This window comes from Colias eurytheme, chromosome 21 (assembly GCF_061535395.1).
Source record: "Colias eurytheme isolate Ceu_HAF_F1 chromosome 21, ilColEury1 Martin Lab GWU primary, whole genome shotgun sequence".
NCBI classification, from domain to species: Eukaryota; Metazoa; Arthropoda; class Insecta; order Lepidoptera; family Pieridae; genus Colias; species Colias eurytheme.
In genome coordinates, this window is record NC_143000.1 from 1,574,117 (window position 1) to 1,718,295 (window position 144,179).

The 144,179-nt window shown below is 34.8% G+C and overlaps 5 protein-coding genes across 6 annotated transcripts in view; 3 read left to right on the top strand and 2 right to left on the bottom strand.

Annotated features, from left to right (window-relative positions):
• Positions 1 to 286: 286 nt before the first annotated feature.
• Positions 287 to 70,444, bottom strand: PIG-S (phosphatidylinositol glycan anchor biosynthesis class S). 2 transcript variants are annotated; one of them, XM_090114182.1, is made up of 11 exons: positions 70,278 to 70,444; positions 13,090 to 13,180; positions 8,221 to 8,360; positions 7,658 to 7,870; positions 6,965 to 7,162; positions 6,528 to 6,628; positions 5,570 to 5,747; positions 4,582 to 4,745; positions 3,331 to 3,718; positions 2,680 to 2,884; positions 287 to 434 (listed from the first exon to the last, which is right to left on the bottom strand). In XM_090114182.1, the coding sequence occupies exons 1-11, from the start codon at positions 70,309 to 70,311 to the stop codon at positions 323 to 325; spliced, it is 1,824 nt and encodes a 607-aa protein (XP_089970308.1). In that variant the 5' UTR covers positions 70,312 to 70,444; the 3' UTR covers positions 287 to 322. The 2 variants fall into 2 exon arrangements, with proteins under 2 accessions (XP_089970308.1, XP_089970309.1); XM_090114183.1 differs by lacking the exon at positions 70,278 to 70,444 and adding an exon at positions 37,145 to 37,308.
• On the top strand, positions 37,369 to 81,164 carry Indy (tricarboxylate transporter protein I'm not dead yet). The gene is made up of 15 exons (XM_090114181.1): positions 37,369 to 37,500; positions 70,868 to 70,969; positions 71,055 to 71,214; positions 71,458 to 71,723; positions 72,310 to 72,424; positions 72,739 to 72,833; positions 73,524 to 73,649; positions 74,676 to 74,801; positions 75,331 to 75,445; positions 76,381 to 76,472; positions 77,445 to 77,545; positions 78,098 to 78,190; positions 78,971 to 79,164; positions 80,094 to 80,231; positions 80,618 to 81,164. Exons 2-15 carry the CDS (start codon positions 70,929 to 70,931, stop codon positions 80,900 to 80,902), a joined length of 1,947 nt encoding a protein of 648 aa, XP_089970307.1. The 5' UTR covers positions 37,369 to 37,500; positions 70,868 to 70,928; the 3' UTR covers positions 80,903 to 81,164.
• A 5,871-nt stretch (positions 81,165 to 87,035) lies between these two features.
• On the bottom strand, positions 87,036 to 91,054 carry LOC149898917 (uncharacterized). Its single transcript, XM_090114606.1, has 5 exons — positions 90,971 to 91,054; positions 90,561 to 90,643; positions 90,213 to 90,319; positions 89,609 to 89,707; positions 87,036 to 87,189 (listed from the first exon to the last, which is right to left on the bottom strand). The coding sequence occupies exons 1-5, from the start codon at positions 91,052 to 91,054 to the stop codon at positions 87,104 to 87,106; spliced, it is 459 nt and encodes a 152-aa protein (XP_089970732.1). The 3' UTR covers positions 87,036 to 87,103.
• Positions 91,055 to 99,726: 8,672 nt separating this feature from the next.
• Positions 99,727 to 139,095, top strand: LOC149898918 (alpha-tocopherol transfer protein-like). Its single transcript, XM_090114478.1, has 5 exons — positions 99,727 to 100,123; positions 114,445 to 114,569; positions 127,386 to 127,482; positions 134,386 to 134,527; positions 138,552 to 139,095. The coding sequence occupies exons 1-5, from the start codon at positions 99,831 to 99,833 to the stop codon at positions 138,798 to 138,800; spliced, it is 906 nt and encodes a 301-aa protein (XP_089970604.1). The 5' UTR covers positions 99,727 to 99,830; the 3' UTR covers positions 138,801 to 139,095.
• Positions 139,096 to 142,233: 3,138 nt separating this feature from the next.
• Positions 142,234 to 144,179, top strand: part of LOC149898919 (uncharacterized) — a 2,423-nt gene continuing 477 nt past the window's right edge. The window contains exons 1-2 of the mRNA XM_090114592.1: positions 142,234 to 142,372; positions 142,849 to 144,179. The exon at positions 142,849 to 144,179 is cut by the window's right edge and continues 477 nt beyond it. Coding sequence (XP_089970718.1) covers positions 142,855 to 144,179 — 1,325 coding nt within the window. The 5' untranslated portion in view covers positions 142,234 to 142,372; positions 142,849 to 142,854. The remainder of the gene's footprint in view (positions 142,373 to 142,848) is intronic.

Here is a 144,179-nt window from a genome sequence, read left to right on the forward strand (position 1 = left end):
ACCACCAAACAGTGTGACAATGAGCTTTTACTAAAACAGGCATAATTCTTTAACTTTAGGTATTTCTTGTATCGGTTTTTCGGTTAGATTCATTCCGATTCCCATTATGGCTGAATTAATATGTATAACAATCGCTTAGAATATTAGTTCATATTATATTCAATAGTATTGAGGTGTCATATTTATACGTTGTTCTAAACGCTTTGTTATGGTAAGATTGTGAGGAAATACTCAGCTTTTAATTGTTTGAATATGTGAATAGGGTATTAAAATAAAAGACAAGATATAATATTAACTACATTTATTTAATACTCATAATATATCATTCAGACTTTTCCTTTATGGACTTTCCTCGGAACCACAGCACTAAGTTCTTCAAAGACAAGATAACTGGGAACATGATGGGCAGAAACAGCGGTATGTAGATGGCGTACCTGGAGACAAATAAATTGTAATTTTAGTATTGTTTTTCATAACTTTACAGAAAAGAGGTTATTTATTTTTTCAGGTTATGTGATATCAACTGTTTTTAAATAAATGCACGTCTTGGGTTTCGATGAATAAAAATAAATATGACAAAATAATGTGTGAGGTATGATTAGGTTTATAATATAATGAATTTTAGAACTTTGTTCATTATTATTTATTACCATTGAGATAATATTAATATGGAGTCGATACCGCCTACACCACTTATGTTCCACTCAACATACGTCATGTGGCGTAACTGCACTCAGTCGCTTGCTCGCTCATTGGCGCGAACGTCACGCTCATTTTTTATTTGTTTTAAAGTGAAACGCATCAAATATGCCTACGTGTGTGTTACGATATTGCACAAATAATACAAATAATACGGAAAAGTGCAAAGGAATAACTTTTCAATCAGTAAGTAATTAGATAATAATTTTTAAAACTTAGTTAGAACAAAATTTTTGGCGGGCGACATTTTGCGTCATTTGTCATAGATTAAAAATTTAAGATATGACATTGGGCATGAAATAAGTGTTGTTAGTAATATTTGCTGGCGTATATTTTTATAGTATAAAATAATAATTTTACATATTTAGAAAAGCATAGACTGGTTGTTAATTGAAAAAAGGTGAAATCATGAAATATGAAAATCAATTACTTAATCACCAATTTTTTTTTTGTTAATTGATTTTAATCAATTTTAATTGATATTGTATATAAGCTACTGACTTGAACGTATAATTGAATTATTATTTATTTATCTGCACTAATATTATAAAGAGGAAAAATTTTGTTTGTTTGTTTGATTGTAATAAATAGGCTCATAAACTATTAGACCGATTTTGATGAAATTTGGCACAGACAATCTTTAGACCCTGAGAAAAAACATAGGCTACTTTTTATTGCGAAATATGTACCACGGGCGGAGCCGGGGCGGACCGCTAGTTCAGAGATTAATATTTTTTCTATTCAAGGTTTCCATGTCTGGGTCGTGAAGAAAGGGAAAAATGGGTAAAATTTGTCCAAAACAACCGCAGTGAAGAAACCTGGTTACCATCCGATAGAACTAGCATCTGTTCATTGCATTTTCGCGATGAGGATAAATATATCACAAAAGCGGGAAGGCGTATTCTAAAGAAGTCTGCTGTTCCTTGTATTGATGTTAGTAATAATAATAAAATTTTACGGATTTGTATAACAAATAAAATATTATTTTAGCCATCATTTTAGACATTATTTTAGACATTATTATTATTTTAGACATTATTATTATTATATTTATTTTAGCCGAAGGTGTGCTACAATAGTACTGGAACAATACAAGCAATTTCTGAGCCGGGAACATGTTCTGAGGATGATGAACTAAATATAAATAAACACAATTTTTACACGGCTTTTATTTTTTTTTTCTAAAAAAGGCTGAATTTGTAAGGAATGAAACTTCCCATAGCCCATATTGAACCTCCTCATCCTATATTATATGCCAGATATTGTTAGCCCCGCGTAGTAAAGTCAGTTTATATCTAAAATAAATATTAAGTAAGTACAAAGAAAATTTCAAGTCAACGTGCATGTAAGGAGTGGCACCCAATAAAATAGACAGAAAGAAACAAAGTGTCGCCTCTATAGCGGTGAGTCAGTGACATCGCATAATCTATGACTGTCTAGCCGTCATTCGCGCGCCCCGCGCCGCCATCTTGGCGCACAGATTTTGTTCGTGGTGTCTGCTCCATTATTAATATTATCTCAATGTTTATTACATAAAATTCGTCGAAAGCGTAAGAAAAAAATAATCACAACTCGAAGAATTCCTCATATTTATCGTAAAATAAAGTATTGAAACTGACACAATATACTCAGCACATGGCTGAGTGTCCAAAGGCGTGATAGGGAAAGGCAAAAGACGCGGGTTCAAATCCCGACTAGTGAATGAATTTTTCTATTCTTTAAGAAAATACTAATATTATAAATGTAAAAGTAACTGTGTCTGTCTGTCTGTTACTCAATCACGCCTAAACTACTGAATCAATTTGTATGAAATTTGGTATAAAGATATTTTGATACCTGAGAAAGGACATATGCTATTTTTTACCCCGGGACATAGGATAGGTTTTATCCCGGAAATCGCACAGGAACGGGTACTATGCGGGTTTTTGTTTGACTGCGCGGGCGAAGCCGCGGGTGGAAAGCTAGTATAATTATACTCACTTCTGATCGTCTGGGAAATACAACAACGCTAATAAACTGGGCTCCATGAACGCCGTCTCTGCCGCTAGGAACGCGTTTCGCGCGCTTTCGTACGCGCCTGACAGGTCACCGGCCGCCATTTGCTTTTTCGTTTCTTGAATATTATGTACTGCTGTGTTTATTGATGCACCCACTTCTTCGTTGATCACTATATTCGATATCTCACCTGGAAGAGAAAATAAAAGTATTTTGTTTTAATAAACAGATTGGTTTAGTTTGCACCTTGTATTTGACAAATTGTTTACATAAATGCAATGCAATTTTGTCAAAATCATTTAAATATTGTTATCATATTATTAACTTCAAGAGTGTTATTTTAGGCTTTTAGATATTTTTTATATAGATGAATGTATCTGAGAGAGAGGGGAGGAATAAAAAAAAACACACTATACCTTTATGTTAAGTTAAAATAAATACGAGATTTTAATTTGTAGTATTAATAATAATTAATATCTTCCCGAAAACACACCTAAAGTTGACCTAAGTATTATTTTTTCCGCGTTTTTCTTGTTCTCTTACCCAAAATTACATCTTCACATGAACCATATACACTGTAACACACAAAACTCGACTCCCACGCGGGGACACCGGGCGGGGTTGGACACAACTCACCCAGCAGCTTGGCGAGCGAGCGCAGGCTCCTCTGGGCGGAGGTGACGTGCTCGAGCGCGCGCACGCGCAGCAGGCTGCACACCTCCCACGCGGGGACACCGGGCGGGGTTGGACACAACTCACCCAGCAGCTTGGCGAGCGAGCGCAGGCTCCTCTGGGCGGAGGTGACGTGCTCGAGCGCGCGCACGCGCAGCAGGCTGCACACCTCCCACGCGGGGACACCGGGCGGGGTTGGACACAACTCACCCAGCAGCTTGGCGAGCGAGCGCAGGCTCCTCTGGGCGGAGGTGACGTGCTCGAGCGCGCGCACGCGCAGCAGGCTGCACACCTCCCACGCGCGGGGGGACACCGAGCGCAGTGGCTCTAGGTGCGCACCGGCAATTGCCTCCTGGAAAACAGTAAATAAATCGATAATAATAAAAGACGTGTGGCACTCGGGGACTGCCGCGGTAAAGCGTGCTATGCCTTCAAGCCACACCTCCGTGTCCGTCGGAGTGGGGAGCGTGAGGTTTTTTCGTTACGAAATTTCTGGATTCGGTCCCCGCGCACTCAAGGCCCGCGATAGAAGCTATGCAATAGCTTAAAAAAAAATTCGAAGATACCAAAATCATCTCCTTACTCCATGACGTAACGGTATTGCCATGATGCGACCTTGAAATTTCACTCTCAACGCGCTTAAAGAAGTTTCACTTCAAAAATTAGGTATGACGTTGTTTGTCCGCGGTGGACTCCTAAACTACTGAACCGAATTTAAATTTGACATGCTCTCCGTGTGCAATTTGATTTAACTTGAAATATAGGATAGGTTACATCTCAGTATTTAGTCGCAATATTATTTAATTGCAAATTAGGCTGTGTCTGCACGGAGATATTTCACCGCATGGCCTTTATTCTCGCGTATTTAATTCCGTAATCAAAATTATTCCTAGTACGCACTGCAAATAAAATTTCGCGCGCTATTTGTAAGTTGAATCAGTTTTTAACCGCGACACACGTGTAAAATAGATTGATCTTCTATATAGCTGTTGGACGACTGAGCGAAACTGTGCCGCGCGGTTTCACTCACGTGGCTCCACTCCTGTTGGTCTTAGGGTGATGATATAAAGCCTTCCTTGATAAATGGGCTATCCAACACCGAAATAATTTTTCAAATCGGACTAGTAGTTCTTGAGATTAGCGCGTTCGAACAAACAAACTCTTCAGCTTTATAATATGTATTAGTAAGTATAGATGATAATTAATTTCACTTACCTTATCAGTGATGCCGATAAGATTCCTCAACTGTGCCAGAAACGTCCCCATAACGAGCGGGACATTCGGGACGAACGGTTTGTCCCCGCACTCCTGCGCACCCAACACTACACCGCCCCATTTCGGGGACATAAACGCTTGTACGGGTGCGTTTACTTTCTTGTCTGAAATGTTTGATATATGTATAAGTTATGTAAAATGTGATGTATATAGGAGATTCATTATGCTCTTATTTATCAGAAAAAAATAAATAAAAATGTTTTACCAATCTATAAGAAAAAGCCAACTGTACATACTATTGGTAAAAATTTTAACTTACTATAATATATTTTAATTCTTGTCTAACTTTAATAATGCAATTTTATTCAAAATCAATAGTTTTAGTAGGAAAAAATATTAAAATTTCCTTATCATCATTGATATACCTACATCAAGAAACTAGACTCACAATCACGCTCAAGTCAAAACTCTGCCTACGCGAGTACTAGGCAGAGTTCTATAAGAAGCGATACAATCGACTTTGAACATTACAGCCATGAAATAAGGTGTTAATTTCAATGAATATTTTATATTATGCCAATCGGACATTTTTTACCATTTAAAAGGCGTGAGTCCAATTATTTATACTACGTTAATGCTTACTAAATGTACCCCATAATTATTAATGCAAATGACTGTTTCTTAACATTGAGAAAAATTGGTTGTTTGTAAAGTCGGTTTACTGACGATAGTTGAACGTGACAACGGCCGATTGTGCTTCTTTGTCGCTCGTTCCGCGCTCTCGCTTGCACTTCAAGCCTTACATGGAACGCCTCATAGCGAGGTAACGCCGCATGAGTCATGTTTTTACGTGCGTGCAGCCGGCTCTATCGAATTATAAGACGTTGTCACGTCAAAAATTAAATCATATCAAATCAATCATTATTTTCTAGTTATATAAATAAAGTGATCAAGTGGTTTTCTATAATAACACAGAAGAAAAACTCACTATCAGCATCATATATAACAACGGGAGCGATCTCACAGGGCACTATATACAGGGCCAGGTTAATGGCGGGCAGATCGGACACATGTGTCGCCGCCCTTTCTTCTAATCTCGTCATGAGAAGGTGGAGTCGATCGTGACGGATAGCGTGGTGGTAGCCGAGGGGCGTGTTGTCCATTATCTGGGAAAGAGATAAATAAATAAAAAAATGTATGTGTGTACTAGAGTACACACGTAAGAAGTGAAACTTCTTTATGACCTTAAAATGTCACGAGTATGGCGTAACGCAAAAATGTCACGCGTACGGCATAACGCAAAAATGTCACGCGTGCGGCGTAACGCAAAAATGTTACACTAAATTTTTGTCCAACCCCGATAAAGAAGTTTCACTTCAATAAATAAATCTTTGTGTTCAAATGTGGTTCACAAGTTATTATTTTGTGGAAAAGTACAGCACATTCGCCAGTTATACTGGCATGCAAACATAATTTCACAGCTCCGCAAAATCAGAAAAAAAATTATTACATAAACATTACATAGATATTATAGTTAAGTTCAAATACTTATTTATTACACACAAACGAACGATTACACACACGAACAACAAAGAATAACATACATGTCGAGAGAAGAGAAATTCATTCAAAAGACACAACAACAGGAGAATTAAACTTTTAAACTCAAGCGTAGAGGGATTGAGAATTATTGACAGCGGATTTAGCTAGCAACTTTGAGGGCTTATTAAAAAAATATCATAAAAACATTAGGGCTTAGAAGAAGTTAACTATTATTTTTCTGTTAAAAATCAATCATTTATGATCAATAATCAAGGGAAAAACATGCGACAGCGTTGTGTGGAGATTCTGAACGCATTTTCTCGGAAATTACTGTAATTACACACCTAATTTTAGGAGACATAGGTATGATACTTTGTTTCATACTAAATAATAATAAAAATTACCTTCTTTGGTTGAAAGTCGAAATCCAGCAAATAGAGCCATTGCGACTTGAGAGTGAAATTATGCAGCTCACTCAATTCGTCGACGAATGAACCAATATAGTCTATAATTAAAAAAAAAATATTATTAAAGAATGAAGAAGAAAGAAAGAGATCTAGATACTTCATGATAACATGACATGTATATGTCATGTTATACTTCTTTCTTATCTGAAGTTTTGTAAAAAAATTAAACTCTAGAAATTATTGTATTGTCATAGATTGTGGATAAGTGTACAAAGTTTGAATTAAATCTGTCCCTTTAAAATGGGTCAAAAATGAGTCTTTAGGAGTCGGTAACATACAAACGTATCGGTTATATACAAATATACAGGTGAAGCTAATAAAAGCGTTTTATAAAAGAGCCATTTCGCAGAGTTAACTGTATAAAATTCGCTTACCCTCCACAGCCGCCGCGGCATCGAAGTCCACGGCCATCTTGCCCGGCTCCGGGTGCACAACCGACAGCACCACGTGGTACCCCTTGCCCCCCGGGAATCGAACCTGGCGAGCACGATCCCCGGCCTCCGAACGAGCTCCGTATAACGCACTTGGTTCAAACACCCACTGGGTTAGCGCTTTAATGAGCGTGCTTGCCGCTGTCATAATCATAATCATTTATTCACAAGAAAAAACAAAATTAAATACATAGTACCATTATCTTAATTAATGAAACATTCAAAATACAAGGACATTATAATATTCATTAAACCTGATGATTAATAAAGATAATATGAACTGCAGGCCTACACTAAGGCAGCTTGCCTGCAACCCTTCCTGATATCAAATAAGGTAAGTACCCATTATAATATAATACTAGTTTCCGCCCGCGTAGTCAAAGAAAAACCCGCATGGTCCCGTTCCCGTGGGATTTCCGTGATTAACAATTATCTGATATTATCAATTACACAAACTATTTATACATAAAGTGTAAAGTTTTATTGCTATGGAAGAATAGAAAAGTACGATTTTGATAGACTGTAAAAATCCTCCCCTCCTCACTAACCGTACTTGTAACAATTACGTAGCGATTACTTAAAATATTAAATTACAAATTTTAAAAACTATCTAAAAATGCCCCAAATTTTCCATACCTCTAGCATCCCTAAAGAAGGCCACCCTCTCTGACCCCACCCAGACCTCTTCGAAAAGCGGCGTCCGCTGCACCACATAGAAGGTGTTATGTTTCTTCAGGTCTACTATGGTGCTGATCTCTTCGACAGCTTCTGTTTCTTCTGCAACTGTGTCGAGCGTGCTGCGCAGTTTTTCCGGCAGTACGTGCTTGGTGATTTTCAGTTTAATCACGTCTGGAAAATATATGTACTGATTAAGAATTAGAGATGAAACGGTACCGGATACTAATAAGAATGTGTTCGTAAACTTAAATACTAGAAAAATAGTTTTATCTGTATTTTACGTAATATACCTATGTACATTGAAGACGTCTATACTCCGTAAATTTAGTGTTGTAGTGGAGTATTTGTTTGTATTTGTTTGTATTTGTATACGGAGTATTTGTTTGCTTGCTAATCCTGATGAAGTAGTTTATGGAAAAGATTTCTGTCTATCATATTTACAATGAATACCAACATTTTTAGTACTCTATTAACCAGCGTCAATTCTACGCGTTTATTTAGTTCTTCTTTCGAATTCTTACCCGACTTCTCAAAGTCCTTCTCAATTCGAGCAGCTACATCATTTGCTGTCCGCTCATCATTCGCTAGAACCACCAGCTCTGTGGTGATGAAGTGTGAATCCGTGTCGAAGCTGCTGATCTTATCGTAGGGCAGTGCAACTCTGAAAATTGAGAATTAAATTACCGGAAGAAGTATTTTTTTAGGTTTTTTTGAAAAAGCGGTGCGAGACTGTTAGAATATGAAATTTTTCCCTTCATGACTATTTCTTTATGCTGAAATCTAAAATCCGTTTTCTTTTTAGACAAATTTAGACGGGCCTTTTAAAAAAATTGTCGAATGGTCTCTCAGTAATTTTCAATTTTTTAAATCGAGATAGACGTTAAAATGATAATGTGAAATTAAAGCAAAATCTTAATTATTATATTTTTTATACTATCTAGCTGTTAAATATTTAAGTAAAAAGTCATTTTACATTCAAAATGGCCGAACTGTCACCGCCCACAGGAAACGTAATTGCGCGCCAAAACCGAATTGACATTTGCATCGCCCTTGAACGTTTCCGCGTAATGTCAAACGCATCACAGGGCTCGATAACCCAGTGACATAATATTGCCATTACACAATATCTGATTGTAAACAATAATACGCAAACATAGATAACTGTATACATCGATGCAAGCACGTAGACATGGTGCGAACTTGGGTATTTTCCCTTTTTTACAAGACCATGTCCGTCATTTTAATATCAAGCCGTAAATATTATCTGTAGCTGAAACGTAATCAACTCCAAATTTGCATTTTAGCTAATTTGTTAATTTGATAACATTTTAATTACTGTAATGTTTAATTTTCTGTCACTTTTTATCTTTGGATGAAGATTGAAATGTCTAGTTGAAGAGAAGATTATTGTATTACGTATAAGGATTCATGTGATGAGGACTTCTTCCTTATTATCTATACTAATATTATCTGAAGAGTTTGTTTGTTTGTTTCGACGCGCTAATCTCGGTCCGATTTGAAAAATTCTTCCGGTGTTAGATAGCTCATTTATTAAGGAAGATTATAGGCTATATTATATCATCACGCTACGACCAACAGGAGTGGAGCCACGGGGGTGAAACCGCGCGGAGCAGCTAGTATAATATATAGCAAAGGAACAAACACAGTGTTTTATTTGTGTTAACTGTTGGGATGTAAGGGAGCATAATAACACCTCAGTGCTCCAATAGTCAACCTCACCTTCCCGCGGTGCATCCTGTTGTACAACGGACGAGGCTCTGACGACCGACTGATGGCGGTATAACCATCCAAATCAGCATAACAAAATCTAACAGGACAGCAATGGGCAGCAGCATTGCTGTTTCGAAATGTTATGCACTGCGGTCGCCAACCCGCATGCCCAGCGTGGCGACTATGGGTATTTACCAATTATGGCAAGCTATTCCCAACCACGGCCCCCAGTTCCCGGTAGTTCTACTATTCCCGGCCACGGCGGCGGTCGTGGTAACGGTAGAACAGGGGGTGCGAAGAATCCCCGGGTTATGGTAGGCCGCCAAATCCAACTGACCCTTGCAACGTATAACGGACGCACGCTACGGCTCGATGAACACCTTGTGCAGCTCGAAGAGGAGTTAAGTAATATAAAATGGCATATTCTTGGGTTATGCGAAGTCCGAAGAGAGGGAGAGGACACCATAACTCTTGAATCGGGACATATCATGTACTTTAGAGAAGGAGACCGCCCTTCTGAAGGTGGTGTTGGGTTTCTGGTCAACAAAGTCCTCTGTTCCAACATTGTAGAAGTCGCAAGTGTGTCGCCCAGGGTTGCGTACCTCATACTTAAGATCTCTAAGAGGTATAGCCTTAAGGTGATCCAGGTTTACGCACCAACTTCGGCACACTCTGACGAAGATGTAGAAAAAATATACGAAGATATATCTAAAGCCTTACATTACACCAAAAAGGCACACTACAATGTTGTGATGGGGGACTTCAACGCTAAAGTGGGAACGCAAAGTTGCAGCGAATCGGCGATAGGACCGCACGGTTTTGGAGTCAGAAACCAGAGGGGTCATATGCTGGTCAACTTCCTCGAAAAAGAGGGACTGTATTTGATGAACTCTTTCTTCAAGAAACAGCCCCAAAGGAAGTGGACCTGGCAAAGCCCTGATGGTAGGACCCGTAATGAGATTGACTTTATCATTACGGACAAAAAACGCATATTCAGAGATGTCTCAGTGATCACAAGGTTTAATACGGGCAGTGATCACCGTTATCTTAGAGGCACTCTGAATATCAATTGCAAGTTAGAACGAAACCGATTGATAAGGTCAATACTCCGGCCCAGTTCACTTCAAACCCTTCTTGAATCTGAAACTTTTCAGTTGAAATTACAAAATAGATTCGCCTCCTTAGAACCCACAAATGACGTTGATCAAAAACTCCAACAAGTCATTGATATTCTCAGGGATGAAGGTAAAGGGTTGTTCAAAATAAAATCTACCGGTAAAAGGTCTAAACTTTCGCGGGAGACCCTGGCTTTGATGGACGACCGACGCGATAACCCACAATCAGCTTTGCCAGCCCAAAGGCTATTAAACAAAAGGATATCCACGATGGTTCGGCGCGACCTTAGATCCTATAATACTCTTGCAGTTGAAAAAGCAATTGAGCAAAATCGCGGATCGAAAGTGTTCGCGCAAAACCTAGATAGATCTTCACTGACAAAGCTGACAACATCTACGGGGAGCGTCTTGACATCGAGGCCGGAGATTCTCGCGGAGGTTGAAGACTTTTACAGCCGCTTGTACACTTCACACAAACCTAAGCCAGCACCATCCAATAAAGACCCCAGAGCTACCTTAACTCGCCATTACACCGATGAGCTTCCCGAAATCAGCCTAGACGAATTGGAGTTGGCCCTGAGGCAACTTAAAAACGGAAAAGCCCCTGGAGATGACGGAGTAACTACGGAGCTTATCAGAGCAGGTGGAGCTCCTGTCCTAAAACAACTAAGAGACCTGTTTAATTCTGTCCTCTTCACTGGGAGAACTCCGAAGGCGTGGAGCGAAAGTGTCGTGGTGCTGTTCTTTAAAAAGGGGGACAAAACCCTCTTAAAGAACTACAGGCCCATATCACTTTTGAGCCACGCCTATAAATTGTTCTCAAGGGTCATCACCAACCGTCTCGCACGAAGACTCGATGAGTTTCAACCTCCGGAACAGGCCGGGTTTCGCAGTGGATTCAGTACCATAGACCACATCTACACAGTGAGGCAGATTGTACAGAAAACAGAAGAGTACAATCAGCCCCTGTGCATTGCTTTTGTGGATTATGAGAAAGCTTTCGACTGCATCGAGACGTGGTCTGTCTGGAGTCCTTGCAGCGCTGCCAGGTAGACTGCAGATATATCGAGGTGCTGAGATCTCTGTACAATGCCGCAACCATGTCCGTCCAAATCCAGAACCAGTGTACCAAACGCATCCATCTACGGCGAGGCGTGAGACAAGGCGATGTAATCTCGCCGAAATTGTTCACAAACGCGTTAGAGGATATGTTTGGGACACTGGATTGGAAAGGACGAGGCATCAATATCAATGGCCAGTACATCTCACACTTGCGATTTGCCGATGACATAGTCATTATGGCTAAATCGCTGCAGGAACTCAAGCAGATGCTGAACGAACTAGCCGAATCCTCCCTACGCATCGGTCTCCGCATGAACTCAGATAAAACGAAGATCATGGTCAACAATCATGTTTTACCGGAGCCGATCATAATAAATGGAGTCTCCCTAGAAATTGTTCAAGAGTATGTATACCTAGGGCAAATGCTCCAACTAGGTAAGAACAATTTCGACGGTGAGATCAACAGGCGGATTCGGCTGGGTTGGGCGGCTTTTGGAAAACTCCGTCGAGTCTTCGCGTCGTCACTACCACAATGCCTCAAGACAAAAGTATTTAATCAGTGCGTCCTACCAGTCATGACCTACGGAGCCGAGACGTGGACACTGACAGTACGACTGGTCCACCAACTTAAAGTCGCTCAGCGTGCTATGGAGAGAGCTATGCTCGGTATTTCTCTGAGGGACCAAGTCCGGAACGAAGTAATTCGCCAGAGAACGAAAGTTACCGACATAGCTCAACGGATTAGCATGCTGAAGTGGCAGTGGGCCGGTCATATGTGCCGCAGAACGGACAACCGCTGGGGCACACATGTACTAGAGTGGAGACCGCGGCTCGGCAAACGTAGCGTAGGACGCCCTGCTACAAGGTGGAGTGACGACATCCGCAGGGTTGCTGGGCATAACTGGCGTCAACGAGCGAATGACCGGGCTCAATGGCGTGCCATGACTGAGGCCTATGTCCAGCAGTGGACAAACATAGGCTGTTAATGATGAACTGTTGGTAAATAAAGAACTTAAGTAAAGAATGAGTTATTAAATGGACAGAGTAGGTACGTACGCCCATGGCAGTTTGAATAAATATGCAAAAAATGCATCTTTTCCTTCGTACAGTGATTATTTCGTGTGCTTAGAACATATAGGTCTTGAGTTCGAATCCTGGTGGGAACCAATCCATGTTTACTGGCAAATAAATGAATTTAATTTAATTTCAACGAAAAAAACGATTAATGTCTCGATCTGGCAGGAGACAGAAGTCCGATCATCTACTTACCTACCCGTAAAGAAAAATTTATTAAATGTGGAATCACTACATAGTATAAAACAAAGTCGCTTTCTCTGTCCCTTAAAGGGACATAGGTCCTTTTGTAGGCTTAAATAAAATAGATAATAAATAGAGTGATTCAAGAGGAAGGTTAAGTATATATTTTATTGGGTTTTAGACAAAGCGGGCGATAAGCTAGTAATGTATAAAGTAATAAATTACCTGAAAACTTCGGTCGTCTTCCACCATAAAGGCACTCCAATTATGATCAGCACACCAACGAATGATGCACTGGCCCACATTCGACTCCATTCTGTAAATTATAAAAATATGATAGTATACTACCTACTTAAAAATGTATTTCAGTGCTGATAAAATAGCTGAGATGTTCTAAGTCTTCTTAATCTATTTTCTGTAGCTTGGTAAAGTGTAGGTGGAGGAATTAAAATAATACCCATAAAAATCTATATATTTTTGCTTCTCTTGCCGCGGAATATTGTGTTAGAAAGAATTTTAGAAACTTTTTTATCAATTATCCTACTAAATTGTTGTTTCGTTTGATTTGTAATGTACCTCTTAAATCAAAACTTCATCAATTTTTTTTCGACATTTACCCTGTCTTTAAGCATAACACGAAACAGACCTTCATCATCCTTATTTTTGTTTATTCTGCTATAAAAATGCCATCGTCTATCGTACTACATCAATAAGATCAATCTAACCGTTGTTCCTCAGAAGTGATAATTACTAACCTCATATCCAGGTCATACATTCCGATGCTAGATAAAGTTGAATGAAGCTGTTCTCAGGCGCCTGGCATGAATATCTGTCTGTGTAGATATGTACTAATTTATTGATATTACCTGACTGCGAAAGGAGGGTTATGTTTTTCGAGTGTATGTATGAGTATGTATATTTCTTTAGCACGCCCTACAGCCCAAACCGCTGGATGGAAGTCATATAACGCAGTACGCACGCTGTCCAAGTGCGGGTTAAAAATGTGTTAGCTCCTAGCACAGATAATATTATAACCCCTTGACCACCGAGCGGCCCAAAGAAACCGCGACACAAAAGATTCCCTCAGCCCCCGGAATCACAGACACAATATATCTGTGATTCCGGGGGCTGAGGGAATAATAGGTACTATAGCAGTCCCTAGTAAATATTGTACATGAGTCACATGCACTATCTTTGCGTCTTTATTGTACGTATTTACATGAAAATGACATGTTTCCTTGCGTAAATACTGCAATCTGTGACGCTGCAACGCAAGATCCATTTAATGCAAATAACGATCGCCACACCCACGAACAACAATGCTATTTTATTGCTCGTTAATAAAAGTTAGTTTGTCCCGGTTGTACCCGGGATAAGAATAAAACTACGTTATTCCTACACAATTACATTTTATGGAATGAAATATGATCGATATTTATACATTTTTGTGTCTATTGGAATTTGGAAGGTTTTCGGAAGACGGGCGGTTGTAAACTATTTTTATACTTATTTTCAGATTTAGGGGTGTAAAATAGACAATAGTCTCTTAACGTACTAGAGGTCCGCCCCGGCTTCGCCCGCGCAGTCAAAGAAAAACCCGCATAGTTCCCGTTCCCGTGGGATTTCCGGGAATGCATCATTTTCCCGGGATAAAAAGTAGCCTATGTCCTTTCTCGGGTATCAAAATATCTCCATACCAAATTTCATGCAAATTGGTTCAGTAGTTTAGGCGTGATTGAGTAACAGACAGACAGACAGAGTTACTTTCGCATTTATAATATTAGTATGGATGTCAAAATCTGGATACAAATAAAATGTCCTCTTTCTAAAACAACCATGTTTTATTTTATGAAACATAGAATTTAATTTTCATTATTCCCTTAAATATTGTATGAAATGCTATCTATAGTAGGTACATACATTAGGTATAATATGTTTGTTGTTTGTAATAAAAGGATTATTTCAAAATAAATAACCCGTGTTTAATAGATTATATTTTCCATATTATATTCACGAACTCAAGATCATTAACCCACATCCAAGTCTCCTATTCGCATACCATAAAACAAATTACTTACTACTAATGCTATACAGAGTGATCTAATTTCTTCTACGACAGTTATTTGAATCTATGTATATTGATTTTCGTCAATGGCAGCAGTAATCAAATACACGAGCTTATAAATTTGACACCATATAACAAGGAATGTTGATTCAAGGGTCGTGGTGTCAAACGGCAGGCTTCTCAATTGAGACCAATGCAATAGATACATAATTTTTACTACGCAGATGTTACTGATATCTTAGAATTACTATATCTAGTATTATATTGTCTGTGGTATTACTGCGTCGTAAAATGCTATTCACTACGTAGTATAAAACAGAGGCGGCTCGCCCTAAGGAGCGCTGGTGCAGTGAACTCCCATAAATAATTATAATAAAATCATACTCCTTAATTTAATTATTAACATTAATTATTACTATTTAAAATCAATCGTAATCTTTAAAACTACTGTTAATACCAATGAATATATCCATCATTCCATCATCCCATACACCTGTATAATACCTACTGTATTATGTAACGCGCGAAGCGGAGCGCTCACGATTGCGCTCCAATGAAAAAAGATTTAGTACATTTCCTAATACGAAATCCAATAGGAGTGAAAGAGAGGGTTTTGCCAGAGCCCTGCGCGTGAAACAAAAGATTTTCTATGGAAAAGTAGCAAAATTCGGAGCGCCGCACCCGCAAACGTTGCCGGTTCGTTTTTACCGCCCGGCAGGACAGCGATTGCGCGCGATGTTGCCAGTTACCACTTCTATAATATAAACAAACACTCGAGTCAACTTCAATGCACGCTCGCGATTCATGCAATTTTCTAATTAAAATTATAAAATACGTGTTGAAATAGCCTGTAGTTATCAGTATTACTTGTGAGTGTTAAAATGAACAATAATTAGAATGTGGCGTTCATTAAAAAGTGTGATAAAACGTTACAAATTCGGTATTCGGTAACAAATTCGAATGTAAAGCTAAGGGACCGCTACGGCCTGAACGCAAAAATGTACGACAAAAACGAAAACATATACGTGTGTTTAAATCTGAACAATATGTGAAAACACCGTGGTTGTGATCAACAAACTATTTTGTTTTCCGTGTCTTTTATTTAAAGCGGGCGCGGCCGGCGGAGGTGAGAGTGCTTGGACTGAAACGGGCGTTGACGACTTAGCTCATCTTTCAATCAAGATGAAAAAACATTCACAATCTCGGTACCATTTGTTGAATGAACTGCAATTGGCGTCTATCGGTCTTGTCGCTTTAAGTTATAGATATTTTTGCACACCTAAAAGAAAGACGTATCACGTATGCATTTTCTTTATAAGTAATTTTTTGATAAATTGTACTGCTTTACACCATGTATTTTCAGTGTTTTATTTCAAGTGAACACCCATAAAATTTTGTCACGAGCCGCCTCTGGTATAAAACAAAGTCGCTTACTCTGTCCCTATGCCCCTCTGTATGCTTAAATCTTTGCAACTACGCAACCTATTTTGATGCGGTTTTTTTTTATTAGATAGAGTGATTCAAGAGGAAGATTTTAGTATATGATTTATTAGGTTTTAGACAAAGCGGACGAAGCCGCGACATGATTTGAAAAGAGCAACTACGGAGTGTCTTTCTTGTTCTTCTCCGTAGAAACTGCTTTCCGAATCGGTGGTTTATAAAATGGTAAAACTAATGATTCAAAAGTACTACATAGATAAAATCTAATTGAATAAATAAATGTTTTAGTTTGAAATGCTATTTAATTATAAAATGGTATAAATGTAAATTAGTTTTTTATTTACAACGTTTTGTGGTTATGGTAATATGTTGCACTTTGGCAGTATGACTTCGTAGAAATTGTAATAGAAATGAAAATATTAAATTGACTTGTTTTAAGGTTGCATCACATTACATCATTGTCAACATACATACTACATATACATAAAATTCTAGTGTAATGTGTAGGTAATCGTGTATGTAATTAAACACCTCCGTAAAACCGGAGTTATTTTTAAGTTTTTTTTTGTTTATTTAGTAGGTTATAAGTAGCTGGCAGAACAACGTTTGATGTATCTATCGGTCAATTAAGGAAAGCTGGCATGTTCACAGTACTCACACTTATGCAATTTCACTTACAGTATGTTCAAAAATAAATGCGACTCTAGTTTCATTTTAGACTTGAATTGTAAAATGGGTGCGTTGTAGACAAATATATGCAAATATAATAATTATGAAAGCTCTCATAATTTACCTGTAAAATTATAATTTAAAAGTAAATCAATTGATGAAGTTAATTATTTATTCTAATAATAATCAATTGGATAAAAGTATTAATAATTATTCAATTATCAAATAATAATTAAAATTCAGCCATAAAAACAATACAAATAACACGTGCGCTCACTCCCAACACACGGATGGTTGTTTTGATAATGATTTAAATAACGGACGTCTTCTGCAGTTGCGGAGCAGTCTTGTCCTGACTTTGGTCGAGTAAAGATATCTAAGAAATATTATATTTGTAGTAAGTACGTAATACCTACCAATACGCGTTAACAAATATGTGTTACATATTTATTGTATAATTTTCACACTATTGGTTTTAAACTCAAACTCAAACATTTATACAATTAGACTTCTTCTAGAAGCACTTTTGAATCGTCATAACAGTTGACAAGTTTTAACATTTACCACCAATTCAGAAAGCAGTATCTATAGAGAAGAAGAAGAATCTATTTAATCATAATCGTAATCTTCTACTTCACTGAAACTTTCATCGCTCGAAGAACTCGCCGTCGGAATTTCTTAATGTTATTATAAATGAGTCAGTGTAATTATATACTTTTGGTTCTAATTGAATATATTTTTCCTCATGTTCTCGCGTCTTTCTCCAAACGTCACTAAACATATCCAGACTAATAGCATTTGCTTCCTTTCTAAATAATTCTTCCACAGTTTTCAAGTTAAAGTTCACATTTTGTGATGCTACTTTCCCTTTAATTATGCCCCATAGTAACTCTATTGGGTTGAGTTCTGGATGGTATGGTGGAAGGCGCAATACACTATGTCCATGATCTTTGAGGATTGCATCAAGTAGGTTAAAATTGTGTATAGTTTGGCTTATTTTTTTTAATAATGTGATAACTCTGATTATTAATTAGTAATTTGATTTTTGAAAAAAAAAATGCCGATTTTAGTCAAAATTTATATTTTTCTAACAAGATCCTTATCATCCAAATTTCCACCTTGGTGAGAAAAATTGACATTTCTAATGAAAATGAACAAAAAATTAAATGATTTTATTAAATACTGTAAAATAGTCTATAATTCTTCCATTTACTGTATCAAAAAATTCTTCATAGATTTTTAGATATTCGTACTACACCAATTACATCACCCTGTATTTATAAACAATTGCAAAATATGACACATACATAGGCCGGGAGATACTGACACAAAATTTCGGGTCATTTGTAACAGAATGGCGGTTCTACAGAGGTCTTATTACGCAATGACTAAAAGAAAAATGATGGTCAGAACGCTGGTACCGGCGGACTAGTCGCGTGGGCGTTAGTCGAACTCGTCGGATAAATAGCGAAAGTCAAACGATTTGTAACACAAAAATTTTAGAATTTACCGATAGCCCATAAAAAAGATGTAGGCGGTAGTGTCATGCCATACTTTTCCGGTGTAACTTACAGCCCCCCATACTGACGCGATGCGTTGATTTAAAAAAAAAACAATTCAACCATTTGTACCAGGCTAACTTTTGCACAGGTAATCATCATCGTGCAGACATTTACGAAAATCGCCATGCCATACTTTTCGGACGATTCCAAATGGCCACCATACCGCCGAAAATCTGCAAAAAAAAATTTTTTTTTCGCCAAACAATTTGTACCAGTATTTGGATTTTTGGAGAGTATTTGATAAAATGTGACCATTATTATATTTGTCATACTTCTAGTACTTAGGGGGAAAAAGTGCTGCCATACTTGAAAAATTAATTTATTCGTCACGTTTCAAAAATACGACTGTACAATACGTAAAATAATTTTTTACAGTATGGGATCATTATATTCTGTTTGTTTGTATACAATTCTACCTAGAAAAAAATATCGCAGATTGCAAACATGGGGCGGATGATTGTAAGACTTAAGCCAAGACGTAAAAAAAAATGAAAAGAATTGGCGATTTATGAAAGTATATGATGCAACGTGACCATTATTAAATTTGCCATACTTTTAATAGAGGGAAAAATTAGTGCCATACTGCTACAAATCGTTCAAACTACGAATAAAATCTTACAATAAGAAAAAATCTTATACACATTCGCCACCTCCCACAGGTATGGAATTATCACACTTCTATTTATAATCATTCAGGAGTTGTTGAAAAAAAAATGTAGGGTGGTACAAATCGTTTGGCGAGAAAAAAAAATCAAAAATTTGCAGATTTTCCGCGGTATGGCGACCATTTGGAATCGTCCGAAAAGTATGGCATGGCGATTTTAGTAAATGGCTGCACGACGATGGTTACCTGTGCAAAAGTTAGCCCGGTACAAATGGTTGAATTGTTTTTTTTTAATCAACGCATTCACGTCGGTATGGCGGACTGTAAGTCACATCGTAAAAGTATGGCATGACACTACCGCCTACATCTTTTTTAAGGGCTATCGTGTATCTGTGTGCGTTTATTTGTGTTAGAAATCGTTGGACTTTCGCTATTTATCCGACGAGTGTGACTAACGCCCACGCGACTAGTCCGCCGGTACCAGCGTTCTGACCATCATTTTTCTTTTTGTCATTGCGTACTAAGACCCCTCTAGACCGCCATCCTGTTACAAATGACCCGAAATTTTGTGTCAGTATCTCCCGGCCTAACATGTGCAATGTGTAAATGTGTTGACGTTCCAGCTCTTCTTAATATACCTATACTTGTAAGAATTTAATAGCATTAAGGTGAAATGGGACCCAAAACAGACGTTTCGAGCGCACGGAGAATCAATTTTTTTCTTCATAGACTACCAATTTGAATTTTTTTATTTATCGATTTATTTAATTATAGAGTTTGCTTAGTGACGTTTGGAAACCGAAACACAATTGACAAAATTTGCCTCGATAGAAAAACGTTGTGAAGTTGCCTAAAAATTAAACAGAGAATCATTTGCTTTTGGACAATAGTAAAGTAATATCAATGAAACTTTACCCACATGGGCACCATTGAATTTTTGAGGGACGTATGGGATTAGATTTATGCATATTTTCTATATTTGACAGCCTCTTAATCGCAAGTACAATTATTATCAATTGAACATTTTTTGTTTTTGTTGTTTATTGTCCTACAAATGTGTTTAATGTTTTTGTTAGCAATTTGCCGCTTCGACGACTCTGATAAGCATTGCTCATTAGTAGACATCGGATTATATGCATTTGCATATTTGCATATGCAAATGCATAAAACTCTCTAATTACGGCGTTAGTGCATATTTTAGCCTTTTTCCCCAATCGTGCATATTTCGTTAAGTAGCGGGAGTTTTGATTGGTCGACTAACCTTTAGTAGCCAATCAGAACGCTCAGCGAGTAAACAAACCCTATTTTGGCATGGTAAAATGGCAAAAAATTACAAAATGGGCTCCATTTTAAGTAAATTTTGAGCCATTCAAAATAGGGCTAGATTACCCTTTTGGGGCTAAAAACTTAAAACACGGGTTGAATTCCAAAATAGGGCTAGATTTAGCCCGGAAAGGTCTAAGGTGGCAACACTGGGCTCGCGGGTGACAAACGTCACAAATTTGCGCTCGAAAATTTGGTAAAAATGCTTAATTGTATATTGGCACAAAAACTATACTTAATTTCAAGAAAATTTCAATGTTTTGTACAATCTTTGATTTAAATATATAAAAATAATAAAGGTTTTTTGATTTTTTATTGTGCATATTTTAGGCATATCAGTCGTTTTTAGTGCATATTTCGGCCTTTTTTAGTGCATATTTGCATGCATATTTTGGCATTTTGTTAGTGCATATAATCCGATGTCTACTCATTAGCAATAGGTCCATTGACCAAAGTATCAATTATTATAGTTGCGTTATCATGGTTTGTCTGTGTTTCCGCTTTCCGCTTAACACATAATATATTCCATAGCTTTTTGGTCGAATTGGATTACATTACTGGACCGATTTTGAGGATGTTTTCATAATTAGATTAATTAAATAATTTCTGAATGACATCCAAGTGCGAGCGGTTGGTAACGAATCATGATATTTTGACCATAAATTTTTTAAACATAAAATCGATTGCGCAATTGAAAGTTCTATCAATATAATAAAAAATGGTGGGACCAAAGGCCACCCTTATCGAACCATAAAAAATCACGTTCAACATTATCTTATGTTTATTGTAATTTATATGGTTTCTCTATGAAGGACAGATATGGTAAATACTAAATTGGCAAGTAGCAAAAACATGATTATTCTGTTATCACAAAAAATAAAAAAAACTATAATAAATCTTTAATTGCTGAGGCTGTATCCGTTTAGTGTTTACTAATCTTAATCTTAAGAAATATAGTTTACTAGAGGTCCGCCCCGGCTTCGCCCGTGGTACATATTTCGCAATAAAAGGTAGCCTATGTCCTTTCTCGGGTATCAAAATATCTCCATACAAAATTTCATGCAAATAGGTTCAATAGTTTAGGCGTGATTGAGTAACAGACAGACAGAGTTACTTTCGCATTTATAATATTAGTATGGATTTGATGAGCTTATTAATTCGGTATGAACCCGTGTTAAATTATGGGGTCTTTATTTTATTGTCTATTTTTTTTTCATATCATCAGGAGACTTGAGTCCTTTTTGAATTTTATACATAGTAATTTCATTAAAATTTAATGCATGTCTTTTAATTAACTTTTTGTATGGGATAATAAAATCACGCGAAAGACACGAAAATAAATTTACAGTAGGGTTATCGCATATGTGCATATTAATAAAAAAAGAGCACAAATAAATATACACACATAGGGTCATATGGTCAGTGTCAGACAAATTAAACAATGCACATGTATTGAAATATTTTACATATTATACATAATATATAGTACTAGCTTACCGCCCGCGGCTTCGCCCGCTTTGTCTAAAACCTAATAAATTATATACGAAAACCTTCCCCTTGAATCACTTTATCTATTAAAAAAAAACCGCATCAAAATCCGATGCGTAGTTTTAAAGATTTAAGCATACATAGGGACATAGGGACAGAGAAAGTGACTTTGTTTTATACTATGTAGTGATGTTAGAGTTACTTGTAACACTTAAGCTACATAACAGTTTACATTCAGGTTCAGGTAGCTAGGCTACTAGTTATTATTCTGTGGTTCAGGCACACCCCGGACACTCCATACAAAATTATCGTTTTGACAGTCACACTGTAGAGTGTGCAAATGTGTGTGTTAACGCTTTAGGGTTCGCACATTAATTGTGACTCGCGTTTTTCTGATGAAATACATCCGTAAACAGCACAATATCCACACAATATCTAACCATTTTCTACGAAAAACCATAATTACAAATCCAAAATAATAAAATGTCAATTTGAAATGTTGTTAATCTTCAAAAATGCGGGCCATCTATAGCCTGATCGTGCGGGGTGAGGTAAGTGTTTAATTTTGGCGGGAGGCGGAGAGTGTCCGTTCTGTAGGGTTTAGCTACTACATATTATGTATTCTGTGGTTCAGGTATAATAAAGTATAATACAATCAAGAAGCTTATATCTAATACACTGGAGAATTCAGTATGAACATTAACTTGTAACAAGAAAATATGACCTTGAATTACGCCTGTATGTTTTTTTATCCCTTTCACACCTCACTAACTACCTAGGTGTGATAAAAAAACATAAAGGCGTCATTCAACGTCATATTTTCTTGTAACAAGTTAATGTTCATACTGAAATCTCCAGTGTATTAGATATAGGTAAGCTTCTTGAATACAATACAGTCCACAGACTACAAAGACAGACTGATTATTATACAGATTATATAGAACTATATCTCAAATCTCAATTACATTGCAATGGAGCGGAAATCATATAAATACATTTTTTTTTTTTTTTTTTTTTTTTTTTTATGTCAGAGCAAGCAAAGGGGCAGGTGGGCCACCTGATGGTAAGTGGTCACCACCGCCCATAAACACTTACAACACTAGAAGTGTTGCAGGTGCTTTGCCGGCCTTTTAGGGACAAATAAGCTCTTTTCTTGAAGGCCCCAATGTCGTAGTTGTTCGGAAACACCGCAGGTGGTAAATCGTTCCACAGTTTCACCGTACGCGGAAGGAAGTTGCGGGTGAAGCGGACAGTGGTGGAGCGCCAACCATCCAGATGGTGCGGATGGAACAGATTTTTACGGCGTGTCGTCCGGTGGTGGAACTGTGCGGCTGGTAGTAGGTGGAATAATTCCTCAGAGCACTCCCCATAGTAGATTCTGTACAGTATACAGAGAGACGCAACGTCTCTTCGCACTGACAGAGGATCGAGCCTATCGGAAAGCCTACGGTCATCGACAATTCGAGCTGCTCGACGTTGGATGCGGTCAAGAGGAAGGAGTTGGTACTGTGGGGCTCCGGCCCAGAGATGAGAACAGTACTCCATATGCGGTCGCACCTGAGCCTTGTACAGCTGAAGTCGGTGGGCCGGCTTGAAGTACTGTCTCGATCTACTGAGCACACCAAGCTTTTTCGAGGCTAATTTAGCCTTCGCTTCCAAATGACTGCGGAATTGAACGTCACTCGAGATTTCAACTCCGAGGATTCCGATTTTCGGCGATATACTAAGGGGAGTACTCTTAAACCGAGGTTCTACGACAAATGGGGTCTTTTTAGCGGTGAACGCGCAAACCTGTGTCTTTTGGGGATTGAACTCGACAAGATTAAGTTCACCCCAATCCGAGACTTCTTGAAGAGAAGACTCGACTTCAGACACAAGTTTGTTTCGGCTCTCATTGAGGCTTTCCTTTGAAGTGTTTGCACGGCCGGGATAAAGAGCATCCCCCGTACTGTCGTCTGCATAGCAATGAATGTTACTGATTTGTAACAAATCATTGATATGCAGAAGAAACAGTGTAGGAGATAGCACGCAGCCTTGTGGGACACCAGCATTCACATGAAGAGGCTTAGAGCAAGAACCGTCGATAACGACCTTAATGCTCCTCTCTTCCAGGAAGCTGGCAACCCAATCGCATAACTTCGCAGGAAGTCCAAAAGATGGTAATTTCGCTAGAAGTGCCCTGTGCCAGACCCGATCGAAGGCTTTCGCTACATCCAAACTTACAGCCAATGCCTCCCCTTTACTCTCAACCGCCTCCGCCCATCTGTGAGTGAGGTACACCAAAAGATCACCAGTCGAGCGACCACTACGGAAACCGTATTGCCGGTCGCTTAACAGCTGGTTCTCCTCCAGGTACTTCATGAGCTGGCAGTTAATAATGGATTCCATTATTTTGGAGAGTAAAGAAGTGATGGCGATCGGTCTGTAGTTAGACGGATTTGAGCGATCGCCTTTTTTAGGGATTGGGTGGACAAGAGCAGTCTTCCACGAATTCGGAACAATGCCTTTGGCGTAAGAGAGCCGAAAAAGACGCGTTACAACCGGTGCCAACTCAGGAGCACATGTCCTAAGCACAATAGGGGAGACTCCATCCGGCCCTGTCGACTTATGGATGTCAAGGGAAAAGAGAGCATTTCGAACGGCACGTTGTGTAAAACGTATATCCGCCATTGAATGGTTGCACCGCGGGATGGTCGGCGGTGTCTTTCCCCTGTCATCAAGAGTCGAGTTCCTAGCAAAGAGAGCGCCCAAGAGTTCGGCTTTCTCTTTAGCGGAATGGGCCAGAGAGTCTTCGTCCTTGTGCAAAGGTGGAAAGGATGAACGACAGAAGTTACCTTGGATGGCCTTGGCGAGGGACCAAAACGCCCGTGTTCCCGAAGGAAGTCGCGTTAGTCTATCGCCAAGTGCACCAATGTAACTAGATTTAGCCCTAGCGATTTCTCTCTTGTAGGATCTGGAGGCAGAGTTGTACTTCTTCCTGATGAGACCAACGCTTGGATCGCGACATGCCGTTGCTGCAACCCAGGCTTGAAAAAGTTCCTGTTTCTGACGAGACGCCATGTTACAGGAACGTCCAAACCAAGGCTTAGATCTACCACCAACGGGCACAACAGAGTATGGCACAAATAGTTCCATACCCTGCAGTACCACGTCAGTGATAGACTCAGCACAAGCGTTGGGATCCTCCGAGGAGAAGCAAACAGGCCCCCATGGGTAGGAAGCGAAAAAACCACGCATTCCGTCCCAGTCTGCCGACTTATAGTGCCACACACGGCGTCGAGCTGCAGGTGTCTGCTGTTTCGAGCCCATGAGTGGCACCATACTCCGTATCAGGCAATGGTCTGATGACCCCAGTGGGGCCACGACGGAGACCTGATAGTTCTCGGGATGTGTGGTCAGCAGAAGATCCAAAAGAGAGGGAGTATGGCCCTCCACATCCGGTATTCGCGTAGGCGATGAGACCAGCTGTGTTAGGCCATAGGCTAGAGCAAAATCGTGTACAGTTCGTCCCGCGTGGTCAGTTGTACGCGACCCGAGCCATTCAACGTGGTGGGCATTGAAATCGCCTAAAACCACGAGCTCTGCAGAAGGGAACTGTACAAGCAAAGTGTCGATCATCTCTTGGATGTGCTCAAATAATCGGTCGGTACCAGTATTCCCGGTGTGGGATCTGTACAGGCAAGCATAGATGCGAGGGTGGTCACCGCAGTCAATATGCAGCCAGATAATAGACAGATCCTCACCTTCAAGGGTGCCAAGACGTCGACAACAGATATCCTCCCTAACGTATGCGCATACCCCGGCACGCGGTGCAAAAGTATGCTCCAGCTTAAAACCAGGGTATGTGAGATAAGATACGTCGGCCGGAGTTGATATCTGAGTCTCAGTCAGGAAGAGCAAGGCCGGCTTAGCCGTCTCAAGATGGTAGTGGACGGCGTTTAAGTTAGTGTGCAGCCCCCGTATGTTACAAAAGTCCACCGTGAGAGTGGAGGGGGGTGATTTTTTTTGCTTGCTCTGCGAACCCCTTGGCACATGACCGAGCGGAATTATGCCCGCCCCAGAATACGACGGGCTGCCGCAGCGCAGGCGCTGCGGGAGGGATTCTCCGGCACCGCAGGTGCCGGTACCCTCCTGGGGTATTCTGCCTAATAATGCCGCGTTCATATTTGGGGGTTGTTGTTTTTGGGCCTCCGGACCCCTCACTCACCGTACGAAACGCGGTGGCATACTGTTAATATGCCACCACTTCACGCCGGTTTCCTGTGAGGGTGTGGTAACTTCCCCGGTGCGAGCTTGACCCATTTCGTGCCGAAGCAGTGCTCGACTCCCACTAAACAGTGAAATATTCGTGAAACAGATACATTCGTGAAATCTCTTATTTTCATCTAAATAACTATCACTGCCAACAGCAATAGGTTATTTACGTATTTGCTCACGTCAGTGATTTGGAAAACAAAATTCACATTATATAAATCTATATTATTTAAAAATTCACATAAAATATCAAAAATCATAATGATATCAACGCAGAAACATCACAAGGCATGGGCGCCATGCCATCTTGTGACTTCCGTGTTATTTTTTATTCTGTAGGCGAATGTTTGATTAGCAGAAATATTGCATAATGTTCTGCTTGCTTAGTTACGTGATTATAGTATAGGTATGTAGGAATTAGATTAAATTTTTTACCTAATGGTGAATATAAAACAAGTACCTACCTAATCTATACCTACTTCTATACCTCAGACGACGCGGTTGGCGCAGTGGTAAAGTAACTGCCTACTGAGCCGACGGTCCCGGGTTCGATCCCCGGTCAGGGCAAATATTTGTGTGATGAACTCAATTATTTGTTCTTGGGTCTGGGTGTTATTATCGATATATGTATTTATTAAATATTATATTTATCGTCGCCTAGTACCCACAACACAAGCCGAGCTTACTGTGGGACTAGGTCGATTTGTGTAATAATGTCCTATAATATTTATTTATTTATTTACTTCTATACTAATATTATAGAGATGAAAGGTTTGTAATTATGTATGTATGTATGGTTTTCAAGCATAAACTACTGAACCGATTTCAAAAATTCTTTCACCATTAGAAAGCTGCATCTTCACTGAGCAACATAGTCTCTAAAACATGTAGGTACCACGGGCGATAAAAACGATACAATATTTTGTATTTTTATTTTAATACACTTACTTATTAAACTATTAATATTAATATAAATATTTAATACTTTAGAGCTAAAATAATATGACTGAAGGATGCTGAAACGTCACAGTCGGTCAAATCTATACATATAATAAAATCGTAGGAAAGTCAAAACTGTACATTGAATATTTTTTTAAAAGAATACATAATCCATGATCTATAATCGATATAGAAGCCAAAAACATAGTTTTTAGAATTTTTGTCTGTTTGTCTGTTTGTCTGTTTGTCTGTTTGTCTGTATGTTTGTCCAGGCTAATCTCGAAAAGTACTGCATAGATTGACTTCAAATTTTGCATGAATATTACTAACAGGTCGAGTGACGCTTTTTTAAACATATTATCATGCTATCACCTCCGGGGGAGGAGCTGTGAACCTTTTTTTTTCTTACGTATTCCGTGTATTACGACACCGTACAATCTAAAGACTCATGTTTAAATGTTGGTTTCGGGTAAGCCATGCTATTATCTAGCTTTACACAATAAAAACTATGTCATTTACGTAATTTGGGCAGAGAATCAGTTTAATGAATTTATTAGTATACAAATTTGAAACAGCGCCATCTATGAGATTTCGTAAAAATCAAATCAATTTACATGTTAACACTACTGGACACAATGTTAAAAATTAATAATTTAAATATAATTATGTTATTTATTTATTTAACTCTTTAACCCATATCTTCCCTTCCCTATAAGGTGCGCTTATAATTCGTGTGAACTGTGAATATACTACATTTTTAAAAGTGAGGGTAGATGTTTATTATTTTAAGTCAAACTAGACACCATTACAGTTAATCTAATATTGATTGTGTTCATTGGTTACATTTTTAAAAATCTTCGTGTTTTAAAAATTCGATAACGAGGCGGGACTCGAACCAGCATTCTTTAGTGGTCGAATTTTTTCTATTCTTTATAAATTTATTGTTTATGAATTTATATTTATAAACAATAATACAAAAAGGTTAGTTCGTTGATAATTATTATTCCTTCATCATTTACATGTTGTAAGTAAAAATATACTTTGACTGTTAATACTTTTGTTCAGTATTTACCTGTATGATTATTGCTTGGTAATTAATATATTTTCATGTCGTATACCTAATTAAAAACATAAGTTTGATGTGAAACTAGCTGGATTTATTTTTACACACTCACAGTCTTATATTTTGTGTTAATGTTAAAATAGTATTAATAGTGTACAAATCATAATATTTTTTCACAATTAAATATATTTCCTTTTTTTTGATGGTGTTGGCATCGAATTAAACCGCGCTGTCGTTTCGTTCACAAAAAGTGAAGTTATGAGGACCGAATATGTAGCCGCCTCAACTTACGGAAACGAGAGTAACCTGCGTTGTCTGTTGTCGAATTTAACGTTACATGGAAATTGGAATCTAATTATATGTATACTTATATACTTATATTAAATCTGTAGAGGTCAATTCTGTACATGAAATATATTTCCTAAATAACTATCACGAGGTGATTAGGGATCGACACTGACGCCAAAAATTTTTCCGTCTGTCTGTCTGTATAACCGTTATAGAAACAAAAACTACTCGACGGATTTAAACGAAACTTGGTACAATTATTTTTCATATTCGTGAGCAGAGCAGTAACTCCATTTTTAAGCTTTCGTCGCGTGTGCAACCTTAAGGGTTAAAGCTACACAGAAATCAAGTATGAAAGAAATGTTCTCCATATTATATAAAAAATATCTCCCGACATCATAAATGTCTATCTTTTATGGTTGAGCTTAGGAGTTCAAAGCTTTCTGATTATATTTGTCTACTAGCTGTGCCCGCGACTTCGTCCGCGTGGAATAGTGACTATGGGACCTATGACCATGGGCTCAGGGTGGGGCAAGAATAATTGTTTTTATTTTCATGCTTCTACTCCCACGCCCACTCCCAGGCCCACGCCCACGCCCACGCCCACTCTTCCAACACTTCACAATTGGTACCTACCAGATCAAAGCCAGGGTAAGCGCCCCACCCAGCCCCACCGTGGCTACGCCCATGCTGAATTACTACTAAACATACAATTATTGAGTAAATTATACGTACTACCATAAATAATTAAAAGAATTGTTATTAAAGTTTCTTACTAAACTGAGCTAAAAAACTTACGTACCAACTTATTAAAGAAAATCAAGAAATGAAATGCCTAACCTATACCAAATAGTTACTACATAATATTGTAATTAAAAATTATGATTAGTATATAATATCGAAAATCAAAAAAGAAATGCCTAACTAATTCTACGTAAAATTTATTTTAAATTATGTCGTATTATTTTTTAGGAACCAGGGGGGGGAGCGGAGCAAATTCTATTTCCTTCCTTTCTTAAATGGATGTTTTTAATAATGTATGGTGTAGCCACTGATCAGCTTAATCGATACTCAATTTTTATCAAATCCAGCAACAAATCCAAATTAGATGTTTCCTGTCTCACGCACGTAACTAAAGGCTGAAGAGAGAGAGAGGGAGCACGTAACTAAACCGTTTAATCGAAGAAAAGTGTATAGAAAAAGGAATAAATAATTTCATAAACTTCCCGACAATCTTTAAAAATAAATTATTATATTATCATTTTTTTCATTGCCACTTTTACCCCTATGTAGGTATAATAAGTGGATGAACCGATTTTGATACAATTTATCTAAGAACCAGCGTCGGAAAATATGCTGCCTAACAAAAAAAAAGCCGCATCTAATTCGGTTTACCTGTTAGCCAGCTACGGTGCCATAGACAGACACACACACACACACACACACAGAGATACATAGCAGTCAAATACATAACACCCGTCTTTTTGCGTCGGGGGTTAAAAATATAATACGACATAATTTAAAGGACATTTTATGTGGAAAATTTACCTATTAGAAGTAACCATAATGTTAATTTGACCCCGCCCCCCCCCTACTACCTCAGCTTACCCCCAAACCCTTGGGGAATTTTGATATGATCATCTGGACATGTAAAGGAATAACTGTAGCGTATAACAGATAAATTACGTTTTATTGTACACTGTACAGTGTACAATAGAATGCCTTAGCAAATGTTCGCCGTGATTACTTATAAATTGTCATAACTTTTTTATTTATGAACCGATTGACATGAATTAAACACTAAATGTTAAATGAAGATTACCACAATACATTAGTGAAAACCGCATCTAAATGGGATAAGCCGTTTCTGAGATTAGCGTGCACAAACATACATACAAACAGACAAAAAAATTTTTAACTACAGTTTTGGGTTCAAGATCGATTTAATAATAACACCTGCTAATTTTTTTCTACATATTTTCATTGTACAGACATCGCTTTTTCACAATTTTATTATATGTATTGAAGAAGATGATGATTGGTGATTATAACACTCTCAGTCCGTTTCAACTTAATCTAAAAAATCTTTATATCGAAATTCGAGCAAAGCTAAGAAAATGAGAAATAAGAGTTCTCAAGGATCGTTAGAGGTAAGAGGCTTACTATTGACCGAAAACAACATGTGTTATGCCGAGAACCTGAAACCGCTTCACAACGAGAATTGCGGCTCACAGCTGACCGTGAACGGCATGTACTATCCTGTGAGACCGAAACCTTCACTGAGTGGATATAACGTCTCACAGCTGACCGCAAATGGCATATTTTATCTCGATAATCTGAAACTTTTACTCAATATGAAGACCGTTTGACAAAATATGATAGGGTGAACCATAATATTATTCGATCTCTTGAAGATGAACATGAGCATAAGCAATGACTAGAGTAGGGACGCGAATATTACCATTATTTGAGACAAGATTATTTGAGACAAGTACGATTAATAAGTTTGTTTAATGAAAGATTAAGAATTGAAACTATTTGGTCTCTTGAAACGGACGAATAGCGAGAGGCCCGTCTTACTGTAGACAGATTTCGAGTCTTAATGACTTAGAGGTAAACATAGAAGATCAATCTACGAATTCGGTGGTGTGGTCCGACAAATATAAAAGTGGGTTTGCTTATAACCTCACAATTGATTACAGATCATCTTCTGTATAGGCGATATTAACGTAATATGTTCTTTTTGTAATGCTTTAAAGAGGAGTAAGGAGTCGGCTTTCGTTTGAAGATACACCAGAACCTTTGAAATCACTACTTTTAGAGGAACATGTGCAATCTAAACAGTTCTTAGACAATATTCGCTCTTATAGTAGTGCGTTTTAAATGATCCTTTGGTGCTCAACAATTATCAGAGGATCCTTTCATGCTTACTTTTAAGATACAAGGTCAAGTTTATCATTTGATAGGATCCCTTTTGCCTGAAGGCCACCCTAAGTTTCTTCAAATATATTTTGTATTCGACTACAACGAATAGTCGAATACAAGAAATCAATATTTCTCGAATTTAAAATATTACAATTTTTCCTACGGTAGGGCGACGAATGTATTTTCGCATAGTAACGGAGGGGAACTCGCGGGGGGTCAAGTGACGCGGGCCACGTACCACAAACATGCTTAGTTTGTTGTACCGAGCGCGAAAGAAAGTCATCGTGTTTTTAGTAAAATTACTAGGTAAACTAACGTAATTTAATACTTAGGTACATATTATATAATGATGCGCTCAAACTGTTAATCTACATTTAATTTATTATTATTATTTGAATTACTAAGTAATGTAGAATTTAAATCAAATTCACTCATGTTTTCCTCGGATTTTCGATGTCCTCCGATTTTAAGATTTTCTTATCAGAGTATTCAATTTTAATGTAGTTAATTTTTATAAGAGACAATTAAGAACATTCAAAAATAAAGTGTCACGTATTTTTTTTAAACGACGAATGACGAAAAACGACGTAATCGCGGACGAAGTCGCGGGCAACAGCTAGTAAAAGTAACTAAAGAGTTATTAATGTTATAAATAACTCAATAAAACACATTTTTAATAAGTTAAGTTTAAATTCCGGCTAAATATATAATCTAAGTACTTTTAGATACTTTTCTTATCTTTTCAACAAAACTTTCAAGTTTATCAATGTTTGGCTACGCGCTTTTATCGCTACTTTAGCTTTGTGATAAGCCTTGCATAGCTAATATTAATTATTTTAGTGCATTTAATATACTTATTCCTATGTTTTGGTATCATATCCTTAATTATTTTGGTTATTTTTTTTTTATGTAAGTACCTACGAAACTGCATAACTGGATTAAGAATTCTAAATGCAATGACATCGCATAAATTAATAAATGTACCCATCCCCTTACTTTTATTAAGCTCCCCAACTTCATTAAGGGCTTGGTCTAGTAGTGCAAACAAATGCATCCTGTCATCCTATATGTAAATAATACAAATGTACTAAGGGAAAGTTGCTCCACTTAATTTTTAAAAATTAAATCATTCGTATAATTTAATATTCGTAATAAGTACCAAAAATGACAATTTGAAACAATTTTCGTGAAAATTACACCGGGTGATTTTTTTTTATCAGTACACAAAATTTGCGAATACTTTCTATTGATATCTTCAACTTCATGTTTATATAACTGATCAACTTTTACAAAGAAATTTGGACGAAATATAAAAAAAATAAGCTTTCCATACAAAATGCAGAACTCTATACATTTTTTTCGACCTTAGTTTCTTAGTGAAAGTTGTTCAGTTTAACTAATAAAACGGATAAACAAATTTTGTATTAATAAAAAAAATGTAATGTTTGTGTTAAAAAATTATAAAATAGAAAAATACGCAAATGAAAACAAAAGATATTTATTTCTGACTAGCTTCCGCCCGCGACTCCGTCCGCGCGGATGTCAGTCTTCGCGTCTTCTACAGATTTATTATATTATGTATAATATATAGATTTATATTGATAAACCTAATAAATCTTTTGCTAGCATTCTGATGTTTTATCGGTTGCACTGGATTTATCTCTTTTTTTTCAATCGCTTGAATGATATAGGATGGGTCCTTGATGGGCATCGAATGCTGAAGTCTCGAATCAATCAATTCTGACAGTAGGCAATTTATGTAAAATCTTGATAATGGTCCATCATTTTATTTTGCCTAAACGTTACATACTTTTTTTTATATTCTATTTTTAACGAATGATTCACTCCAGTCCAAACAGCAAATAAGCAGACTTCTGCTTCTGCAACGTTTAGTTGTCCCTGAATTTGGAAAAAATTGTCATGATTCTTATCTATGACAAAAGTGTTCTTTTTTGCATTGTATTTCAAATATTAAATTTTTTTTTAACCGCATCTTCCGCATTCATATCTTTTGCCGGAATTAGACATTTAACTTCTACTAGTCCCATTTTCCCTTTTTGATATGGGAGTGTATAAAGTAAATTTTTTAGATATTTCTCGTTATACTTTTAAAAAGTTATTATTGTCATTTTGCTCTTTTTTTTTGCTATTGTTTTAAGTTTTTTGATACCTGCAATAATAACGTCATAATCGCCTGCACATACTTATCGATTACACCCTGTATACAATCCACCATCCACATTCATAATGTTTTCCTGTCCTCCTCTCCTTTACGCTGTTCACCGATACATTTTAAATGAGTAAATCTGCTACCACTGAAGGATGTTTCATTGTGATCAGCAAATTTTCACCACTGTTGTCGATTATTTGTTTTTCATTTTTAATCAGCAATTGGGAATCATCAGTTTTGTTTTTTGCAGATTGGTGATGTACCCTAACAATACGTCGAAAAGGGAAAGCATCAACGAATTATCGTTTTCGTCCTTTATAATAAATAATAAATAAATAAATACACTTTATTCAGCACCATGTAAATACACATAAAAAAGAAACAGACTATATTATTATTTATATTTCTCTGTTCCATAATACTCGGGTACCACCAGAAGGACGGTACCCGGATCTTTGGAAGGCTTACGTGGGGACACGGATCCAACACGCAGAGGCCCTTTCGAGAATTTTAATGTGTTGTGGGACACCAGCCGCAGCCTGCCCATGACTGCACTATAGAGATACAGCCCTAGGCAGTCCGCGGCCGATGTAGGACTATTGCAAGATAAGGGAATAAAATAAACTGGGCTATGGAATGGGATGTTAATGGACCGGAATTAAGGACTATGGAAGACTATGGCACCTGCCTTTCTACTAAGATATAGCAAAAAATTGTTGGCAGGTGGTGACTCGCCCTCTCACTGTATGGGCCCCCGAAATAAGTCGCTGCAATAGTGCGACAAGGGGGCAACATATTGTGAGCAGCTAAGGTTGGAGAGGCGTCCCTGGACTTTAAACTACGATCACGCGCTCCCTGAGGGTCCAGCATCACGTGCCCACTCGCCACTTACGCTTCGCATCCACCCTTCGAGCTAAAAGCTCTCGCGACTCCACTCTGGCCGGCCGGTTAAGGCAAGCCAGAGGTGGGGGTCCTGTCCTCATCAGGCTTCACTCCGACCGGCCGGTGAAGGCGAGCCGGAGATGAAGACAGGGGCCTCCCCCGGGAGCACTCGGTTCCCGCGGGGTCGCTACTCCCCGACACCCCGCCACAAGGTGTCCTGCGGGTTGACTGATTGCACGGGTGGAATATCTATTGTCACGTAGACAATAGATATTCCAACCGTGGGCGATGGGGTCGTCACATCCCTACGCCCTTTTATTTATATTATTATTATTATTTATATTATACTTCGCGTCTCTGTTACTTCTGTTTGTTTAGTTCTCAACCCCACTGAATTTTGATGATGTGATGATAATCCATTCGTTTTAATATTGGTACTTAGAGTTTTTTGGTAGTTAGACTAAACTAGAAATGGTGGACTAAATTTGTCAGCGCGTCTGTAAGATCAGAATATAAAACCAACATCCTGTATTTAAGTTACAAAATTAATAATCAAACAACATGCCGCTACGTTGAAAATGACTAGAAGAAAAAATTAAAACACCTCGGATCAATTTTGGAGTAAACAAATCATTTTCCCCGTATGGGGATTTCCCCGGATGAACTTGGGAAGTTCAAGTTCTCAATACAAGTTAATATTATATTTCGTATTTCTCAAACGAAAAATAAACATTTTTGGAACTTCAAAAAAATTATATTATAAGAAAATTTATGAACTTACTTTAGTTTTAAAGAAATATACATCCCTTTACTGACACCCCGTAAAATAAAGAAATTGTTGCCAATCACCTTTGCAATCTATTTGGTTTCATTAACTTTATGTTCGAAGATAATTTTTTTTCTAGTAGTTACACGCGTATTTTTTTCGTTTATTTTCCATATCGAAATCAAATGTTTAAAAATACGAATATTTGCACAAAACTAAGATAAAAATAATCAATTAACAAAAATATTAAATTTAATGAAGTAGAGCAACTTTCACTTCGGTATGAAGGAAAATCGAGCGTAGAGCACACGTCAGAACGCTCCGGCCCAAGGAGCGCGACTAAAGAAATTCGCTAGGATTTTTCCATATTATTTTAAATATTTTTTTAATATTTAAAGAATTATCAAAATTCAAAAAAAAATTTTTTTAAAGGATTAATACTCATTGGTCTTCAACCAACTCGAATAAATTAATGGAAAAAATAACTTTTAGCAGTATTTATCAATCGATTTTGTAAGGCAAAAAATGGGAAATTTAATGAATTTATAACGCTCTAATTAAGAAAATCATAAGTTTTTCGGCAATTGTATTCAGCAGTTTTTAATAACGACTATATAAGGATAATAATGCGCTGATCAGATTATGTAAATTGTAATCGGTTGCAACGTAGTGAGTGCACAAACTTAGCTCGAAATAATTTTGGGGGAAAGAGACTTATCTTTAAGGCCTGATTAAGGTAACATAAAGTAACTTTATAAATGTGAAAAAATTCACGCGCATTGCGTATATAACACTAATTGATAAACAAGAAAAAAAAAATCAGTTTATCATTTCATTAGCCGGGAAAAAATTGTCAAATAACTTGTTGAAAACGCAATTTTGCTAGACTGCAGCCTTAAGCGGTAAAAAAAGTGCATATGTGTCAACAACTGTCAGTGCATGCTGTGCTTACTTGTTTTTTCTTGTAAATAAATAATTTGTTAAGCGAATGTTTCACTTCTTGTAGTTTGGTGAGATTTATCTCCGCCTGGATTAAGATAACTAATAAATTAATAACTCTTAATATACATTTTAATAATTTTAATAATAAATTTATAAGTTTGATTACAGTTCAAAATATTTTTCGAATAGCTACCTAGTATAAAGGTACGAAATAATAAGTATTTATTTCATATTATACAGACATGGAATAAAATTGTAAATATGTACCAACAGGAAAATGTCACCGTAAATGCTAAAATTAAGACATTAATTGCTAAAGCCGGTATTGCATTATCCTAGCTGACATTATAAAACACATTTACCACTTCTGTTCAGACTAACGTGTTAAAACAAATAAACTAAGTATAATAAATTTTGTACCAAACATTTTGTAAATTTCTAGTTATATGCTATTGATTTTCTATAAAACCATTTAACTGTACCACACCATACAGAATTGCAAACAAGCCTTACAATTGGTTAAATTTTTTTGAATGCATGGGGTGAGATCCTCTCTCCATTGTGATTGGTTGATTTTTTCGTGATTGATCGTACGATCACATTAGGCGAAAGAACCGTAAGTATGGGGCCTTGTGTTCCCTTGTAATTATGTATTATAAATCTTGGTGTAAAAAGATTTAATTTCAAGAAAACTTCATCAATTAATAATTACATACTCTGCTGTAGATAATCATACATACCTACTTAGGTAATGTGCAGATTTCGGTGTTTACATTACTTGATCATAACAATATCCTCATTCCTCACGGATCACGAATCAATAATATTGACATTTCGTATAGACACACCGATCGTGCGATCGCTAGAAATAAAACAAAAAATAATAATAAACGCACAAACCTGTCGCCATCACGTGCATCAAACAGGTTCTTCTGGTGCCTCAAATCGTCAAGAAATTACCAAGTATTTAGTAACATAAACAAATCGCTAACAATAACAAATAATGTGACACGTGCCTTAGAATCGAGAACGCGTTCCCTTTGCCAGCGCGGGAACCCACTGATTAAAAAAAAAAGGTGTCCGGACTCCGGTCGGCTGTCGGCCAGTCGGCCTGTCGTACGTCAGTTTAGTTTCAGCCCGCATCCGTGGCGCGTGTTACGTTACGCGCGTGCATACTTTTTTCCCGCCATTCAGTGAAAAGTTTTGTGTTGTGATATTCATACATTACTGGAACACCAGAAATTCAACTCTGTTTGGTTAGTAAATTATTTAGTTTGGTTCGTACTTAGTTATAGTAAATCATATGTTGATGTGAAGCCGCGTGTTCGAGTTTAACAATATGAAATTTTAAAATAGGCAAACAAAACTGGCAATAGTCAGGCGTGGAGTAAATATTAAATTTAATTATTCACGCGGAGGTGAATGCGTAAAGAATATAATATTTTAAAGTCATATTAATTACTACGTACGTAGTAAGTAAATAATGAAATAATTATCATGAAAAAACTACTTATTTAAGCGATTCAATTCGTATAGAATTTGCATACGAGCAAAATACGCTTATTATTATTCAAACCACAAAGTTTTTGTTATAAAATAACGTGAAATACGCTGATAACGACGTCCTCGATGCATACAATAATATTATAAATTTTGGGACGAATATATTAAATTTGACAAATACCTTTGCCACTTTGCGTCAGGTAAGTATTTATCTATTATTTTGAAACAGAAATACCTCCTTTATGTTACTTAATTATGCAAATTTAGCTTTAGCGAATAGCGATAAAAGTAAAGCTATAGCGAATAGCGATAAAATAAAAGTAAAATTTTACGAGAAATTTAACACAATGTGACACAGTAAATAGGTATCTAATTACTTTTTATTTGTGTGAACAGTTAATAATAATAAAGATACAGGCTGTAATATCTAGCTATGATTTAATCACGTTAACTACTACTATAAAGTGGACAACAATGGAGTTGCGTTCTTGATCTCACCGAAGGTGGACGTGTACAGTTCTTGCAAAAAAATCAGTGACTCACCCATCCAACTCTAACCGCAACATCACAACTACCTGGCAAGTCGTCACTATTACTTATCTTTTAATCTTATTCACCGACGCATATTGTCATTTAACATGAATAACAACTGCGCCGCTTGTAACAAGTCACTAAAAACAACCTTTATTAAATGCTGCAAATGCGAACTTTCATACCATCCCATATGTGTTAATGTATCGAAAATATCTGAAGAAATTAAACAGCATTGGGCATGTCCTTCGTGCTTATGCAAGGAACCGAAGCGAGACAATACAAACACGCCGGTGCGCAATAATAATTTAAGTGACGAGCGCGACAACGTGACCATCCGTCCCAGCGGCCGCCGACCGATTGCTTCGTCGCAGAGCCCGTCGAATGAATCATCTGTTTTGTTATCGCTCGCAAACGATATTAAACTCCTTCGCTCGGACATGAGTGAATTAAAAGAACATATGAAAGCCGTTACTGATCATCTTTCCAATTGTAGCACTCGCCTCGACGACTACGAGACTCGAATTAAAATTCTAGAATGCCATAGCAATGAAATAATTAATTTAAACAAAACTATATCGAGTCTCCGTGAACAACTGGAGTCACAAAACCAAACATCGTTAAGAAACGAAATCGAGATCTCCGGCGTCAATGAATTCCCCAACGAAAGCCCGCTTCACATAGTTAAAGTATTTGCCCGCAAAATAGGAGTTTCTTTGGAGGACAACGACATCGATTATTCTACAAGGGTGGGGCCCCGGCGGCGCTCGCCTAAGGATACCAGTGATACACCGCCGAGGCATCTCGTCATCCGATTTCTGCGCCGGCTAAAACGCGACGAATTCCTCAAAGCAGCAAAAAGTAGACATGCACTATCGTCATCCGATATTGAAGTCCCTGGTGCGCCAAAGACACTGTACGTTAATGAACGGCTTACTAGTTCAAATCGCCAGTTATTTCGTATCGCAAAGCTTCGCTCAAAAGAACGTGGGTATAAATACTGCTGGACAAAGAACGGCTCTATACTTCTGCGAAAACAAGAAGGAAATCCATCAATCCTCATTCGGACCATGCAAGACCTGGAATCGGCGCTCGGTTCCCCGACCTCCGATAACCAATAACTGCAACTATGGAGCGTTCCAAGGCAACACCGTAAAATTCCTCAAAATTCTTGATTATTATTATATAATAACAGCTAGCACTTTTAATTTGCATAAAACTTATGTTTTAATTAATTATCGCATGAATCTTCTTGTATTATTGTTACGTTATACCTTTAAAAGCACGCAAACACGCATCATATATCACACACAACACACTAACCACAACTCTCTATTTTACACAAATACCCAACTCACAAACACTCTTTATCAATATTGTTATCTAAGTAATACCTTCAAATTCACGCAGACACACATTCTATATTACACACTATACACACACTACAACTATTTACTTTATACATATTATACTCAACTCACAAACACTCTTAATCAATACTGTTACATAATATGCACTACCTTTAAGATCACGCAGACACACATCCTATTTTACACACTACACACCAACCATAACAATTTATTTTATACCAGTACTGAATTTTCAAAAAATCTTTATCAACATCTGCATCGTTACAAAGACATCCCAAAAACTAATTTTTCGTGTGCAAGAATTATTCATATACTTTTCTGCATTCCATCTTTTCTCGCACGTTGGCATTCCACAGCACTTCATATAAAGCAACTCCACATCGTTATACTTTCATTCGTTTTAATTCACATCTATGGCTGTAGTTAATATTATTGAAGATTTAGATAAATACTTACAGGTGGAATGCTTTACTTTTGAAAACACAGAAGATTGCAGAAAAAAGCTTTCCAACACACGACTTAACTTCAAATTATTAACGCTCAATGTAAGAAGTTATCAACGCAACTTTGATGATTTTGCAGTTACTTTAGTAAACCTCAACCTTAATTTTGACATTATCGTTTTAACCGAATGTTGGCTTTCTGATGGTACAATACTAGATGTTTTACCTGGATATACTGTAGCTAGGACAATTACACAGAACAACAAAAATGGCGGGATAATTATCTATCTACGAGACATCTACACCAAGACCATTTTACAATCGAACATAACTGACTCCGATAGTCTCCTCATTCAAATTAACACAAATACCGTTATACTAGGGCTATATCGTTCTCCTTCTTACTCAAACATAGACAGGTTCTTATTCTCTCTAGACGAAAACTTGTGTACATTAAGCAGATACCAAACAGTAATGGTTGCAGGGGATATTAATATCGACATATGTAATCCGGCTCATAACAAACGAAACGACTACCTGAATGTCATGGCATCGCATGGGCTTGTTCCGGTCATAAACGCTCCGACTAGAGAGAATGCGTGCTTGGATCACATATTTATTAAATCACCCTTTGGGCAATCTGGTGCTGTATACAAAAGCTCTATAACAGACCACGACATCGCTATTGCTGCAACTACAATCGATCATAAAGAGAGCCCCTCTCCTCGTATCCGATGGAAATTTTTTATCGACGAGACAGCGGTTACTAATGACGTCAGTAATTTAACGTGGTCAAACGTACTTTCATGCAGCTATCTTAATACAGCAGTCACTATATTCACAACTCTAATACTAAACATCATTGATAAACACTCAAAAAAAGTTCACATAAGTCGTAATAAACTAAACATTAAACCCTGGATAACTCCGAATCTTATCAAATGCATAAAACGTAGAGATAAACTGCACAGTCTCACCAAAAAACATCCCTATGATGAAAATATGCGTCTCACTTACAAGAAATACAGAAATGTTTGTAACAAGCTTCTATTCACACTAAAGTCCGAGTACTATAGCAAGCAAATAGAGGACACCAAGCATAACCCAAAAAAACTCTGGAATACACTCAAATCTATCATACATCCTTCCGCACACAAAAATGACTCGATAAAACTAGCTAATGACACACACAACAACACACTAAATTCACTCAATCACTATTTCACGACAGTTGGCAAAAATCTCTCTAATACAATCTTAAACAGGCTCTCTGCAACAGAACAAACACTCACAAACAATCACTCACTGGCCACCCCGTCGATAAACTCTTTTTTCTTCCTCCCTACTGATGAATCCGAAGTCGACAAGTATCTCTCACAGATTAAATCCGATAGCTCGCCTGGACCTGACGGCATTACGGCACGTTTATTGAAAAAAATAAGGCCTTTTATTGCTAAACCTCTTTCCCACATATTTAACCTGAGTTTAAGTTCAGGCTCATTCCCTGATTGCTGGAAAATTGCAGCCGTAACCCCCATTCATAAAGGGGGGCCAGTCGACATCCCTGAAAACTTCAGACCTATCGCGCTATTAAACATCTTATCGAAACTTCTTGAGAAGATAGTTAACAGAAGACTACTTAACTACCTAGATAAACAAAATCTTATTAGTGACAGGCAATTCGGATTCAGAAAGGGTAAATCGACGGAAGACGCTGCCATGCTGCTAACTAACTCAGTGGCCTCGCATATACAAAATGGCGAACAAGCTTTGGCGGTATTCATCGACCTAGCCAAAGCGTTCGATACCATATCGCCGAGTCTGCTCATAAAAAAGTTAGAATCAGTCGGAATAAGGGGCCTTGCGCTTGACTGGTTCTCTAGCTATTTGACTAACCGCAAACAATATGTAAAAATAGACGGGATAGCGAGTGAGGTCTTACCAATTAAATTTGGCGTACCGCAGGGCAGCATACTCGGTCCCACCTTATTTACCCTGTACATAAACGAAATAGTAAACTTACCCCTAAATAGTGCTCAAATAATATCCTACGCAGACGACACAGCCATTATATTCCATTCTAATGGATGGGATGAGGTGTACAAACTCGCAGAATCTGGACTCCAAACTTTAGCTAAAGCTCTTGATAGAAATCTCCTAACTTTAAATATAAAAAAAACTAAATTAATTGCTTTTTCCAAAACACAGGCATCGAAACCAAATCAAAATCTCCAAGTTAAATTTCATACGTGCAATAATCCTGAATTAAACAACTGCGACCAAAACTGTACTATAGTGGAACGTGTAAAAACTATAAGATATCTCGGAATCATACTGGACGAAAACTTATCATTCAAATCTCACATCGAAACATTGTCTTCGCGAACTAGAAAACTCATTTATGTAATGAAAAAACTGCGAGATTGTGCTCCTCTTCCAATTCTCACCTCCGTATTTCACGCGCTCTGTCAATCTATTCTGCAATATGGCATATCTGTTTGGGGGGGTGCAGGAATAACTAACTTCATCACTGTGGAGAGAGCGCAAAGAGCCGTCATAAAGGTGATGCTGAGAAAACCCTTCCGCTTCCCAACAGCTGACCTGTATAGCGAGTTCGCAGTCCTAAGAGTCAGGCAGCTCTTCGTTCTCAAGGCTGTGTTAACTACTCACAGAACCTTAAAAATAAGAAAGGACTTTAAAAAACTCACCTCAAGGCGTACATTCTCACTGCCATGTCCTCGTGCATCCTCCCTTTTAGCTAAACGATGTCCAAAATTTTTGTTTCCTCGGATATACAATAGTGTCAACAAACATTGTAACATAACACTACTATCGAACTACACATGCAAGAAGGTCATAAAGAAATGGTTACATACGCTGTCTTTTGAAGAAACCGAACAATTACTTAAAGGACCACTGAGCTGACACACACTATAACAATATGCCTTCACCCACAAACAATGACACACACACACACAAACACGCACTCACTCACACACACACACACACTTAAACACACACACACTATCACGAACACGCGTGCTCCAAACCGCAAAATAATGTACTTTGTTTTTCTTTTATTTTTTTTTATTAATTGTATTAACTTCCATTACATTAGATTATTTACCTACTTGTTAACTTTCTACTGTCCATAACATATGTATATAACCAAGAAGCGCAACTCAGGGTCCCAAGACACAAGTATTTCACTTAGTTTGGGACCCACTGTCGTACATTCATTGTAAATCATATAATGGACAAATAAATTTATTTCATTTCATTTTCATTTCATTTCATTTCATTTCATTTCATTTCATTTCATTTCATTTCATTTCAAAGAAATTTTAAAATATTCCTAGGTACCTACCTAGTAATTATGTAACTTGGTCTTTGTATGGAAAATTACTCAAAAGTTATTTTTTTATTGAAGACATAAAACCAGCTGTAAACTTATAAACACATTATCTTGTATTAACTTAGTAAGTAACTCTTAATTATTTTCAAATACAATAAAAATTAAAATAGGTAATTAAGATTAAGTAATGAGAAATATTTTTCAATCCATTAAAATTTCACTTTTACGCTACATAGTTACTGGTTAATTCTGTGACTTCGTCTTATTATAATTACCCGGAAACTATCTTTCTAATTTACATGTCCTTGCAATTAGTTAAACTATGTTACAAATAGGACCGATTTTTCAATGCTTGGATAAAACTTATCCGTCCAATAAAGTAACACGATAATATTAAAATGTCACGAAAACTGTCAAATACGGGCAATTAGAATACGTTTTAAAAATGGTAGTTTTATACATTATTCGACGAATAAGTTTTATCCAAGCATTGAAAAATCGGCCCTAAAAATATTGATATTATAATGTTTCTCTCCATAATACACGGGTATCACCAGAAGGAAGATACCCGGTCCTTTAGGAGGCTTACGTGGGGACACAGGTCCAACACGCAGAGGCCCTTTAGAGAATTTTAATGTGTTTTGGGACATACATATTATTATATCATCAATCTATACAGTAATTAGTTTCTATCCGTATATCGCGTGTATCTGTAAATCTCATTATTATTATTTTCTAGCGACCTAAAACCATTTATTAAAAAAAATAAAGATACAGTCATGTAAAACATACACGAAGAAATATATGCAAGCTCGATGAAATAATATATCTATCTAAATGAATTTTGCTCATATTCTGCTAAGTCGATAAATAATTTTTATAAACGTAATGATAACTATTTCAAATTCTAAAAAGATTTTCATATCAATAATAAATAATCCACGTTGTCCGAAATATTATAGGTACACCGATCTTTTATAAGAGCAAGTTCATAATAACGCTTGTTTCATCTTAAATCTTAATCTTTATTTCATATCTTCTTATCTAGATATTTCAAGAAGAGACAAATATTGTACTAAAACCTTAATGGTTTCATAAATTGCAGTTACGTAGGTTCCTATTTCTCACAATAAGACAATGTTACTCTGGGTTTCCCATCTAAAAAATATTTCAATCGAGAGCTTCCAGGTACTAATGAGAACGTCCTAGAATTTTTTAATTATTACCATATACTACTTTATAAAAATATATATTTTTTGCTGATGGAATCTCAAAAACTACTAAACCGATTTTGATAATTCTTTACCTATTTTATGATACATTCCAGAGTGATTTCATGTATATTAAATACATATTTTATTTAGTTACTTTTACTCCGAGCGGTTAGTAACCAATAACATTTAGCAATGAATTTGGTGATCTAATGTCATCTGTTTGGAGAGGCTAACGACGTGTGACGTCACCCATAACAATATTACATTAATCTTATGAAATATCGATTAGCTTAAGCATACTCACGTACCTACCTGCCGTAGGGGCAATTTTGGTACAATCTCGGTTGCACGGCGGTCGGAGCAATTTCAACTGTTTTCTAAAATGCCCCTGCTTGCCTATACACATCACAATTAAGGAGCCAATTAATGGTGCAATTCCTGCTGCCTCTGCGACAGGTAGGTTAGTAGCCGGTCTTAGTTTCCTTTGATTTAGGGAATAACTAAAACAAGCAGTTTTTTTGGGAATTCTGTACATGGCTATATAGGGGATTACCCTCTTATAGCAGTATTATTTCCAGTGTGGGAAAGTGATGGCGCTAGACGACCTATATAACGCTGTCATTTAAAAGTGAAAATGAAAATTGAAAATTCCGTGTGTGAAGATTGTCCTGAAATATTTATTTATTTTATTTTATTTATTTATTTTTCCACACTGCATATAATATTGCTTTAAGACAGTGCGGGGACAGGTTACACTAAGTCTAGCTAGGGTTTAAGTGCAACTAAACACTTAATTTCAAGCAAAGTGATGGTATGGTATATGGTAATTTCCATTCTAGACGCAGAATATAAAATTGTATCTTACAAATATTCCTTTCCTTCAACTATAATAAAAAGAAGTGTGACACTCGGGGACTGCCGCGGTAAAGCTGGCATAGCACGCCTTCAAGCCACACCTCCGTGTCTATCAGAGTGTCCCCACTCTGAGGTTGAGGCGTGAGGTTTTTTCGTTACGGAATTTCTGGATTCGGTCCCCGCGCTCAAGTCCCGCGATAGAAGCTATGCAATAGCTTAAAATATAATTATTATTGTCGAAAATCCAAGGCTATAAACGTCATACATAATATATTCAATTCCTATTACAGTCAGTTTTATTATGCGAAACGTTCCGCATAATAAAACTAACTACATAGTTATACACGACTTGTATTATTTGGTTCAGATTCATGACTTTGTATATCTATGTTCAGATGTTATACTTCCTTATCATTTTATGTGGTTGAAAACATATACCAAATTATTTAAATCTTAATTCTTAATTTCCGGTTTTAAGCTCTTGAGCCATAACTTATTACATACCTATAATCCAATTTATTCTACAATATAGGTAGTACAGATAAAAAATCGCAGTACTAAGCAATGTCATTGTTATAAGCCTAGATTTCACTCTCATAGAAAACGAATTACTTTCATGTGACATTTATCTAGAATCTAGATCAGCTCATACGCTTCCACTGTATGTGTCTGCGCATTACAAATTACTAGTTCCTATTTAATATTAATATTATAAATGCGAAAGTAACTCAGTCTGTCTGTCTCTTCTTTACGCCTCAAACACTGAACCGATTTAGATGAAATTTGGTACAGAGATACTTTGAGAGCCGAGAAAGAACATAGGACATAGTTTTCATTCTGGAAATCCCACAGGTACGGGGATTATGCGGACTAGTACGTAATATTTCATAGTTTTACTAAATAACCTATGGATAAATATAGGTCAAGAGATGCCTGGCAAGGTCGACGATTTAATAAAATACGTGAGAGAAAAATAATTCATAAAGATTTACGACTATCACGTGTAAATGTTCTGGAATAGTAAAGAGTAAAGACGTGAAGCTTTGATAATTTATATTAAAATATAATTTATTTCTGTTGCAGAGAATATAATATCAGAAAAATATAATATCAGTATCATTATAATCGATAGACATGCGTAAATGCTGGTTACAATTAGGTATCGCATACATACTCAGTAAAAGCTGGCGTAAGTGAATAAATGAAGAATTATTATAGGAAAAAACTCCAAATACTTCATTGTTAATTGTATAATGACGCTGAGATTGCAGCGGTTAATAAAGAAAAAAATTACGATTTTGCATATTTTTTTCCATTTAACGAATCCAATTAATTTATTATCACGATACTACAAAAACGTCGCAATTAAAGAATTCAAGTATTTCTCTAAGAAAGAATCTTAGTAAACATATTATTTACTATTTCTCTGAGTCATATAGTCTATAGACAGTTTACCTAATTTCGTATCGTCTATATTATAGACGATACAAAATTTGACGAATAAACTGCCCTATGTAACAAAAGCTTCCACTCAACAATTCGCTTAATTACTCCAGGAATACTAGATAGTTTTCAAGGCGAATAAGAATCAATTATACAGTAACCGATATCACTCTAGTGCCAGTGCAGTATTGTATTACCCTTGACATTGGTGAAGCCGCCTTCGTGACGTCACAGTTCACACGTTATCTGCGTTGAAGAAAATCATTATATCTGTGGAACTATCTCGATTAAATGTTATATAATCCCTACTAATCTTCAATTATACAATTGAGAAGTTTCTCTCTGTGTGTTTGTTTCTTCGTCACGCCTAAACCAATGAACCAATTTGGATGAAATTTGGTACATAGGTAGTTTGAGGCCTGAAACAGGATATGGACAAGTACAGGTTTTAGCCCGGAAATTGCCGGGAACTATGCGGGTGTTCTTTTGATTGAAATTTGAACAATAACAACAATTTAAGTTGCTGAAACTAAAATAAGAATATGTTGAGCTTAAAGCGGCCTTATCCGTACTGAGCGATCTCTATCAGGTAAACATAAACTTATGGAGGATTTTTTGTTATCAGTAGAAATACAACATAAGTTTGTTTATATTATATTTTCAACTACTTGACCGATTTAGTTTAACTGACTTATTTGAGGTAGATGTGAGTTCATTAATACCTTCACAATCTGATTAAGTGTGACAGATATGTTTGGACACACATACAAATCATATTATGTTTATATTATAACACCAGAGGGCATACAGACTTAACAGGAAGTATCTCGAATTTTATATAAATAGTTATAAAATGTAATATGAAATTTGGCAGCGAGATATCTTTAAATGGGCAGGAGACTCGCAAGTTATTTTCATGATTCCAACCGGAACCCACTTCCGTAAGAAACTTACTTGATTATTGAAGTGAAACTTCTTTATGGGGGTTGGAAAAAAATTTAGTGTAACATTTTTCCGTTACGCGCCATCTTTTTCTTACCCCGCGTGATTCGACGTATTCGGTGTTTCTGTAAAGTTGCATTTAGTAAAATATTTTTGAAAAATAAGGTCATAAAGAAGTTTCACTTCTTACGTGTGTACACTAGTACACGCACACATTTTTTTCAAATAACTTTTGTTACAAAGCGATTTTCTGGTAACAAATTTCATTTTGGCTATTTCAAGTGTGATGTGGGTAGTTTATAGGTAATGGAAGAAATATTTACAACTCTACATATTTTACATTTTCGAAACCCTAACTACATGTTTTATGGTAAATTTTTTACATTTTGTTTGATATTTGGTGAGCGATATAGACCTTACTTGGGATTAGTTACTTAACCCGCGTTTAATTCATTAATATTTTTACCAGTCGTTGAGACTTGAGATCGCTTAGAAAAAATAATAACAAATATGTAATACTTATCTTAATTAAACTAACATACATTTTAATAAAGCACCGTTAATAAGGACAATATTGTCACAAAATTCACACACATTACAATACTATCAACCGATTTCCTTAACACTTAAGGATGTTATTTGTTACTTGCACTGATAGCAAAATAATATACACCGCTGAATTCCTTAACAATATCAATTTGTATGACGTATTCATGTTAAAATACCGCTGAAAAATTGACGTAAGCAAAATAGGGAAAATTGGTATAGTCTGTATTGAATATATCAGGAAATTTTCCTGTGCATACCTACAAAATTAAACTAAATATTGATTTATACCTTGAAAACTATGAGTCAGATTACCAATATAAATAAAATAATTATAAAAAAGAGCGTGTGTGCCGTGCACACGTGTGAGAAGTGAAACTTCAAGATTCAAAGATACCAAAATCGCCACCTTACTCGATGACGTGACGGTAGTGCCATGATGAGACCTTGAAATTTTACTCTCAATGCGCCTGAAGAAGTTATACTTCAAAAATACCTAAATTTTATGGAGCAATTCCATTACTTATAAGTTATAACTATTAAATAAATATGTACATATCTATACTTAATATTATAAAGCTGAAGAGTTTGTTTGTTTGAACGCGCTAATCTCAGGAACTACTGGTCCGATTTGAAAAATTCTTTCGGCATTAGATAGCCCATTCATCGAGGAAGGCTATACGCTATATATCATCACGCTATGACCAACAGGAGGGGAGCCTCGCGGGTGAAACCGCGGAGAACATCTAGTAATACAATAAAGGTGCATACACTTGAAATACTCTCCTGGCGCAATTAGCCAACTATAAATCATCATTGGGTCTAGATTCCAGTAATAATTTCGTTCTAGATCTTTGTATAATCAGATTTGCGTGTATTGATAGTAAATAAACTACAATGTAAGAACATTTCTCATTCATATGACCGTGAAACTACAACCTTGATATTACAATCCTGCTATAACTATTAAAAGTCGAGACAAATGCGTATTTTGTATTTTTTGAGTTTCTTATAAATCCGAATATTTAATAACTAATTGTGCCCCGCGCTTTTAGCCGCATTGCTTCGCTCCTGTTGGTCTTATATGTTGCGTGATGATAATATTATGATGCCTATAGCTTTCCTCGATAAATGGGCTATCTAACACCGAAATAATTTTTCAAATAGGATCAGTAGTTCCTGAGATAAGCACGTTCAAACAAACAAACAAACTCTTCAGCTTTATAATATTATTTTTTTTATTTTTTTTATTGTGGGATAGGGAAGCGCTTGACCACGATCTCGCCTGATGGTAAGCTGAGATGTGGCCTATGATGGAGCGCGCTTCCCTAGAAGGTACCCGTTCACTCTTCGCTTGAAGTCAGAATTAGTATTAGTACTCCTTAGTAGTAGTATTAGTCAGAATAGCAGTATAGATTAGCATGCACGTACATAATATTACCTGCAGTAGACGTATATCAAGTCAGAAAAAAATACTGTGTGAATGCAATGTGAAAATGTACGACTAACTGTCAACTTTTTTAAACGGAATAAATTGCGAAAAAAAATACTTTCCAGTATTACAAAGTTTTAAGCTATTGCATAGCTTCTATCGCGATTCGCGGGCCTTGAGCGCGGGGACCGAATCCAGAAATTCCGTAACGAAAAAACCTCACGCTCCCCACTCCGACGGGCACGGAGGTGTGGCTTGAAGGCATAGCATGCAATAGCGCAGTCCCCGAGTGCCACACGTCTTTTTTTTAAGACTTAAGAGACCTTCAGGCGCATATAATAAGCATTTATTAATTATTATGATTACGCGATGTATCACTAACAAGTCAAGCCATTATGTAACATTTATAATCACAGATACTATAAATATATTATGTATAAGCTGTTTATTATCATTTTTTAATTAAGTTACGGCAATTATCGAAAGCGAAAGCATGTGTTTTTGATATAGTATGTAATATAAAAGAGTATCGACACTTTAACACACATTTTTTATACAAGTAGATTCAGTTTGACATTCAAGTCCTGGATAATAAAATACAATTATTTTGGATTGATGGAACAATATTGAGGATCACATACCATTTTACTGTATTAAACTATTTCCGGGATGACTCCTATTTATTTATATATTTATTTCCTGCAAAAGCGCTGATAAAATAAATGATTCATGTCCACAAAGACCTCATTCGGAAAAACCTACACATGAATCCTAATTAATATTGTAAAAGCCACTCTGTCTGTATCTTCTTCATGCCTAAACCACTGAACCGATTTCGATGACACTGATTTGTACAGATATAGCTTGAAACCTGAGAAAGATCAAAGAACATAGCATAGGTTTTATTCCGGATATACATATACTACGGGAACGGTAAGTGTGAACTATGCGGCTTTTTTGACTACACGGACGAAGCCGCTGGCAGAAAGCTAGTGTATCATAAAAGCACAGAGTCATTTATGTACAACCATAGTACAACATAGAAATTTACAAGTGTCATAATAAAGTTATAAAGGAGATTAGCTCACTCAAGATTATAATCATTATTTCAAAGTAAACAGACAAAATAAACTGCGCATTGACGGCAAAACTGTTTCCTTAATTACCATAAGTCCTTTGCATTCAAATTAAGTCCTTAATACAATATTCATAAAGATCAAAGGAAATGGAGTAAAAATGCAAACTTGACATATCTACAGCCCTTATCTAACGTTTTTAACTAATCGACTTGAAATTTTAGACAGTGCGCACACGAGAAACTTTGTCTCCGCAACTTTTTTGTCTCCGCAACTATTTTGTCTCTCCCACCCATGGGCTAGTATGAAAGTGCGCGCACGTAGCGACGCAACTCCCCATACAAATTGATGGGAGAGACAAAATAGTTGCGGAGACAAAGTTGCTCGTGCGCGCTGGCTCTTACAGGAATATCTTATGCAGAATTCTAGAAATTTTTGCTACTAATTTTAAAGCTCAAAATATGTTTTGAATTTTATCATTATACTAATTACTAGGATATAAGAACTACTAAAGAACTACATTTAGTATTTCCTTTAAATAATAATAATGAATTCTGATGATTAAACTTTAGTCTATACTCTATAGCACTAATCCATTCTAATACAATAAAACTTTTCCATATAAAACAAAACTTTTAACTCCGTGTGACCGTACCAGCTGTCTCTTATCTAGTCCATCTAGAAACAAGGATATAACAATAGCGTATTTAGCAACTACGCACCGCGTGAAGGACAGTTTGTTTGCTTGGTTAAAACACGTGCTATTTAATTGTCTCTAAGGAATTAATATTGTTTTGTCGGAAATGTTTTAATGTCTCGAGATGGAGACACGTGTGGTGGGGACTGAGGATTGGTTATAGGCCGTTGCGTTCTGTTAAATAAATACTTTATCCGCGGAATATATCTGTAATACTACTTTCTAAAAATATGTATGTATATCCCAAAATTTATATAAAATGATAGATGTTTTTTTATTGATTCTCGCAGAGTATTGAACAGATTGGGCTAAAATTTCGTAAGCGTAGAATCGAACGAGACAAGCGTAGAATAAAGTTAGTCATTTTTACTAATTCTAGCAAATAATCCTTTACTTTTGAACTCTGTACTAAACAAAAAAAATAAATAAATAAATAAACAATTATTTAATTCTCAGAGGTTTATCTCGATAGAAACTACTTATACCACGACAAGGGACAATAGAGCATGAGTAAGTATTCAAACACAGGTGCACTATATCCCTAGAGTTTACACTCATACAGTTATATTATGCTTTCTGAGTTATGAAGATTAATAATCATACATACAAATTCAGTATCTGTTATTTTATTTACTTCCTTCTAAGGCCACAGAGACTTTAGCTACCAATTTAGAAAAATGTAAGAGGAGTGGTACTGAAATAGAGAGCAGAAATTCCAGTTATCCTGGCGAGGTATACAGTCCTCTGTCCTGCCATTCAATTGAATGACTAGTTATTATGTAGTCTATCTTACAAACTATCTTTAACTACCTATATCTACTGAAACACGAGTACAATCGTGGACTTCAGAGAATGTGTGTAATCATCTCAACACACAGCAATAGATTGGAATCTGCGCAAACATCTCGTTGTTACAATTAGATCATTTAGGACAAAGCGTTTAGTTGTAATTGACGCTTTACTTTTAATGAAATATTCCAACAATAAAGAAATTTATATTTATTAAGAAAATGATCAGTCAGAACTCAATCGTGGATATTTTTCAGCGCAGTAGAAAAATTTCGTTTATCTTAGATCAGTGTTTAATATTATTTATACACTATAGTGCCTGCGTAAACTAATAAGATGCATCATTTAGACTTTGATTGAATAATTAAAAAATTAACATATCAGATAGAGCCCTGTAAACTAAGATATCAATACCTCAATTTGCGTCAAAATTAAGGTCAAAATGCTATATCAAATGAATCTATAAGTAAAGAGTGTTTAAAAGCGGACATAAACAAAAGACGAATCAGAAACAAGGAGATCAGGGAAACTTCCCAAAATACACAACATACGGACAAAGAGCCAACGCGAGCACTTACTGAAATAACTATACCTATCAAATATATAAATTACTTTGAACTGATTTATTTCATACAATAAACCAAGAAGTTGTATGTCCGTTAGTTTTTATACTACTACTCGGTTTCCGCTCGCGGCTTCGCCCGCGCAGTCAAAGAAAAGCCCGCATAGTTCCCGTTCCCGTGGGATTTCCAGGATTACGTCATTTTCCCGGGATAAAAAGTAGCCTATGTCCTTTCTCGGGTATCAAAATATCTCCATACCAAATTTCATGAAAATTGGTTCAGTAGTTTAGGCGTGATTGAGTAACAGACAGACAGACAGAGTTACTTTCGCATTTATAATATTAGTATGGATTAATGTATTCTTATGTAAATTGTACGATTTAATAGGAATACATTACTTAACGTACGCAGCCAAAGGCTTCATTTTTAATTGATATATGTACCTATATTAAAATGCCATTGGATTAGTTCCATGTTAGTTTATACTGTTACATAATTTATCAGTAAAATATGTAGGTAATATGAAGTGAACGATTAAGTATGACAAACTTTAGCGGATGTTTGTTAATCAGTCACGCCAGAAATGATGGAGCTGAAATTTTGCTGATAGATTGGCCATCACCTGAATCGCGATACGGAAGTCAAGCCGCATGCGGCGACCTGCTTTATATCTTTCATACTTCAAAAACTACAGTTCGTGAGTCGTAACTATTATAGTAAAATAGTTAAAATTAAGAAAACATTGTTTATTACTAATTAATTATTCAGAATAATAATTTGCAATCGCATGCTTTTTGTACAATGTCTTTCATGTGTAAATTTTGTTACCTACCTACAGGTACTTGAAAAAATAAGAATTTAAGAAAGTACGAGAGAATATCATAAAAAGGATTAAGTATGTAATACTTTGAAGATACCTTTTACGATAAAGCTACTCCATGAGTTACTAGTATTCCAACCGTGTTAATCAATTTGAAAAGGGAATCTATACTAATATTATAAAGCTGAAGAGTTTGTTTGTTTGAACGCGCTAATCTCAGGAACTACTGGTCCAATTTGAAAAATTCTTTCGGTGTTAGATAGCCCATTTATCGAGGAAGGCTATAGGCTATCTATCATCACGCTAAGACCTACAGGAGTGGAGCATTGCGGGTAAAACCGCAGGGCACAGCTACTAATAAAATACAGTAAAAGTTCCTTATTCGCGCTTCCTTCATTCGCGGTTTCACTATTCGCGGATGGAAAAAATGCGACCTAAATCCTGTATTCGCGGCCTAAAATTCGTTATTCGCGGATCGAATCGGTACATCGATACATACATATAATATGTATTTACCTAAATAAAAACCATTCGTTGTCCTTAGTAAACGCTTGAACTACAACTATATACGAATTTATAATGTCGACTAAAAAAAACCTAAACCTGAAGATAATACCTAATTAAATGGTAATTAATAAATATGTTTGGTCAAAAACTTAAATTAAACTGGTTTCTTTATGTATTTGTTTTTTTTTTATCTCGTCACCTAAGAACGTATTCCCTATAACCCCATACAAATTACCATTCCATATTCACGGTTTCTCTATTCGCGGCACATTTACGGAACCTATTACCTACTATAAAAAAAAAATAATAAAATTAACATGATTTTGTTTATATAAATTATTCTATTTTATTTATATATATGTATGTATATTGTACCTATATCTTAATATAAAATATTCTGATTTTATTTATTGTATTTATTTACTTATTACTTATATAATATATTTATATATTTATTATTACTTAGTACCATATAAATTAAATAATTTTTGTGTTGTATTGTTAGCATGTAGCTATATTTCAGTAAGGAAGAGGGAACTTCCCTACTACAGGGCTATATGACTTAAAAGGGAAGTTCCAAATGTTTGTGACCACACCGCCATGCTGAACAATAAATAAATTGTATAAATTGTATAATTGTATAAATTGTAATTGTATTAACCGCGAATAAGGAACTTTTACTATACACAAAATTCGAAAAAGAGCTTGCACAATATGCGCAAGCTCATGAATCAATTAATATGGATTGTTGTTTGTTTACATACACATTTAATTTGTCAGTCGTCAGGAATCTAGGAAGGATAGCAAATAAATTCAATTATTTAGACAACGAATTTTACTTTATGAATACTATTTTATATTTTTATGACATTACCATCACTTTGTTTCGTCACTAACAACTGCAAGCTGTATCAATAAACTTTATTCCAATGTATCATGTAAAATGCATCACAATCCATACTAATATTATAAATGCGAAAGTAACTGTAACTGTCTGTCTGTCTGTTACTCAATCACGCCTAAACTACTGAACCAATTTTCATGAAATTTGGTATGGAGATATTTTGATACCCGAGAAAGGACATAGGCTACAACACAATCCCGGAAATCCCACGGGAACGGGAACTATGCGGGTTTTTCTTTGACTGCGCGGGCGAAGCCGCGGGCGGAAACCTAGTTTACAATAATCTACAATTTCTGAAGACTTCAAGAAACATTTAAAATTTAAATGTACCTTTTTCTTCCATTTCTCTATAAATATAAATAAATACCTATTCCCCTTGGTCATGGCATCACGTGCGAACAGCTGTACCGATTTAGCGTTACATGTTTACGTAATAATCGTATGAAAAAGAAGGAAAGAAGTATTTATTTTCTTGTCGATTTATGTTAGTAAACGATTAGTTGTATGTTCATTATGTCGACGTTTGTTTCCAAACAAATTAGTACCTACAAAAATCTTAAACACACTTCCTTACATTTTCATCTAGATTTAGTCTATACCTAAATATATTACGAGTGTTTTTATAAAATTTATTATTATTATATGATGGTTGAAAGTAAGTTAGTAAGTTAGTTAAGTATTTAAGTATAGCATTCAAATGGTAAAAGATGAACAATTTTTAAATAATACAAAAGTGATCGTATTTTTTCTATTCTTTAAAAACAATCTCGTCACATGATAATAAAAATGTTCACATAATCTTAATCACATCCACATACTCTTTAGATTTACCGCAACGCACGCGCTTGCGCAGTTAAAATTAATAATGAACTATATACCAAAGTAACAATTACAATACACGTTAGATAAACACCACTTGACCCTAGCTATTGACACAAATATATTAAGTAGAACATGCTTTATTATTTATTATCACTTTCAACGACCATACAGCCGTGTTCAGTGCACACGTTGAACATTAGAATAATTATACCATCAAGAAAGTTACATATAAACTGATGAACATGATGCCCTCTTGGTCTTATCACTTAGCTTTGGTATGAATAATAATATGTAGGTACATAGTTTAAAAAAACTAAAAAACACGCTTTTTATAGAAAACCGAACTAAAAAATAGAAAATTTTATCAAATTAGTGTATTGTCATCGGTCCTCAATAAATCTACAAAGTTTGAACGAAATCTGGCCGTTTAAAGTGGGTCAAAATCGCGCCCAAAGAAGTCGGTTACAAACATACAAACATACAGGTGAAGCTAATATAAAGCGTGTAAAAATAGATGGTTGTCTGATACCCGATATGCACACAGAATTTAATGAGGATCGGTCAAGACGTTTCGGCGGAGTTTAACTACAAACACACACGATAATTTTGTATATAAGATAATCATTAAGTTGTTTTTGTTTGAATGTGGAAAGAGTTTAAAATTCCTCGTCATAATTCATAAGGAGGTTTGTGTAACATTGACAAAACATCGATTAACATAAGAGTCTTAAAATAAATAATTAAAAGCTGAGTATGTAATAAAACACCAAAAAACTCACTAAATTCTTTGTATTACGAGCTAGATCATCTTTACTATTCGGCATCTAAATATTACATGAAACAAATCATAAACAGAGCAGATCATTACAATTACATAACGTGGTTAACAATTAAATAATGCGGAAATAATTTTAATTGTATCTTCTTTAATCTTTATTTGCACTGTATTGTGTAATTCTAATTACTTAGATAATATATTGGCTTATAAGAATTGAATTCTGAAACCGGTTGAACGATGTAAAAAATTAAGTTCCTCTTCTAAAACTAGATTTCCGCCCGCGGCTTCGCCCGCGTTTTCAAAGGAAAACCCACATAGTTCCCGTTCCCGTGGGATTTCCGGGATAAAACCTATCCTATGTGTTAATCCAAGTTACCCTCTATATGTGTGCTAAATTTCATTGTAATCGGTTGAGTAGTTTTTACGTGAAAGAGTAACAAACATCCATACAAACTTTCGCCTTTATAATAGAATTAAGATGGTATTTCTGATAAAAAAAATTAATAAATATAGGTAAGCATCTGTTCCTACAAAATTAAGAAAGAAATTTAAATGTACCTCACCTACTTTTGGAAATGGTGAGTGACCCGTGTTCATAATACTTAATAATTTAGCCATTTATGAATTAATTTATAATCTATTTACTTACTAAAAAATGTAAGCATTATAGTGATAAGCAAATACGTAGCTCAAATTTTAACCATAAAACATAAATAATTTGGAAAATCCAAAAGTGCACGCCTCATAATTTTTTTTTAATAAATATTTATTAATTATTATTTTTGTTTATTTAATAACAATTAAACCACATCGAATCAGACCCTGAAAAATGAAAGGGTTCTATTCCTGAGCATACTCAAGCGTAAGAGAAAAAAAAAGACTCGATTAGTAAAGTATTTCGGTCGCTATCGTGTTAACAAGAAAAAGGATCCGCACATACAGACACACGGACGTCCAAGACAGAACTTTTTTAAACTGTTTTTTAACTAGTTTAAATAACAAAAATGACATCAAAAATATCATGAACGTTAAAAATAGTGTTTTTTCTTAATATGTGTGTGTATGTATTATCTTACAAGTGCAATGTATGATACATAAAGACATTTTAAGTTTGAAAAATCAGATGTTTTGCGCGAAGTGACAGTAGTACCCACCTCAACGCTTCGCTTATGAGGCGTGCAATAACAATACATTTAAAAGGCTCTCAAGTTACTACTCACGCTGACATCTTACGTAAAATCCATACTAATATTATAAATGCGAAAGTAACTCTGTCTGTCTGTCTGTTACTCAATCACGCCTAAACTACTGAACCAATTTGCATGAAATTTGGTATGAAGATATTTTGATACCCGAGAAAGGACATAGGCTACCTTTTTTTGCGAAATATGTACCACGGGCGAAGCCGGGGCGAACCACTAGTAATGAAATATTGCGTAAACGTAATTTATTTTATTCTCTCAATTTACCGACCGCTGTTTCCAATATAAATAGAATCATCCAATAAATTATTTACCGCAAATATTATGTAGAAATATCCACAGGCAGTTTTACGTTTAAAATATCTCATATACTATTTACCTATTTACTGCTATATCGCTAAAGAATTTTATAAAAGTAACGTTGACGTTAACGTAATTGAAGAAAAACGATCATTAAAAATAGTATCAAACTTAATCAATATAATCACAGACCGCACTATTCAGACTTTTTATTTTGATTTGAATAGCAATTAGCATACAATGAGCGAAGCTATTAACAGAGTAGGAAAATAATAAAAAAATAATCAATCTAATTGAAAGTATTACGACACATTATTATTGACACTTAATATCCTGGAGATTTCTCAGTGATGACGATGATGATGATGCCTCTTTAGTCAACTTTGGCTTCAGTAAACTCATTTCATTAAGTAATGGCTGCACGAGCTTATATTGTGTGCTATAGTGAGTGTTCTCCGACGAGTACAATATGGAGGTCTTCAAGCGTAGAGTTAACAGGTACCTACTAGGGAAGAGCGTACCAATTTAGACCACATCTTAGTTTAACATCAGGCGAGATAGTGGTCAAGCGCTTCCCTATTGTCAATAAAAAAAAAAAACTTTAGACACTCAATTTTTTTCCCACAATACACCTACTTGCAGATTATCACTGACTCCCATGTCATAGGTCGATTAAACGCTAAAAGCTACAATTTGGCTGAACTCCAAAAAAGGCTATTTTCGTAGCGCAGTAGCCCAGTAACATGGTTGAACGAAACCTGAATGATATCGCAACAAATTGCCATTTCTTGGAAAGAAAACATTCTGCACCGCTCGATGCACGTATGCCAATTTTTATACAAACCTCGTGAGTACTTATATCCGGCCCACATGTATACTTTTTATAAATAAAACAAAGTGATGGCAGCAGACTAAATAAAAATCTTAAAATAGATAACCACTTATAATAATAAACAAGTTTATCTATAGAATTGAAGTAAAACCTTCGAAATTGTCCCTTCCCCGTTTTTTAAGATTGACGTAAAGTATGCTTCTTACTTATAAAACATATTAAAAATCTGATAATCCATTAAATATTTTTATTATACCTTCATTTGTGATTGTAACTATTTGTTAAAAACCAGATTTGACCGGTTATAAATGGCTACGGAAGCAATTCCGACCTTGACATGCAGACTGTTAAAAATACGTCTCCTACGTCAAGCCCAGCTAACACAGAAATGTATGAGAAATTCAATGATTCATGGACTTTTCCGTCTAGATCTTAATTACAGACAGATGTTTGAGTCCTGAAAATACTGTTGTAGCAGCAGATTGACTGGAAATTTTATAGTTTAAAACTACCATAGGCTTTAGTTAGTATTATTTGTACCATTTAGCAGTTTAATCAGTTCATAAAAAAATGGTTACTTGACCTATTTAAAAAGGATAATAGAAAGGTATTATAATGATCTATAAACGAGGTAAATCTACTGAATTAATCCGCATTTATCCGGAACAGATCAGCTAGGAATTTTAAATCTCGTGATTTCAACACTCCCGCCATTTCTCTAACCTCGTGACTTTCAATAACATCTTCAATGTTATGCCCCGATATATTCGGGCATCCTTGCGTGACTCAAAGACTACGCAATAACCTTGATATCTGAGGTTTATTTCTGGTGCTAACTGGTGTTACACGCACTGGCGCCAAGTTATCAAAATACTTTGGGGCGAAAATATTTACTCGGGTAGTTTGGGAACGACTTTAAAGGAAATCTTTAATATACGAGGACAGGATAATATTATGGAAGATTCAGGATATTTGTTGCAAGCTCAATTTCTAATCATTATCATCAACGCTTGCCAGGTCTCAAATCCTCGATTTATCGATTTGAAGTTAGAAGTCCTCAGTACTGAGCCACCACAGCCATATATAACACACTGCCAATACGGATACATAATCCTACCTCTTCTATTTTAGTAACGTAAAGGCATTGTTCGAAGCGAAGAAGTTATAATATGCAGCAAAACGCATTACAGTTTCTTTCGACGAACAAACGCAATGTTTACAAAACAATAAGCACTATTTAGCTACTAAGCTAAAGAACAACTATGGAGTTTCTTGCCAGTTCTTCTCTATACTGCTTTCTGAATCAGTGGTAAATGTTACAAATATGTTATGACAAAAGTGCTCCTAGAAGAAGTAAGAACTCTAATGAAATAAATAAATGTTTGAGTTTTTTAGCCTTTCAATGTATTGTAAAGGTAATTTACAATAAAACCTTTAATTATACAAGTCTTGGTCTAGATTTTCAATGACAAGGTCTATCTAGAAATGATATTAATTATTGCTTTACTTTGACACTCCTAGTGGACATTTTGGCCTCGGTCACTTCCTTTATTCCGTGTACCTACTTCCGGTTTAGTTTGATTATTTAATTAGGATATACATATTGTAATTGTGACCTTGTCCTTTCTTACATATTTGCGGATTTGCGATACATTTTTTGCTCGGGAAGAAAACTATTATGGTTTGGAGAAGAAATTGTTTATAATTGTTCTCAATTTTACGGTATACGGTAGGTCGGGTATCTATTTTATAGAAGCAGATAAGTAAATTTCCTAAACAACTTCAACGTTGAAATACGATATTAATTATGTTTTATCTAAAAACAAGTCGTTGCACTTGCGAGCAATGAGAAAATACCAAAATTACTTAAATTTGAATTACAATGGTATCATAATTAAAAATTTGATCTCAATATGGTCATTAACACAGGGTCAGGAACCTTATACAGGGCCAATAAAATTGAGGTATCAATGACCGTACATACAAACCGGTCATGAGATTTGCCTTTCTGTCTGTATGCACTTAGCCGTCAAAGTTGTGTAGACGGACCATTACCTATGTTTTTGGTTTATTGCGTATAGAGTTGTTTTCTATACATTGTTTGAATGGCTTTCAATTAGATGTAATATAGGGTCAAATGAAGGGCTTTTATTGGCTATGAAAGTAAATAGAATATCTACGCAAAGGCGGCTTTAAGGATATTACGAGAAATTGCAGAAATATATTTATGCAATTACTATACATACTTATATTTTACCTTAAGTTTTTTCCTGCGGGGTAAACCATAATATCGAAAGTATCAAGTGCCTTCCGCAGTATTTAGCTTTCTGTAAATTTGAGAATTGAGGAAAATCGTATACATAGGTATACGATTTTCCTAAACACCTTACTACCTATAGAGGTAGTAAGGTGTTAAATGGAATACAACAGGAAACATACATCGATATACATACGATGTACATACACAAAGATTGAATAGACGCATCTGTAAGTAACTGTTCCCAACGCATTACATAATAAAACAAATTGAGGGTATATGGAAAACAACGTAGTATTGTCTTATTACAATGGCTAAGATGTTTGTAAATTGATATGAATTTTGTATTTAGATTAATAAAGTACGTATTAAATCGACAAGTGAATCACGAATGTTTAGTTTTTAACCAAAATGGAAGTCGAATAATAAAAAATATTATTAAAATCAATGAATATCGAGCTTTATGGTTTCCTCTTGCCTTTTTAACAATGGTGCAATATATATTAAAATCATAATTCGTACAATATCTATGCTCAATATCAAAATCGGTTGAGCGCTCTATACAGAATAGATAACTCACTTCATTTAAATCGCGTAATTTAAAAAGCACCTATTAAAATCCGTAGGTCCTTAACAATATTTTCAACTAAAGTAAAACATTTTTCTAGTTTATCAACAAGGGAAGGAGATATACACCAATTTATCTTCTTCGCATACCACAAATAACAGGTATTAAGTTCTTGCATTACATGCTATGCATTGTCATAATTTGTATTTAAAACAAAGGTTTCACCTTTGTATTAATTTCAATGGTATTCTAGTTGTAAAGTAAAGAAAAAGGGATAAGTAATTAGTTAATTATCATAAAATTAGTATTAAGAACGCCTTTGTTGAGATTCCGTTAATTTACAATGAAGATAATTAACTCCATATACCTACTGTAGACCGCCTCCTTGGTACAGTGGTTGACGCGTGAGCGTAGAACCGAGGGGTCCTGGGTTCGATTCCCTGTGGAGACGAAGAAAAAAAAATGGCTCGGTCTGGCAGAACACAGATGGCTGATCACCTACTTGTCCCTAAAGAAAATCGATCAGTGAAACAGATGGGGCAGAAAGGGGCAGATGTATAATGCATCTGCCCCTTACCCCACTAGGGGACATGGGACTTCACTTACCTACTGAGAAAATTACATCAAAGTACGGTATACAATACACATCATTAATATATTGTAATACTTAAATTACTTTTGTAAAAACAACTTTACAGGAAATCTTTTGGGGTACTACTTCGATGAATTCTTGTTAAGAATTATATATAGTCACTAGTGGTCCGCCCCGGCTTCGCCCGTGGTACCTACATGTTTAAACTATCCTATCTCTCAAGTTGGATCGAACTGCACATGGTGTGCGAATTTTATTATAATCGGTTAAGTGGTTTAGGAGTCCATTGAGGACAAACATTGTGACACGAGATTTATATATATTAAGATAAGTTTAAAATATTATGCCCCCATCTTTAATTTTGAATAGCAGTAAGACATAGCTAAATACGGGAGATGACTGAATAAATTGCAATAAAACTAAGATACTCTAGGAACTCAGAACCTCCATGAATTTGATGACATTGGTTATGAACAAAAACATGTCTGATGTCATAACATCCTAATAAGTAATATTCAATGATTCACGCATTAACACCAAGAACATATTACTGCTATTTGATCTGCTTTTGTCATTGGTTTGTGGTTTTCTATTCTATTTATTATAATACAAACTGTGCCCCGCGGTTTTACCCGCATTGCTCCGCTCCTTTTGATCTTAGTGTGATGATATTATATAGCCTTCCTCGATAAATGGATTATACAATGAAATAATTTTTCAAATCGGGCCCGGGGTTGATCTCATGGTGATCCCTGAGCAAGCAAACAAACAAACAAACACTTCAGCTGCATAATACAAGTATAGTAATTTAAAACATTGCATGATAATATTACTGTTATTTGTCGCTAAAATACCATCTTAAAATGGAATGGTATTTACAGGACGATTAGTTTGCAGAAAACATTGCAATTTTACCCGACTGCGCGAGAAGAAACAATAAACACACTCATGATGAAATAGGTAATTGCGCTTTCCTTATGAAGCACCAATTGAACTTACTTAATTCTACCTTTACATTTACATAATAAAATCCGTCCACAAATCAATTCAATCAAACAGTCGAAACAAACCAAAATTTTGCTATTATGCAATCCCCATACAACCGCGAATAGAATGCTCCATAAACAAAAACCGACTGGCCGACATCTATTCCTGTCTATGGGCTACTACGATCAAAATAGTTTGATACTTGACGCACACCACGCCCCCTGCCGTCGAGGGTCAGCCTGCAAACGTCATCGTTACGTAAAACAACGTTTCCTTGGACTTTGCCTATAAATTTATTAGTTTTCACGTTCACTGACTACCACGTTGATTATATAGCGATCGGGTAGGAAATACTTTTATATTGAACTAATTTTATATTATTTGAACGCGAGCCAAATGTTGAATTTATTGAAATTGTTTCATCTGAAGTCTTTTTTACGGTGTTTTCAGAATATATGTATTTATATGTAGGTATTTAAAGAACCTCTTTTGAAAACATTTAACAAACTCAAGGAATATCATAAGTTGTAAACGTGGTTATAATAAAAGACAATTTGCATAATTTAAAGGGATATATTATTAAAAGGTATTTATAAAACAAAAGAAATGGTATTAATTTAAACAATTATAATTTTAGTTCGTTGAACCTATCAATAAAATTATTTAAATAAGCACGTTGTCTCGATTACCTATCTTTTTAGGTTAACGAATTCATTTATTAAATATTTTGTGCCAAAGACCATTATCGACAACTATTCCGTCCTAAATAGGCGTTTAGATACAAAGTTTAGTTTTTAATATTTATGACTTCGTACCTTTTGTTACACATAATCATTCACACATCAAAATAAAAATGTATCCTTATACTAGTAAGAAGCAATTTTTAAAAGACGTGATAACTAGATTAAATTAGATGAACAGTGGTATTTAAAAAAACCTTAATGCTAATCAGCTAATCATGTATTCAGTGTTTAAACAGGAATTAAAGGCCGAGATAGCGAAGCTTAAAACGTCAAACTAGTATTTACACCACGTCAGAAGAGACAGTAAATTTCGAAACTGAAGCAAACATAATTATCTGACTTATGACTTGCTATGTGCAATAGCCAGTGTAAATCTGTCATTGTAATTACTTAGGAGGAAAACATCATAATGTAATGTTGTACTTAAACAGCTTCACTAAAAACTAGATTAGAATAATTAACATAAACCTGCAGAAGACGAAATCTAAATATCGAATAGATATCTTAATATATAAATCTCGTGTCACAATGTTTGTCCTCAATGGACTCCTAAACCACTTAACCGATTATAATTAAATTCGCACACCATGTGCAGTTCGATCCAACTTGAGAGATAGGATAGTTAAAACATGTAGGTACCACGGGCGAAGCCGGGGCGGACCACTAGTAGAATTATAAAAATATGCATAGCATACAGAGTATAAAAAATAAGTACTTGGATAAGCGATCGGTTTTGATGAATCGCGAAGCCAACAAAGTAAATCCAGTCTATGACAAAATACAATATGTATGCGAGGTTCGATAAACTGTATTGATTTTGGTGACCGTTCAGCGACCACGGATTATTTAAATTTTTTGAATTCTTTAATATTATCGATCGTAAAGTTGTATAAGGTTATTTTCGAGACGAAAAATCTTATGGAATGTAATTTATACATAACTTTCAAAACGGTCAATGACGTAAATTACGTCTTTTGGTAATTACTAGCTTTCGTTGTTCGTGTCGACCGTTGCTTCGCCCGCCTTTTCTAAGAAAAACCCGCATAGTTCCCGTTCCCGTGGGATTTTCGGGATTAAACCTATCCTATGTGATAATCCAAGTTACCCTCTTTATGTGTGCTAAATTTCATTGTAATCGGTTTAGTAGTATTTGCATTAAAGATTAACAAACATACACACCTACACATACATCCATCCTCACAAACTTTCGCATTTATAATGAGTAGGATATTATGTTGGTTTTCGTTCAAAATGTAGAAAATTTCAAAATAATTATTATCAAGGTTTCAGAAAAAGAGCTATCGTCAAGGCAGATAGGACGATGACAAATTTTTTATGATCATAACGTGAAATAAATTGTCACGACTGAAATTCTCATCATCAATGTTAACCTCAAGTGCAAATAAAATTATTCAATATGCCAATTGAAACATGTCGCACTCATTTTGAAATCAAATCACTCGGATAGTTTTGCAACTATAATAGACTAATTGCATCATGTTTAAAAAAGTTATATAGTACTCCTTCAAATCGAACATAAAAGATCATCACAACATGACAATCGTAAGAAAAATTCTGAAAAATGTAAGACAAAGACAATAATATCAATACGAAGCTCTGAGAATCGGAGAACAGTTGAACTGTTACAAGTATCAACACATTGCAATCGCAGTATTCTGTATTGCAGATCGAATTGCATTATGATGATATAATATAGTCACATATAGTACGAGTTTTTTGAGGTTGCATAAATGTTTCTGTCATGTTATTGTTTAGGCCTTGTACTTATAACAATATACACTTGTAGCTTGAAGCTATACGCTATGTTTCACACACCCCTGTAATATGATCCAAAAGGATTTCTACATTTAGAGTTTAGACCAACAACTAATACCCTTTTCCAATCAAATGAATACTTCGAGCATATTTACTAATCTATTTATTACTTTAATTTAATCGATTTCAGTCTCAACACTGGCAGTTACGTATCCATATTAATTAACCTTAAAGACAATGAAAAAGAGTAAAATGTTCCTTTTAAAAGTTACAAAAGTATCACGATGACGTCACGAGGGTCGCAGGTAAACAATTGTATTCAAATGCCGCACGTGTTAAATGGTAGATGCTAAGAAGTTTTGGGAATTGTTTATCCAAGTATTTAGTTAGGTATGTTTAAGGCCGTAATGCTAACTCTAGAAAGCATGTAGTTAAATATTACCATACCCACTGTACGATACATTGGTACATGATCATCAGTCCATATACGTTCCCACTGCTGGCACACGGGCCTCCTATGAGGGTACAGGCCATAATCCACCACGCTAGCCAAGTGCGGGTTGGCAAATGTCACATGTCGGTTTTCTCACGATGTTTTCCTTCACCGCTCGAGCAGTGGTGATGTTATCAACACGCGAAGATAAACTGTTAAGATTAAAACATAGCATTGTGCTTGATGGTCATATAGGACAGTAAAGTGAGTTTTTGTAGATTTTTGTATGATAAGGCAAATATGTCACGGAAGTTTTGCAAAGTTAGACGAACGATTACGAGGAGGAAAATACGTTGTTTTAAATGGGCTTAGAACTGAGGCACACAACGAAATTTTTGGCTCAAAGCATGGTATAGATATAGAATAAAAAGGTGTAGATACTTACAAAGTTTTAAACCAAATTATTATATTATCTATTCAATAGTTGAACGACAAAATGTAATAAGGTCAATAATATAATTAATGCACTAAATTTAAAGTTTATTTTATTGACCTTGCGAAATAGAAGCGCATATCAATGGAGACTTCTTGATAAAAGTGTCACTAATTGGCTGATTATTTTTATTAGTCAAATATAACCTCTCACCCTGCACGAAAAACGTGTCACGTGTATACCGTAGTGCAGCTATATAAAATCTTATTTTGTAAACGTATTTGCAACATATTTTAGAATCAATAAAATAGGCAGTTATAGTATCAATTTGTAACGTAAATAGTTTTCTATGGGATGCCGGCACCTGCTACATGTAGGAGAAACTACAGCAGTTAGTTTGGTCCTTGTCAAAAAACCACTATAATAATATGTTCCTTTCTATGCCAATTTTTTTGTATAACTACCCTTAAGTTCTGTCGTGACATCGTGCCCAAATAATTAATTAAAAACATAAGTTACATAGTGTTTACCAGTGTGCGTAATTAGGAGTGTGACCGAACCATAACGAACGGAAGAAGGAAAACAGATCCTCTCCTTACTAATCCAAAAGAACTCCAACACCTATATCACTGAGTTATCCAATACATATTTAAGAAATATTGAATAAATTGCACGTTAATTGTTTATTAAGCTATAAGAGGACTATGGCTTCCTGGCGTGAATTACGTCAATGCGTACATTACGTACATTTACGTAATACATTGACAATAAATTCTCATTGAATCGATGTTTATGATGCCTTTAATAACAGCCGTTTCAAGGACTGTGCGCCCAGTATGTATATCAAATGGTAGGAGCAAAGTCTAAACGGTCTAATGTTTTTTTGAATTAATCTGTCCATGTTAATTGTATTGTGTTTGAATTAATGAAGGTTACTATACAAATGCCTGTTTCTTTCGATTGGTGTAATGTAAAGCAGTATAACACGGCTGTTCTGGTAAATAAAAAAATGCGAAAAAATTCTTGAGAACAAGCTTATTAAGTATGTGTTAATCTGCCCTGTGATGGCATCGTATATTATAGTGCAAAAATGTGGCATCATGGGCATCAATCAATGTGGTTCTGTCATTTAGTCTAACACAGATTAAATAAAAAAATTCAAACTACATACCTTTACAAATCCTATTTTTAGAGTTAACTATGATATATGAATTTGTATCAAAGAATACTTTATGATTGGAAAAGCAATTTATAACTGTAAATAATCACATAATGCTAGGTTAAATGTACAAGTTATACCGTAGTATCACCATAACCTTGTAATAAAATCCCATTGTTTATTACTAGACATCGGATTATATGCACTAGCCACTAACAAAATGCCAAAATATGCATGCAAATATGCACTAAAAAAGGCCGAAATATGCACTAAAAACGACAAATATGCCTAAAATATGCACAATACAAAATAAAAAAACCTATATTATTTTTATTTATTTTAATCAAATATTGTTCAAAAACAGCCAAATTCTCTTAAAATTAAATATAGTTTTTGTGGCAATATACAATTAAGCATTTTTCCAAATTTTCTAACGCAAATTTTTTATTATTGTCACCCAGTATCAATTTTTACGCCGAGAACGACTTCTCAACATCAACCGATGTCATTGGACAATATTTAAAACGCCATTTCTTTCATTTTTCATAATCTGTACAGGCAGGGCCCGACCTGTACCGTTGATGTAGGCATCAATGCTCTTCAGGTCTTGAGTCAGCCACTGCGCTCGCGCTTACACGTCATTGTCACACATGCCTCCCGCTCCCGCTACTAACAAAATATGCACGATTGGGGAAAAAGGCTAAAATATGCACTAACGCCGTAATTAGAGAGTTTTATGCATTTGCATATGCAAACATGCAAATGCATATAATCCGATGTCTATTTATTACCAATGAACATAAAAACATCATTATGTTTTAAAATTCAGTTTTTTTTTTGCTATGAGCAATGTTAGGTAAGGAATCGTACAAGTATTAAGTTTCACAATTTTTGACGGTTTTGGACCCCCCTCCCTCCCTTGTAAGTTGTTACGCAGCGTAACATTTTTTCTGTACCCCAGTAACGTTTTACGAGACCCCACTCCCCCAAATTGCGTTATGTAATACTTGAGCGCACCCTAAACAAAACTTTTTTGTTTTTTAAAGTGTTTGATTCACATCCACTTATTTAGTTGTAATAATAACAATTTACAATTACAAAATTAGTGAAAAATCTGTATGTTTATGAAAAACATTTGCCGGAATGGCATGTACAAATCACTACATAGCATAAAACAAAGTCACTTTCTCTGTCTCTATGTATGCTTAAATCTTTAAAACTACAGAACAGATTTTGATGCATTTTTTATTAGGTCGAGTGAATCAAGAGGAATGTTTTAGTATATAACTTTTTAGGTTTTCGACAAATCAGAGAGAGAGAGAAGCTAGATAAATATATAACATGTTGTTTATAAATGGCTAATCCTTCTAGAAATTTTAAGTTATCTTACAACTTGAATAAGATTCAAGTAAACACAAACATTACTTGAAGTATGCACTGTGTACATAATGTCATCATATTAACCGGTTTTTATTGTTTATACTAAGTATTACATGCTAATGGGAAAAATATTATTGTTTTGCTATATTTTACAACTTAGTGTATGATGTATGTAAAATTATAATTTTTTAATTAAAAATTATTTGCCTTTTCAATTATTTATTTTTGAAAAAGTTAGTTCTAAATATTTGTAAATGAATGTTGAATATAGTTGGTCAAGACATTATACTATAAAATTGTGTTGCCGAGGTAGTGTGTAGTGAGAAGCACCAAATTTACTATTATTGAATAGAATTTGATTAATATTCATAAAATAATTCATTGCTATTATGTATATATTCTTCATTGCTAAAGCCAATTTCAAATTAGTATAGTAATAATAACATCTTGATAACTGAATCATAGTTTCGATGTTGTTTACATTACTTACACTTGATATGAAGTTCAACTTCTGCCTAAAACATAGTAGCTTTTTAATTTAAAGTTAAATTTGGTTATAAGATTGTTATTATGAGTAATTATTTTAAATAATATTAAAAGTTTGTTGATTGTTCTTATAAGTATAGGTTATGTTTACAAAATTTATGGAAAGCAGAAACCAGCATTTGATATAAAAACGTGCTAAATAGAATACAAATAACATATTTATGATCATTTCATTTAGATTTACGTAAATTATATCATAAAATAGGAGATAAATGTGTATTATTGTAGCACTTACCTTCGGTATCTGATTTATTCTCCTGTTCCGTCATTTTGGTTTACACTGTAACTTAAACATGAACAGAACTTTAATGTTTAAGAAATAAATTAGTTTTTATCACTAGTTTTGTTGTATTTAAAAGAATATCGTGTATAAATACAATGTTTTCGTACGCATAAGCCGAGCCAATTATCTACTGTCAATGTCATCAGTCATGGCTGTCAAATGACAAGTCGTTTGACAAATAACGGATTTCTTGCCCTCAGAACAAAGAATCCTATTCAGTTATTCAGAGTTCTTGCCAGATCGGCAACGTTCATAGAGCCTTTTTGATAAGATTAAAGCTTTTTATAATAGAAGGGAATATTTTCAATAATACGAGTTATAATCCGGTTTTAAATGCAATGCAATGTTTTAATAAGAATTGAAATTGAGAGACTCACATTAGAATTTGATTTGATATGCCACGACTTTTTTTTAACCATAGTGTAATTTTCTTTGTCATATGAATGGCGCTAAAAGTCACAATTTAAAATTCTTATTTTATTAATTTTGTGCGTTTTAAGTTAGCTTCCTTCATATCAATAAAAGAATCTTTCTGTTTGCAGATATACTGGAGAATGTGGTAGAAGAAAGAAGAAATAACGGAACTTTAGTAAATATTCCAAAATGTCTAACGCCGTTGAAAATGGTATTGGCGATGAAGCACGGTGCGTTTTAATCATTTTAATTCTATGTAATTATTTTTATATGTTTATCAAATTGATATTAATCGTGTTCTTTTTTCGTTTACAGTGGGAATACATATTATTTCTCAAAGGGCAGAACAAGTGCATCCCTATGGCAAAGAATTAGTTTATTTGTATCAATATATTGGAAGGCTCTAATAGTAGTCTTCACTCCTATAATTTTACTACCAATACCAATCTTAAACGCTGGATCCGAATCAGCAAACGTAAGCTTACAACTTCCATCAACAATTTATTACATTTAACCCTGCAATAGCCAATAAGTATTTATTGGAATGTAGCAATAATATCAGAATTTTATACTTTAATTTCTCAATAATTAATAATTTGCTTTTTTATATTAAGTTGTTGACCAATTCAAATGAACTTATCAATAAGCTATGAAAACAGCTCTGAATTAAATGAACAAGCTTTTTTTTAATCTCTAATCCCTATCTAATAAATTCCAGGCCTTCAAATGCATGTATGTAGTGCTCATAATGGCCACCTACTGGGTCTTAGAACTGCTCCCCCTCCCAGTGACCTCCATGTTACCCATAGTGCTCTTTCCCACCCTGGGCATCCTGGACTCGGATAAGACCTGCGCTGCGTACATGAAAGAGACAAATATGATGTTCATGGGTGGGCTTATGATTGCTGCAGGAGTTCAGCACTCGAAACTGCCTAAACGGGTGGCGCTGTGGACTGTACAAGTGGTCGGATGCTCGCATAGAAGGTAGGCTATAAATTATAATGCATCTTAATTGAAGATGCTGGGCTTATGCCGCAAGTGCTTTTTTTCGTGATTCAAAGTCGTAATGTAGATATTGTTACCTTCTCTTTACTTTATCAGACTAGTCTACTAGAAGACTAGTTTAATCATACTGCAGTCATTATTTGTTTTAAGAGGCAAGAGTATAGAGCTTTATTTGATTACCTTTTTTAATAGCTTTTTGCGTATGCTATTAATAAAAATGAACCATACCTTTCATGTATCAGATATGAAGTGAAATATACAAGAATCTCATTGTGTTATAAATCCATACTAATATTATAAATGCGAAAGTAACTCTGTCTGTCTGTCTGTTACTCAATCACGCCTAAACTACTGAACCAATTTTCATGAAATTTGGTATGGAGATATTTTGATACCCGAGAAAGGACATAGGCTACTTTTTATCCCGGGAAAATGACGCAATCCCGGAAATCCCACGGGAACGGGAACTATGCGGGTTTTTCTTTGATTGCGCGGGCGAAGCCGCCTGCTGCGGGCGGAAACCTAGTATTTAATATTTTCACATACAAATTGTATTTGGTTACAGGTTAAACCTCGGGCTTACCTTTGTGACGATGTTCATATCGATGTGGGTGTCCAACGCGGCTGCCACCACTATGATGGTGCCCATTGTGGAAGCCATCTTGGAAGTTTTTGAACAGGTAATTATTTTGTTTAAAAATACTTTATGGATTATTTACATTGAAATTGGGAAAGATATTTTTAGCTATTCTTATCTCACGAATGTTTGAACTTTTTCTCTCTTTGTTAAGGTCATGCATTTGGAACACTTCCAAAATTAGTATTTTAATACAGTTCTGTACTAGTTACTATAAAAAATTACATAATTCATTTGTCCATTTTTTAATTTTTATGTAAATCAAAATTTTTACCAATAAAAAGCAGCATTATTGGTAATGATATCATTCTTTATATAATTTAAATAATAATTTCTATATTATTTTATCTTTTTCAGCAAGGATTAGGAGACGTTTACATAAACAAGAAGAAAGCTCTCCCCGAAAATGGGAAGGACGTAAAACCTGCTCAAGACAAAAATGGCGAAGAAGAGTGAGTATTCTTATTGATCGCAATATAAAATAGAAAAAATGTTGTGTGGTTTTATGAAACCACGGTAAAAGTGAAACTTAGGCACAAAATTATCGTATTTGTACGATAATTATCGTACGGTTCGACCGTCACGCGACATGCGTTACACAGACCAAAAAGTTTGAGACGATGTAATAAAAGTTTCACTTTAAAATGGAGCCGTTGTAATGTTGTTCTTTACAAATTCTAACAAGCAAGATAAAATAACAAGGAGGTATATATAGGTTTTAATTGAAAAATATTGTCTGTGTTGGATTACCCAATTATTGAGAAAGGCTATTTAAAGTCATCAACCAATAGAAGAACAGCGATGGCAAAAAGTTGCAGAAACGGGGAAAAACCTTTCTAAGAGTACATAACTAAACGCATTTCGCGTTCTTAGCTAATACATTTTAATTCTTCAAATAAATGCGGAAGATACCATCGTACAAAGCTAGTTATTAAAAAAGACGGGTTGCACTGGGGGAGTGCCGGCAGAAGTGAAAACTTGATTATTAACGTTGAGCATGTTTGTTATTTTGGAATGGTATCCGTCTTATGCTTTTTCGATCAGGTCACGTGTCCTGACGCGAGTTTAAGATTTTATACCCATTACAGAAAAAGTGTTCAACGCCGCTAAAGAAGTTTTCACTTCAATAATTTATCTTCCAGGTCCCCAATCCCGAGCGATATTACAGTATGCTACTACCTGAGTATCGCCTATGCATCAACACTAGGAGGTTGCGGTACACTCGTGGGAACGGCTACTAACTCTGCTTTCAAGGGCATCTTTGATTCGTATGTATTTTATTTTTTTTTTTGAATTGAAACTTTTTTAGGCGCGATGAGAGTATAATCGTCACGTCATAGAAATACCGTCACGTCATTGAGAAAGGCGGCGATTTTGGTATCTTTGAATCTTGTCAAAGAAGTTTCACTTCTGACGTGTATTCTCGGCACACACTCTCTTTTTTATTTGAAATTCACGAACCCATGATGCTTAGATGTCGTTTTAAAAAATATAAAAACTTATGACCATTCGATACAGTTTACACATACTTGCGTGTACGCATACGTTCGTAGACAGAGAAACCAATTTTTTGGATTTTGAAAATTGGATTCTCTGTCTACGCATACGTTGCAAATTGTCTATGCTAAGTTTGAGTGTTGCCATTAAATAATTCTTACTAATAGTAAAATGTTTTCCAATGATTCAAATTTCGAAAATAAGTGTTGTTTTTTTTTTTAATTACTACAAATTGAATTTTCTACTCGTTCAAACTATTTACGAATTGAAGAGATAGAAATAAATATGTATTTGACTCCACAAAACAAAAATTTACAAATGAAAAATATATTACATGTAAGTTTTATACTTTTTCTTCCATTTATTTGATTATCACTATCACTACATAGTATAAAACAAAGTCGCTTTCTCTGTCCCTATGCCCCTTTGTATGCTTAAATCTTTAAAACTACGCAACGGATTTTGATGCGGTTTTTTTTAATAGATAGAGTGATTCAAGAGGAAGGTATATAATTTATTAGGTTTTAGACAAAGCGGGCGAAGCCGCGGGCGATAAGCTAATTTATACTCTATACTATATATACTAATATTATAAAGAGGAAAGGTTTGTAATTATGTATGTATGTATGGTTTTCACGCATAAACTACTGGACCGATTTTGATGAAATTTGGCACAGATAATCTTTAGACCCTGAGAAAGAACATAGGCTACCTTTTATTGCGAAATATGTACCACGGGCGAAGCCGGGGCGGACCGCTAGTTTATATTTTATAAATTGAATAAATTATTTTTCCAGTGAGTTCCCGGAGATATCAGGCGCGGTGGATTTCTTTTGGTTCATGGCGTACAGTATGCCGCCCATGTTGCTCATGCAGTTACTTGTGTGGATCTCCCTACAAGTCACTTTTATGGGACTTTTCAGGTATTACAGCTTTACTACAAATAAAATTGGACTGTCTATTTGTAATATTAAAATAACCGCTTTTTACAACATGCATATAGATCTTTGTCTGTCTGTCTATATGTCCCGGCTAATCTCTGGATCGGCTGGACTGATTTTGACGGAAATTTTACTGACATATGATAGCCACTTTTAATATAGATATTCCCACAGGAATATTAGGATTAAAAGGAAAATCTCATTGACGCGAATGAAACCACGGGAAGCAGCTAATCTACTACACTAATATTTTATAGAGAACAGAAAAAATTCGATCATGAGATGGGACTCGAACCCGCATCCTTTATAAATTTATATTTATAAAGCATTTCAATGCCATAAAACCAAAACTATCAAATTCAAGAGGAAGGTTTGTTTGTTTGAATTGTATAGGCTCCGAAACTACTGGACTAATTTTAATGATTTTTTCACTAATAGAAAGCTAGCTAGAGACTCCTATTATCTAGTATTTTTCCAATATATTTAATAATTGGTTTAATTTATTTTCCAGACCAAACAGTGAAGCTGCCAAAAAAGTGAATGCCGCATCAACAGGCTCAGAGAACACCATGAGAGTGATCAAAGACCAATATAAGGGCTTGGGACCTGTCACCTTCCATGAAAAGGTATGGCATTTATACCTGTGTGAATAAGTTAAAAACTGATAAATGGAAGTTAGTTAATCTACTATATAAAAATAAGTCGGGTTTTCCTTCCTGACTCCAGAACGCATGAACCGATTTCCACGGAATTGCATTAGTTGGAAAGGTCTCTGGCTCCATGAGGTTTTTAACAAAGAAAATTCAGGAAACATTTCAACAGAAAAGCGGGAAAACAGGGAAAATCATTTTTCACATACAGCGCCTTATGTAACATTTCGTTTGGTGTTTAAACATAAGGTGGCGAAACGGAGTTCGCCGGGTTCGCTAGTTATTAATATTGTTTCCAAACAACACACTCAAACTCATGAAAATATATATTGTATTGCCGACAATTTTGAAGTGTACAAAGTTTGAATTAAATCTGTCGTTTTAAAGTGGGTCAAAATCGAAATATAAAGCAGTCGGTTACATACAAACACACTGATAAAGACAAAGAAAGCTAATAAAAGCGTGTTTATAATAAAGAAAGAAATCTTGAAGCTTGAATAATAATCCATACTTATATTATAAATGCGAAAGTAACTCTGTCTGTCTATTACTCAAACTTACCTTAACCTTAACTACTGAACCAATTTGCATGAAATTTGGTATAGAGATATTTTGATACCCGAGAAAGGACATAGGCTACTTTTTACCCCGGGGCATAGGATAGGTTTTATTCCGGAAATCCGCGGGAACGGGTACTATGCGGGATTTTCTTTGACTGTGCGGGCGATGCCGCGGGTGGAAAGCTAGTTTAATATAAGGATTTAATGAATTTCTGTAAACGGTGATGATCAAGGTTTTTACCAAATAATTAAGATTTTAGTCCTTTATTTCTATAGCAAGTTATAACTTTTAGTTAAGACTTGTTATAATGAAAGATTTGTCTATAATAATAATTTAAATATATATTTCAGTCGTCAGGAATGCTGTTCATCTTGGCAGTGTTCCTGTACATCTTCAGGAAGCCCGGCTTCATGCCTGGATGGGCTGATGTCATCACCACCATGTAAGTAATATTCCATTCCACTTCTGATCGTTTACTTACAAATTTACTTTATTTTTATGATCCCACCTATGTACATACATAATATATATTCACATACATATAATTTATAAACATAATTAAAAAAAATTGGTTGTCTGTAAAGTTGGTTTACTGACTATAGTTGAACGTGACAACGTCCGATTGTGCTTCTTTGTCGCTCGTTCCGCGCTCTCGCTTGCACTTCAAGCCTTACATGGAACGCCTCAGAGCGAGGTAACGCCGCATGAGTCATGTTTTTTCGTGCGTGCAGCCGGCTCTATCGAATTATAAGATGTTGTCACGTCAAAAAGCAATAGCTTACTAACACGAGAAATGTAGATATAAATACATAATATGAAGTTGTTTCATATTTAAATAAGGTTCAAATATTTTTGTTTGTGAAACTTCTTTATGCACAATGAGGGTAAAATTTCAAGGTCAGGTCATAGCAATACCGTCACGTCATGGAGTAAGGGGACGATTTTGGCATCTTTGAATCTGGCCAAAGAAGTTTCACTTCTTACAAGTGTGCTCGGCACAAGCTCTCTTTTTTTAAATTCTTTATTCTGATATTATCTATAATATTTGCTGGCTCTAGTTATTGATAGATAAAAGTTACGTCACCTCAGCGACCATCGTTGTCACTTTCTTTTGTCTATTTCTCTTTCACACATTAAATAAAAAAAATGTGTGCGTGTACTAGTGTACACACGTAAGAAGTGAAACTTCATATGACCTTATTTGTCAAAAAATAATTTACTACATGTATGCAACTTTACAGAAATACGTCGAATCACGCGTGGTAGGGATAAGAAAAAGATGGCGCGTAACGGAAAAATGTCACGCGTAACGAAAAAATGTTACACTAAATTTTTTTCCAACCCCGATAAAGAAGTTTCACTTCAAAAATACAAGTGAAAAATATAGATTTTCAATAAAAAACTAAATTTTCAGGAAAGTGAAAGACGGCGTGGTATCGATTCTCATTGTGATACTGATGTTCGTGCTACCGATGTCTATGGACTTCATCAAATTCTTCTCGTCGTCTTCTTCCTGTAAGTAACACTACATAGTATAAAACAAAGTCGCTTTCTCTGTCCCTATGTCCCTTTGTATGCTTAAATCTTTAAAACTACAACTACGCAACGGATTTTCATGCGGTTTTTTTTAATAGATAGAGTGATTCAATGAGAAGGTTTTAGTACCTATATAATTTATTAGGTTTGAGACAAAGCGGGCGAAGCCGCAGGCGATGAGCTAGTAAAATATATATGTATGAACTTATTGAGTTCTGTAAGAATTGAGGGTAGTAAGAACAATTTTGATATGTTATGTGTGATGTCATGTGTGATGTGATGTGTTATGTGATACTATGTGATGTCACATGTGATGTGATGTTTCATGTCATGTGTGATGTCATATTTGTCTTGTAATAAGTGTCTTGCGATGCCATGCGATGGGATAACGGGGATAATGGGATAATGTGAGAATTTTTTTTGTAATATATGGTTGTAATTTTCATGTCATATATTATAATGTGACGTGATGTGATGCGATGTGAAAATAAGTTATACCTGTATAGTATTTATAACATTTATTTATTTCAGATGAAGAATTGGTGCAATCCAAACCGTCGCCAAGTATTGTCACGTGGAACATTTTGAAGGAAAAAATCCCGTGGGGATTGCTTTTCTTACTGGGTAAGTTTGCAAAAACATTGTTTATAAATAGAGAATCTGTTTTTTAGATGATTTCATAAGTTTCACCTATTTGTTTGTATGTAACACTATGTAACCAACTCATTTAGACTTCATTTTGACGCACTTTAAACAGATAGAGTTAGTTCAAACTTTTTACACTTATCAAGGTTCGATGATAATACAATAATTTCATGCGTGTTTTTGAAGTGAAACTTCTTTAGGCGCGTTAAAAGAGAAATTTCAAGGTCGCGTCATGACAATACCGTCACGTCATGCAGTAAGGCGACCATTTTGGTACCTTTGAAATTTGAGTCTTGCCAAGGAAGTTTCACTTCTGACACTTGTGCTCGGCTTTTTTGCTTCGTGCTTTTTTGTATTTTTTAAGCTATTGCATAGCTTCTATCGCGGGCCTTGAGCGCGGGGACCGAATCCAGAAATTGCGTAACGAAAAAACCTCACGCTCCCCACTCCAACGGGCGCGGAGGTGTGGCTTGAAGGCATAGCATGCAATAGCTTTACCGCGGCAGTCCCCGAGTGACACACGTCTTTTTTGACGTGAAAACGTTTTAACGTGATAACGTTTTTAAAATCGTTTTAGTCGGGTGACATGTTCAGAAACTTGTGTCACACCAAAACCTCACGAGCGTGATCGCAGGTATAACGAGAGAGAGACGGACCGATCTCCCGTCTCATCTCGAGCGCTGCCACTGCATTATGTTATCACGTAAACATCTCGATCGTAAACCTACTTTACAAACAACCAATTTTTTAATTTTCCAGGTGGTGGCTTCGCACTAGCCGAAGGTAGCAAGGCCACTGGTTTATCATCGATGATCGGAACATCCCTGACGGGTCTACATGGTCTCCATCCGGCGATCGTGCTGCTGGTGGTGGTGCTGGTGACGCAGTTCATCACCGAGTTCACCTCCAACGTGGCTATTGCCAATTTAATTCTCCCAGTTTTGGCTAATATGGTAAGACTTTGAAGTGAAAACTTCTTTAGCGGCGTTGGGTATAAAATCTTAATCTCGCGTCAGGACACGTGGCCTGATCGAAAAAGCGTAAGACGGATACCATTCCAAAATATGAATTCCATCATGCTGAACGTGAATAATCAAGTTTTCACTTCTGCCGGCACTCCCGGAGTGCAACCCGTCTTTTTTTGACGTGACAACGTCTTATAATTCGATAAAGCCGGCTGCACGCACGAAAAAACATGACTCATGCGGCGTTACCTCGCTCTGAGGCGTTCCATGTAAGGCTTGAAGTGCGAGCGAGAGCGCGGAACGAGCGACAAAGAAGCACAATCGGACGTTGTCACGTTCAACTATCGTCAGTAAACCGACTTTACAGACAACCAATTTTTTTTGAAATATCAGAGGTCTTGTGATTCATGGGGCTTCAAAAATGTTGCTAAAGTCGGATATTATTAAAATTCTGACTTTTTGACCTATTTCTGTCTATCTCTATATCAAATTTTAAATAAATCAATTTAGCTTTTTTGCGTCCAAGAGTATCAAACATCCTGTATGAATATTTGATTCTTTGTTTCATTCTTAAAACCTTGCACGGGCGGATGTTACTTTAATACATTTATTTGTATACGTAGTATATTATTATTAGTCTGTGCATTTACTAATGTCTCCTACTATAATTTTGTTACCCATTTCTCTGTACCATGTTTTAAGCAAATAAATATTATTTTATTTTCATTTTAACCGCAGGCTAAAAACTTTAAACAGGAAAGCTCCCAAAACCCAATGAAAAAATATTTGATCCTTTATTTCCAGGATTTTTTTTATTAATTTAATATGTTTATTTTTCCCAAGGCTAGAACCCTATCTATACATTGAACTTTCTATTTCAATTTTTTTTATTAATTCATAATTATTTCCTCCCCCAGGCTCGAACCCTAGACATGGACCCCCGCTACCTCATGGTGCCAGCAACACTAGCTTGCTCCATGGCTTTCCACATGCCCGTGGGGACGCCCCCCAATGCTATAGTGGCTGGTGTTGCCCACATACCCACTTCGAAGATGGTGAGTGTTGCTAGCTTGAAAAAAGATTTTTTTTTGATAGCTAGCTTTCGATGCGTGGTCAAAGGAAATTTTCAATGTGAGATGTTTTAACGCGGAATAAAGAAACTGATATCACTCCCTATTAGCCATATAAGTCATTATAAAATTGTATTGCGACCGGCGACGTGAAAAAATATAAGCTTAGAAAACACTTTTGTATTCATAATATTACAGATAATAATTTATATTAAAAGTATCTATACTTATTACAAGTTACCATACCACGTATCGATATTAGAAAAATAGTGTTACAAATACTACAATTTTGACTTGTTAGTCAAAATTGTAGTATTTATTAAAATATTCTTGTTGAGACTTTGTACAAAAAAAATTGTTTCTTTTTACAGGCTGTCGGCGGAATCGGTCCCAAAATAATAACCACCCTCATCGTCTGGGGCGCTTACCCCACATGGGGGTCACTTATCTTCAAACCCTCCGACATCGCGGGACTCAAACCCCTGACCCCCACGTCCGCTATGGCCCAGAACTTGACACTCGCCTGTGACGTCACGCCCAACACATTGGCCCATGTTGGACAATTTAATTGCTCAATACCACATAACCCCTTGTTATTAGCAAATAATGCGACCTCGGGATTATTAAATGGACTGTTTTCTTGTGTTAAAAGTTAAATTTTGAGGGTTCGAATTTAGATTTATTGAACTAGCTTTTCGCCCGCGGTTTTCTCGCGTATTTAAAATGTATTTCAGATTTTGACGGATTTTGTGGTGACCCAATTTTTAGGTCATCAATATTTGATGTTCATGAAAAATTTTATCAAATTATGTTCAGTGGATTATTATTAAAAATATAACATACGGAGAAACTTATTAGTAATTTAGTACTTACAAATTTTAATTTGCCAAACTTAAAAGAATCTTACATATATATTTTTGATGGTGCTAAAAAATGATAAATATTTCATACTTTTACCTGCGAATTTTAAAACGAATTTGAATAATGTGATATTCATATAGAACAATAGACAATAATAATGTGCCAAAGTAGTGCGAATATAATAATATTTTTTAAATATAATAATATATCAAAATAGTGAAAAATATACAAGTTTCTTTAAAAAATAAAAAAAATATGTTCAAAGTGTAAATAAATCATAATGCAGGAACATAGTTTTAATATTATCATTTTTATAATACGATATTTTGGTATAAAAAGCCAAGGATAGTCTGTATTTAAATTTAAAAAAAATGGCGGGATTATTAATGTTTTGTCATTTTGACAGTTTAAAAAAGTCAAAAAACTGTCTTTGAATACCTAAGATTGATTTGAAGATAATTTTTTTGGTTGAATTTTTTTTAAATTTTTTCTCATAGAGCGTGTTTGATTAATTATGCTTGTAAAAGTGACAACAAAACGTTAATTATGTTATTGTGAAGAATATTAATGTCGGCGATAAATTAAAAAATACATTTTACAAAAAAGGCGGGAAAAAGATAGAGAATCTCGTGAATCTCTTTAAAATAAATGAAAATTAATTTTATTGCCTTTTTTAAAATTGCAAAACCATAATTTTAAAACTTGCGAGAAGTTGTAAGTGTAAAAGAAAATGAAAAATGTTGAAGACGGGATGAAAACAAAAATTAATTAAAACTTATTTTTGTAAATAATTTATTTTACCTCTACACTCAATAATTTAATACAATGCAAAAATAAGATCAATACAAATAGAAATATATTTATGATATTATGTTCCCCAAATATTAATTTCTTAGTTTTTCTTTCAATAATCATAACGATTTAGTGACCAATTCTATTTATAGAAACACACGTAAATTGGTCCATGCGTTAAGGAGAGACGTATATAATACATATTATTATATTTTTATAGCACCTCATTAGCGGGTATACAAAATGGAGTTAACCAACTATATTTTATTTATTAATGTGTTAAAATGGAAACACGGGTGTGGATTTGGTGATTTAGTTTAATATAACGTTTTAAATATATCTGTAGTTCCTAGTAATAAAATAAGATTATTACCTACGGGCTTAATAATATAATGTTAATAACACAGAACAGTAAAGTAGATAGAAGTGTGATGTGGGCGTGGCCCACGTGTCACTTGTAAGGTAAGATCACCTAACTTGCTCTCAGTTGTGCGCAGAAAAATATTCGAGTCGGTTGTCAGCTGTCAAACCTTTTTTCCGTATTTATTCATTAATTAGGACGTGTTGTTCGGTATAAGAGTGCAAAAATGATAGCAGACGAAATAATATCAGCAATGGAGGCATTTCATACCATCGGTAAGTCTTATTTTTATTTATTTTACATATAATATTTTATGTTATATCTTCGCTTGTAATTTGTCAAAATTGTATACAAATATCTAGTCAAAATGAACCTTAATCCGTAAGAAATTAGTACTATTATAGATTGAACAGCAAACAAGAATTTCTGGAATATTATTGCAATAAACAAACGAATGTCGCTTTAGTGATGCTTGTGGCGCATATCGACAGTATCGATACTTTAGAAAAGACAAACATTATAAATATTAAATTTTATTTTATTTTTCCTTAGCTTTCATTAGTCCAATTTATTTACAGATTTCCCAAAGAGGCTAATTTAAAAGAGAAATGGATAAATGCAACGTGACGAGTTAACTGAATGCCGAACAGCACTAAGCAACAAAGGCCAAAAGTCTAACAAAGGCCATCGATACAGCAAACCTACGGCAGTTCCAAGATTTAAAATAATGCATATTTTATGTTTGTATTTTGTAAATATAGATTAATACTATTCTATTCCGTTTTTTATTTAATAATAATAATATAAAAAGACGTACTTAGTAGTAATAAACATACTCCAAAATGTGACACATTATACTATACTCGTATAATAGAAAGAAAAAAAATACACAAAAAATATTTATTTGTGAATTATCGATATCTCGATATCGATAACAAGGCTGACATCCCTCAGGGCATAGCATCAGATAAATATCAAGTTAATGTCATTAATGTTGAGTGACACAAATTTCAACCTTATCTCTATGTGTTGAGGTTCAAAGTTATATCTATCGAAAACTAACGCCCTCTGTTGTGGAGTAGCTGAATGTTTTTCGAATTTGGAATTTCTGTGCAATGAGAAACAAAACAGCTAATATACCTAGAGATGTTATACTAAAATAAACCGTAACATGGTGCGTTAGGGTACATATTGAAATGCTGAATTTATAACCTAAGTCAGTTTTTACTCAAATTAAGCTGTCCAATCAAAGGCATAGTTTACTTGTAGTGTACTGTATAACTATCGGTTTAAATGTGTGGGTTTGGCGACACTGGTTTTCATACTAATTATGACATTATCGCACTTCTATTTGTTTTTATTGTTCTGTGGTTAATAACGTCAAACAGATACAACATTTTTATTTATTAAAAAATATCAAGTTTTAAATATCATATTTCAATTCCTAAATAAAATTTCAGTATCAATGTTTCTTTCGTAAAATAATTTTCAAATGACAGAGATAGTAAGTTTCTTTAATCTCAGCGAACAATTCATAAAATTTAACTGCCAGTAAATCTATCTTAAGCTTATAATAATTATTGTAACTGTATGACAAAGGAGAATGGGCAAATTGGGCCTGAAACTTGGGCTAGGACCAATACACACGAAATATTGTTGTTGTGATAGATCATTACACATACCTTACGAAATAAATAAAATAAAAAAATAAATCAACCGGGTTCTTGTACAGTCAAGGCAAAAAGTTTTATTTATTTGGCTATTATTTTTCGCACAATAACGGTGTTTTTAATTCGAGTGAAGTAAATATGAATCAAAATGTCACTGGAGTGTTTAAGTTTAACCACAAAAAACGTCTAACTACGTTGAATTATAATAAAGTGAATAAACACGGTTTATGTACCTGTTACAAAACATAATATTAGTGTATTTCGTTTATTAGAAGGCTTATGATTAGTACGTATTTGTAAGTGAAAGTGAATTGGAGTAACATAAAGATATTGTCATTGTCTTATAACAGTTATTTATTGCAAAAAATATTATACACAAAGAAATAAAACTTGATGTGACTGTACAAAAACCCGGTTGATTATTTTTTTATATATATTTTTCCCGTTATGTATGTGTTATGATCTATTATAAAAACAATATCTCATGTGTATTGGTCCAACTCAAGGGTTCAGGCCCAACTTCCATAGTAAAATGCCCATTCTCCTTTTTAGGGTTCCGTAGCCAAAATGGCAAAAACGGAACCCTTATAGTTTCGTCATGTCCGTCTGTCCGTCTGTCCGTCTGTCCGTCTGTCACAGCCGATTTACTCGGAAACTATAAGTACTACAGTGATGAAATTTGATGGGAATATGTGTTGTATGAACCGCTACAAAAATATGACACTAAATAGTAAAAAAAAGAATTGGGGGTGGGGCCCCCCATACATGTAACTGAGGGATGAAATTTTTTTTTTCGATGTACATACCCGTGTGGGGTATCAATGGAAAGGTCTTTTAAAATGATATAAAGTTTTCTAAAAAACATTTTTCTTAAAGTGAACGGTTTTTGAGATATCAGCTCTCAAAGTCGTAAAAAGTATGTCCCCCCCCCTCTATTTTTATAACTACGGGGTATAAAATTCTAAAAAAAATAGAGGTGATGCATGCTAATTAACTCTTTCAACGATTTTTGGTTTGATCAAAGTATCTCTTATAGTTTTTGAGATAGGTTGATTTAACTGTAATTTATTATATTTGCTGCTACGGAACCCTTTGTGCGCGAGCCCGACTCGCACTTGGCCGGTTTTATTTAAAAGAAACTATACTTCAAATGTATTTATTATGAAAATTAAAATTTAAAGCATTTTTTTAAAGCATTAAAATATAAGTTTTGAAATTTACTCAGGAGAGATATTTATAATGAATAGCAATATTGTTATGCATTTACACTTAATACAATAAATATACAAATAAATTTAAATACATAAAAAATAAAAATATTGTGTGGTTTTATGAAACCACGGTAAAAGTGAAACTGTTCGAACGGTTCCGAACACTGCTTTGTGTAGCGCATGTCGCGTGACGGTCGGCTGCCGAGTAGGTATACCTACTCGGCAGCCGCGATACACGCGACATGCGCTACACAGAACAAACAGTTTGAGACGATGTAATAAAAGTTTCACTTTAAAAATATACAATTTTCAAAAGTGCCTTTTTAACACAAAATATTGTGCCATTATTTGATTTAACTTGGTGACTCGTGATTATGTTAGTTTAATTCCTTTCTTTCACACACAATTTTCTATAATGGATATATTGCTTTTTAAATCTGTTTGAAAAGTATTATTCAAATTTACCTAAGTTATAAGTACTTACTGAGAAATTCAAATTATGTTCAAAGTAGTCACGAAACACGAACCAAAAGTTAAAATATACATTTTATATGATACTATGGCCTGCTTTTAATAACGAATATTGCATTTGTATACAAGCATTTTGGTGTGAAATATTTAGTTCCTGGTTTCAACGAGTAAGTGTAGGTGCAGGATTTATAACAGTTCGTATTTGTAAATAGATTGTGTGTCATTTTGTAAATAATGGTATAGTGATATTGTTAAATAATTGTTAATAAATAAAATATATAAAATTATTTGTGTTTTATTTTGTATTATATTAGACTAAGAATTCTGCATATGAACAGGATAATGCCTTTCTCTTTCAATTACCTATGTATAAAGTATTATTTCATCAATATTGGTTCGAAAATTATTATATTCTAACTCAAGGGATAACAATTTGTCGAAAAATTGTGATAAGTACAAATAATTTGCTACCAATGCGACGGACTCTCGATTCGCGATCGCGGATTCTATCCCTCATCATCTTGTAACAATTCATTATACCTACATAGGTATAATGAATTATACGCACATATTTACCTATACAGGGTGTCCCACTATTGGTATACTAAGCGTGAAGGGACTTGTAGTTTTGCATACACTGATCACGTAAAAAATACTTAAATAACAAAATTACGTCAAAAATTAATTTGCTAAATTTTTCCTGAAAATCTGTGAAAATCCATATTTTCTTCTCTAGCTTCGCGCAGCCGTCATATATTTTGTCTATGAAAAATTGAAAACATAATCTTAAACGATAGCTCACGTGCTGGTTGCAAAAATGGACGGGTTGCTTGTTATGGGTGTACCTTCTACACATAGTTTTAAAAATTAATCTATTTGAAAAAAAATGCGTCTGGAATTTTTTAAGTATTTTTTACGTACTCAGCGTATGCAAAATTATAACCTCCTTTGAGCTTAGTATACCAACAGTGGGACACCTCGTATGTTATATGTATAATTATTATTATAGGTACGCACCGGTGTTATTGGTGTAGCTGTAACGGTGATTTCAGATTTACAATGACTTGTCTATTATTAATTATTATGCTCAAATGTTAAAATATTTATTGTTCTAATAATTGCGTTGGAAATCGATTACAAGTCGGTGCCCGCGCCAGGCGACTTATTATGCATTATTGAATTTTGAAAACAAAAGTTATATTAGGTTACTTACTGAGTTTTCTTGACTTAGATTATTGGATTTTAATTTCATTAAAATCGGTGGTGTAGTTTAGCCATGAAAGGAAAACATACAGGTACCTAGGTTACAACATACAGGTCATTTAGTTGATAGGTAGTCCGAATTAGGTACATATAATATTATGTATTATAGGTATATCGTTAAGTAGGTAGGAATCTATGGACTAAAAATAAAACGCTCACAATTAACAATACATATTTTATTTCCTTATAAATTGGTGAATATTCGCCCATTCTGGGTAAATGTTTATATCATGCCATATAGCTCTGGACCATACGGTGACTGTGAACCAGACCACTAGAATCCCGATGATTGAAAGACCAGTGCCCGCCAGCATCTAGATAAAAAATATGGTAAGGGTTATTTTATAAAACTTTTCTTATGAGATCATTGCCACGATACATATTATTTTTTCATGATACTTTGCAGATTTGTTGAATGAAGTTTTGAGTACATAATATAATATATGGCTCATTTAAGTAATATTTTTGGATGTAATATGTAAATTTATTGAGAAGTTATAATTTAGAAATTAGGATCCTTTGTCTAAGATAAATATATGTATTTATTTATACCTATCTATTGCAAATTGCAACCAACTTTATTCCTGCTTTTACAGACTCTCTGAATACAAAGATTTTCTACGAGCAGAAAAATATCATTTAAGACCTTTTATGATATTTAATTTACTATAAAATAATATTATTACTTGCTCTGTGAAACTAACCATTTTCTTACGAGGAATGTTACCATACGCTACAACCAGCGCGTTGGCAGGAGTTCCCGTAATCAAATGAAATGGGAGGCAACTAGCCAATACCGCACTTGACATCAAGTAGTGGGGATTTATTTTTAGTGTTATGCTCTGGAAATTTATTATTGAAGAGATGTTTTTATTGTTATACATACTTTTGTAAGTATCAACATTTGTAGTAAAGTAGTAGGTATAGTACCTAGTGTTTGTACATTATTTAATGAATTAAAATAATGTACAAAATAAGTAATAATAAATATGTGAAACCCATTATGCCAAGTGTTTTATTATTCCACATTATCACTTTACATTCAAATCAAGCCTTTAAAATATTTCATTTTGATAAAAGAAGCTAAGTAGGAAAAAATTGGAAATAGCTTGTATTCAATATACCTAAACATGTTTCTCTGATCAATTTTCTTTACGAGTAGGTGAACATTCTTCTGTAGCTCGTTAGGCTAGTAATTTTTCTCACTCGGAATCGAACCTACAGTTACCTACATCATGCATGCTCTTACGTAAATTATGCAGTCAATATATTATTGCATTCATTAAATGCCCTCACCACTCTAGCTATATGCGGCATTATGCAATACACCAAGCATGAACTGCTGACAAATTCCGTAAATATTTTACACATTATTATAGTTACGAAGACAGTAATGGATGTCGGGCCTTTGAACAGAAGTAGGAACTTTTCCAATTCTTCAAACATACCACTCTCTTTTAGTGCTTCGAATATTGCATCAGTACTTACTGAAATATAATTTTAAATTATATACTACTCTTCTTAAAAAAAAATTCCATCCTGTATATAATATTTATGATTTTCGTGCATAGCTTAAAGTTATTACAAATACCTTTTTAAAACAACAGATATATTTGTAAGATGTTTACCTATTTACTGAATAGAGATGATATGCCCTCTGTTCTACAATTCTATTGTAGTCAAACATAAGCAAAGTCAAAGCAATAATTAATATCGCAAAGCTTTTTTGTCAATATACAGGGTGTCCCATACTGTTGGTATACTAAGGAGGTTATAGTTTTGCATACGCTGAGTACGTAAAAAATACTTATAAAATTCCAGACGTATTTTTTTTCAAATAGATGAATTCTTAAAACTTTATGTGTACACCCATAACAAGCAACCGGCCCAACTTTGCTACCGGCACGTGAACTATCGTTTAAGATTATATATGTTTTCATAATCAAAATGCTCACATTAGCGAAGCGGTATATGCCGGCTGCGCGAAGCTAGAGATGAAAACATGGATTTTCACCAAGCGTCTAAGCGCTACTTCGACAAGGCTAAAAACCACCCCAACCCATTGGTGACAAAGGCCATCGCATACGTCGCGAATCCCGATCCCACTCGTCGTCGCAGGCGGCCGAGACACGTCTTGGACGACTCCGACGACGACATTACCAAAGCCAACGCACGGCTAGACTCGGCGATTGAAGCCCAACGTCGAACCAACCGCGACACCGCACACACCACAGCAGAAAGCGTACACCGTCTTCGCCGGCGAAGACGAGGTCCCTTGTTCCGCGTTCCCGCGCCCACCCGGGTGAGCGCCCGTCCGATTAGGGCCCTTCTGGCCTCCTCCACTCAAGCGACAGCTCAAGCCGAGGTTCGTGGTCCCCGTCAAGGGGGGACGCCCTTGTGCATGTCGCTACCAGGGTGAACCTTCAGTTCACCCCCGCGTCCGCGTTAAAATGTAGAAGCCCTTCTGGCTAACATTGAGAGACACCACACAAAAAAAAAAAAAAAATGGATTTTCAGGAAAATTTTAGCAAAAATTTTTGCAAAACTACAAGTCCCTTCGCGCTTAGTATACCAATAGTGGGACTCCCTGTATATGTTTAAATGTCTCTCTAAAATCTGAGAATGGATGGTCTGATTAAGCTTATTTTTATGTTGAAAAGTTTTGGGAGTATTTATTTAAGTATAACGTAACACGAATAAGTATTACACACTATAAATAAGTTTTGTATTTACCAATCACGAAAAGTATACTCCACTGTACATTGTCTTTAACAATAGTCCAAGTAAGGCATGTCTTGTATTCTTTGTTGGTAGACTGCTCGGAGGCTGAAACTAAAAATCTAATTGTAAGAGTACCAAATAAAACTTAAACGTAGAGATAGTTTCTCTTATTTCACCAATCAAGCTTTCCATACTAAATAATATTATAAAGCTGAAGAGTTCTTTGTCTGTTTGTTTGAACGCGCTAATCTCAAGAACTACTGGTCCGATTTGAAAAATTATTTCGGTGTTGGATAGTCCATTTATCTAGGAAGGCTATATATCATCTCGTTAAGACCAACAGGAGCGGAGCCACGCGGGACACAGCTAGTGTATTATAAAAGTTATCGAATAAAAATAAGTAACATTTGTGGAAAGTAACAAGGTCAAAATTTCTTTTTCCATTTTCTTACATCGATTTTCTTTAGATTTTTTCTAAAATTAATTTTAGGAAGTTAACTTCCTTGTCAAAAATTTTAGGTTCCCGCGATTTCTTTAATCTTGCAAAATAAGCGATAATTTTAAACAGTATTTAACATTGATAAAATGTTATATACATATTTAACCAAAAATTTACCTGATGAAGCACTAGTTCTCCGGAATATTCTAGGTATCTCCATATTTATTGGAATAATAAACAAAATGGCGACCGCAATCATTGAAGGTGATGTTATTTTAAAAATACTGTGAATAGAAAAATTAATAGGACGAATACAAAAAAGATTACTTAAGAAAACTTAAAAAATAATAACGAATAATATTTTAGGAAGCATATTACAAAACATCCCTACTTAATATTGTAAATAAGAAAATAACTCTGTCTGTCTGTCTCCAAGGAGATTGTTTCTATACCTAATTAATTTATAGCCAATTAAGTTAAGTTATAAGGCAGAGTACATAATAATATGTTCGTCTTATAACTTACAATAATAATTCTTTGTCGCTTTGATACACAAAGCTAGATAGAGCCTGTAAAGCCAGAGTTGCGATCAGCACGAGCGATAAAATCTGTAAAATTTTAATTTTAGTAATCATTAAATACTAATATTATGTATATCATCTATAAGTACTAATATTATAAATCGATCTGAAGATCTTGTTCCTTACAATCTACATAAATAACTTTATAGTACACGATGCTAAAAAAGTTTTACCTGCATTGCTCGACTCGTATCTTAGCGTGATGATATATTATTATAGCCTTATAGCCTTCCTCGATAAATGAACAATATAACAATGAAATAATTTTTCAAATCGGACCCGTGGTTCTTGATATTAGTGCGTTCAAACAAACAAACTTCAGCTTTATAAGTTTACATATAAATATATAGTTACCATTTCATGGGATGATATTCTGCCCATTTTCTGATACTGGGAATTTAGCAATGTCTGAACATATTGCGTCTCCTCTTCAGACATATAAGTTGAAGGTACGGATCTGTTTTGAATTCTGAAATATTATGATCATGGAAATACGACTACCTACTACTAAGTCTTTGTAGCGATAAGGTCGCCTACTGTACATTGTTCTATTAATTGTAAACTTTGTAAAATGTCTTCTATAAGGTTAACAATAAAATATTTTTTTCATTTTCATACATTCATTCATACATCCTTTACTACTTAATACTTATATTAAATTATCGTGAAAAAGTATTTTTATTGGTACATATTTTAGTGATAGTCTTGTAATTGAAAAGTAAGAAGATAGGTAGTTGTGGTTAACAACTTTATTTTCCGATTTATTTTTAGTCCATTGAATGAGTCCCTCCAAAGGGGGCCTAGAGTGCGTGAGTTAGTAACGTAAGATGTTTCTTCGGAAACATGTCAAGAGTCCCTAGGTAATAAACATACTAAAACCCCGGGACTCTAGGAGGAGCCCCGGAGTGGGGGGAGGGGGGAAATGGTTCCATTTTTTCATTTTTCGCTTAAATCTCAAAAACGGTACATGTTAGAGAAAAACTTTCAAGGAAAAGTTGAAAGGCCATAAAATTATCTACAAGTTGTACCTAAATCATTTTTTCCTATATCCTACCGTTTCTGAGTTATACGCAGTAAAACATGATTCTGGCTCAAACAATTTCCACATCAATCGATCAAAAAATATTTCTTTCTTCCAAAAAACTCAAATGTGCAACTTGTGACCGGTACTGATAGATTGCTCTTAATTTGGTCTATAATTGGTAAAATAAACACATTCCTCCATGGAAGCCTTTAGGAGGAATCGATTGTCAAAATATCATGTTACGATACTTGAACTTTTTAACTAACTACCCTAATAAAATTCAATTCCCCGTAAACGCCTCCATGGTGGAATCTGGTATTTTTATCAATGATAGACCTAATTATGAGCAATCTATCTGTACCGGTCACAAGTTGCACTTTTGAGTTTTTTGGAAGAAAAAAAATAAAAAGTTCAAGTATCGTAACTACCCTAATAAAATTCAATTCCCCGTAAACGCCTCCGTGGTGGATTATAGTATTTTTATCAATGATAGACCTAATTATGAGCAATCTATCTGTACCGGTCACAAGTTGCACTTTTGAGTTTTTTGGAAGAAAAAAATAAAAAGATCAAGTTCAGTAACTCAAACTACCCTAATATAATATTTTGACAATCGATTCCTCCTAAAGGCTTCCATGGAGGAATGTGTTTATTTTACCAATTATAGACCAAATTAAGAGCAATCTATCAGTACCGGTCACAAGTTGCACTTTTGAGTTTTTTGGAAGAAAAAAATAAAAAGATCAAGTTCAGTAACTCAAACTACCCTAATATAATATTTTGACAATCGATTCCTCCTAAAGGCTTCCATGGAGGAATGTGTTTATTTTACCAATCATAGACCTAATTAAGAGCAATCTATCAGTACCGGTCACAAGTTGCACTTTTGAGTTTTTTTGGAGAAAAAAAATAAAAAGTTCAAGTTTCGTAACTACCCTAATAAAATTCAATTCCCCGTAAACGCCTCCGTGGTGGAATCTGGTATTTTTATCAATGATAGACCCAATTATGAGCAATCTATCTGTACCGGTCACAAGTTGCACTTTTGAGTTTTTTGGAAGAAAAAAATAAAAAGATCAGGTTCAGTAACTTAAACTACCCTAATATAATATTTTGACAATCGATTCCTCCTAAAGGCTTCCATGGAGGAATGTGTTTATTTTACCAATTATAGACCAAATTAAGAGCAATCTATCAGTACCGGTCACAAGTTGCACATTTGAGTTTTTTGGAAGAAAGAAATATTTTTTGATCGATTGATGTGGAAATTGTTTGAGCCAAAATCATGGTTTACTGCGTATAACTCAGAAACGGTAGGATATAGGAAAAAATGATTTAGGTACAACTTGTAGATAATTTTATGGCCTTTCAACTTTTCCTTGAAACTTTTTCTCTAACATGTACCGTTTTTGAGATTTAAGCGAAAAATGAAAAAATGGACCCATTTCCCCCCTCCCCCCACTCCGGGGCTCCTCCTAGTGGCCCGGGGTTTTAGTATGTTTATTACCTAGGGACTCTTGACATGTTTCCGAAGAAACATCTTACGTTACTAACTCACGCACTCTAGAACTTTTTATTCAATGGACTATTTGTTATCACAACAGCTTTTTAAACATCAATGTTTTCATTTATCAAAATTTTCATCTTATGAATATTATTGCTTGATCTTTTATTGAAAAAAGACGTGTGGCACTCGGGGACTGCCGCGGTAAAGCTATTGCATGCTATGCCTTCAAGCCACACCTCCGTGCTCGTCGGAGTGGGGAGCGTGAGGTTTTTCGTTACGCAATTTCTGGATTCGGTCCCCGCGCTCAAGGCCCGCGATAGAAGCTATGCAATAGCTTAAAAACTAGAGGTGACAAACTTATATTATGACTAAAAGCCTAATATTTGTGAGAATAAAACCTGAACATTCCCAAGAAATAGAAATTCATCCAGAAATACAGGAATGCCTGTAACATTAGTACTCCCGGGAGGGTAAGGAGCATGAAATGAGGGAACTCCATCCTTGGTCCTAGAGGGAATATCCTGAAAACAGTTACTAGATGACTTAGTTTATATTTTTTACTAGCTGTGCCCTGCGGTTTTACCCGCAGTGCTCCGCTCCTGTTGGTCTTAGCGTGATGATATATAGCCTATACCTAGCTTTCCTCGATAAATGGACTATCTAACACCGAAATAATTTTTCAAATCGGACCAGTAGTTTCTGAGATTAGCAAGATCAAACAAACAAATTCTTCAGCTTTATAATATTAGTATATAGATGAGTATTATTTTATGAAGTAAATATATTATTTAAAAAGGTGTGACGCTGGATTTTGTATACATACCTACATGTATTTACAGATGCTTGTACCGGCTCCGCTCGGGTAGACAATTATTGTAACTTTTTTAAATTTATCGTCCTAATTGAAGCGAAGATAGGTAAGCCCAGTTAACCAAAAATCATTAAAATCCTTACAGTAGATAAGTAACTTACATGTCTTAACTAATACGACTTTAGAATTTAGATATTTAGGTAAGTATCTAACAAAATATACATAATACACATAACACACGTACACAGACTACAGAGCCTCTTCCTTTTTTCGTATTGGAAAAACATTGTCGATTAGGTAAATGTACACCAGAATATAATAAGCCAATGAACTCATTAGCAAACACGTATGTACATATTAAGGTGGGTTCCCACGAACTGATTTCTTCACAGACCTCGGCAGGCGACAAGCGCCTGTCGCCATCCGTCGCTATCTGAACTGAGCGTTCCCACGGCATGTGTGCGTCCGGCGAGGCGTGTGGACGGTCATTCCTACTAATTAATAATTTAATTCAACGATAGGTATATTTCCATGTGTTAAGTTGGTTTTTATTCGTAACTACGCATCATTAACATAAATTCTATTTTTATGTTGAGGATTTGAACAATTCCATAGCGCTGGTTCATTTTGGTATAGAGTTAAAAACTCGAAAATAAGTTCGTACGTCCATTCCATCAGCACGTGTACTCGCATACGCGGCCGCAGGTGAAATGAACAATTACAACCGACGCATACGCGCTACAGACGGCAGGCAGACCACGACGGACGTCGACGGACGCCGTCGCGCCGCGCCACGCCGCACCTTTGATCTTACCGACTTCCGATGGATAGCACGCGCCTCGGCAGACGACCACAGGCGCACCGATTCCCACGGCATGTGGTCTGGTATGGCGCGGTCGGATCTGTGAAGAAATCAGGCCGTGGGAACCCACCTTTATATCGATTTATATAAGTCAAATCCACATTTGTCACGTTTTAAAATGTCGATATCATAATATTTTCATCAACAATGTGAACTGGGCCGATCTAGAAAAGAAAACCAAAACATTCGATACCAGGCTAACATGAATGTACAAGAGAGTTTTATTGCAATAAGGGTGGTTTTGTGCATGTGTGAAATATAAAGTTAAGGGATGCTTGTGTGAAAAACTTGTTTACGTAGAGCGTATATATAGCGATTTTCTCGGTAGATAGGAAAATTTGTATTGCGTTTACATCACTACGTAATTATGCAATAATTGATAATGATTTTCGCTATATTATTTCACTAGCTGTGTCCCGCGGTTTCACCCGCATTGCTCCGGTCGTGTTGGTATAAGCGTGATGATAATATATAGCCTTCCTCGATAAAGGGGCTATCTAACAGCGAAATAATTTTTCAAATCTTTTTCAATTTTTCAAAAACAAACAAACTTCAGCTTTATAATATTAGTATAGATTAATGGTGTATCATTTTCGGAGATTAGGTATATCAGAGAAATAGATAGATTGACAGATAGTCACTTTTGTAATTGTTTGAAGATAACATTTAAACGTAGATACGTTCAACTTAAGTACTAGGCCTACCTATAGGTACCAGAATAAAACTGTTAAACAAACTTTTCAAAACAATTATTTCAACACTAGGTAACATACCTACACTTAATTATTAACACTTGATTGCCCTGTTGCCCCTTATACGTATAAAAAAAAGACGGGTTGCACTCCGGGAGTGCCGGCAGAAGTGAAAACTTGATTATTAACGTTGAGCATGTTTGATATTTTGGAATGGTATCCGTCTTACGCTTTTTCGATCAGGTCATGTGTCCTGACGCGAGTTTAAGATTTTATACCCATTACAGAAAAAGTGCTCAACGCCGCTAAAGAAGTTTTCACTTCAAAAAAAAAAAGACGGGTTGCACTCCGGGAGTGCCGGCAGAAGTGAAAACTTGATTATTAACGTTGAGCATGTTTGATATTTTGGAATGGTATCCGTCTTACGCTTTTTCGATCAGGCCACGTGTCCTGACGCGAGTTTAAGATTTTATATCCATTACAGAAAAAGTGCTCAACGCCGCTAAAGAAGTTTTCACTTCAAAAATATATGAAGAAGATCGCGGAGGTAATTTAATTTCATAATATATTAGCGTTCCGTCACGGAATATCCGCCATGGAAATTCTGTCAAGTGGGGCGAAGCCCTAACTAGCAAGTTTGCAAACTGCGGAAAAATTGTAATCCATAAACACTGACGGATCATTTTTCGTTTATTATATTACTAGGTTTCCGCCCGCGGCTTCGCCCGCGCAGTCAAAGAAAAACCCGCATAGTTCCCGTTCCCGTAGGATTTCCGGGATTGCGTCATTTTCCCGGGATAAAAAGTAGCCTATGTCCTTTCTCGGGTATCAAAATACCTCCATACCAAATTTCATGAAAATTGGTTCAGTAGTTTAGGCGTGATTAGGTAACAGACAGACAGACAGAGTTACTTTCGCATTTATAATATTAGTATGGATGTTTTATAAATAATTGTGAAATGGCATTCGATGGATCACACCTCGACCGCTGATTGGTTGAACGGATATGTTTATTGTTTACTTTACGATAATTAAAACAAACCGTATTAAAAGCGGATCAAATCGTACTGAATTTCAAAACAAAGAACCAGGTTAGGAGGAATTTCAAGAGATTTCCGATATGCACTATTTTCTCGCTATTTCGCGTAATGTGATCTATACCTTATGTTGAGACGGATATACTAAACGAGTGAGAGGAACGAACGGGGCGTGTCTATTGATTGTTTACATTACCAGCCTGAAAACCAAAACATTGTACCAGGCTAGCATGAATATGAAGATGTCGCTCAAGTAAAGATAAAATATATTTTTTACTAGCTTTCCACCCGCAGCTTCGCCCGCGCAGTCAAAGAAAAACCCGTATAGTTCCCGTTCCCGTGGGATTTCCTATCCTATTTCCCGGGATAAAAAGTAGGCTATGTCCTTTCTCGGGTATCAAAATATCTCTATACCAAATTTCATGCAAATTTGTTAAGTAGTTAAGGCGTGATTGAGTAACAGACAGACAGACAGAGTTACTTTCGCATTTACATATAATATTAGTATGGATTTTTATTGTACAAAGTACTTTCTTTTGGTAACGAATACACTTCGAAGTTCGAATTAAAAGACCCAATTTTTTTTTAATAGTGACAATTTAACCGACAACCTACAACTCAAAAACAGCGGTCCGATTTTTAATGATTTTTAGTTCACTGTATTTGTTTCCGTTTTTATTATGATAATATCAGCTTAATAATTAAAAAATATACAAATAAATCCGACTCTTTCAACATTTTTAATCCAAGAAGTAAAAAATCCACGCAAGCGAAGCAGCGGGCAAACAGTTAGTTTTATGATATGAATTAATTGTATTATACATATTATGCACTCACGTATCGCAGTATGCTTTAAAAATTTGATTTGTTTCATTACCGATGACTGTAGCCATAGCACCTTCAATTAGAATAAAAAGATAACCGATTACTCTCTTTAGTTTACGCTCAAAGACCAAAAACCCTCATTGAGTGAAAAATAGAAAAAAATACAAAATACGAATAAGATTTTTTTTGGAAGAATAGCAACGGTATTTGAATGCTATAAAACTAATTTTTAAAGATTGATAACAATTAGGTAGGTAGGTATTCGTTCAATGAGCGTTTTCGATCTTCGTGCATAACAAATCTATGTAACAAAATGAAATTCATACCTATTGATGATGAATAGGCGACACCGAGATAATAAAAAGTAACTATATCGCTAGGTACGAGATTTCTGTGGAAAATAAAACAAGATGAGTTAGTACCTACATATTAAATAATATGTATTTAAAATATGTGACTATAATAAGTTTACAACTAAATATCTATCTACTCCTATGATAAATGATGTAATTAGGTGTCTTTCATCACTCATTTACTCAAATAGAATTTGCACCTAGCCAAAGTTATTTGATTACATATAGGTAGTAAGTTTGCAACGTATTAGTCTATTATTACAACTTATTGGAATTTGTAAGCTTTTACATACAGTCTACTTAGCTTGTTCGTATTTTCGTAGACTTCCACGATTCCTAGCTGTAAAAAAAAATAATTAAATACACAGAAATAAAAAAAATATGATAGAATAAAACAGCATACCTTTTCCAATTCAATTAGGATAGCTTTAACTAATGGAACCATAAGCGCACATGCAGTTATACTGTAACACCACATCGATGCAATCATTGTTGTAAAAAACAGGAGAAAACTTAATCTAGAAAAAAAAATTAAAACAATTATAATGTAAACTTTTCACACGAGTTTTCACAATTTTTGCCGCTCTTTTCCCCGAAAGGCGAAAGTGTCAAAAGATTATTATTAAAATATTTCCGCGGCGGGTGGCCCGGAGACAAGTCTTTTTGACCAGCTTGGTTGGAATACCTATATATTAATTGTGGAATAGACCCTAAACTTCTATCACTTAAGAAATATTAATTATTAAATTATAATGAGGTATGATAAAAATAAATAATTACCTATAGTGGGAGCATCCAAAAATGATCAATACTTTAAGTGCAATGCGTTTATGTATTTTACTTTGTTCTACAGCTGCGATGAAACACATAGCGCCATATGATTCTAATACAATATTATGTATTTTTATCTGTAACAAATATAACGCAACATTAAATTACCAAAATATTATACATATATTACATCAACAATACGTTTAACAAACATTAACACAGGGTCATTTTAATTTTTAATGAGCTGCTTTGAGACTGATAAAGTTATTATTTTGACTATTTTACTCACACTTCGCAACAACATTTTATTAAATACAGATGTTACTAATAGCAATGCCAAAGATAACATTGCAGTTGCACATGGGTGCAAAACATTCGTAGTCCAATACACTGCTGATACGAGAAATACGTAAAATGACAGATAAGTCTGAAAATAAATTAAAGTGCTTCTTTAGGTACCTACATGCAATTATCTAAAATATAAGAAGATAAAGATTTGTTCTGATTTCTGAATACTCACATTATTATCTCCTGTAAATAGGATGGGGATTAAAATTATTGGACATAATAACAGAATCATGGTTTTATTGTGTTTTATAAAAAATCGGCTTAATTTGTTTCTGGTTGTTATTATAACAAGATCCGTATCACTGCAAATCAATAAAGTAATATAGAAAATCGGCGTTACTCGTGAATGTCGTTGTAATTTCGGCAAGGTAAAAACTAAAATCAATTATATCTAAGAAAAAAATACAGAAAATGTTACATACGATGCTGAAGTACTCATGATATTCCAAAAATATTCTAGGGTAATATTTTTTAAGTCCCTCCTATGATAATGATATTATAACGATTATTTAGCCATCTAGATCTCTATGTAATGTCTATTGTCTAGACAGCTGGAACACTAGAAAAACTTTGTAGTGTGAGGGATAAAACAGCGAAGCATATTATTACTTTGTTTTTGTCCTGAATACAGTTTATAGTACATTGCAATATATTTTGATACCCATTTGATTATGTCTACAGTCACACCTTGGTCTTCGCACTGTTATATGTATTCTGTGACCATGCGTTACAACTTTAACAGTGCCCTCAGAGATGCCTCAGAGCATCCTCAGAGCAATTCTGATTTCTGAGACAGTGCCAGTCTCGAGCTGTCACTGTCAAATTCATGATTACGACATTTTGACAGTTGACTTGAGGTTTCAAATTCAAATTAAAAAATTAATTATTATTTAGTTGTCAATTTGATACGGATTGTGATAGTTGTGTGAAAATTTAAAATTAATAGTGCGAATTGCGATCGTTCCGATTTATTTAATCGACAAAATGAGTGTAGATTTGGAGTTTGATTATGATGCCGCTACGGCCGCTATGGATATATTCTCACCAGAACACATAGAGGAATTACGGGAATGGACACAAAAATTGGATAAATCAAAATACGTGCCGAAAGATTTATCAAATAAACAACTTCTTTTATTTTACAACGCTTGCTATGGTGATATTGAAAAAACGAAGACATGTATAGAGAGATATTATAATTTAAGGAAGAATACACCAGATATTTTCGATAACAGACTACTGGGGCTGGATGATGTGAAGGCGACTGCTGAAGCTTTGTAAGTTATCTTGCGAAATACGTAAATCATTTTTGGCAGACAGTGTTGCTAAAAATATAACATTGTATCCATGTTTTGTATAAATAGTGATATGTTGTAATATGAAGCAAGTTTTTAGCAATATTGGCTTACATATTTATGAAGGAACATCTAATTAATTATTAATTCTCAAATGTGTTACGTATATATTCTATTAAATTACACCTAATCACAAAATTATGGAATTAAAAAAATAAGTAATTTCTGATCACCTTCAATATGCATGCATAAAGTAACTTTACTAGACAATAATCCAACATCTGCATAGCTCAAAAGTAAATATTTTTCTTTGCAAATGGTTTCCAATTTTTATTAAAAATTATTTTTATATTTACTTATATTTATTCTCCCTTAAATATGATGTGCTGTTTTTCTATTATCAAATCTTATTGAGTTTTAATGATGTTTTAAGGTTCATTTGATAAATGAAAAATTTCCATTGTCCTATCTGTACTATAACATTAAAAAGCTGAAGAGTTTGTTTGATTGTTTGTTTGAATGCACTAATATCAGGAACTACTGGTCCGATTTGAAATATTATTTCTGTGTTAGATAGCCCATTTATCGAGGAAGGCTATAGGCTATATATAATCATGTTAAGACCATCAGGAGCGGAGCCACGCGGGTGAAACCGCGCGGCACAGCTAGTTTATAATAACAGACTTAAATTGTCAAGAAAAACTCAAGTTAAAAGGTTTTTTAAGTCTATTGTTGCTGCTGCTTCAAGTTTTAATCACTTAATTTGTTTGATTTAAGTGACTATCACACATCTACTGCGCTACTATTGTAATTCAAACAATTACAGTGGCCAAGGATGGGTAATTATTACATTGTTGTAATATAAGTAACTTGTATATGGTTAACTAGCTGTGTACTGAGGTTTTACCAGCATTGCTCCACTACTATTGGTCCAAGCCTGATGATATATAGCCTATAGCTCTCCTTGATAATTGAACTATCTTACAGTGAAATAATATTTTAAATTGGACCTGTGGTTCCTGAGATTAACCTCTCACGCGTCCTACTATAAAATACTGATTTAGTTACGAGCAAATAATGTACGTAGGACGTGTGAAGCTTTAACATATTGTAGCTAACAAATAAATACTACAGCTTTTTAATGTTAGTACTTAGTTTTTTTTTTAATAATATGAGACATTTTTTATATATAATGTTGTTGTTATTGCAGCTTCTTAAATCTAGGATGTATTTATTGAAATTTAAAGGCTCTGAGGCAAGTTTCGTCCAGATTTGATCAGCTGTTTTTGCATGATACAACATTGATAAAATGATAATCTAAAACAGAAAAAACTAGATAGTTACTGATGAGTTTTTCTTTTGAAACAAATGAACATTTTTTGTTCAGTTCAGTATTTGTATTTTCCGTAAATTGCAATATGCTTTAAGTGCTGTTTTTGTTTTTACAACTTTTGTAAAAAAAAGTACAAAAAATTGGGAAAGAAACATTTTGAACTTTATTTTTCCGACATAACTACTGTGTGTACTTTGTATAAAACAAAAAAAAATCTATGCATAGACAATTCCTACTATTGTTATTATTGTGAGGCACCATCTTCTGTATACGAAATTACCAAAAATATTTTCCTTTTTTTCACTATTACTATGACGTGCGTAACTAACTAGTGGAACTTAATTGGCTCAAATTTTCCTAGTGTTACTTTCCTAAGCAATTAAATAATTAAAATTAATACGATTAATCTGCTCTCCAACCGAGATACTGAATTCTATGTTTTGTAATGATATAATCTTAAAAAATAATCAACATGTTACATAAAAAGTTTATATTGCGTAATGTCTGCTTTCAAATTTTTTCAAACCAGGGCAAAGGATTTGTATCACAGTGAAAGTGGGTTAAAACAATTAAATATTTTAATGCATCTTACGCATATTTTTTAGTAAAATGTCAAAAATATTTTGCTTTTAACTACTCGAACCAATAAAAATGATACTATATTTAATATTCTGAATCGGCGGTATTTATTATTCTTTACATAAAATGAATCACTATGACTTGGCCACATAAAAACGCGGACCAGCTGGACCGATTTCGTTGATTCTTTTTTTGTAGTTTTCTTATATAAGAAAAAATTGCAGCATTACCACATTATCAGCAGCATTACACCGCATTATTATTGCAGCAGTATATAGACTACTGTATAGTTAAATATAATTTGGAAAATCCAAAAGTGCACGCCTCATAATTTTTTTTTAATAAATATTTATTAATTATTATTTTTGTTTATTTAATAACAATTAAACCACATCGAATCAGACCCTGAAAAATGAAAGGGTTCTATTCCTGAGCATACTCAAGCGTAAGAGAAAAAAAAGACTCGATTAGTAAAGTATTTCGGTCGCTATCGTGTTAACAAGAAAAAGGATCCGCACATACAGACACACGGACGTCCAAGACAGAACTTTATTAAACTGTTTTTTAACTAGTTTAAATAACAAAAATGACATCAAAAATATCATGAACGTTAAAAATAGTGTTTTTTCTTAATATGTGTGTGTATGTATTATCTTACAAGTGCAATGTATGATACATAAAGACATTTTAAGTTTGAAAAATCAGATGTTTTGCGCGAAGTAACAGTAGTACCCACCTCAACGCTTCGCTTATGAGGCGTGCAATACGTTTTAGAATTAATATTAACACACTTAAGAATTAATAAAAAGAAGCAGGGAAAAATAATTAAATATATCCAGATGCTGTTAAAAATACAATCAGATTTGTACAATTTTTTTGCCTTTATATCTTAGAACTAGCTGCTCCGCGCGGTTTCACCCCCGTGGCTCCACTCCCGTTGGTCGTAGCGTGATGATATATAGCCTATAACCTTCCTCGATAAATGGGCTATCTAACACCGAAAGAATTTTTCAAATCGGACCAGTAGTTCCCGAGATTAGCGCGTTCAAACAAACAAACAAACTCTTCACCTTTATAATATTAGTACATATAGATAATATATCTGTGATAAGACATGGAATATAAATGACTGCTATGACGTCGACCGTATTACGGAAGAGGAACCGTCCCGTCTGATGGTCACTTTTTTACTAGGATGTTGCAAAAATTTACGGTTGAAATGTTTTACGCGTAGTCTGTTTGCTAGACTTTTCCAAGCTACATACAATGTAAGATCTGCCAATGTCGAAGGTATGGGAGAGTCAGGAATTGTCCTCGTTTTACTATCCTTTTTTTTCCAGGATTTGATGTTATCTCTTCCTGACTATTGTAATAAGTGGACAAAGTACTTCCTCTAAATAATATCGGTCTTTGTATCGTCAAAATCATCTTCTTATATGTATTTGTCATAAATAAGAGAACCCCTCGCACATAATCCATAAAATATTTTTGTTTATATTACCACTGACACAAAACTTCTGCCTTTTGAACAAGTTAAGTGTAACACATGTCAAATCCAAATATCAAAATTATAAAATTACCTTGTAATTTTTTTACAATATTTTTTACTAAGGCCCTTCGCTCATGGAGCTACTCAAAAAGAACTAGTCACAAACTCAAATTACTAACGAGTTGCCTGAGCGTCACAGCCCATACATGTTCTATGGAGATTCGCACACGACGCGACTAGTTACTAACTGGTGAGTAACGCGTTAGCAACCAATCACGCGCGACGCGTCGTGCCGGTCTCCACGCTACTGGTTTCCCGATTTTCCTTGCTTTTTATGATAAAAATGAACGAGCAAACATTGACAAGTGACTGAAACCTTATAACTTGAGTAGCGTTGTATGCGAGATACAATTTGTAACTGGTTTGTAATCGTAATTACTGATTAGTTCAGTCATTTTTGAGTAGCTCCATGAGCGAAGGGCCTTAACGTCAAACTTAATATATCAAAATGTCAACAAATTGGTAATAGAATGGATAATTATGATGATAGGTGCAGATCGCAATCAAACACCATTCACCGGCCTTGACTATAGTTCATACTTAATGCGCAATAATATGGGATACCATTCTATTGTTGAATATAATATCGTAGATGAAATCAAACACAATTATCCATTATTAAAAGTTGTAGCAATTAAGTAATTAATGCTTACAATTAGTAAGGAATTATAAAGTTAAAAAAATATCGCGGGCCTTGAGCGCGGGGACCGAATCCAAAAATTTAGTAACGAAAAACCTCACGCTCCCCAGTCCCCACTCTGACGGGCGCGGAGGTGTGGCTTGAAGGCATAGCATGTAAGGGTCTGTCACACGTCTTGTTATTTAGATTTCTATGGTCACACGTCTTTTTTATGCTTGTAGTCAAAGATACATAATTTGAAATTTGAATTTTTCGCTGCTGTTACCATAAAACTATTTTTATGCATATTTGATATTCAAACCACGTTTAATAGCTAATAAATAATAATATATAGATAATAATGCAAAATCACGATGTTACAGAAATAAAAAAAACGATTTATTGTGTAGTAATTTTTTACATTGTAGAAAAAACTAGTGTACGTTTGACGTAGATTTTCCGCATTTATTATTTAAAATTGATTTTTTTTTTGTTAATTTCGTACTTATGTACTGACTTTTGACACCTATTAGTAACTCATTGCTACACGTGACAATCATTATTTAACTGACTTCAAAAAATGAGGAGGTTCTCAATTTGACTGTATCTTTTTGGGTTTGTTACCTCAGATTTCGACAGGGTGAACCGATTTTATTATTTTTTTATTAATGAGATGACAAATCATTAAAGCTTTTTTAATAATCTCATAGAAAATATATAGAAATTCGATCCTTTATTACCTATAATAGTTATGTAAAATGTTTTGTCAATAAGGAAAAAAAATTAAATCCCACTTACGATTCCTACAGCTCTACAGCCTTGGTCTCTAGGGAAATCGACCGTTTTGTAGGAGTCCCTAGAGAATGTTACAGTTACTTTTTTCATATATTCTGGCCTTTATTCTGTTAGGAGATCGAATTGCAAACCTTATTTAAAATCATCTCCATTATCTCCTCGAGAAGGACAGTGTCACTTTGTATCTACAAAGTTAACTAATTATCACCTACAGGTAGATGACTCAAGTAACTTTATGCAGACAGATTGTGATAACAATAACTTATGTTTAATATGCTATATGTATTATTTGCATATATACAAAGAAAAAAATACTTTTAAAGATTTTGCTATTTACTTCAAAAATATTGATATGTGAATTTTTCATCAACAATAGAATTTCTTGACATTATCGTACTTACGTGATTTTCATAAACCGGTTGTAGTTTTTGTAATTTAATTTAATATAATTATGAGTCAACTAGCTTTCCGCCCGCGGCTTCGCCCGCTTTGTCTAAAACATAATAAATTATATACTAAAACCTTTCTCTTGAATCACTCTATCTATTACAAACCGCATCAAAATCCGTTGCGTAGTTTTAAAGATTTAAGCATACATAGAGACAGGGACATAAAAAGCGACTTTGTTTTATACTATGTAGTGATAAAAAAGTATAATAAATTGAGTGTTTTTCATTTTAAATCTAAAATTATTCAATGCTGTTCCATCAAAAGGTATCTAACAATGCAAAGTATAAAATATATATTACTAGCTGTCCCGGCATACATTCTCAGATCTACCCAATAGGCACCCATTTCATAAGAATCGGTCCAGCCGTTTTAGAGGAGTATGATAACTAATATTGTGACACGAGAATTTTATATATAGAGATTACTAGCTTTCCACCCGCAGCTTCGCCCGCGCAGTCAAAGAAAAACCCGCATAGTTCCCGTTCCCGTGGGATTTCCGGGATAAAACCTATCCTATTTCCCGGGATAAAAAGTAGCCTATGTCCTTTCTCGGGTATCAAAATATCTCTATACCAAATTTCATGCAAATTGGTTCAGTAGTTAAGGCGTGATTGAGTAACAGACAGACAGACAGAGTTACTTTCATATTTATAATATTAGTATGGATATATTTTAACTTTTTCTTTAGTTATGGCCAATTCTTTACTTTTTTTCAATGGGCACGAATTACTCCGTTCTTCAAATGTAGGACAGATCACAGAATGCATGATTCGAAATACTTGTAAAGTTATTTCCAAGGTAACTTTTTATAGCAATATCACGAAAACGCAAGTACATATAAAAATCTGTGTAAATAACTTGTTTTAAAAAAAAAAAAGAAACTGACAGTTTAATGAATGTGATCACTTTTTGTTTTAATAATACTGAGATTTGTTACAACGATAAAAATATCAACATGCTGCTTTTTGCGTCAATTTATCATGTGATATTTTTTTTTCAATCTTTCAAAGCCTTCCCCTTTGCTGGGTGGAGAGGCTATAAATAACTCCACCCTCCCGACGTTTTTTGCGACGCTTTAGAAGAATAAATACTAGGCCTATCGCCGATATCTCACTTCACTAATTATTATACAATTAAAAAAAATATTTTATGTAGGTAGATAAGTAAGTTAAATAAAGTTAAAATTATAGGTATCTAGTATAAATACATTCTGTTATTAAATATAAAAATATTTTTAATAGATATTTGCATTAGATGTCCGTATTTTACTACACAGATTATAAAATAAAAAATTTTTTCGTAGTTATTATAAATTAAAATCTTATATATAAAATTCTCGTGTCACAATGTTAGTCTGCATACTCCTCCGAAACGGGTGGACCGATTCTCATGAAATTTTCTGTGCATATCGGGTAAGTCTGAGAATCGGCCAACATCTATTTTTCATATGTACCACGGGCGAAGCCGGGGCGGACCGCTAGTTATTTTATATTTTTCAATATTTAAATAAATATTTTGCATTTTAAATATGTGTGGAATATCATAATTCATAATGAATTTCCGACTTTTTCTGTTTATTTTATGGAAAAATTATCACGCCATACGCACTATGATTCACTAAGACTGCAATGTATTGCTGTCGCATTGCAATGCCATAATATGCAGTAAGTGCGAGAGGGAAAGCAATATATTTGCAGTAAAACACAGCATTCGTAAGTTACAATGAAGTATGTTGTAATTATATTAATTGTCAATAGAGGTAAAATTATACAGAATAAATAATGGAACGATAAATAGGTTATAGTATTTTGAGATTTTTTTACAAATTTTGTATGACCACGTATGACTAAGTAGGTAATAGGTCAAAATTCAAAAACTATTTTTATTGGAAGAAGTATTTAAAACAAAATAACACATAATGAATGATGATACTAAAGTCTTAATATTTACTTGTAATATGAATCTATCAACGAATACTAAAGTAATAAACACAGTCGTTATAATTATCAAGTTCCATTTTATTGTTAGTGCAGGTCCACACTGCGAGCCTAGCGCGGTTGCGACGGCGGGCGCGAAATATCAAACGTATGAAACGCGCCTTTGCGTCCACATTGAAATGACTATGTGTGCGTCCACACTGAATGCGCGGTGGCGGCGGCCTAGGCGGGCGCGACGAGCGGGCGCTCGCGGTGGCCACACCGACGCGCGAGCTCAAGTAGCGGTTCGACGTTTTTCGGGTGTTGCAAACTTTGGACGATTTGCTATTTTTACTGGACAGTCCGATTTTGAGACGAGATCATTATAGAAGTTGTACACGAAATAAATAAAACAGAGGAATAACGGGTGAATCTTATATGAAGAATTGAGATTATACCCTACAAAATTACTGTGGTGTATATAAGTGTTTTATATTGAATCGCACTTATAAATAAAGAAGTTTCACTTCAACAATTAAGTATTTACCGCTATTTTACGAAAAACAATAAAGGATATAATATAAGAAGTCGAGCGACAAGACCGAACTGGTTTGATACCCCCGCCGTCCGCGCATTGGGTCGCTTGCTGACTAGGCCCGTAGTGTGCGTCCACACTGAATGCGCGGTGGCGGCGGCCTAGGCGGGCGCGACGAGCGGGCGCTCGCGGTGGCCACACCGACGCGCGAGCTCAAGTAGCGGTTCGACGTTTTTCGGGTGTTGCAAACTTTGGACGGTTTGCTATTTTTACTGGACAGTCCGATTTTGAGATGAGATCATTATAGAAGTTGTACACGAAATAAATAAAACAGAGGAATAACGGGTGAATCTTATATGAAGAATTGAGATTATACCCTACAAAATTACTGTGGTGTATATAAGTGTTTTAGATTGAATCGCACTTATAAATAAAGAAGTTTCACTTCAACAATTAAGTATTTACCGCTATTTTACGAAAAACAATCTATATATACTTATAATAAATCTGTAGAGAGGCCAATTCTGTACATGAAATATATTTAAAAAAAAACTATGAAGGGGTGATAAGGGATCGCTACTGATGCCAAAAATGCAATCAGTAAAATTTTTGTCTGTCTGTCTGTCTGTCTGTCTGTCTGTCTGTATATTCGTTATAGAAACAAAAACTACACGACGGATTTTAACGAAATTTGGCACAATTATTCTTCATACTCCTGGGCAGGTTATAGTAAAAGAATCATGTAAATCGGTGTAGAAACACCAAAGTTATACATGAAATACGCTATAAGTCATCGCGCGTGAATTACATGCCATAAGGATTATTTTTGTGTATCAGTTGCCGCGTTCGACGCGCTTCGCGGCGGGAGCTATAAAAAGGCGGCGGGTCCGCACCCGTTTCGCGTTGTCACGGCATCACGTGTGAACGGCTGAACCGATTTCGATAATTCTTTTTTATTATATTCCTTGAAGTACGAGGATGGTTCTTATGTAGAGAAAACGTAAATATGTACCACGGGCGAAGCCGGGGCGGACCGCTAGTAAAGAATATAATATAAGAAGTCGAGCGACAAGACCGAACTGGTTTGAAACCCCCGCCGTCCGCGCATTGGGTCGCTTGCTGACTAGGCCCGTAGTGTGGCCAGAACGCGCGGATAGGAGAGTTTGAAAACTACGCGCGCTGGCTCGCTCATTACCGTCGCACTAGGCTTCCGCCATAGTCATTTCAATGTGGACGCAAAGGCGCGTTTCATACGTTTGATATTTCGCGCCCGCCGTCGCAACCGCGCTAGGCTCGCAGTGTGGACCTGCACGTAGTGTGGCCAGAACGCGCGGATAGGAGAGTTTGAAAACTACGCGCGCTGGCTCGCTCATTACCGTCGCACTAGGCTTCCGCCATAGTCATTTCAATGTGGACGCAAAGGCGCGTTTCATACGTTTGATATTTCGCGCCCGCCGTCGCAACCGCGCTAGGCTCGCAGTGTGGACTTGCACTATGGCGGAAGCCTAGTGCGACGGTAATGAGCGAGCCAGCGCGCGTAGTTTTCAAACTCTCCTATCCGCGCGTTCTGGCCACACTACGGGCCTAGTCAGCGAGCGACCCAATGCACGGACGGCGGGGGTATCAAACCAGTTCGGTCTTGTCGCTCGAATTCTTATATTATATCCTTTATTGTTTTTCGTAAAATAGCGGTAAATACTTAATTGTTGAAGTGAAACTTCTTTATTTATAAGTGCGATTCAATCTAAAACACTTATATACACCACAGTAATTTTGTAGGGTATAATCTCAATTCTTCATATAAGATTCACCCGTTATTCCTCTGTTTTATTTATTTCGTGTACAACTTCTATAATGATCTCATCTCAAAATCGGACTGTCCAGTAAAAATAGCAAATCGTCCAAAGTTTGCAACACCCGAAAAACGTCGAACCGCTACTTGAGCTCGCGCGTCGGTGTGGCCACCGCGAGCGCCCGCTCGTCGCGCCCGCCTAGGCCGCCGCCACCGCGCATTCAGTGTGGACGCACACTTAGAGCCTTGAAGTGTTGAACTGTCAGTATTGAACCACAAAATAATGGAATATTTTATTTTTACTTATTTTATCGTTTTACCTCTATTTAAAATAGATACTTAAATAAAAATATGACTTGATAACACAGTTAAAACAATAATAATTAACACATGCACTGCTAAAACACGACCCTAATTACTATAATGGCAAAATATATTTTTTGAAGTGAAACTTCTTTATCGGGGTTGGAAAAAAATTTAGTGTAACATTTTTTCGTTACGCGTGACATTTTTCCGTTACGCGCCATCTTTTTCTTATCCCTACCACGCGTGATTCGACGTATTTCTGTAAAGTTGCATATAGTAAATTATTTTTTGAAAAATAAGGTCATAAAGAAGTTTTACTTCTTACGTGTGTACACTCACACACACACTTAGTACACGCACACATTTTTTTTTCAATGTCCATCGTAGGTATAAGCGTACAAATATTTTAGCTAGGTTGTAAAACTATTCATAGTTTTTGTAATTGCAATTTGCAAGCCTGTGCTTAAATAGCGTGTTTCGAAAGCTTCGATCATAGAAAAGCTCATAGTTGTTTTACGAATGGTGTCACTGATTGGTTCGTATACAGATATGTAAAACTTGTTTATAATCTACCCGAATGAAGCCGGAGCAAGCATCGTCCAAGAAGCCGGAATAGAATAACTAATCTGGTCACACTTTTCTTCATTCCTTTAATTGATCCTTTGTAATATGCCTCTGGTCCCATTTTTGCTAATTTTATTATTAGAGCAGGCTCCAAGGAGATGTTCGTTTGCATAAATAGCGGACCTAAATCTGACTTCTGATATATATTGTATAGATCCCAGACATCCTATAAACAGATGTTGCCAACCAGTTTTGTGGTCCCCTTCCCCGCACCCCGGTAATTAAATATGGCATACAAAGAAAAAAATAAACATTTCCAAAACATGCCGCGTGGGGTATCAAATGAAAGAGCTTATTGAGTAGATCACGAATATATAGCATACTATAACATTTCTTACACTTTCTCTAAGATTTTTTACAAAATTTACGAAAATGGTCCATTTTTGAGTTAACTTTAAACCACTATAGATTGAAAACTCATGAATATATTTTTTAAATTATTATTTTAAATAATTAACAACAGTCCATTGTTGACGATTCAATAGTTCGTACACTGAAATAGTTGCATGGAGGAGGGGGGGAAGCATTCAAAGATGGCGAGTATATTTTCAAGTTTATGCCAGAAATAAAGGCCTAATACAAAAATATCGGTGTCAGGGCTTAGAATAATTATCTCTGCACTGTCTTTGTGTTTGACAGAATGAAAAATATGGCAGAACATTCTTGAATCAGCCTCTTAACTTCATCAGCCTCTTCTTAACTTGAAAATATACTGGCCATCTTTGAATGCTTCCCCCACTCCCCCATGCAACTATTTCACTGTACGAACTATTGAATCGTCAACAATGGACTATTGTTAATTATTTAAAATAATAATTTAAAAAATATATTCATGAGTTTTCAATCTATAGTGGTTTAAAGTTAACTCAAAAATGGACCATTTTCTTAAATTTTCTAAAAAATCTTAGAGAAAGTGTAAGAAATGTTATAGTATGCTATATATTCGTGATCTACTCAATAAGCTCTTTCATTTGATACCCCACGCGGCATGTTTTGGAAATTTTTATTTTTTTCTTTGTATGCCATATTTAATTACCGTTGTGGGGAGAGGGGGACCACAAAACTGGTTGGCAACATCTGTCTATAGGATGTCTGGGATCTATACAATATATATCAGAAGTCAGATTTAGGTCCGCTATTTTTGTAAACGAAACTCCACTGAGAGTCCGGTCTATATATGTCGTCATGTCAATATTATTAAGTTATGGGTCCTCTTCACAATGGGCAGCGTTGGGCGAGTAGAGGCAATTGCGATAATTTAAAGGGCCTAAATGTCTATGATCGGCCGTCATTGTGGATGTTTATTCATTATCGCCGTCAATGGCGACAAACATGGACGATCATTTGTTGGGCCAACGCTGCCTATTTTGAAGATGGTCTATTAGAATTTAGAACGTGACCTTTATCGGGCATAATTTCCACGTCCAATATCATTACAAGATGACCTTTACTTAGTCGAAGGTGTGATATTTATTCATTGCAAGACTGAGCTGTTAGCTTTTTGCCTGTCTGGAAATTATATTTATATTTTCTATTATTCTAGTTTGGTTATATACAATTTTTGGTATGAATTGAGGCAATTATTAAAGAATTGGACAATGAAACAAAGTAAATTATTAATTGAACTTTTGTTGAAGACAATTTAGTTAGATCTCCAGGATGATCATATTACATAATATATGCCTTTGTTAAGTAAAAAAATATTGGAACATGTTTTGATTGGTAGTTAAACCTAAAAATCGGTAGAGATTTTTAACAAAAAATAGGTTGATCTGAAATCAAGTGTTCAATATTAGGTAATGTAGGTAGTTTAAAAAGTTAGTAATAACCACAGACATAGATAGACTACACAAGTACCGCGATCTGTATGAAAACCAAGCGTGTCATATTTTTTGTACTGACCTTGACGCGTTATGACGTCACGAGCGCTTTTTAGTGATGGTAATTTCATTTTACGCTGAATCGATTAGGACGCCACTCGCGCGGCGATTCTAGTATCGTCCTATCCCATCGAAGTAAATCGAAAGAAATCAGATCAAACTAGATCTATGTCTAAGAGGTAATTAAATAAATGAATCGTAATCGATTACTAAATCGATTCAAGACAGAAAAATGATAATTACCATAGACAGAGGAATGATAAAATAAATTTATAAACCTTTTAATATTCTAACAAGTAAACTAATGTGTTTTAGCTTTTTCTTACATATGCCCATTGAGTTACCGTGTACTACGTACTAGAGAGGCCATCGAAAGAAAGTAATGAAACTGTCAATCAATCAATCTTTATGTCCCGTTGCATCAATCCATTATTTTTATGTTCGGGTTACTTGGAAAACTGAAAAAACAAACATAGTCTAAGCAATAAGGAGTTTTGACAAAAAAAATCTATGCCTTTTTTTCTGAAAAATTGCTCCTTCAAATTATCATTTTTCTGTTCGATTATAAAATCGATTAGAATCGAGAACTGTTGCATCAAATGAACATCACTAACCACAAAATTGGACAGAAAAATGAGAACAGAAAAATGAGAAGACGCTATTCATTGCTTGTTATCATACGACTCGATCTTTACCGTGCCAAGTAAAAGCCGCAATGTATTCCGAATCATTTCGTATGATTTGGTATCCGTGTTTGTCACGATCGTTTTCCACAGATATTCTTTATTTGATTTTAAAATAAATAGTGCATATTCTGATTAGAAAATTACTTACCGGTGGAAGGAAACATCTCTGCTAACTCGGCCACTCACAGCTGTGGAGTTTCTACAGTTTATAACGGCGTAATTCGGCATTTTACTTTATTCAGCTTCACGTCTTTCCTTGGCGAACTGCAAGCGCGGACTGAGTGTAGGCCAGCGTCAAGTAAGTTTCATAATCTTAGTTTGGACACGGGAAGTACATACACTCGCTTAGTCTATCTTGATACATGTCTGTGGTAATAACCATGTAATAACAGCCGTTAAAGAAAATGATTTTTTTTTCTTTTATTTATTTATTATTTATTTTTACTCTTTAATACAACTAAACAGACTTACATACTAGAACATACAAAAATAAAAGCAAGTTTAAATTGTTGAAAATTGTTGCAAAGCACTTTTAATTGTTGAATTTTTGAAATCATGTTAATTTTATTTGAGTAAGATAACAGTGGATTATAAAATTGTATATCACTGGGCAAAAATAATTGCAGTATCAATGAACAGATTTATCTGTTAGATAAAAATCTCATTAAGAATATTCGATCATGAATTAAGGATATCAGGAAGATAATATTTATTAACATAATAAATTATTATAATTGATTGAGATATCAGTAATAATAATTTATTTTGTATTATGTCAAGTGGGGACAAAAACATACATCTATTGTTACATCACCCAGATGATATTGTTGACACTGGTGATTATGTTGATGTTGTTGATAATGTTGTTGCTGTCATTGAGTTACTATGTACTACGTATCACTACTACACTCTTTCTAACACGAGTTAGAGTCAATCGTCTCAAACCAATATTTATTTGTTACATTGATTGGTTTTAATTGATGTTTATTCATATTTTTTTAATAAGATAATTTTTTTTTATTATACATATTACATTGATTGGTTTTAATTTATGAGTAATAAGAGGCAGAATATCTACAAAGTGTATGACTCACTGCCCCCCCCCCTCGCCGCCGCGCTTGTCGCACAGATTTTGTTCGTGGTGTCCTCTCTATAATAATACCTCAATGGTTGCTGTTGATGATGTTGTTTTTGACGATATTGTTGTTGTTTAGAATAATGGTGATGATAACGTTTCAGAGAGTACTCCGTGCTGCCGGGCAAGTCGTGCAAGGGCTACGACATAATATTCCACAGACTGTACAACACGGAACCCTCGAAGTACTTCCTCGAGCCGGCCTGCAAGCTGCTCTTCATGACTGTGGGTGAGTACCAGATAATATATCTATATAATATAATCTCTATATATAAAAATGAATCCCTATTTCCCTTGGTCATGGCACGCGAACGGCTGGACCGATTTCGATAATTATTTTTATATAATATTCCTTGAAGTACGAGGATGGTTCTTATGAAAAAAAACGTAAACATGTAGGTACCACGGGCGAAGCCGGGGCGGACCGCTAGTAAATATATCTCGGGATATTTCAGGACAATTTTCACACACGGCACGATCTGATCCCATACTATAATTACTTTTCGCTTGTGTTATGGAAACCAGATGGCTGATAACCATACATATATAAGTTTTAATAAATACTTATATGTATATACTAGCGGTCCCCCCCGGCTTCGCCCGTGGTACCTACATGTTTAAACTATCCTATCTCTCAAGTTGGATCGAACTGCACATGGTGTGCGAATTTTATTATAATCGGTTAAGTGGTTTAGGAGTCCATTGAGGACAAACATTGTGACACGAGATTTATATATATTAAGATTTTAACACCCAGACACAGCAAACATTTATGTTCATTGTTCAACACACAAATATTTACCCTGAGTGGGAATCGAACCCACGACCTCTGGCTTGGAAGACAGGGTCACTACCAACCAAGCCAACCGGTCAGTCAATATGACTATTTTCGACTTTTATTTTTAATAAAAAAAAATAGAATTGTACTTACATGAATAATTTTGCAATTATACCTAGTTAATTTTTTTTTAGTTTTTGCAAGTTAATTATTAAAATAAATAAATAAGTACGTATATTTATTGTATTTTATGATTAAAAAATAAATGGGTTGTTATTATTATTATCTTCTTTATATATAAAAATGAATCGCAAAATGTGTTGGTAAGCGCATAACTCGAGAACGGCTGAACCGATTTCAATAATTCTTTTTTTATTATATTCCTTGAAGTACGAGGATGGTTCTTATGTAGAGAAAACGTAAATATGTTCCACGGGCGAAGCCGGGGCGGACCGCTAGTAATAAATAAAATGAAATATTATACCTACTACATCAGTAATGAAGTAAAATGTTTATAAAGACGCTTTGATGCAGAACTTTGTAGCCTTGGAAGTTTACTTACAATTTTTTTTTGTATCTATATTTTGAATTTTCCATCTCGTAAGTAAAACCCAATAAAATAAAAAAGTGGAAATTTTTTAAAAACAAATGAATTAATTTATGAAGCCTACTTTAAATACCGAGGTTTTTAAGGCAACAAAAAGTAGAAATTTGCGAATCCAATATTGTCGCAGTTTTTAGTGAATAATATATTCCTTTAATGAACTTTCAATAGTTCTTTAAAAATAAAATATTTGCTACTGTTGGTTATGACGAAATCGGTCTAGCCCTTTTGGATGTTAGCCAAAAAAAAATCAATTAGCTACCTATAGGTATATTTTTATTTTTAATATTATGTATTCAAAATTCGTTATGTTGATGTCGAAATTGAATATTTCAATAATTATCTTCTTATATATAAAAATGAATCGCAAAATGTGTTGGTAAGCGCATAACTCGAGAACGGCTGAACCGATTCCGATAATTCTTTTTTTATTATATTCCTTGAAGTACGAGGATGGTTCTTATGTAGAGAAAACGTAAACATGTACCACGGGCGAAGCCGGGGCGGACCGCTAGTTGTTAATATTATAGACTTTAGAGATTGTTTAGATACATACCTATTCTGTTCGTACTTATGTAAAATATATTTTCTTTGTATCTTTAGTGTTACAGTAATTTATTCATAAAACTTGTCTTGTGCGTAACCAAACCAATGTTAATGAACAATGACGTATATGGATTTTTATCCTATTACCAGACTACGGAGAAATCGGAAGGTCGGTTGTGGTTTTACATTGTACCTAACCTGTTTATAGGTAACATACATACAGATTACAAAACATGTGTCAACTTTAAAAGTAGGTACTAATTGAAAAAACGCGGCTTCGAATACTTTTATTAGCTTCACCTGTAGGTTTGTATGTAACCGACATGCAATAACTAGTTAAGAAGGACTCCTTTAGGAATTAGGGTGCTTTTTCAAAAATGTGCGAGGATGTGTAGCGAGGAATGTGTTTGTAAATAACCAATAGTATCGCCACAGTATTACCATATTTCCTACAGTAGTGCGACGAATGTACTTGGGCAGAGAAACGGAGGGGAACTGGCGGGGGTCGGGCGACGCGGGCCGCGTAAAGCAATCACGCTGAGATTGCTTTACCTATCGCGAAAGGACGACGCAGTCTTATTTTTTGTGTAATAATTTTATTATACATAGGTACTTACATATTCTATTATGGCGCGCACAAACTGTTCCGTTTACGGATGTAAATCTACATTGAAATCCCAGAAGGAAACAATATTTCAGAAAAATTGTATTAATTGTATCTGTTGAATTAAAATCAAAGCTATGTATATGTTGTCCTCATTATTTCCTAATCAGATTGTACATCCCAATGCGAATGCATTACTTAGTTAAATGTTATAATATACAATTAAGAACATTCAAAAATAAAGTGTCCACGTAAATAATATTTAGCAGTGCCATATCTGTAATTATATATTTATGAACAAATCATCAGATTTAATAATCGCAATTATTTTGAATGTACTTACATATGAAATATGAATAAATGATTTCATCATAATATTAATAATCACAATTGTTTTATTTCCCATTTGTTGCAACCCTAGCGTATTTTCGTGTGGCAGCGTAAGTACCTACGCTGGCGGCGGCATCGCGCGACTTCAAAGGCGATTCCTTACTGTAGGAAATAATATTGTAATACTGTGGTATCGCTTCAAACTAAATCAAGCGATATGATTGGTTCTTTACAAGCACATCTCGACTCGATTTCGATCCACTGACAGATTTAATTCAAACTTTGTACCTATACTTATCAAGAATCTGTGATACGATAATTTCATGAGCATAAGCGTGTTTTTTAGTTTTTAAATTATATTAATTAGGTAATATAGTGAAAAATAAATCGTAGTTAAGGTAAAGGCATTAGATTATGTCTCCTCGTACTAAATTTAATATGAAATAGCTACATTTTAAAGTTTATTCAAATTCAAATCCGTCATTTTTATAATCAAGTTTGATTTATTATAGTTCTTAAAACGTTATATTTTAACTTTATTAACCTTGACAATATTAATTTCAAACAAGGATATTATAAAACTAAACACGATGATTAAATCATGAACAATTAAACTGATTTAGAGTTCTTAGAAGAATAATTAAATATACAAGGTGTCCCACCGTCAGTATACTAAGCTCAAAGGAGGTTATAGTTTTGCATACGCTGAGTACGTAAAAACTAAAAATACTTAAGTATAAAGTTCCAGGCGCCTTTTTTTTATACGAATTATATGAATTCTTAAAACTCTTTGTGAAGAAGCAATCCGCCCAATTTTGCCACCCGCACGTGGTCAGTGGTCAGTCACGTATCACGGTGGTAACGTTTAGCAAAGTGGTATATGCCGGATGCGCAAAGCTAGAGAAACGACGTAATTTTCTTGTTTAAGTATTTTTTACGTGATCAGTGTATGCAAAATTACAAGTCCCTTCGCGCTTAGTATACCGATCATCGATAGTGGGACATCCTGTATATGCGCACGTTCATAATCACTTCATAAAAATAAACTTTATCTAATAAAAAATTTAGCACTACATTGTTTTTCCTTAATTAATAGGTATTTAATTATGAGCTTAAGTACTAACTGGTTTAAATATGCGAACTTACGTCACTGTATTATGCCCCAGTTTTAGTCGGCGTATAAAAAGATTATACCACAGACTAATAATAATATACTACGTATACAAATTATACTATAATTAATGTGAAACTTTATTTAGAATCGATCAGCCGTTTAAATGAAAGAGTAGGTAGCTAATATCCGAGTATCTCACGCAGTTCCGTAGGAGTAGAAAAATCTACTAATAGGTAATGCTTTTCTATAAAAATATAAATAAGTTAACATTCCTTGGGAGGGAGGTACCCCAGAGTTTAAAAAGGGACCAAATGACAAAAAATCGTATCAAACACATTTATTAAAAAAAAGACGTGTGGCACTCGGGGACTGCCGCGGTAAAGCTATTGCATAGCATGCCTTCAAGCCAAACCTCCGAGCCCGTCGGAGTGGGGAGCGTGAGGTTTTTTCGTTACGGAATTTCTCGATTCGGTCCCCGCGCTCAAGGCCCGCGATAGAAGCTATGCAATAGCTTAAAAAAATGTATTCTTTTATAGTATTAAACGTCGGTTAATAATATAAAAGAAAATTAACATTTTCATAAAGAAAAATCTTGAATATTCGCCAGAATATGAAATTGGCTACTAAATTATAATTATGACCGCAATGAGCACTGTAGTTTTAATTTAATTCAATTTTCTTTCTTTTTAAAATGAATAAGTTATTTTAAAGATCTTTTTGCTGCATTTTAAGAAAATATAATTTTATAAAATATTTATTATAATTTTGTAAAAGCCAACTTTCGATAAGATGTTATTTTTAAATCACTACATAGTATAAAACAAAGTCGCTTTCTCTGTCCCTTTGTCCCTTTGTATGCTTAAATATTTAAAACTACGTAACGGATTTTGATGCGGTTTTTTTAATAGATAAAGTGATTCAAGAGAAAGGTTTTTGTATATAATTTATAAGGTTTTAGACAAAGCGGGCGAAGCCGCGGGCGGTAAACTAGTTATTATAATAAAACTCAGTTAAGAAATCTAATTAAATAAAAAAACAATTGTTAAAAACCAGTTTTCGCCGACTTATTTTTAATTATAATCTATTTAAAATGTTTATTTCATTTATATAATGTACTAATTATTATATTAATAAGTGTGTTTATTTTGGTATTATGTATATGTGAAAAAATTATAAAAATAATTGGTGAAATTTACCATTAATATATAACTTTACTACATATATTATATAACTTTACTACTTTCTTTACGTTATGGCATTAAGATTCGTTAAAATATTGTGTGTGTGTAAATTTAACTAACAATATAAATTAACATCTATACTTAATATTATAAAGCTGAAGACTTCGTTAGTTTGTTTGAACGCGCTGAGCTCAGGAACTTTAGGTCCGATTTGAAAAATACTTTCGTGTTATGTTCGTGTTAGATATTTTTCGAGGGAGGCGATATATCATCACGCTAAACACCAACACGAGCGGAGCAATGCGGGTAAAACCGCGGGCCACAGATAGTAAATAATAATTTAAATAAGAGAGAGAACGTATCGATGCCCTACCATTCTCTTAAAAATTATAATTTTAAATAAGGATTATGTCATAAATATAAAACTAAGGGCCGATTTTTCAATGCTTGGATAAAAGTTATTCGTCGAATAATGTATAAAACTACCATTTTAAAAACGTATTCTAATTGCCCGTATTTGACAGTTTACGTGATATTTTAATATTATCGTGTAATACTTTATCGGACGGATAAGTTTTATCCAAGCATTGAAAAATCGGGCCTAAACAAGTTAAACGTGTTTATGAAAATGATACGTACAAATGTGATCAGTTACAATAATTAATTCAATACTACAATAGATAATAATAATAGCATAAATTCTTCAGTTAGGTATATCCAACGTTACATCAATACTTATTTACTAATATTATAAATAATATTGTTTCATTATTTAACGTCGCGATGGAGTGATTTTATGATACGATTTTTGCATCAGATAGAAGGCAGAGAGTGACATTATAAGCATATAGTATAAACTTCATACTATGTTATAAGCTCCCTTTTACCGCAGCGAAATATCTCATTCCCATAGGAATTTCCTTTGACTTTGGAAAGCTATATTAAACTAGGTTTCCGCCCGCGGCTTCGCCCGCGCAGCCAAAAAAAAAACCCGCATAGTTTCCGTTTCCGTGGGATTTCCGGGATTGCGTGATTTTCCCGGGATAAAAAGTAGCCTATGTCCTTTCTCGGGTATCAAAATACATATCTCTTTACCAAATTTCATGCAAATTGGTTCAATAGTTAAGGCGTGATTGAGTAACAGACAGACAGATAGAGTTACTTTCGCATTTAAGCATTTATAATATAAGTATGGATAGCCTTCCTCGATGAATAGGCTATCTAACACCGAAAGAATTTTTCAAATCGGACCAGTACCTAGTTCATGAGATTAGCGCGTTCAAACAAAAAAACTCTTCAGCTACTGCCTACTATATAATATGAGTATAGATACATTACATAATTATACAAACATACATTACGATATGAGTTCTGTTATAGTAGCAAAAAAGGTCGCAAACCTGATTATTGTTTTTAGAAACTCGGGTTAAGGTCATCCGAATTAAAGAAATATGTAAATACCTTCACAACCTAATGTATCATTTTAAATATTAATACATAATGTATTCTGTTCAGTTCTATATTTATCTATAGAATATCAATAAAATATTTTAAGGATGTTCTAAATATTTAACGGAATTTTCTACATAGCATGGCACCTTGTATTTTAAGTAGTAAGTTATATTACCAATAATTAATTCTAGTGTTTGATTTTACGCGAGTATTGCATTTAGAAATTAAAGATTTTTTAACGGATTTTAAACGCGATTTTTTCATTATATCATTTTCCGGGAAGTCTCCCCGTGACCACGCTCGCTGTAAAGTGTTCGAAACGTCCGCGTCGGGAAAATGATATAATGAATAAATCGTGTTTAAAATCCGTTAATAAGTCTTTAATTTATAAATAATTAATTCTTTAAAACCATTAATTTAATATCATACCTACTTAACACGTTGCAATTATGTATTCCTAACTTTTTAAATTTGATGGTAAGATAGAATTGACCTTTGTATTACTGCTAAAAGAAAGTACCTCAAAAAAGTGTTAAAACAAATCGGTTTATTTCAGTCAAACTGCCCTTTGCAAACTCTATTTTTGACGAAGCTGTCTTCCATTTTAGATACTTAATTGTATAATTTCGGCATAATTAAATTAATTATTCAGTTTGAGTAAGGACCTACATTTGAGTACGGTCCTATCGCATTCATCAATAAAATAAGTATATACTTTCCTTTGGCGTTTCATTAAAAGGTAAATTAGGTAGTTAGGTAACGTATCGAAAAAAAAATATTTTTTTGTTGCTACGGAACCCTAAAAATGTTTATTATTACTGTACTTAAATACTATAACCATTGAATCTAGTGAGATCGATTAGCAAGGTCGACGGGTTTCACATGAATGCTTAACCGGTCGATATAGCCCTATAGGGTTGCTACTTTTGTGTTTTACTAATAAAAAAATTGCAATTTGCAAAACGGATAATTTGAAATATCGCAATAAACAGTTATGGGAAGTATTGTTCTGGGCATTTGAAGAGATTTAAAATAATTAGGTAACGGGTTACAATCCCAGTCTTTTTAGGGTTCCGTAGCCAAAATGGCAAAAACGGAACCCTTATAGTTTCGTCATGTCCGTCTGTCCGTCTGTCCGTCTGTCCGTCTGTCACAGCCGATTTACTCGGAAACTATAAGTACTACAGTGATGAAATTTGATGGGAATATGTGTTGTATGAACCGCTACAAAAATATGACACTAAATAGTAAAAAAAAGAATTGGGGGTGGGGCCCCCCATACATGTAACTGAGGGATGAAATTTTTTTTTTCGATGTACATACCCGTGTGGGGTATCAATGGAAAGGTCTTTTAAAATGATATAAAGTTTTCTAAAAAACATTTTTCTTAAAGTGAACGGTTTTTGAGATATCAGCTCTCAAAGTCGTAAAAAGTATGTCCCCCCCCCCTCTATTTTTATAACTACGGGGTATAAAATTCTAAAAAAAATAGAGGTGATGCATGCTAATTAACTCTTTCAACGATTTTTGGTTTGATCAAAGTATCTCTTATAGTTTTTGAGATAGGTTGATTTAACTGTAATTTATTATATTTGCTGCTACGGAACCCTTTGTGCGCGAGCCCGACTCGCACTTGGCCGGTTTTTTTTTACAAAAAAAAAAATAAATAAAAACAATTTTGAACCACATTTTGTTCACTCTGTGGAGACACAGGTCTAGTATAATAAAGGTTTCAAAAGTTTTGCTTCTAAGACATGTTCATTTAAAGAATAACTATGTACTTACAATTTTTTGCACATTTTGAGTTTGAGTTTGATTTATTAATTTTAACAACCCCTGATCGTTGTAAAAATATCCCTTTGTGTTGACAACCCTATCATATAAGATATTATATTTACAGTATATAAGATGTGACCTTCCGTGGAAGATGATCAAGGTAGATACCTGACCCAATTTTTCACTGTAATTTTTGTGCAATGCATGGCGTAATGTCAAAACTGGTTATCAATGTGAATATCTGTATAATAATATAATGGTCATTGCAATTAATACGTTTCTTTCCTTGTGTCTTTTCAATTAAATAATGTTTTAAAGCAGTAATAATTCCAGTGTGGAAAAGTGACAGAGCTAATAAAGGTTATCTAGCGCCATCACTTTCCTACACGAGAAATAATATTGCTTTAAGACAACATAGAAGCCCTCAAGGGAGTTTTAACATATTCGCTTGAAACGTTAGGATACTCAACCGCCGTAGTGTAGGCGTGGATCTACGGGTAAGCCTTAGAAAAGATTTGGTCACATGCATGATGCACAAACATGAATGCGCATTACCTTTATGTAATGATGAACAGAGTGGGGTTTTAGTCGGAAGGAATCTGACATAAGATGGACCCAGAACTGGTTGTCGAGGGTATCCTATATCTATGCGAGATTTCCCCACTATTATATTTGTAATGGACTATATTACACTTTCAACTTCAATTTATACATACACTAAAAATGCACTCCTTACACTATTAAAATATACTAATAATTATATAAAACTTAAAAATGTAATGCATACTTTAAATGAATTCAAACATTTTATTATAGAGTATGGATAGTTCACTTAATACTTTGCATGAATTAGATAATATAAATATTGCGGAATCTAAGGAATGTACTACCCACGATTTTATAACTTTGTACAAAATACAAAAATCCGATCTTACCATAGTATGTCAAAATATTCGTAGTATTTATAAAAATTTGGAAGACTTTAAATTGAATCTTGTACAACTACAAATCTTGCCTGACTTTATTATTCTTAGTGAGTGCTGGCTGGACAGCAACAAATCTTTACCCATATTAAATAACTATACCTCATATAATACGAGTCAACACATAAACCACTGTGATGGTGTAACAGCATATGTAAAAAATATCCATTCGGTAAATGTAAAAGAAATTAATATTTCACAGGCATCTTGTATACAAATCAGTTTTAAGGAATTCATTTTGATCGGAATCTATCGGTCACCGTCTAATATTAATGCTGAAATTTTTATTAATTCATTGAGTCTTCACTTAGAATCCATAAAAAACTGCAAACAAATTATTTTGACTGGAGACATAAATATTAATTTAATTCACAAAGTTAATGAAAGTTTTCATGATAAAACAAATAGACTTAGATATTTAAATATGTTATCAACACATGGTTTACTTCCGGGACACATAATACCCACGAGAGATAAGAACTGTCTCGATCATTTTATATTGAAAATTGATCCTAAAAATAAAGCTTCTATTGCGGTGAAAACAAGTACTTCGGATCATTATACAATTTTTCTAAAAATAAAAAAATTATCTAATAAAATAAAATGTAAAAACAAATATAGAAGTTTTTTGGATTATGACAATGCATTAAAAAGCCTTCAAAACTCTAACATTAATGATTTATTTTTATGTGTTGATGCTAATATTTTGGCTCAAAAATTAATAAATTTATTACAAAAACATATAATTGACAATACTTTGGTAAAAATTATTCCGAATGTGCAACGTATTTTGAAACCGTGGATGACTCAAGGGGTATTACGATGTATTCGCAATAGAAATTATTTACAAATAAAGCTTCGATCTGACCCACAAAATCATGTATTGCAAATCACATACAGACGTTATAGGAATTATTGCACTAGTCTCATTAAAAAGCTAAAGCGTAGATATGAACAAGAGCAAATAGCTAATGCTGCCGGAAACCCTAAGATGCTCTGGAGAACCATCAATAATATTACACAACGGAAGACATTGCATGATAAAAATATTGAGCTACTATCTATACAGTCAACCCCTCATAAATGTGTTAACCTCGTCAATGATTTCTTTGCCAATGTTGGAAAATCACTTGCTGTAGAGATTCTATCCCGCCCAAGTTATAGTCCTAGCTCGGCCACATATTTAACTTCGAGTTCCCATGGTTCATCTTTTGTTTTGTTGGAGGCTGATGATGATGAGGTTAAATCTGTGTTGATGAGTCTTAAAACAGATAGCGCACCGGGATACGATAATATTACTACTAAATTTTTAAAGCAGGCCGGGGATATAATTATACCTATAATGACTCATCTTACAAACCTCTGCTTTACAACAGGAGTCTTTCCGGACGCTCTGAAATTGGCCTTAATAACGCCTGTGCACAAGGGTGGGAATAAAGACGATCCCAATAATTACAGACCCATCTCAGTCCTCCCAGTAATGGCGAAAATTCTAGAGAAATTATTAAATAACCGTTTAACTTCTTACCTACATAAATTTAATTTACTATCTTGCTCGCAATTTGGTTTCAGACATGGTTTAAGTACTGAAGACGCTGTTACAGCTCTGACGTCTTTAATCGTTAATCAAGTAGATGTAGGAAACAAATGTATAACTGTATTTCTAGACATAAAAAAAGCATTTGATAGTGTCTCTATCCCCATCCTTGTGCAGAAGCTAGAGCAAATCGGTATACGAGGTACTTCTTTAAACCTATTTCGGAGTTACCTCACAGATCGTAGACAAAGGGTCAAGATAACAGAGCATTGTAGTGATGATTCTAAGGTATTTTATGGTGTTCCGCAGGGGAGTGTATTGGGACCAACCCTCTTTTTGCTTTACGTTAATTCATTATGTGATATGTCTTTGACAAATGGATATGTGTTTTCATATGCAGACGATACAGCTGTTGTATTTTGTGGAAGAGATTGGGAAGAAGTACAAAATAGTGCTGAAATTGGTTTAGCTAAAATCGCACAATGGTTAGAAATGCATCTCTTGACTCTTAATATAGCCAAAACCAACTACATCTGCTTTGCTAATTACATTAGAAATCAACCTAATATTAATATAAAAATTCATTCTTGCCCTAACCGTGATAAATTAAACTGTTCATGTCAACAAATCACTAAAGTATCTAACACAAAATATCTCGGAGTAATCATAGACGAACGTTTGTCGTGGCATCCACATCTAGAACTCCTCATGACAAGGACTAGAAAGTTTGTATGGTTCTTCAAGACCCTAAGACATGTCGCAACTACAGATTTGCTGAAAATTGTATATGTGTCACTTGTTCAATCGGTGCTTACATATTGTATTACGGTATGGGGAGGGGCTACCAAAACAAAATTTCTAGATCTTGAGAGGGCACAAAGATCTTTACTTAAGGTTATCCATTTTAAACCTTATAGATTTCCGACTCAAGAATTATATTCAGTGTGTGATGTTCTTACAGTTCGAAAGCTTTACGTATTAAATATTGTTCTGAAACAACACAAAAGTTTAAAATATGATCCTAAAGTTGATAATAGAAGGAGGAAAACATGTGTGGTTCCCAATGTACTTGTTAAAACCGCATATGCTCGAAGACAACAGGCTAAACAATCTTCTTGCCTATACAACTTAATAAATAAAGCCTTAAATATATACCCTAAAACAGCGAAGGAGTGTAAATTGCAACTAATTAAATGGTTAAAAAATAAAAATTATGAGGAAATAGAAGACTTATTAAAATTAAATAAAATAAATTAAAAAAAAGCAACATATTATATAATATACACACTACACACACACTCTCTCACAAACACACACGCACATTCACACACTCACTCACACACACACACACACACACACACACACACACACACACACACACACACACACACAAAATATACACTCGTTCTGTTCCCTATAATACATATATCTAAATAAATTTTACATATTTCTCTTTATATAAGAAAATGTTATTCGTGTAACACTTAAGCATAATGTACTGTCGGAAGAGCGAGATGTCCTAACACAAGCATTTATTGCTTAAAAGGATGTCTCAATGACTGTTAAATTGTAATACTATTTGTTACAGAATAAATATTTTTGATTTTGATTTTGATTTTTTTTTTTGATATAAAAAAGTGCTTAGGGTTGGTGTTTTGTTCTTTGGTTCAACGCACGTCGAAATGAGGCTAAAGCCAGTAGGTATTTACTTTAGTTGTTTCTTTTTGTGTGCGGCGGTGTCGTTTTTGAAGATCGAATGTTGTTGATAACCTACCGACACCTTTTTACTTATCTATACTAATATTATAAAGCTGAAGAGTTTGTTTTTTTGTTTGTTTGTTTGAGCGCGCTAATCTCAAGCACTACTGGACCGATTTGAAAAAATTCTTTCAGTGTTAGATAGCCCATTTATCGAGGAAGGCTATAGGCTATGTATCATCACGCTAAGACAAACAGGAGCGGAGCAATGCGAGTGAAACCGCGGAACACAGCTAGTAATTTTATAATATTATTAACTTGATTTATATTGTTACGTTCCCTATGTGTAGCTTTAAATATTGATATATTGTAACCAAATGCTAAAAATATAACAACAGGTCGTCATTTTCAATGGGAACTCATTTAAATTTTATGTTTTCAGATGCCTGTCTATACAAAAGAGGTCCACAGCCCGGTTATATATTCCTGTTTGATATGCAAGGGGTCAGGCTGGCGCATTTGACGAGGATTAGCTTGTCGTAAGTTCATTTATATTTTGTAGTCATATAATATGGAATCAGTTCAAAATCTATACTAATATTATACTGTTTATTTGTTTGTTTGAACGCGCTAATCTCAGGAACTACTGGTCCGATTTGAAAAATTCTTTCGGTGATAGATAGCCCATTTATCGAGAAAGGCTATAGGTTATATAATATCATCACGCTAAGACCAACAGGAGCGGAGCAATGCGGGTTAAACCGCGAGGCACAACTAGTATAATTTATGACAAGACTCCATACCATGATATCTTATATGGAATTAGCAGTATTATTTCCAGCATGGAAAAATGACAGCTTTGATCGTCGCTATACCACAATGGCAATAATACTGCTGTAATCTGTATATTATATCTAGGCCAGGTAATGATCAGCGTCACTCGAACTAGGAAATCGTATTTTGGGTTTATCATTTTTAAATAGACCAGTCATTTGTTTTGCGAATGTTCTTAATATTTTGTTTAAAAATAAAAGTGATTTTGTATGTGATCACTTTACTGCGTAAAAGTTAATCTGCATATAAATTTATATCACTGTTATAATTACCCTTGTAAGTTTTCTAATATACTTTGTTACATCCAAACCCAGTCAGTCGTTCAGGTGTGAAAACGTTAAATGGCTTACATGTTGATGATATTACGATCGGTCTGTTAACAATAGAGTGCAGATTTTTTAATATTTAAGAGCTATTCTGCATTATTTTTATTTTATACAGCTTAAGAGTACCTAAATTTGTGAAAGACATTTGGGCCAGCAAGGGCTTGGTTCACGGAATGACAATGGAGATAGATTCGTCGAATTTTGCCAGAACCATGACCTCGTAATCGGTGGTACCCTCTTTCCACATAAAGACATCCACAAATACTCATGGATGTCTCCCGACGGAACGACTCGGAATCAAATCGACCATTTCGCAATAAGCCGCACGTGGCGCACTTCTCTCCTGGACGTCCGCAACCGAAGAGGGGCCGATATCGACAGCGATCACCTGCTGATGATAGCTGAAGTCAGATTGAAAGTGGCCACTGTGAATCGAACATCTGACGCTAACAAGTTGGGACGGAGGTACGACGTGAGCAAATTGATAGATCCAGAAGTCCGTCGCGAGTTTGGCCTAGAGCTACGCAACCGCTTTTCTAGCCTCCCCCTAGATGATTGTAGTATAGATGATACTTGGAACCACATCAAGACGTCTTATCAAGAAACAAGCTCAACCATATTAGGCCATCGACCCAAAAAACGTGATGAATGGATCTCGCATGCTACCTGGGGTCTTATTAAAGCCCGGAGAGAACTCAACCTAAAAATCCATGAATCATCGGATGAAAATGAACGAGCTGTTTTCAAAGAAGACTATCGGCAACTTCGAAGAAGTATTTACCGCAGTACTCGAAGGGATAGAAGGAACTGGGTGAATGGTATCGCTGAACAAGCACAGACTGCCGCTGACACGGGTAACCTAAGAGACCTATACAACGCCACGAAAACTCTATCTGGAAAACGTGGATCTAGGAAAAGGGCTCTTCGTGATAAGGAAGGTCGGCTGATCACAACATCGGAGCGTCAGCTGGCTCGATGGCAAGAATATTTTAAAGAAGTTTTCCACATACCATCGACTGATCATCAAGACACACCATGTACTACTGCGGCACCTCACCTGCTGGATATTGACACGTCTACCCCGTCAAGCGATGAAGTGAGGAAGGCGATCCTCTCCTTAAAAAATAATAAAGCCCCTGGCATCGACCTCTTGACCGCTGAAATGCTAAAAGCCGATATCGAAGTCTCCGTCCAGGCATTAACACCTCTCCTGGATAGAATATGGACATCAGAAGAGTTACCGGAGGATTGGTGTAAGGGCCTCCTGATAACTGTTCCAAAGAAGGGCGACCTCAGTCTTTGTGGTAACTGGAGAGGTATTACTTTGCTCTCTGCTCCATCGAAGGTCCTCACTAGAATACTACTGAACAGAATATCCAAAGCTGTAGAACCTATTCTCCGGAGAGAGCAGGCTGGCTTCCGTCCTAATCGCTCTTGTACGGACCAGATCAATACCCTGAGAATTATACTTGAGGAAGCATCAGAATGGCAACGCGAGATATACCTTGCCTTTGTCGACTTCGAAAAAGCTTTCGACACAGTCAAATGGTCTAGTATCTGGCGCCGACTAGAAGAGATGGGTGTTCCAGCCAAGATAATTAACCTTCTGATGGCAATATATAAGAAATACGCATGTAGAGTGACGCATGACGGGCTGATATCGGACAACATTGATGTACGCGCGGGTGTAAGACAAGGCTGCTTGTTATCCCCACTCCTGTTTCTGGTGGTACTGGACGGCATTATGCACAAAGTCAACGATGGAAAGCGTCGCGGGATAGAGTGGGGGTTGACCGACCAATTGGATGACCTGGACTACGCTGACGACCTGTGTCTGCTTAGCCATAAGCGCGTTGACATGCAGTCCAAACTAAACGATCTCCAACGTGAAGCTGCCCTGTGCGGACTCAAAATTAATATCCTGAAGACCCAGGAAATGCGCACTGAGGGAACAAATCAGCAACCGCTGACGCTGGGACCAGAGCAAATTAAGCGTGTCCAGCAATTCACGTATCTTGGCAGTGTTGTGTCCAATACTGGAGGTACCGAAGAGGACATCACTTCGAGAATCGCCAAAGCTAGGGCAACCTTCGCGCAGCTACGACCCATATGGCAGTCGGAAGTGCTAACACGTGGAGTGAAATTTAAAATATTTCGCTCCAACGTTAAGAGTGTCCTGTTATATGGGAGTGAAACGTGGAGAGTCACCAAAGATATCTCGCAGAAAATCCAGGTCTTTGTCAACCGCTGCCTCCGACAAATTCTGAGAATTCACTGGCCTGAAAAGATCTCCAATGACCAACTATTGGAACGCTGCCACGAGACACCGATTTTACGCCAAATCTTACGCCGTAAATGGACATGGATTGGCCACACTCTTAGAAGGGACACCTTACATATACCCAGGCAAGCCCTGGAGTGGACTCCGCAAGGGAAAAGAAAACGTGGCCGACCTAGACAATCCTGGCGTCGTTCCGTGGCAGCGGAGGCTAAGGCGATCGGTTTGACGTGGCCGGAGCTGAAGAGCGTAGCCCAAGACCGTACGCGATGGCGGCGCACTGTGGACGCCCTCTGCCCCACATAGGGGCCATAGGACCTTAAGTCAAGTTAAGTCAATCTGTATATTATATCTAGGCCAGGTAATGATCAGCGTCACTCGAACTAGGAAATCGTATTTTGGGTTTATCATTTTTAAATAGACCAGTCATTTGTTTTGCGAATGTTCTTAATATTTTGTTTAAAAATAAAAGTGATTTTGTATGTGATCACTTTACTGCGTAAAAGTTAATCTGCATATAAATTTATATCACTGTTATAATTACCCTTGTAAGTTTTCTAATATACTTTGTTACATCCAAACCCAGTCAGTCGTTCAGGTGTGAAAACGTTAAATGGCTTACATGTTGATGATATTACGATCGGTCTGTTAACAATAGAGTGCAGATTTTTTAATATTTAAGAGCTATTCTGCATTATTTTTATTTTATACAGCTTAAGAGTACCTAAATTTTACCCTGTTTTGAAATATCCTTACGCACCATGCTTTTTTATATTATGATTATTGTATGTATTAAAATGTTATGTTTTAAAGTATTATACAGGGTGTCCCACCATTGGTATACTAAGCGCGAAGGGACGTGTAGTTTTGCATACACTGATCACGTAAAAAATACATAAACAACAAAATTACATCAAAAAACTTTTGATAATTTTTTCCTGAAAATCCATGTTTTCTTCTCTAGCTTCGCGTAGCCGTCATATACCGCTTCTCTAATGTGAGCTTTTTGTCTATGAAAACTTAATCTTAACCCTTAAATTGTCACCCCTAGATAACTTGTGTTTATAATGTCCAAATTTGGAGGATGTGTTGGAATTAGGATAGAAAAGAGGAAAATGAAAAAAAAAATTAAAAATTTTAATTTTTTCTATTGTTTTCACTATGTCACATAAAACGGACATTGCCAATTATATGTACATGTTCGAACCGTCACATATAACGGACATTGCACATTATTCCTGCAACCGTGGTACATGAATACAATGCACATTTTCAACTCTGTAATTCAAAATTATTATCAAATTATAATTATGAACGATCTAGAATAAGCTTTTCAAACATCTGTCTTAAAATGTTGGTTAAAACTTTAACGATATCGTTAAAAATAATGGATTTTAAAAAACGACACTACCAAAAATCACAGCCATATTCTTAGGCTAAGAATTGGAATAGAAATAGTATTACATAGCCTGAGAACTTATCTAATACACCAAGAAAGTCCTCTTCCCATTCCTTATATTGTACAGATTGAAATGTGTTTGCTTCATCGTATGCAAAGAAGTCGTATACCATGCTTGAGGTACCAAAACAAACAGGAAATTTAAATCGCTTTTTCGGATTCTTTGGCATATATTATATCCATTTTCTGCCAGTTTTTTAGTTTGTAAGGTATTATTATTTAAATTTTCAAACATTGGGTGGTATTTCTGGTAAGTAACATCATGCTGTGGCTGAAGAACTACTGAGAAGTAGGGAAGATTCATCTCGCACCGCATGTAATGGCTGTAATTCTGCAGCAATAATATTTTGTTGATGGTAAAAATTCTGACTTTTTGGGTCTTCATTGTGTCTCAAATCAATATGTCGTATAATTCCGAAGGTATGGTGCTGGGGGTAAATGATTGACACTGTTATCATAGTGAAATCACTCCCGTAGGTCTACATTTCCTTCAAAATCGTCATCTCAACTCAACGCCAGACTCTTCAGCTTCCGTCAGAGGTAGGGAGGGAATTTTTTATTGATTGCCATGTCATGCTCCTCTAAAACATATTAAAAATAGAGAAAAATATATCAAAATGATGACGTTGAAAATGGAGGGCCTTATTGGCAACGTCCGTTACATAGGACATGTGAAGAATACACTAGTATATACTCCAAGTTGTCAACGTCCGTTTTATGGGACATCGTATATAAACTAAGATTTGTATTCCAAATATTGTAAAATATGTAAAAATTATGTCAAAATACTATACTTACAATCGTATTCTAACTAATAATATAACATTATAAGCAAAATAGCCAAAATACTTACAGTTATTATCAATTTTATCGGGAGAGTCAACAGATCCGTTTTTTGCAATTTTCAAATGGTCACCATTCGCGACTGTACTTCGCTTTGGTAAAAAAACCTACATGTACGAGAAGGACATAGCTAGTACCTTCCCAATATACCGATTAGCAAAGCTTAGGTCTGCTATAACAGCGCCAGCATGTGTGTAAATACTATGTCCTTTAAAACTGACGAAATCAATTTAAGGGTTAAACGATAGCTCACGTGCTAGTGGCAAAAATGGGCGGGCTGCTTCTTAAGGGTGTACACATAGAGTTTTAAGAATTCATCTATTTGGAAAAAAAATGCGTCTGGAATTTTTTAAGTATTTTTTACGTACTCAGCGTAGGCAAAACTATAACCTCCATTGAGCTTAGTATACCAACAGTGGGACACCCTGTATATGTTTAATAATTATTAGATATGTATAGTATGTATCTATGAATTCATTTATGATATTATTCTAGCTTTCAAAAGGATAGACAAAGGTAAACACCATCAAAAAGTGCTTAGCTTTTAAATCCACACTGACACGGAAAAAATTCCCGCCAACTGTCAATGTCAAATCATATATGTAGTAGGTATATAGTCTGTGGCACGCATGTGTGATATTCACAGATAAATGTATTTTTGCACTTTTTTGTTTAAATGCTACAGCTTTTTTTTCATTTTGCTATTGAAAAGTAATTTTTCTACCACACTTACATTTTTTATTGTTATATTTTTTTTAAATATTGTTTCTATATAAACGTATCTACATATTTTTATGTTCACTATTTCATAAAATTTTTCAGTATTATATCGTTAGAATATATAATAATGTTTAAAAATGTAAATAATCACCCAAAACTTACATTAATTTTACGTAACATAACCATGGACTAATAGAATTATTAGTCCATGACATAACATAACATATTGCCTAACAAAAACAACATTTCCATATTTATATAGGTCTTGTCGTCATAACTTAATTATTTTTTAAGCAATGTAATGTTTCTTATCGTAGTATAGATAAAATTCATTTTAAAAAACGTATTTATGACATTTTGCAGCAAACCTGTTTTTATGAGTGCGAAAAATCACACTATTGGTTAAATTAGAAACCGTTTATGAGCTTCATATCAAAGAACATAAAATTTTATAGCGGCATGTCAAAATGTTCCATCATATTATGTAATAATAGTTCTTTTGCGTTCAATTATGTACTTAAGTGTAAGTTAAACACATCAACTACTTATGTAGTTTGTTACTTACCTACCAGCCACCAGGTTATGCTAAATTTCAGTATGTTTGGTTGGAAAATTTGTTATAAAATTGTATATGAATGCCATATTTTATTTTTACCGTCCGCGTACCAACTATGTTTAGACTAGTATTTCAAATGAAAATAAAATTGAGTAATCGCACAGATAATATAATTATTAATTAGTGTGGTAATAGCAACACTGTTTTTTTAACAATCATGTAGACTTTAAGATAGCGACTGAAGGACTTGTATCCATGGTTATGAATAAATTATATATAAAAAAAATCATCTAGTCATTGTCAATTTAAAATTCGCGCGGGAAATTTGACATAACAGGCAACAGCGTTTGATTATAACAAAATATGTTGTCCCACAATAAAATAATGAATTCATAAATGTTATAAAATACAAATGTTATCTTTCAGGTCGCTACGTAAATTCTTTCAATATGTGCAAGAAGCGATGCCGGTACGAATGAAGGAGATACATGTTTTGAACACCGAGCCCGTGGTCGATAAGCTGATGATGCTCATTCGACCTTTCTTGGATAAGAAGTTCTTTGATATGGTAAGAGGAGTGTTAAATTATAATGTAGGCATTGTGTTTGCGTTTAAAAGATTATGAATTACTAGCGGTCCGCCCCGGCTTCGCCCGTGGTACATGTTTACGTTTTCTCTACATAAGAACCATCCTCGTGCTTCAAGGAATGTAATAAAAAAAGAATTATCGAAATCGGTTCAGCCGTTCTCGAGTTATGCGCTTACCAACACATTTTGCGATTCATTTTTATATATAAAGATTTAGCTGATATTAGATAAATACCCATTTAGAAGACGACTAATAAGATCCATTATTAATAAAACAAGATTCTTAATTTCTATATATGAAAATGAATCCATATTTTCCTTGGTCACGGAATCACGCGTGATTGGGTAGACCGATTTAATAATTCTTTTTTTTTATAATATTCCTTGAAGTACGAGGATGGATCTTATGGAGAGAAAACGGAAACATGTACCACGGGCGAAGCCGGGGCGGACCGCTAGTTAATTATAATAATATACGATCCTTAATTATTCTCTAATTATCGGGTTGGTTTATAGGACTGGAAATACAAGCTAAAAATAGCTCTGCAAATCCACATCTTAATATATATAAATCTCGTGTCACAATGTTTGTCCTCAATGGACTCCTAAACCACTTAACCGATTATATAATAAAATTCGCACACCATGTGCAGTTCGATCCAACTTGAGAGATAGGATAGTTTAAACATGTAGGTACCACGGGCGAAGCCGGGGCCGACCGCTAGTACAATATTGTGGGTGAACGAATTTGTTTTTTTGTGATTGAATGTCATAATATATCGAAGCGATAAGAATACAATAAACAAAGATTACGTATTTTTAAACAGACAATGTTTTCACAAATGTTACGAAAATTCACCTATATGAAAGAAAGAAAGAAAGAAAGAAAGAAAACATTTATTCCAACACACACAACACACATATAAAAAAGCATTGTAAATTTTAAATAATATGTAATAGAAGACATAAATATATGTGTGGTTGCATGCGCTAAAAAAGGAAGCCACTCAGGATACCTGAGGCATAACGTAACGGCACCAGTCTTGTACAGATTAAGGAAAAAATTGAAGTTTTTTGCAAATTTCTCGTAGGTTTTTTTACTTTATTGGATATTGTTTAGTTATACCTTTAGTTCAATGTTAGTTTAACGTAACCAATGTTAGAAAAAAGATTACAATTCATAAATAATGAAGTTATTTATAAATTAAAAAACCACTTTTTTGCACCAGTGTTGGACAGTGAAAAATCTAATGATGGACACCCAGTTTTGGACAACATCCAGTTATGAACACCCATTTATGGACTGTACCTAATGTCGTTTCTCCAGTTATTTACACTTGGAGAAGACTTATAGTTATCAATCGAATCTTGAAAATGATGATTGGAATACAATAAATCGGGGATGTATTTATAAAAAATAGTACTTATTAATTATTTTGCATACTTATAATATTTAAAACAGTCTTAATTTCCATTTTCTATGCAAAAATTGGACAAATGCATCGTTAAATACGAGTTATGTCCGTTAAGAAACACCAATATGGTTTTTTTTCTCAATAAGTCAGGGATGAAAAATATAACTAAAAAAAGTACTGCCATTCCATCCATTTTGGGACTTCTTCTTCTTCGTCATATCACTCTAGGGGGGTAGATGTTACCCGCTTCACGATGTTCCGCCATATCTCTCTATTTCCTGGCATTCCGCTACACTCGTGAAGTGAATCGCCAATCTGAATCCGCCAGCAGCCTTACCTAATCTGATCGGTCCATCGATATGGATTCCAAATTGTAGCACGAGGCAAAAAGCTTTTTTTAAACTGTTGTTAAGATGGTGTGGATGAAATTTAAGCGTGTGTGCTATATGGTGGTGGAATTTAGCAGCAGACAACGAACTAAATAGTTCATCCGAGAACTCTCTATGATAGATGCGTTACAATACGCATAAGTATGCGACTTTTCTACGCAGTGATAGAGAATGAAGCCGAGAACGAGTCGCACAGCACATAATGACCCATTGTTCTAAAATATATTCTTCATGTTTAGATAGATATTATGTTGTTGGACCCATTAGTGTAATTTTAACAAAAAATATCAATGTCCATTATAGGAACCAAAGCAAATCCAGTCATGGACAATTGTTGTACAATATTGGAACCCTTTATTTGAAATGGTCGTGATAGGTATATTATTAATCAGAAAGAAAAGACAATACAGAAAAGCGCATGTAATTAATTCCTTTAAAAAAAGTTTATTTTCGACATATGTCCATAAATGGATATATCCATAGAATTAAATCCAGTTATGGACACTGATGAATTTTATTTAAATAACATAACCTATCATGATACTAAATCGTGTAATATTTCGTACACTTAACTACTATAAATAAAAGTAATATCAAATTTTGCTGACATTTATACAAAAATTCTTATAACCAAAATTGTGTCCTCACTTCCTTAAGGATTTTCTTAGTAAAAACGGATTTCTTCGAAACGAGTCGCAGCAACTAAACAAAACGTTCTGCCATCTTCAAACATTTTGGCCGAATAAGATGAAATGTCGTATTTTGATAGCTTATGAACCAAACTTTTATTCTAAGTATTGCCAAATTATATAACGTTAATTTTGGTCTTAATATTTAAATTTAATATTTATTTTGTCCATTACTGGATGCTTGTCCACGACTGGTGCCGTTACCTTAATACCTCAGCACTGATTTTCAGTGACCCCTTATGACATCCAGAATGTCAGCTGCTTTAAGTACTGGATATTAATAATAAATAAGGACAAAGTGATAAAGAAATATAATTCGTGGAGTACACAAATAAGATACCATAATGCTAATACCATATTATGAATACGCTAATATTTTGATAAATAAACTTACATGTAATAAAAGATATGAATGGATATGTAGTAATAAAAGATATGAATTAATATATATGAATATATAATATGAATTAATCTAAGTAATCAAAATGGATACTTAGGTACTATTAGTTTATTCGTTACAGACGCATCGAAAGCTGTGGAACTTGCTGTTTCAAAACAAATTGCCTATATTTTAACCGGAAAGTAGTGACGGTTTTTGTTTCCCGCAGAGGAGGTGGTAAATTGTTCCAACATTTCGTTGCGCTGTAACGAAAACTGCCTCTAAAAGCTGCGGTATGATGTTTTGGTACAGATAATTTGACAAATGTGTTTCTGGTCCTATAAGTTGAATCTGAGTCACCTAACCAAGAAAGGTTTATTTGTTTGGAAATAAATGTATACTTACATGACCTTACATTTTTTTTATAAGTATGATTCATTCTTACCATATACAAGATATTTATTTATATACCATTCTGGATATTGCAAATATGTATGGAAATGAAGACACAGTTGTGTTTTTCTCAATTCATTCTACAATATTGTGATTATTTGCATACTCATATGACAAGGTTTGCACACACGGTGTTTTAAAACGTATGCATTAAGGGTGTGAAAATTCACAACATTGGTTTAAGTAAACTTTTAATGGGCTTATTCTCTATTGACCCAATATGTCTGTGAAGGTAACTACATATTTAATTGAAAAAAAATAATATAAGAATTAAGATGAGTACTAGACACAATTTGATAGCTAAAAGATAATAAAAGGAAAAAAAGAAATCAAATGTCTTACACTTTGTAGAAATATTTTTATATTAAAATAATCAAGCTATATAAGGCATTCTACCTGATAACGCTTCATTTATGCACAATTCTCAGAAGATAATTTTATCTTCAACTGCTAAAATCCCCTTTAATATTGTGAACTTTCCCGTTAATATACCCTTGATACAAAACCACATACACAAAAAACGCGCGAAATTAATAATAAAAAAATAAACATCATTTATTGAGTACCAATACAGTGACATAAAATAATACAAACTCGACGATCGCCTCAACTAGGTATAAACCTGTGCTAGAGACGACCAAATATTATATTAATTCAACCCCTTTTTTCACATCCACAGATAAAATTCCACCACAAGAACGAGGACCTAGAAAGTTTCTATGAAACAGTCATCCCCCGTACCTCCCTCCCTCCAGACTATGGGGGCTCCCTCCCGGACACAAGAACACTGCATATGAAGTGCATACAACAACTTAAAGATATGGAAAATTACTTCACAGCCGAAGAACAGCAAAGGGTCAACGCCCTACCTGATAAGAAACGGGAAAAACATATGGAAAAGGCGTTCAAGAATTTGGATATTGATTAGTTTGAAACAAACGGTTGGAATGCGGCGGTTGAAACGCGGCGTTTAGAACGCGGCGTTTGGAACGCGGCGGTCAGAACGTGGCGTTTGAATCGCGGCGTTTCAAACGCGGCGGTTGTTGTATGTGATGATGATATAGATATATATTCCTAATTATATAGTAGTGCTTGTTAGTGTTTGGCGCTGAAAGTGCGTTTTTGGCTAAGTTATGGTAAATAATGTATGGCTATAAGCAGGCGGTAAAACTTAAGAAATTTATTTATTCAAACACAAATTAAAAATTTATTGACCGAACAGTTTAGTATAATATACCTAAATGTTACTATTTTATTTAGTAATATTATTGTATTTTGTTAAAATCAGATGCTCTCTATTGCTCAAAGGTCTTCCATTTGGTACATTTGTGTTTATGTTTCTCCCATTTTGTTTTATTAATTAACTAAAATGTAATTAATATAATTTATTTTATTATTTATTTAAACTTATCAAATGAAAATAACCATCTTTCATGTTTGTTGTGAACTCAAAATTCAAACAGTGTTCTATGTACGCGGGAAATAAAGTAATAATATTCAAACTAAGGATTCCAATTTCGAAACAATGTCAATTAATGCTAATGTTGCTATAGCGCTGTGTAAGATGTTAAATATAGGCTAAAATACACGCATAGAGTACATATTATTACGATCTGCACTATAGATTACATAAGTCTGTTTAGAAATTCATAAAATGTGTATTTGTCCGTTCGTTTGCTAGTCAGGTACATCATCCTATACAAACATATTTTTATATAAAAAATACATGGCATAAAGAAAATAAAAAGTGGCAGTTATGTACTTAAATATGTACAAATTTTATCACAAAAATAATATACGAAGAAAAAATATTTTTAATTCCCGCTAGACAGCCTGATATAGCAGCAGCCTGATATACTTATGGTAATTTTAAGTAATATATTTATGTATGACATTTCTTTGGTCTACTTAAGGGTTTGATGCTGTTTTAAAACTTATTTAGTGTTGTCAATTTATATTTTTTATTATAGAGTGCGAGTTGTATCCCTTGAGATTGTAAAAAATGTTTCTTATTGGTAGCAGAGAAGACTGATTATCTTGCCTGATATCAGTGACCTAAATATGAAATGAATCTGCCACATACCCAACTAGGAAACATGGGACTTCACTGTGTGGGCCTTCTTCGCAATTGAGAGCGTTGGCCCAACAAATTATTGTGATTGCCTCTACTCACCCAACGCTGCCCATTGTGAAGAAGGCCCATTATATAAACATTCCAATTTTAAGACCGTTTTTAAATAGAAATAGATTCTCTTTCTATCACGGGGATACAAATATGAAATATGGAAGGTCTATATGGGGGTCTATGGGTGTATTGAAGATTTATTTATTTGATTATTAAACTAAAAGATATGGGCTCGATAATGACAAAAGAATGTGTATTCTTATGTGGATAGTTTCTATAATACAAGCTTTACTTAATTTGACACGAGATGGCGTGTGAAGTATTTGAAAATGTAATTATTTAGAATTTTAAACATTCCATTAAAATTATTATTATATCGAAAAATTGATGTGTATTGTAGTATTTTAATCTCAATTTTGAAACATATGTACTTAGAATAAGAAAGAAATAAAACGATATGAAAATTTTATACATTGACTTGGGACGCGGTCAATCTCAAAATAATATATTTTGTGATTCTTTTGTTAGTGATTTTAGACAAGTTAAAACAATGTGAATTGTATATTATTGGATATTTGTTTTGTTTTTTTTGGCCAGTACTTGTCGAGGAATGATATAGATATAATATTCAGAAATCGCTATACTATATACATAATAGAGGAGATTTAAAAAAAGTTTGTTGTTTCTCTCGAGATACTGTGTTTGTCAAAAAAAGAAAATGTTTATTTCCTTGTTTTGTGTTGTTTTTATTTATATACAAATTATTTGTTAGATCATCTCTATAAATTGTATGCAAATTCTGCATTTAAAGAGAGAAAAAATAAACATACATTGTGATAAAATTCGATATGTACATGTTACCTCTAGGTAAGCTTAAATTTATAGTACTTAATGAAATAAAATTATAAATAAAAAGGTGTACATAAGTTATCAGCGTTTGCAGTTGCACGAAATGTGGCTAATTAGCCACAACTTGCATTGGCTGTCTCTTTTTCGCTCACGATAGTTGGATCATGCCATCTCACTCTGACGTCTAATCGTGTGTGTAAGTTCGAATGTTGTGTTGGTAACCTATCTACATTTTTTTTAACTTATAATGTCATTGTATAGCTCACGGCACGTAAGTTTAGCGCTCACCTTGAAGTGGAGGGGATCTATTTGAACGAAATAAAGGCGAACTTGCTGTAAAACATTGAAGGTCACCGCTAGACTTACGTGCCGCGACTAATACTTAATAGATATTAAAACGGTGAAGGTATTTCTTTATCAAATTTGTACAACATAGGAAGAGGTTCCGGGAACCAGTTTGTGATTTATCGTAGTCAAAATAAATTATTTTTATTTGCCGTTAAACATATTGTGTTTTATTGTTCCATTTATTTTTTAATTGATGTGATATTAATTATTTAGTTACAAACATACTTAATTAGAGAAAAGGAAAAACTGATTGATAGTAATGATAATCTATACTAATATTATAAAGCTGAAGAGTTTGTTTGTTTGAACGCGCTAATCTCGGGAACGACCGGTCCGATTTGAAAAATTATTTCGGTGTTAGATAGCCTATTCATCGAGGAAGGCTATAGGCTATATATCATCTCGCTAAGACCAACAGGAGCAGAGCCACGTGGGTGACACAGCTAGTTAATGATAAAGTTGTTAAAATTAATAGGCAGTCAAATTCAAATCCATTTATTTATCTCTTGAATACAGTAACAGTTTTATTTTAGTAACAATTTAACGTATATGAAGGTTTGCTACTCAACAATACACATTAAAATGGGAAAGAAATTAGTATAAAAAAGAATAAAGAAACAGGTCTTCCAGTCGTAAGTTCTAACGTAAGAAAAAAAACAAACATGTTGTCGATTTTAGAATCTCCTTTTTTTGAAGTCGGTTTAAAATACGGCTTTCATGTTTATTTAAAAACTTTACTAGAAAGCAATATATTAGCCGTTTCGAATCGGACTAAACGACAACTCTTTAACGATAGAAAAGAGCAATATCGATATAAACAATTACAATATATATTTATAAACATAAATATACTATATTCTTTCTGATTTAATTTTCAAAAAAAAGGAATTGGGTAATTTGAATCTGTGTTTGAATCAGATGACATGACTCCGTCAAAAGTACTCGTATCCAAACTCGATTTAACTCCATAAAAACATGTCGATAAAATAACCGTCACTGAACACCTGCCGCAAACCTTGTATGAAATATAAAAGGAAGTTTATTGTTATCAAGTATAAAATAATGAATGAAAAGTGTGATTAATAAAGTGCGTGGTATAATATTTGATACGAATAAAGTGTTTATATTATTCGTGAAGTGAATTCTGGCTTAAAAACAGGACACAACTGTTTAAATGGGTAAGTGTAGTTGAGCGTAACATCAAAAATAAATTTAGCATAATATATGAATGAAATCTGTTTATTTGTAACGTTTTACTTGATAAATATAAACTATACATGAGATTAGTGTGCGAATTTCAAGCATCAAGATAATTTAATTAATGTGAATCGATTGCACTTGTAAGCTTTCGCTTCGAAAGCTTTTGGTATTCAATTTCCTTATTACGTACTTACCATCAACACAATTTTATACTACTGTGCTATCTTTGTTAGTTAACATAAATTTAACATTTATTAGATTGTTTACTTTTCCTGTAATGTTTATACGTTTTATTTTGAAAGAATTACAAATACATATTTGATTTTGATGTAATATTCATTATTTGTGTATTTATAGCAATTGAAACATACAAATATCTATCTCTTTCAATTAAATGTTAGTTAGAGATTGACCTAAGTTATTCTATATTAATTTTCAATTATATTTATTTCAGTTAATAATGAACCCAGTCGACAACAACCAGTTTGAAGTCAGATCAGCAAAACGAAAGATCAAAACCGGACCCAATGTATACCTGAACCCTGCCTTGGACTTGCTTGCGAATGAGGACCCTATGTGTAACACAGCCATGGAAGTAACACCTAATAAAAGGCGCAAAAGAACTATGAGCTGTGATATAGCTGCATTTGAGAACACCGCTTTAGACCTGGGAATCAGCAAGGCAGCCGTGAACGAGTTTCTAGTTAGAGAGCTTCAGAATGTCAATAAGAACATAAGAGCTTATGAAACACCTATAAAGACTAGTGCAGAAAGCAGTGCTGAAATAGACGAGCCTATTTATGCAAATTTAATCAATACACCGCCTGTACCGCCAAGAAATTACTCTTCTGAAGTTATTGAACAAAATACTATGCCTGATATGGATCACTGTAGCCTTAACGACAGTGTAGCGGAAGTCGATTCTGGAATATCAATTTTAGAACAAAAATCCAATAATGAACTTGAAAATAATGATCTCTCTGTTATAAATAACACAACAAACATACAAACAAATATCACAAATCAATTATTTGTTAATAATTCAGCAAATCTCAATCTGAGCTTCATCGACAGACTCGCTCTAGATTCACCACAAACATCCAATAAGTCATTATATTTTGATGATGATTTAAATGAGAGCAATATAATGGAAATAAAAACTATAACAATAATAACTAAGAAGAAAATTGTGCCAAAGAAGAATACAAATCCGTTCCTAGATCCGAATTTAGATGTAAATGTAGAAACAACTGGAGAAAATCCATTTTTAAATGAAAATGCTAATACACATGAGATGGAATACAATGAAGAAGCATTAACAAGGCCAATAGAAATGCCTGCACCACAGAATTTGATGCCCAGAAGATTATTTGTTAATGATACAAATAGTACAATATCTACTGTAAACGAGTCATCATTAAACACAGATTGTCCAGAATATGAGAATGTAGAATACAGACCAGAAAGTCCTATTTACGAAAATATTGATGATATACAATATATGGAAGATCCACATTACAACAAGCAAAGCAAAATCCTTGGTCACGACGTTTCGAAATTTAACGCGTTAGATATCATGAACTTAAACAAGATGCTCCAATCAAACACATCTAACGAATCAACAGACAGTAAAAAGGATTTGAAACACCACATTCTAAAAGCTAGTAATAAACTATCAAAGAAAGTGTTCAGAACATTGAAAAAGACATTCAAAGCTGACAAAATTGAACACAACACGACTCTAAATCCGTATGAAGTCCCCAGAAAACCGCCGAAAGAAAAAAT

Bases quoted from the DNA above. Each gene is read 5' to 3' on its own strand.
- PIG-S (XM_090114182.1), bottom strand. From the start codon at position 70,311: ATGACGGAACAGGAGAATAAATCAGATACCGAAG. The intron at 7,163-7,657 runs GTATGGAAAATT...TGATTATGACAG, and splicing joins CTTCTTTAGGGATGCTAGAG to CGGCAAGCACGCTCATTAAA. The intron at 435-2,679 runs GTGAGTATAATT...ATTTGTCTCCAG, and splicing joins TATTTCCCAGACGATCAGAA to GTACGCCATCTACATACCGC.
- LOC149898918 (XM_090114478.1), top strand. From the start codon at position 99,831: ATGAGTGTAGATTTGGAGTTTGATTATGATGCCGCTACGGCCGCTATG. The intron at 100,124-114,444 runs GTAAGTTATCTT...ATAACGTTTCAG, and splicing joins AAGGCGACTGCTGAAGCTTT to AGAGTACTCCGTGCTGCCGG. The intron at 134,528-138,551 runs GTAAGAGGAGTG...TCACATCCACAG, and splicing joins ATAAGAAGTTCTTTGATATG to ATAAAATTCCACCACAAGAA.
- LOC149898917 (XM_090114606.1), bottom strand. From the start codon at position 91,054: ATGTCTGAAGAGGAGACGCAATATGTTCAGACATTGCTAAATTCCCAG. The intron at 90,320-90,560 runs GTAAGTTATAAG...TTCTATTCACAG, and splicing joins AGCGACAAAGAATTATTATT to TATTTTTAAAATAACATCAC. The intron at 89,708-90,212 runs GTAAATTTTTGG...TTAGATTTTTAG, and splicing joins GAGAACTAGTGCTTCATCAG to TTTCAGCCTCCGAGCAGTCT.
- Indy (XM_090114181.1), top strand. From the start codon at position 70,929: ATGTCTAACGCCGTTGAAAATGGTATTGGCGATGAAGCACG. The intron at 71,724-72,309 runs GTAGGCTATAAA...ATTTGGTTACAG, and splicing joins GTCGGATGCTCGCATAGAAG to GTTAAACCTCGGGCTTACCT. The intron at 76,473-77,444 runs GTAAGTAATATT...CTAAATTTTCAG, and splicing joins GCTGATGTCATCACCACCAT to GAAAGTGAAAGACGGCGTGG.